This window comes from Phyllobates terribilis, unplaced genomic scaffold (assembly GCF_046119375.1).
Source record: "Phyllobates terribilis strain yellow unplaced genomic scaffold, ASM4611937v1 Scaffold_3__8_contigs__length_932513732, whole genome shotgun sequence".
Taxonomy (NCBI): Eukaryota; Metazoa; Chordata; class Amphibia; order Anura; family Dendrobatidae; genus Phyllobates; species Phyllobates terribilis.
Window position 1 is genome coordinate 250,863,309 of NW_027362763.1, and position 144,179 is coordinate 251,007,487.

Below are 144,179 nucleotides of genomic sequence, written 5' to 3' on the forward strand. Positions count from 1 at the left end.
GTCCATCTATACTGACCTTCATCAGGTTGCAAATTAAAAATAATTTATATCTGCATCTAGCTCTGAAAAAATATTTGGCCTTCTAGCAGTGTGTGGGACTTTCTCTATTAGTCCATCTATACTGACCTCCATCAGGTGGCAAATTAAAAATAATTTATATCTGCATCTAGCTCTGAAAAAATATTTGGCCTTCTAGCAGTGTGTGGGACTTTCTCTATTAGTCCATCTATACTGACCTTCATCAGGTTGCAAATGAAAAATAATTTTTTCTCTGCATCTAGCTCTGAAAAAATATTTGGCCTTCTAGCAGTGTGTGGGACTTTCTCTATTAGTCCATCTATACTGACCTCCATCAGGTTGCAAACTGAATGTATTTTTTTTCTGCATCTACCTCTGAAAAAATATTGGGCTTCTAGCTGTGTGTGGGACTTGTTCTATTAATCCATCTATACAGACCTCCATCAGGTTGCAAACTGAATATAATATTTTTCTGCATCTACCTCTGAAAAAATATTTGGGCTTCTAGCTGTGTGTGGGACTTGTTCTATTAGTCCATCTATACTGACCTCCATCAGGTTGCAAACTGAATATAATTTTTTTTTGCATCTAGCTCTGAAAAAATATTTGGGCTTCTAGCAGTCTTTGGGACTTTCTCTATTAGTCCATCTATACTGAACTCCATCAGGTTGCAAACTGAATATATTTTTTTTCTGCATCTAGCTCTGAAAAAATATTTGGCCTCCTAGCAGTGTGTGGGACTTTCTCTATTAGTCCATCTATACTGACCTCCATCAGGTTGCAAATTAAAAATAATTTTTATCTGCATCTAGCTCTGAAAAAATATTTGGCCTTCTAGCAGTGTGTGGGACTTTCTCTATTAGTCCATCTATACTGACCTCCATCAGGTTGCAAATTAAAAATATTTTTTTGTCTGCATCTAGCTCTGAAAAAATATTTGGCCTTCTAGCAGTGTGTGGGACTTTCTCTATTAGTCCATCTATACTGACCTCCATCAGGTTGCAAATTAAAAATAATTTTTATCTGCATCTACCTCTGAAAAAATATTTGGGCTTCTAGCTGTGTGTGGGACTTGTTCTATTAGTCCATCTATACTGACCTCCATCAGGTTGCAAACTGAATATAATTTTTTTCTGCATCTAGCTCTGAAAAAATATTTGGCCTTCTAGCAGTGTGTGGGACTTTCTCTATTAGTCCATCTATACTGACCTCCATCAGGTTGCAAATTAAAAATAATTTTTATCTGTATCTAGCTCTGAAAAAAACTTTGGCCTTCAAGCAGTGTTTGGGACTTTCTCTATTAGTCCATCTATACTGACCTCCATCAGGTTGCAAATTAAAAATAATTTTTTGTCTGCATCTAGCTGTGAAAAAATATTTGACCTTCTAGCAGTGTGTGGGACTTTCTCTATTAGTCCATCTATACTGACCTCCATCAGGTTGCAAATTCAAAATAATTTTTTGTCTGCATCTAGCTCTGAAAAAATATTTGGCCTTCTAGCAGTGTGTGGGACTTTCTCTATCAGTCCATCTATACTGACCTCCATCAGGCTGCAAATTAAAAATAATTTTTATCTGCATCTACCTCTGAAAAAATATTTGGCCTTCTAGCTGTGTGTGGGACTTGTTCTATTAGTCCATCTATACTGACCTCCATCAGGTTGCAAACTGAATATAATTTTTTTCTGCATCTAGCTCTGAAAAAATATTTGGCCTTCTAGCAGTGTGTGGGACTTTCTCTATTAGTTCATCTATACTGACCTCCATCAGGTTGAAAATTAAAAATAATTTATATCTACATCTAGCTCTGAAAAAATATTTGGCCTTCTAGCAATGTGTGGGACTTTCTCTATTAGTCAATCTATACTGACCTCCATCAGGTTGCAAATTAAAAATAATTTTTTCTCTGCATCTAGCTCTGAAAAAAATATTTGGCCTTCTAGCAGTGTGTGGGACTTTCTCTATTAGTCCATCTATACTGACCTCCATCAGGTTGCAAACTGAATATATATTTTTTCTGCATCTACCTCTGAAAAAATATTCGGCTTCTAGCTGTGTGTGGGACTTGTTCTATTAATCCATCTATACAGACCTCCATCAGGTTGCAAACTGAATATAATTTTTTTCTGCATCTAGCTCTGAAAAAATTTTTGGCCTTCTAGCAGTGTGTGGGACTTTCTCTATTAGTCCATCTATACTGACCTCCATCAGGCTGCAAATTAAAAATAACTTTTATCTGCATCTACCTGTGAAAAAATATTTGGCCTTCTAGCTGTGTGTGGGACTTGTTCTATTAGTCCATCTATACTGACCTCCATCAGGTTGCAAACTGAATATAATTTTTTTCTGCATCTAGCTCTGAAAAAATATTTGGCCTTCTAGCAGTGTGTGGGACTTTCTCTATTAGTCCATCTATACTGACCTTCATCAGGTTGCAAATTAAAAATAATTTATATCTGCATCTAGCTCTGAAAAAATATTTGGCCTTCTAGCAGTGTGTGGGACTTTCTCTATTAGTCCATCTATACTGACCTCCATCAGGTGGCAAATTAAAAATAATTTATATCTGCATCTAGCTCTGAAAAAATATTTGGCCTTCTAGCAGTGTGTGGGACTTTCTCTATTAGTCCATCTATACTGACCTTCATCAGGTTGCAAATGAAAAATAATTTTTTCTCTGCATCTAGCTCTGAAAAAATATTTGGCCTTCTAGCAGTGTGTGGGACTTTCTCTATTAGTCCATCTATACTGACCTCCATCAGGTTGCAAACTGAATGTATTTTTTTTCTGCATCTACCTCTGAAAAAATATTGGGCTTCTAGCTGTGTGTGGGACTTGTTCTATTAATCCATCTATACAGACCTCCATCAGGTTGCAAACTGAATATAATATTTTTCTGCATCTACCTCTGAAAAAATATTTGGGCTTCTAGCTGTGTGTGGGACTTGTTCTATTAGTCCATCTATACTGACCTCCATCAGGTTGCAAACTGAATATAATTTTTTTTTGCATCTAGCTCTGAAAAAATATTTGGGCTTCTAGCAGTCTTTGGGACTTTCTCTATTAGTCCATCTATACTGAACTCCATCAGGTTGCAAACTGAATATATTTTTTTTCTGCATCTAGCTCTGAAAAAATATTTGGCCTCCTAGCAGTGTGTGGGACTTTCTCTATTAGTCCATCTATACTGACCTCCATCAGGTTGCAAATTAAAAATAATTTTTATCTGCATCTAGCTCTGAAAAAATATTTGGCCTTCTAGCAGTGTGTGGGACTTTCTCTATTAGTCCATCTATACTGACCTCCATCAGGTTGCAAATTAAAAATATTTTTTTGTCTGCATCTAGCTCTGAAAAAATATTTGGCCTTCTAGCAGTGTGTGGGACTTTCTCTATTAGTCCATCTATACTGACCTCCATCAGGTTGCAAATTAAAAATAATTTTTATCTGCATCTACCTCTGAAAAAATATTTGGGCTTCTAGCTGTGTGTGGGACTTGTTCTATTAGTCCATCTATACTGACCTCCATCAGGTTGCAAACTGAATATAATTTTTTTCTGCATCTAGCTCTGAAAAAATATTTGGCCTTCTAGCAGTGTGTGGGACTTTGTCTATTAGTCCATCTATACTGACCTCCATCAGGTTGCAAATTAAAAATAATTTTTATCTGTATCTAGCTCTGAAAAAAACTTTGGCCTTCAAGCAGTGTTTGGGACTTTCTCTATTAGTCCATCTATACTGACCTCCATCAGGTTGCAAATTAAAAATAATTTTTTGTCTGCATCTAGCTGTGAAAAAATATTTGACCTTCTAGCAGTGTGTGGGACTTTCTCTATTAGTCCATCTATACTGACCTCCATCAGGTTGCAAATTCAAAATAATTTTTTGTCTGCATCTAGCTCTGAAAAAATATTTGGCCTTCTAGCAGTGTGTGGGACTTTCTCTATCAGTCCATCTATACTGACCTCCATCAGGCTGCAAATTAAAAATAATTTTTATCTGCATCTACCTCTGAAAAAATATTTGGCCTTCTAGCTGTGTGTGGGACTTGTTCTATTAGTCCATCTATACTGACCTCCATCAGGTTGCAAACTGAATATAATTTTTTTCTGCATCTAGCTCTGAAAAAATATTTGGCCTTCTAGCAGTGTGTGGGACTTTCTCTATTAGTTCATCTATACTGACCTCCATCAGGTTGAAAATTAAAAATAATTTATATCTACATCTAGCTCTGAAAAAATATTTGGCCTTCTAGCAATGTGTGGGACTTTCTCTATTAGTCAATCTATACTGACCTCCATCAGGTTGCAAATTAAAAATAATTTTTTCTCTGCATCTAGCTCTGAAAAAAATATTTGGCCTTCTAGCAGTGTGTGGGACTTTCTCTATTAGTCCATCTATACTGACCTCCATCAGGTTGCAAACTGAATATATATTTTTTCTGCATCTACCTCTGAAAAAATATTCGGCTTCTAGCTGTGTGTGGGACTTGTTCTATTAATCCATCTATACAGACCTCCATCAGGTTGCAAACTGAATATAATTTTTTTCTGCATCTAGCTCTGAAAAAATTTTTGGCCTTCTAGCAGTGTGTGGGACTTTCTCTATTAGTCCATCTATACTGACCTCCATCAGGCTGCAAATTAAAAATAACTTTTATCTGCATCTACCTGTGAAAAAATATTTGGCCTTCTAGCTGTGTGTGGGACTTGTTCTATTAGTCCATCTATACTGACCTCCATCAGGTTGCAAACTGAATATAATTTTTTTCTGCATCTAGCTCTGAAAAAATATTTGGCCTTCTAGCAGTGTGTGGGACTTTCTCTATTAGTCCATCTATACTGACCTTCATCAGGTTGCAAATTAAAAATAATTTATATCTGCATCTAGCTCTGAAAAAATATTTGGCCTTCTAGCAGTGTGTGGGACTTTCTCTATTAGTCCATCTATACTGACCTCCATCAGGTGGCAAATTAAAAATAATTTATATCTGCATCTAGCTCTGAAAAAATATTTGGCCTTCTAGCAGTGTGTGGGACTTTCTCTATTAGTCCATCTATACTGACCTTCATCAGGTTGCAAATGAAAAATAATTTTTTCTCTGCATCTAGCTCTGAAAAAATATTTGGCCTTCTAGCAGTGTGTGGGACTTTCTCTATTAGTCCATCTATACTGACCTCCATCAGGTTGCAAACTGAATGTATTTTTTTTCTGCATCTACCTCTGAAAAAATATTGGGCTTCTAGCTGTGTGTGGGACTTGTTCTATTAATCCATCTATACAGACCTCCATCAGGTTGCAAACTGAATATAATATTTTTCTGCATCTACCTCTGAAAAAATATTTGGGCTTCTAGCTGTGTGTGGGACTTGTTCTATTAGTCCATCTATACTGACCTCCATCAGGTTGCAAACTGAATATAATTTTTTTCTGCATCTAGCTCTGAAAAAATATTTGGGCTTCTAGCAGTCTTTGGGACTTTCTCTATTAGTCCATCTATACTGAACTCCATCAGGTTGCAAACTGAATATATTTTTTTTCTGCATCTACCTCTGAAAAAATATTTGGGCTTCTAGCTGTGTCTAGGACTTGTTCTATTAGTCCATCTATACTGACCTCCATCAGGTTGCAAACTGAATATAATTTTTTTCTGCATCTAGCTCTGAAAAAATATTTGGCCTTCTAGCAGTGTGTGGGACTTTCTCTATTAGTCCATCTATACTGACCTCCATCAGGTTGCAAATTAAAAATAATTTTTTTCTGCATCTAACCCAGCCAATAGTTTTGGCCTAATACCACAGTTTGGCCACTCAGCTCTGCTCGGTTCCCATCCATTGTTTTTTTGTGCAAACAACTCCAGAGTTGTGAATTAGTTAACCACCAAAATGAGTGGAAAAAGGCCTGCTGCTGGTGGAAAGGGGAATAGGCGTGTTGGGAAGGGGAAAACAGGTTGTGTCCGTGGGGTAGGTGTTAAAGCAACAGTAACATCTGCAGAAGAAAGACCATCTTCCAGCCAAACTAAAATGTCTACTTCTTTTAGCGGACAATGTGATAAGATCCCTTTCTTACGGCCACGCCAATCGCTACAAATTCCAGATGAGGCACAAAAACAGCAGGTGCTTCAACGGATATCAAGTGCTCCTTTAAGTGGGCTCTCCTCCACATCAACTTCAACATCACAAATACTCCAGTCCTCAAAGGTGTCACCCCAATCGCACTTGCTTCCTCACAGCTCCCAAATCTCCAGCTGCCCGTCTGAGTATGAGGTAGAACAGATGGTTGAGTCTGCAGAGCTGTTTACTCATACTATAGCCTGGGAATCAGAGGTCGACTCCAGCGCTTCTGTGAATCCAGACGAGGAAATGATCTGCACTGATGCCCAGAATCTTTATGAGTCGGATCCAGGACCAGACGCAGAAGGTTCTGACCATAATGTAGGCCCTCATTCCCAAACTGTAACTCCTGTTGGTGGAGACAATGAGGAAGACGATGATGAGACTCAAATACCTGATTGGAGCGACAACTTTAGTTTTTTGTCAGGGCAGGAACAGGTTGGCTCTGAGGACGACGGGTGTGATAACGCACAGGGTGATGATGATGAGGTTGGAGATCCCACTTACTGTCAACCCACAGTCAGCCAAGAGATGAGGTCAGCAGAGGAGGTGGAGGAAGATGCTAGTGACGACGAGGTCAGGTTGCGCCTTCCTGGACAGAGACGTAGTACTGGAAGCACGTCAACAACTGCATCCTCAAACACAACTCTGCCTCTCAACACAAGTCGTGGTGGCTCTTCAGGTCGCATGGGTGCTAAGCCTTGCATAGCCTGGGCATTTTTTCAGATCGATAAAGATGACCCAACTCGTGTTATCTGTAACATTTGTCAGCAAAAGCTAAGTAGAGGCCAAAAAATACATAGTTTGAGTACTTCATGCATGAACCCGCACATGGACATGAAGCATAAGTTGCAGTGGGAAGCTCAGTGTGCTACAGTGCGGCCTAGCCGGCCGGGCCAACCACCGTCTGCCATATCTTGTGCATCCGCGGCCTCTTCATCCTCTGTGACTGGGGGGACAGCAGTCACAACTGTTTTGGGGCGCAGACCTGCCACCTCTTTACCCGCAACAGCCAGCGTAATTGGCAGGTCATCATTTTCTTTGGAGGTGGTAACACCAGCTGGTGTTGAGCGCTGTCCGACATCGATAGCACCACCTTTGGATCAAGGCAATCTAACATGTCCACCTGCATCTTCCTCACAGACCGGCAGTTTGCCGGGGACACCCTTATCAACCCTGTCTAAGCACAATAGCCAGCCCTCGGTCCCTCAGATGTGGACAAGTAAAAGACCATTTCCTCCTAGCCATAAGAAAGCTAAGAGGTTGAATTTCACCATCTGCAAGCTCTTGGCTACAGAAATGCTTCCTTTCCGCCTGGTGGACACAGAGGATTTTCGAGACCTTATGTCCGTCGCAGTGCCCCAGTACCAGAAGCCCAGTCGGCACTACTTCTCAAAGAAAGGTGTGCCTGCGCTCCACCAGCATGTCGCACACAACATCACCGCTTCTTTGAGAAACTCTGTGTGTGACAGGGTGCATTTCACCACAGACACTTGGACGAGTAGGCATGGACAGGGGCGTTACATGTCGCTGACTGGGCACTGGGTAACTATGGTGACAGCAGGACAAGGGGCTGCTGTCCAAGTCTTGCCGTCCCCACGAGTTGTGCGTCAATCCTCTTTATGTCAAAGTTCCTCCACTGCTTCTGCCTCCTCAACCTCCTCTCGGTCTTCCACCTGCACCCAAAGCCTGTCTGGTCATGCCACAAGCTTTCTAACTGCGCAGAAGGGATCCTGCACACCTCCTTACTATGCTGGCAGTAGGGCTCAACGTCATCAGGCGGTTTTTACTTTGAAATGTCTGGGAAATGTGAGTCACACAGCTGAGGAGTTGTGGTCAGCTCTGGAGAACCAATTTCATGAATGGTTGTCTCCACTGGACCTGAAACCAGGGAAGGCCGTGTGCGACAATGCTGCAAACCTGGGTGCGGCCCTTCGCCGGGGCAATGTCACACACGTGCCTTGTATGGCTCACGTGTTGAACCTGGTTGTCCAGCAATTTTTAGCCCACTATCCCAGACTAGATGGCCTTCTGCAGAGGGCACGGTCGCTGTGTGCTCACTTCCGCCGTTCGCATCCCGCAGCTCAGCGACTTACATCTCTACAGAAGACGTTGGGCCTGCCACTTCACCGGCTAAAATGCGATGTGCCTACCTGGTGGAATTCAACTCTGCACATGTTGCAGCGACTGTGGCAACACTGACAAGCCCTGGTGCAATACGTTCTGACGTATAGCCTGGGTCAACGAGATCCAGAGGTGGGGCAAATCACGCTGGAGGAGTGGTCTCAGATCAGGGACCTATGCACCCTTCTGCACAGTTTTGAATTGGCGACAAAGATGTTTAGTGCTGACGATGCCATTATCAGCATGACTATTCCGGTGATTTACATGCTGGAGCACATGTTAAACAGAATTCGGAGTCAGGTGGTGGCACAAGAGGAGGTGAAGGAAGTAGAGGAGGAGGAGTTGTATGCGGAAGGGCTAACATCTGCAAGGTCCAGACGGTCGGCAGCACCAAGGCGGCAGGCATGTGAGGGTGGGGGAGATGGTTTTACCAGGGCGCATGGTAGCAGCCAAACTAGTGAGGAAGGTGCAGGAGCCCAGGAAGAAGTGGAGGACGAACTGATGGAAGACTCATCAGATGAGGGAGACCTTGATCACATTTCTGTTGTGCGAGGTTGGGGGGAGAGGACAGAGGAAGGAAGCATGATTGTTACCTCGCCATCAACACAACAGGGACTTGGTGCTCCTGGATGCGCAACACACATGAGTGCCTTCTTGCTGCACTACCTGCAACATGACCCTCGAATTGTGAGAATTAGAAATAATCCTGACTACTGGGTTGCCACACTGTTAGATCCCCGGTACAAAAGTAAATTTGCAGAAATTATTCCTGCCATAGAAAGGGATGCACGCATGCAGGAGTATCAGCAGAGACTGTTGCAGAATCTTACATGTGCTTTTCCACAAAACACCAGTGGCGCACGTAGTGAATCTCACAGTTCCAACTTGCCAACCGTGGGACCGTCAAGTGTTCAGCACTCAAACCGTAACAGAACCACAGTATCTGCTGGTAACATCAATTTTGCGGAATCATTTCACCACTTTTTTAGCCCATCCTTTGCAAGGCCACAGGAGACAAGAAGTCTGACACATAGTCAAAGCCTACAGACAATGGTACAGGTGTATCTCCAAGTAAACATTGAAGCCATGACTGTGTCACTGGACCCTTGCTCTTTTTGGGCTTCCAATCTGGATAAATGGCCGGAGCTAGCCACTTACGCCTTGGAGATCTTGTCATGCCCCGCAGCCAGCGTTCTGTCTGAACGTGTGTTCAGCGCTGCTGGTGGTGTGCTGACAGATAAGCGCACGCGGCTCTCCACTGATAATGTAGACAGACTCATGTTCATAAAGATGAACAAATCATGGATCTGAAATGACTTTTCTACCCCTGTGTCATCCTGGGGAGAGTAAAAGCTTGATGATTGGTTAAAATCACCCTACCAACCGTTTTAAGCTTTCAAATTACTAATCATGTTTATCTGTATCTTGGCTGGAAAATAATTTGGTCTTTGTAGCATGTGCTGCACTGATTGTATTAGGCCATCTATAATAAGCTCCACCAGATTTAAAATTACTAATCATGTTTATCTGTATCTTGACTGGAAAATAGTTTGGGCTTTGTAGCAGTGTGCAGCACTGATCCTATTAGGCCATCTATACTAAGCTCCAGCAGATTTAAAATTAATAATAATTTTTTGCTGCATCTAGCCCGGAAAATAATTTTGGGGCTCCGAGATGCGCAAGACACATAAGTGCCTTCTTGCTGCACTACTTTCAACATGACCCTCATATTGTCAGAATTCGAAGTAATCATGACTACTGGGTTGCCACACTATTAGATCCCCAAAACTTTTCGATCAACCTTTTCATTTTAATAAAGACCAAAAAAATGGTCATTTTTGAAATTATAAGCATTAGCAGGTTATTAGAAACTGAAATCAATCAGTTTTCAACTCAAAACTTAATTCTAGGTGATGTTACATTTTCACATAGGACCCCTTGTTTGAAAGGAGCTTCTGAACTCTCTCGTCCATTGAATTTGTCAGGTTTTGGATGGTTTCTGCTTCAATTGTTTTGCATGAGGACAGAATACCCTCCCAGAGCTGTTGCTTAGATGTGAACTGCCTCCCGCCATCATAGACACTCATTTTGATGATGCTCCAGAGGTTCTGAATGGGGTAGAGGTCAGTGGAGCACGGGGGTCACACCATAAGTTTGTCCCCTTTTATGCCCATATCAGCCAGAGATGCAGATGTTTTATGTGCAGCATGAGATGGTGCATTATCATGCAAAAAAATGATCTTGCTGTGAAATACACGGTTCTTCTTCTTGAATCATGGCAGGAAGTGCTGTTTGAGAAAATCCACATACATTATGGGGTTCATCTTTAGCGCCTTCAGGGATCCTAAAGGGGCCGACAATCTCTCTCCCCATGATTCCAGCCCAAAACATTACTCCACCTCCTCCTTGTTGGCGCTGTAGCCGTGTTTGCGTGGGGTGTCCATCAACCAGCCATCCTCCACTCCATCCATCTGGACCATCGAACGCTGCACGGCACTCATCCGTGAACAAAACAGTTTTGAAATCAGTCTTCATGTAATGTTTGGCCCACTGGAGCCGTTTCTGCTTGTGTGAAGTGGATAGAGGAGGTCGACAGGATGGCGTATGCACAGCTGCAAACCTCTGAAGGACCCTGCATCTTGTTGTTCGGGGGACGTTGGAGGCACCAGCAGCTTCAAAAACTTGTCTGCTGCTATGACAAGGCTTTTTTGCCGCTGCTCTTTTAACCTGACGTAATTGCCTGTAGGAAAGAGTCCTCAATTTGCCCTTATCAGCACGCACACGTGTGTACTGTGAATCAGCTATATTCTTCTTGATTGCCAAGACACTTCATCCTGATCATCGCACAATGTTGATTGTAGTCATGCCTTGACCTAAACACTCCACAATTTGTTGCTTCTCAGCAGCCGACACATCCTTTTTCTTTCCCATTTTGGCAGAAAATGTAGGCTGCTTAATAATGTGAGACAGCCTTCTTAAGTAGTCTTGCCTTTCATTGGACACACCTGCCAAACTAATTAGCACAGGTGTCTGCAATTGCTTACAGTGATATAAAGAGCCCTGACACACATCACCATCAATGAGTTTAACTGACAAACAAACAAATTCTTCCCTTATCACTCCTAAACACTTTTTGCATAATAATTTGGAACACAGTGTACATGTGCTTTTCCACAAAACACCAGTGGTTCACGTAGTGAATCTTACAGTTCTAACTTGCCAACCGTGGTCTGTATGGAGTTGTTCAATAAAGGGCCCAAAATTAAGATAACATAGATGGGAGAGGTCTCTATGAATAGGAATTCCTAAGTATTTGATACCCTGTGAGGGCCAGGCAAAGGGAAAGTTGGACTGGATGGAATCCTATATGGATTTGGGGAGGGAGACATCGAGGGCCTCAGACTTCGCTGCCTTGATTTTAAAATTTGACCATGTAACAAAGTGATCTATTTCAGCCATAACAGCATGGATGGATATATGTGATTGAGTGATATATACTAGGACATCATCAGCAAATAGAGAGCACTTGTACTCGGTGCCTCCCACCTCAATCCACCTAATATTGGGGTTATGGCGAATTGATGAGAGCAGGTGCTCCGTCACTAGGATGTATAAGAGAGGGGACAGAGGACATCCCTGCCTTGTCCCATTGGTGATTGTGAAAGGTGATGAAAATGTTCTGATGCACCCCCTGGGCCTTGGGACACCCAGAGCCGGACCCTTTTTGGTGGATGCTGGTGGTTGTAGTCTTCGTGGCGGCGACCCGGTTCCGTGGCTCAGGGTGGTCAAACCAGTGGCAGAACTATTTATGTGGTTTTGATGTTTAAATGTCCGACTACGCCACCCATGGATTGCGGTCAGAGTGAACCGCCGCTGCAGGGCAGACCGCTGAGGCTGGTGTTGTGGGTGCAGCAGAGCGTAGCATAACTCCCCACGGGAGGAGTATAGCCTCAGGGCAGTGTATGCGGAGGATGGGGGTGATGGTGCAGGGCAGCAGCAGTAACGACACGGAGTCAGTGATGCAGTCCAGGGCCTTTACTCACAGTTCTTATTATCCAGACCACGTCTGCAGGTAACGGCTGCCCACGTCATACTGTGCTCACCAGGTGAGGGGCTCAGACAACTCCCAGATAACTTTGAAGCGCTTCACACGACCCCCTTTGTGTGTCCTTTGTCTGGCCTTTCTTACCAACTCTTCTGTCCGGCTGCCTCGGGCTTCCTCTTGGTAAACTTGGCGCCAGTTTCCCTGACCCTATGTGGTGCCTTCCTAGTGGGTGTAGCGAGGGGCTGCGCCACATAAAATGTCACAGCCTCCGGTTTCTAGCTGAGGGTCGTTTCCTGCCTCCACTAGTTTCGGGGACCGGTCTCCCCCTTTGGCATGACCCCTCCACGCAGGTGGATTCGGACGTGCGGTGGCGACTCGCCCGTCCGCACCCCTGGGATCCCTTCATTCCTCGTTCCTGGAGCCTTCTCCGCTCCTCTTCCTTCCTTCTCCCTCTTCCAGGCCTGGGCCTCTGTTACTAGGCCCGCCTCCGGAGCAGAGCTCATGCAGAGCCCCTGCTCCCTGCCACTTCTGCTCAGACTTCTCTGCACTGAACTAAGATGGTGCCCACCTTTTATACTCCCTTCTCAATGCACCCAGGAACTGCTTCCTCCCTGCTCCTGCACTACAGAGTTCCCCTTCCTCAGTGTTCCCTACCCCCACTCCAGCCAGGGACAGGGACTGTCGTGCCTATCTCAGAGGCATATTGGTCGCCCTGCCCCACGGCAATGTGGTGTAATGCATGCAGGTGTCGGGTCCTGATCCACACTCCATCCTTACCTGAGAGTGAGATATCACACCTCTGGGTGAGGTGCAATACCTCTGTAGCAACCGAGCCCTCAGGGTGCTACAGTTCCATTTATCTTCAGCCTAGGTGACGTATTGTGATACAGGGCTGTGATTTTGGCTATAAAAGGGTCCCCTAGACCCCTACCCCAAGCTTTTTAAGAGAATCATATATGGCGTGCCAGGAGACTCTATGGAATGCTTTCTCAGCATCCAACGAGAGTATCTAATTACAAATTTTTAACTGCATCTAGCCCAGGAAATACTTTGTGCCTAGTAGCAGTGTCTGCTAGTCAGCGGATTATCCCGGCTGTTAAGCAAGCTACACCACCTGTAGTTTGGACACTTAATTTTTTCAAAGGAAATGCTTCGAGACCACGGGATACTCAGTGAAGAGCATCAGGAGGCACCCCAAGGCATAGGGGCTGGGACTGGCAGTAGGATGCCTTGCGGTGGACAGCCGAGCTCGATCCTTATAAAAGCTTTTTAACTGCAGCAGCTTTAGTGGACGCTACTGGAGCTGGAATTACGCTGCTGCTGGCATGAGACTTGCCCTCCAATAGATCCTTGTAAATGGATTTAAAGTGTATTCATTCAAATTAGAGAGACAATTTAAATTAAAAAGCTTAGAGCTGCCTCCACCACAGGGGGGCTCGCTCGACCCACCAGCGGACAGGCACCAGTATTGGGAGAGGGGGGCTGGCCGTCAGGGTTCACCGCGGCTCTGGCACAAACCCGGCGACACGTAGGTGGCACGGGCAGGAGCGGACTGAATGTGTCGGCTTCTCACTTTTTGGATTTTAGAAGGGCATGACATGCCTATATCTGTGTCTCCCCTTCCTTTTACTCCTCCACCTCTTTTCTTTTCGCATGACTATATGTACTTGTCACTTTTCCATGTGTTACTTGTGTCTTCTGAGCAGTTTGTCAGCTTTTGGACACCTTTGAAGGTGTTTTCTATGTGTTTCTATGTGTTTTTGATTGCCTGCCATTGGTTTTAACGGTGTTCGAAGGTGTTCGACGAACAGTTCGACGAACAGTTCGTCGAACACACGGGTGTTCGACGAGCCGAACCGAACTCGAACACTACGGGGGTGGCTCAACACTAGTCTGAACAATCAGGGAGACACTATTACTGTTTTCCTTTACGGCAAAAAATACAAAAAGCTGGATAATACAGAGATTTGAAACGTGGAACTGCAAAACCACAGTTACATTTTTCTGGCCTGCACCAGAATCTTTCAAACAGATATATTTGTGTCTGAACAATCAGGGAGACACTATTACAGTTTCTTTTACGGCAAAAAATGCCAAAAAGAGGAAAATACAGAGATTTGACCCATGGATCTTCAAAACCACAGTTCTATTTTTCTGGCCTACCCCAGCCTCTTAAACAGATACATTGGTGTCTGACCAGTCAGAAAGAAACTATTACAGTTTATTTTACAGCAAAAAATGCCAAAAAAGGAAAATACAGAGTTTTGACCCATGGATCGGCAAAACCACAGTTATATTTTTCTGGCCTACACCAGAATCTTTCAAGCAGATATATTTGTGTGAACAATCAGGGAGACACTATTAATGTTTTTCTTTATGGAAAAAATACCAAAAGCTGAATAATACAGAGATTTGAACCGTGGAACTGCAATACCACAGTTATATTTTTCTGGCCTACACCAGAATCTTTCAAACAGATATATTTGTGTCTGAACAATCAGGGAGACACTATTACAGTTTTTTTTTATTGCACCAAATGCCAAAAAAAAGATAATACAGAGATCAGACCTGTGGAACTGCAAAAGTACAGTTATATTTTTTTGGCCTACACCAGACTCTTTTAAACAGATATATTGGTGTATGACCAGTCAGGGAGACACTATTACGTTTCTTTTTACGGTAAAAAATGCCAAAAACAGGATAATACAGAGATTTGACCCGTGGAACTGCAAAACCACAGTTATATTTTTCTGGCCTACACCAGAATCTTTCTAACAGATATATTTGTGTCTGAACAATCAGGGAGACACTATTACTGTTTTTTTTATGGCAAAAAATGCCAAAAAAGGAAAATACAGAGATTTGAACCGTGGAACTGCAAAACAACAGTTATATTTTTCTGGCCTACACCAGAATCTTTCAAACAGATCAATCAGAGAGACACTATTACTGTTTTTCTTTATGGAAAAAAATACCAAATTTTGCCAAATACAGAGATTTGACTCGTGGAACTGCAAAACCACAGTTGTATTTTTCTGGCCTACACCAGAATCTTTCAAACAGATATATCTGTGTCTGAATAATCAGGGAGACACTTTTACTGTTTTTCTTTACGGCAAAAAATACAAAAAGCTGGATAATACAGAGATTTAAAACGTTGATCTGCAAAACCACAGTTATATTTTTCTGGCCTACACCAGAATCTTTCAAACAGATATATTTGTGTCTGAACAATCAGGGAGACTATTATTATTCTTCTTTACGAAAAAAATGCCAAAAATAGGATAATACAGAGATTTGAAATGTTGAACTGCAAAACCACAGTTATATTTTTCTGGCCTACACCAGAATCTTTCAAACAGATATTTTTGTGTCTGAACAATCAGGAAGACACTATTACTGTTTTTCCTTATGGAAAAAAAGCCAAAAACAGTATAATACAGAGATTTGACCCGTGGAACTGCAAAACCACAGTTATATTTTTCTGGCCTACTCCAGAATTTTTCAAACAGATATATTTGTGTCTGAACAATCAGGGAGACACTATTACAGTTTTTTTTACGGCAAAAAATGCCAAAAAAGGATAATACAGTGATTTGTCCCGTGGAACTGCAAAACCACAGTTATATTTTTCTGGCCTACACCAGAATCTTTCAAACAGATATATTTGTGTCTGAACAATCAGGGAGACACAATTACTGTTTTTCTTTACGGAAAAAATACCAAAAGCTGGATAATACAGAGATTTGATCCGTGGAACTGCAAAACCACAGTTATATTTTTCTGTCCTACACCAGAATCTTTCAAACAGATGTATTTGTGTCTGTACAATCAGGGAGACACTATTACTGTTTTTCTTTATGGAAAAAAAAGAAAAGCTGGATAATACAGAGATTTGAACCGTGGAACTGCAAAACCACAGTTATATTTTTCTGGCCTACACCAGAGTCCATCAAACAGATATGTTTGTGTCTGAACAATCAGGTAGACACTATTACTGTTTTTCTTTACGGAAAAAATAACAAAAGCTGGATATTACAGAGATTTGAACCATGGATCTGCAAAACCACAGTTATATTTTTCTGGCCTACACCACAATCTTTCAAACAGATATATTTGTGTCTGAACAATCAGGGAGACACTATTACAGTTTTTTTTTATTGCACGAAATGCCAAAAAAAGATAATACAGAGATTTGACCTGTGGAACTGCAAAACCACAGTTATATTTTTCTGGCCTACACCAGACTCTTTTAAACAGATATATTGGTGTATGACCAGTCAGGGAGACACTATTACGTTTTTTTTTTATGGCAAAAAATGCCAAAACAGGATAATACAGAGATTTGACCTGTGGAACTGCAAAAGCACAGTTATATTTTTCTGGCCTTCACCAGACTCTTTTAAACAGATATATTGGTGTCTGACCAGTCAATTAGACACTATTACAGTTTTTTTTATGGCAAAAAATGACAAAAACAGGATAATATAGAGATTTGACCCGTGGAACTGCAAAACCACAGTTATATTTTTCTGGCCTACACCAGAATCTTTCAAACAGATATATTTGTGTCTGAACAATCAGGGAGACACTATTACTGTTTTTCTTTACGGAAAAAATTCCAAAAGCTGGATAATACAGAGATTTAAAACGTTGATGTGCAAAACCACAGTTATAATTTTCTGGCCTACACCAGAATCTTTCAAACAGATATATTTGTGTCTCAACAATCAGGGAGACACTATTATTATTCTTCTTTACGAAAAAAATGCCAAAAATAGGATAATACAGAGATTTGAAATGTTGAACTGCAAAACCACAGTTATATTTTTCTGGCCTACATCAGAATCTTTCAAACAGATATATTTGTGTCTGAACAATCAGGGAGACACTATTAATGTTTTTCTCTACGGAAAAAATACCAAAAGCTAGATAATACAGAGATTTGAATCATGGAATTGCAAAACCACAGTCATATTTTTCTGGCCTACACCAGAATCTTTCAAACAGATATTTTTGTGTCTGAACAATCAGGAAGACACTATTACTGTTTTTCCTTATGGAAAAAATACCAAAAGCTGGATAATACAGAGATTTGAACCGTGGAACTGCAACACCACATTTATATTTTTCTGGCCTACACCAGACTCTTTTAAACAGATATATTGGTGTCTGACCAGTCAAGGAGACACTATTACAGTTTTTTTTTGCGGCAAAAAAGCCTAAAACAGTATAATACAGAGATTTGACCCGTGGAACTGCAAAACCACAGTTATATTTTTCTGGCCTACTCCAGAATCTTTCAAACAGATATATTTGTGTCTGAACAATCAGGGAGACACTATTACAGTTTTTTTTTCGGCAAAAAATGCCAAAAAAGGATAATACAGTGATTTGTCCCGTGGAACTGCAAAACCACAGTTATATTTTTCTGGCCTACACCAGAATCTTTCTAACAGATATATTTGTGTCTGAACAATCAGGGAGACACTATTACTGTTTTTCTTTACGGAAAAAAATACCAAAAGCTGGATAATACAGAGATTTGAACCGTGGAACTGCAAAACCACAGTTATATTTTTCTGGCCTACATCAGACTCTTTTAAACAGATATATTGGTGTCTGACCAGTCAAGGAGACACTATTACAGTTTTTTTTTGCGGCAAAAAAGCCTAAAACAGTATAATACAGAGATTTGACCCGTGGAACTGCAAAACCACAGTTATATTTTTCTGGCCTACTCCAGAATCTTTCAAACAGATATATTTGTGTCTGAACAATCAGGGAGACACTATTACAGTATTTTTTTCGGCAAAAAATGACAAAAAAGGATAATACAGTGATTTGTCCCGTGGAACTGCAAAACCACAGTTATATTTTTCTGGCTTACACCAGAATCTTTCAAACAGATATATTTGTCTCTGAACAATCAGGGAGACACTATTACTGTTTTTCTTTACGGAAAAAACACCAAAAGCTGGATAATACAGAGATTTGAACCGTGGAACTGCAAAACCACAGTTATATTTTTCTTGCCTACACCAGACTCTTTTAGAAAGATATATTGGTGTCTGACCAGTCAGAAAGACACTATTACAGTTTATTTTACGGCAAAAATTGACAAAAACAGGATAATGCAGAGATTTGACCAGTGGAACTGCAAAACCACAGATATATTTTTCTGGCCTACACCAGAATCTTTTAAACAGATATATTTGTGTCTGAACAATCAGGGAGACACTATTACTGTTTTTCTTTACGTAAAAAATACCAAAAGCTGGATAATACAGAGATTTGACCCGTGGAACTGCAAAACCACAGTTCTATTTTTCTGGCCTACACCAGACTCTTTTAAACAGATATATTGGTGTCTAAATAGTGACAGACACACTCAATTTTTTTTTGGGGGGGGGGATACCAAAAGGTCAATAAGACGCATATTTGGACAGTCTGACTAAGGAAAAGAAAATAGTACAGGATTTATATGAAAAAAAAAATTTTCTTGGCCCCTGAGACCGGGTTGATAAGTCTAGCAATTTGATCAACAGAAGCACACAAGACTGTAATGTAGCGTTTGCTGGTATAACCACTGCGTCTCCTATACAGCCTGCCTGCCTGCCTGATATCTGGGATGGATATTAGTCCTGAGATTGACTGTTTGTTTGATTTGGCAGGCTTTAGAGACTCTACACTAACTATTTCGGAGTATAAATCTCTCCCTAGCTCAGCAGCACTGACCCTACACTGGCTGATCCGGAGCGACTGTGTCCAAGATGGTGGCGCCCGGTTTTAAATACTCGAGGTGACGCTGTGCGGCCAACCAATCACTGCAATGCCCACAAACAACATGGCTGCGGCATTACAGTGACTGGCTGGCAATCCCTGCATGTTCATTGGCTCTGTAAAGAGCGCCAAACGTGCAGGTCGGAGACCCGAGCTCCCGCCCGAGTAACCCGGAAATGCTCGGTGCTCGCCGAACATCCCGAGTAGTGAGATGCTCAGGCGAGTACCGAGCAGTGTCGAGCATGCTTGCTCAACACTACCTGCCGACAATACAGGCACATGGTTATCTACAAAAGGCTATTTTAGATGTGGTCATAATATTTGTAAGTCCTGCAATTATGCAAATGTTTCCCCAACCTTCAACCAATGGACGTGAATATTCTATTAAGAGTTTCATAAACTGTAATACGACTTCTGTGGTTTATTTAATAGAATGTGTGATATGTAAAATCCAATATGTAGGATGTACTACAGGTCCTCTTAAAAAACGCATTCGTATACATATTTCTGACACTACTAGCACCTCTGCGACTAATATCTCTGCGGCTTCAAAGCACTTTGCCACTAAACACAGGGGAGATACTCGATATCTAAAATACTTGGGTATAGAAAAAGATTTTAAACCCGTCAGAGGTGGTGATCTCAGGAGAAAAATTCTGAATAGAGAGAGTTTTGGGATTTTTAAATTACAAACCCGTATCCCTTATGGTTTAAACTCTCGCCAGGATTTAATTCTACAATACAATTGATGTTAGTTAATTCATGAGTTGGTTTTCTGGGGATTGTTTTTATCAGTTTTCTTTTCTCATGGAGCTCACATTCCTCACATTGCCTGCTAGCTGTGTTGCTGATTTTAACCCTTTCCTCTCATTTAGACAGCTTGTTATTTCATTCACTAATGAGTGCACCTGTTTCTGGATGGTGGCTTACTAACCCCATATATGTGAGTTGCCTCTTTTTGACTATAGATCATGAATAAGACTCGTCTGAGTTGAAACGCGTCGATTTGACTGATGTAATTCCTCACTGGAGCAGATTGATGTGATGCTTTATTTCTCAGATGAACTCAAAGATTTTTTTATCTTGGACTCAATAAATTACTATGTTTTAACTTTACCCTATGCTGGAGATTTTCCTCTTTTCTCTTCAGAGGTAATGAGGGGCATTCAGCAGATAGCCCTCATCCCCATTCCTGGTATGCATGGCCCCCTCATCCCCATTCCTGGTATGCTTGCCCCCCAGACCCAATCCTGGTTTGAATGGCCCCCTCAGACCCAATCCTGGTATGCATGGCCCCCCTATCCTGGTATGCATGACCCCCTATCACTGCACACATGAAAAAATAAACACTTCTACTCACCTTCCTTCCTCCCCTCTGCTCCAGCGCTGCATCCTGTCGGTGAGTAGCTGATCTCAGTATCTGAACAGCGCATGACGTCACTGCCATGCACCCTCAGATTCCGAGGTGAGCTGCGGGGATATTAACTCCTCTCCATGCCGGATCTATGGGCATGGAGAGGAGTGAAAAGTCATTCTCCTTAAGAGCACGCACTGTCAGCATGGCCGCAGCTCCTGCTGTTGCTCAGCGATCCTCCATGCCCACTACTAAAGAGAATGATTATTTACTCTACTCCACGCCCATGGGAGTGGAGAAGACTGAATATTCATTCTCTCTAATAGTGAGCACACAGGATCACGGAGCCGGTGGCGGCGATTGACAGTGTGCGCTATTAAGGAAAATGAATATTCAATTCTCTCCACTCCCATGGGCATGGAAAGGAATGAATATTAATTTTCTTTAGCAACGGGCAAACCGCTCCTCCGCCACAACCCGCCCCACCACCCTCCACAGCAGGGAGAACAGCTGAGCCGCGACGGGACAGGGGACTGAGCCCTCAAAGCGAGTCAGTCCCGGGGAAACCGGGATGGTTGGGAGCTGTGGTTATACAGTTAGGCCCAGAAATATTTGGACAGTGACAGAATCTTTGTGATTATTATTTTGGATTTAATATGAAATAACTGAGATACAATTGAAGTGTAGACTTTCATATTTAATTAAAGGGGTTAAACAAAAATATCCTGTAAAACGTTTAGAAATTGCAGCCATTTTTCAGTAAAGTCGTCTCATTTCAGGGGCTCAAAATTGATTGAACAAAATTAAGTTTACCATAAATAAAATGTTAATTTGTAACACTTTGTAGAGAATCCTTTGCAGGCAATGACTGTCTGACATCTGGATGTCACCGAACGCAGGGTTTCTTCCTTTGTAATGGTTTGCCAGGCCTTTACTGCAGTTGATTTCAGTCATTGCTTGTTTGTGGGTTTTTCTTCCTTAAGGCCAAAAGGAATTTTCATCTAAATCTCTATCTATTTAGTGCTGTAATCTAAACTATTTTCTAATATATTTGCATTAAAAATTCCATACCGTTCCCTAACTTCACTGTCTTACTGTTATTGTATTTTTTCCCTACTTCCTGTGTAATGACACCTCGTTTGAGAATCTGAGTGCATGCTGGGATACACAAATGAAGAGTTATTACGGGGCAGAGGCTGGGGTCATTTCCACAGCCTCCGCCCCCTCCCTGAAATGAAGCATCATCAGTGGTGCTCGTTTCAGGGGCGGGGCTGGTCATTGCTGTGTCCCAGCGAGCTCTGCACTGTGCAATGTTCACAATCACAGCGCGCTCCGTATTGCTGGCTCAGATCAGTAGTAACGAGCCAGCAACACAGATGAGAGCGCATTGTCAGAGCACGGTGTCGGGGTATCTGCAGTGCAGATATCAGCGCTGCCCCTGTGATTGACGTAATTTTCAGGGGCGGCGCTGTTCTCTGCATGCCGCCGGGTATTCTGACACCGGACAGTGCGCTCCATCTGTGTTGTTGGCTGACTCGTTAATCACCCGAACATGCACATCTGGGCCAAACAGAGTATGAAAACCCTAAACACAGTTGTTGGAAAAACAGAAAATATATGTGAAGTTTATAGTCCAGTGTAAGTTCAGTTCTTCACATGGATAATTCAGGATCAAGATGCTTGCAATTATTTCTTATGCACCATATTATAAAATATTATGGTATAAAAAATAATAAAATATTGATAAACATTTACAATAAATACAAAACTGCTACATGTTTAAGTCACCTTTTATTATCACTCAAATATACATCTTCAAATGACATTTTTGCGGTACTTTTAGGTTAACCTGTTGGTCCATGTTTAAACACTTAGGAGTTCGTTCTCCAATCTTTTATGATGTTATTGATTATGATTCATTAATTTATCTTTATTTATTTCAATAGTTCAGTAAGAAAAATATAACCTAATACAAACATATGCTTATGCTTGCGTTTATAAACCGTATAATGGAGGTTCTAGCAAATAAGCGTTCTATTGTTTAGTTCATTATAGTTACTTGATCTTTGACTATTTTCATTCATTGGAACTTCTTCTACCACTGCCTCATTGATACCACTTGAGTCAGTAGATGAAGTTTTTACATTGGCAGCCTTTTTGGGCCTGCATAGATATAGCAACCATGATTTATAACCATGACCTACAAATACATATAACAGAGGATCCAAGCAGGTATTAAGAACAGCTAAACACAATGTTGTAACAACGCTCTTCTGAAGGACATCATGTAAGGTGCATGTGTCTGGATGATTAACCAAAAAATGTAGATGAACTGTCCTTTGAATATGGTATGGCAAAAAACAGACACAGCAAACCAAAAGAATCAAGACTATCATAGTAACTTGCTTTTGAATAGTTTTCTTCTCCATAGGCATAGTAACAATATGCCTAATAATCAACCCATTACACACCAAAATGGCAAAGAAAGGGAGTGTGAATCCAACAATCAAAGCATAATAGTTCATATACATTACCCTCTTCCATGCTGATAGCAGAGAGGGCTCAAAGCATCTTATAACATTTTCCCGAACAATGACACCAGAAAAGAGGAAGGGTATTGTGCTTAGACCTGTAAAAATCCAGACTCCAGCACAAACTTTAATGGCTGTCTTAATTTTGATTGCTCGTTGGTGCACCACTGACATGAAGCGGAAAATACTCAGACAAGCCAAGAAAAATATGCTGGAGTACATGCTGACAAAGAAAGAGAATGTAGTAACACGACACATAAAGTCTCCGAAAATCCAAGTCCCATTCTTGTGGTAGTAGGTTATTCTCAGAGGCAGGAAAAATATGAACAGAAGATCAGCCGCTGCGAGGTTCAGTAGACAGATTGTTGAAATTCCTTTCTTTTTCCTAATTTTGCAAAAAACATACACGGCAGCACCATTAAACAGAAGCCCACTGAGAAAAACGATGATGTAGACAACTGTATACACCAGATTCTTATAATCATCTTCTATGGGGCAAGGGTGTATGGGGTCTGCTTCGCTGTCGTTCCTCTAGAAATAGAGAAACAAAGTGCATTACTGGATATGTTGTCCTAACATGTTAAGGCTTAAGTCAGAGTTAGCAATGTAAGGTGCCTGTGTGGTGAAATGTCATGTGGTCAGATGCAAAGTCCTTATCGTTTGGAGAAACCACAGCAACTATTACAAAAATTATCATAATAATGCTACAGAACCTAACACAAATGTATCAAATTAACCTTCATGGTGATGGACATTGTATGGTAAAACGGTAAAAGAAAAAAAATACTCCATAGGTAACATCCACATCTTACACCTCACCTATTAGATTTTGGCTCTTTTCCCTTAAGCAGAAACCTGAAATCTATAACCCCTCGAATTTTGCCCTGTGTTAGGTTCCAAAAAAGTCCAGAATGGTATTTAAATCATAAATCCTTTTACTGCGCAGTGTGACTGAGATTTTCCTTTATGCCTCACAGTTACATTTTACCCCTTCACGACATGGCCAATTCCCTTTTCTATTGTTTTCGGGTTTTTTTCTCCTTCTTCCAAGAACCATAACTTTTTTATTTTTCCGTCCACATAGCTGTTTTTTTTTATGGGACAAGTTGTACTTTTGAATGACACCATTCATTTCATCATGTCATGCATTGGAAAATGGGAAAATACTTCCAAGGTGTTGAAATTTAAAAAAAAAGTGAAATTTCACATTTGTTTTTGGTTTTTTTTATTTACCATGTTCACTATACAGTAAAATTGACCTGGCAATATGATTCTCCTGATCAGTAATATCGCGCAGATGCCAATCATGTAGTTTTTTTTTAACTTAATTAATTTATAATTTCCTTATGTTACAATTTTCTGAGACCTGTAACGTTTTCCATTTTTGGGATATGGGCTGTGTGACAGATTATTTTTTGCACCCTTAGCTGATGTTTTTACTGATATCATTTTGGGGTAAATACAATGTTTTGATTGCCTCTTATTGCAATGTTGCAGCAGTCAAAAAATCGTAATTCTGATTCTTATTTATTCAGCTGTTTACCGATTGGATTAATTTATTTTATATTTTCATAGATCGTGCTTTTACGAACGCAGCAGTACCTAATATGTGTATTTTTTGTTTTGTTTTATTTTTAATGGGGCAAAAAGGATGTAAGTTGAATTTTTCTATTTTTTATACTTTTAAAAACATTTTCTTTTTACATTTTTACTGCATTTGTTCTTGAACATGCGATTATCTGAGATCGATTGTACTATACATTGCAGCACGTCAGAGATTGACAGAGGCAGGAGGAGGAAGAAGATGAGGAGGTTATGTTGCGGCCTCCCACACAGACACTGAGTGATGCAACCACGAAGAGCACTGCATCCCTAGCCACAATTGTCTCTGAGAGCTACATGCACATAAAAATAGTTTGGGGTGAGAAATCCTACTGACAGATTCCCTTTGTTGAAAACCATAAAAACCCCAATACTCACCATCCTCAAGTCCAGCACTGCCTTTCTGCAATTGTTAAGGCTTTGCTTATTGGTTGCAGTGGTGACGTTTAGAGATGAGCGAACATGTTCTGAAAACGTTCGGTAATTTCAAAATCTAATTTTTTTCTGGTACTGCCGTGCTACATAAACAAGGACACATCTGAGCTTTTAATTGTTTTGCGCTGATATTATGCTCCATCCAGGGTTCCACATTAAAAAATCTAATTTTTTGTTGCTAATACCAGGCTTCAGCCACACTATCTGAGCAAATAAATACTGATTGGTAATTTAGTGACAGGTCTGGGCATAGGTTTGTTAAACAGCTGGTTAAAAGAGGGAAAGGGTACATCCAACATGAATGGGAAAAAGCGAGGTCGTGGTGGAAGAGGGAATAGGCTCAGTGTTCAAGGTGTACGTGGGGTAGGTGGTAATGTTAGTGAAAGGTCTACTGAACAAACACCATTGCATCCTATCCAAAGACAACTGACAACTTCTGTTACAGGACGGGCTACTCCACTCCCTTTCTTTGCTGCAGAGATGTTCACACATTCTATGCGATGGGCATCAGAGGTCAGCTCCTCAGAATCACAGACTCAAAAAGAGGAAAGCATTCTGCACCAATGGCCAATTTTTTTTTCAGTTGGATCCGGGGCTGGACAAAATGGGGTCCGAACAGCTTCCTGACCATCATCACCAGACATGATACCCCAGGACAGAAGTGATCCTGATGAGACTCAGATACCTGAGGTGCACGCAGACTGTACTGTGCTGTCAGGACAGAAAGAGGAGGAGGGTGACTCTCAGGGTGAAGAGTGGGAGAACAGAGAGGATGACAATGAGGTTGTAGATCTCACTTGGTGTGAACCCAGAGGTACGCAGCTGAGTAGCTCAGCATAGGAGATGGAGGAGGATGAAGAGGAGGAGGTTACGTTGCAGCCTCTCACACAGACACTGAATGATGCATCCTTAGCCACAACTGTACCTGTGGTTGACAGCGGTCGTGTGTCTGCAGTTCGCAGGGGTAGCAAGGGTTGCCTAGCCTGGGCCTTTTTTGAGACAGCAAAGGATGAGCCAACCCATGTTATCTGACAACTTTGCAAAAACTAGACTCAGTAGAGGTAAAAATTGCAATAATTTGATTACTACATGCATGAACTGGCACATGCTCAATCAATTTGCATTAATCTAGGAATCTCACTGGGATAAAATGCGAACTAGCAGGCCTCACCAATCATCGGCCGCCGCATCAAACTCATCTGCTGCTTATTCCTCCTCCGTCACCGTGCCAAGTGTTCTCACACAGGTCTCCGGCCACAGAACCTCCACTTGTTTACCTGCTGCAATGGGGGTGAGTGAGAGCTCATCACATTTACTCACTCACAGTCCAGCAGTTTGTGATGTTAACTCTACTCCATCCTCTCTCAGCACAGCAGCAAGCCCTCAGTTGTAGTCCCGTAAAACATTGTTTTCTCCTACACATGCCAAAGCTAAGAGCTTAAACTCCACCATCTCAAATCTGTTGGTCATGGGAATGTTGCCTGGTGGATTCAGACGGTTCTGAAAGCTGATGTCCGTCACAGGCCCCCAGTACCAGATGCACAGTCGCCATTGTCCAGTTGCCTGAAATACATTGGGGAACAGAAACCTGTAGTTCCAGCAAAGGTAATAGGTTTTTAACAACTATGAGAGACAATTACCTTTCACAACTGGTTCAGGACCCAACAAGAAAGGGGGCACTGCTAGACCTAATATTAACCAACAGGCCAGACCACATATCAAATATACCAGTTGGTGGTCACTTGGGTAATAGTGATCACAAAATAATAAGTTTTCATGTATCCTTTAATAAGATGTGTAGTAGAGGGGTTACAAGGACACTAAACTTCAGGAAGGCAAATTTCCAGTGGTTGAGAGATGATCTTAGTGCAATAAACTTGGACAATATCCTGAGACATAAAATTACACCAAGCAAGTAGGAGACATTTATTAGCATTCTGAATAGGACCTGTGCACAATATATACCCTATGGGAATAAACATGCTAGAAATACGAGGAAACTACTATGGCTAAATTGAGCTGTAAGGAGTGCAATAAGTGACAAAAAGAAAGCATTTAGAGAACTAAAGCAAGTAGGTAGTGATGAGGCATTAAATAAATACAGAAAATTAAATAAATTCTATAAAAACCAAATCAAGGCAGCAAAGATTGAGACAGAGACTCATTGCCAGAGAAAGTAAAAATAATCCCAAAATATTTTTTAGCTACATAAATAGTAAGAAACTAAAAATGATAGTGTTGGCGCCCTTAAAAATAGTCTGGGTGAAATGGTGGATGAGGGTAAGGAAAAAGCCAATATGCTAAATGATTTTTTTTCAACAGTATTTACACAAGGAAATCGCATGACAGAAAACATGATCAGTGATAACAAAAATTCTCCATTAAATGTCACTTGCTTAACCCAGCAGGAAGTAAGTCAGCGTCTAAAAATCACTAAAGTTGACAAATACCCGGGCCCAGATGGGATACACCCGCGAGTACTGCAGGAATTAAGTATCGTCATAGATAGACCATTATTTTTAATCTTTAAAGATTCCATAATAACAGGGTCTGTACCACAGGACTGGCGTATAGCAAATGTGGTGCCAATATTCAAAAAGGGGACAAAAACCGAACTTGGAAATTATAGGCCAGTAAACTTAACCTCTACTGTGGGTAAAATCCTGGTGGGCTTCTTAGGAGAAGCTATGCTAGAGTATCTGAAGAAGAATAACCTTATGACCCAATATCAACATGGGTTTACGAGGGACCGATCCTGTCAAACTAATCTGATCAGCTTTTATGAAGAGGTAAGTTCCAGACTGGACCAAGGAAACGCAGTGGATGTTGTGTATATGGACTTTTCAAAAGCTTTTGATACGATTCCACACAAAAGGTTGATCCATAAAATGAGAACAATGGGGATAGAGGAAAATATATGTAAGTGGGTTAAGAACTGGCTCAGTGATAGAAAACATAGGGTGGGTATTAATGGAACACACTCAGACTGGGTCTCAGTTAACAGTGGGGTACCACAGGGGTCAGTATTGGGCCCGCTTCTTTTTAACATATTTATTAATGACCTTGTAGGGGGGCATGCAGAGTAGTATTTCAATATTTGCAGATGACACTAAACTCTGCAGGGTAATCAATACAGAGGAGGACAATTTTATATTACAGGAGGATCTATGTAAACTAGAAGCTTGGGCTGATAAATGGCAAATGAACTTTAATGCGGATAAATGTAAGGTAATGCACTTGGGCAGAGGAAATAAAATGTATAATTATATGGTTAATTGTAAAACACTGGGCAAAACTGTCACTGAAAAAGACCTGGGTGTATTGGTGGATGACAAGCTCACGTTTAGTGCCCAGTGTCAGGCTGCTGCTGCAAAGGCAAATAAAATAATGGGATGCCTTAAAAGAGGCATAGATGCTCATGAGTAGAGATGAGCGTTGTTCTACTCGAACTGTTCGCCAATCTCAAATTCGAGCTGTTTTGGGCGGTGTTCGAGCCGTTCGGCGAACACGAACGATTTGAGAAAAATTCGGCTGTTCGAGGTTATGTTCGATAACTGTTCGTGCACCAAAATCATAACTGGATTTTTTCTCAGTAATGATGAAAATTAATGTTAATACGCAGTTTGAGTGTACAGCGGGGTGGGGGGAGGGGCAGGGGATGGATCTCTGCAGGAATAATGAAGATCTCCATTTTTTTTTCTCTTTCCCGCATTTACAGTGGGGAGGTGCAATCTGTCAGCCTATCAGCAGTGCACACACGGAGCGAAGTGCTTTTTTCACACAAGCAAGGGCATGTGTCATTGGCAGTGTATGTCACATGTCCTTGCCCTATAAGACCAAGCCATTTTCCCCGTCGCCACCATTTTCTCACTGCTGCAGCTGCGTGTTAGACGGCACCGCTGTTGCTGTGTGCGCTATACCTTGTTAATTTCAAGCCAATTTTTGCACAAATCTACAGATAGCTTGGGAGTAGGGAATAGTTGTGATTGCAGTCCTTTTAATGACTAGATTACAGCATTTCCTACGACTTTTATCAGGCAGGTCTGTGCTCTTAAATAGATAGATTGTGGGAGTAAAGACTAATTGTAATTGCAGTCCTTTTCAGGACTAGGTTACATCAGTTCCTATCAGTTTTTGCCAGGCAGGTCTGTGCCAGTGCTGTGCAAGTTTTTTTCACAGCATTTGGCTGAATCTAGCAAAGCTAATCCTTTTTGGCCTATTGCAGAGTGTGTTAGTCAGTGGAGTAGCCTATCTGTGTTGCAAGATATACCACCTGTGTATAGAATACCAATTTTTTACTGCACCTAGTGAAGTAAAATCTTTTGGGCATAGCATCATTCTATTAGTCCATCTATACTGACCTCCATCAGGTTGCAAATTGAATATAATTTTTTTCTGCATCTAGCTCTGAAAAAATATTTGGGCTTCTAGCAGTGTGTGGGACTTGTTCTATTAGTCCATCTATACTGACCTCCATCAGGTTGCAAACTGAATATAATTTTTTTCTGCATCTAGCTCTGAAAAAATATTTGGCCTTCTAGCAGTGTATGAGACTTTCTCTATTAGTCCATCTATACTGACCTCCATCAGGTTGCAAACTGAATATATTTTTTTTCTGCATCTACCTCTGAAAAAATATTGGGCTTCTAGCTGTCTGTGGGACTTGTTCTATTAATCCATCTATACAGAACTCCATCAGGTTGCAAACTGAATATAATTTTTTTCTGCAGCTACCTCTGAAAAAATATTTGGGCTTCTAGCAGTGTGTGGGACTTGTTCTATTAGTCCATCTATACTGACCTCCATCAGGTTGCAAACTGAATATATTTTTTTTCTGCATCTACCTCTGAAAAAATATTGGGCTTCTAGCTGTGTGTGGGACTTGTTCTATTAATCAATCTATACAGACCTCCATCAGGTTGCAAACTGAATATAATTTTTTTCTGCATCTACCTCTGAAAAAATATTTGGGCTCCTAGCTGTGTGTGGGACTTGTTCTATTAGTCCATCTATACTGACCTCCATCAGGTTGCAAACTGAAAATAATTTTTTGTCTGCATCTAGCTCTGAAAAAATATTTGGCCTTCTAGCAGTGTGTGGGACTTTCTCTATTAGTCCATCTATACTGACCTCCATCAGGTTGCAAATTAAAAATAATTTTTATCTGCATCTACCTCTGAAAAAATATTTGGGCTTCTAGCTGTGTGTGGGACTTGTTCTATTAGTCCATCTATACTGACCTCCATCAGGTTGCAAACTGAATATAATTTTTTTCTGCATCTAGCTCTGAAAAAATATTTGGCCTTCTAACAGTGTGTGGGACTTTCTCTATTAGTCCATCTATACTGACCTCCATCAGGTTGCAAATTAAAAATAATTTTTATCTACATCCAGCTCTGAAAAAATATTTGGCCTTCTAGCAGTGTGTGGGACTTTCTCTATTAGTCCATCTATACTGACCTCCATCAGGTTGCAAATTAAAAATAATTTTTATCTGCATCCAGCGCTGAAAAAATATTTGGCCTTCTAGCAGTGTGTGGGACTTTCTCTATTAGTCCATCTATACTGACCTCCATCAGGTTGCAAACTGAATATATATTTTTTCTGCATCTACCTCTGAAAAAATATTGGGCTTCTAGCTGTGTGTGGGACTTGTTCTATTAATCCATCTATACAGACCTTCATCAGGTTGCAAACTGAATATAATTTTTTTCTACATCTACCTCTGAAAAAATATTTGGGCTTCTAGCTGTGTGTGGGACTTGTTCTATTAGTCCATCTATACTGACCTCCATCAGGTTGCAAACTGAAAATAATTTTTTGTCTGCATCTAGCTCTGAAAAAATATTTGGCCTTCTAGCAGTATGTGGGACTTTCTCTATTAGTCCATCTATACTGACCTCCATCAGGTTGCAAATTAAAAATAATTTTTATCTGCATCTACCTCTGAAAAAATATTTGGCCTTCTAGCTGTGTGTGGGACTAGTTCTATTAGTCCATCTATACTGACCTCCATCAGGTTGCAAACTGAATATAATTTTTTTCTGCATCTAGCTCTGAAAAAATATTTGGCCTTCTAGCAGTGTGTGGGACTTTCTCTATTAGTCCATCTATACTGACCTCCATCAGGTTGCAAATTAAAAATAATTTTTATCTGCATCCAGCTCTGAAAAAATATTTGGCCTTCTAGCAGTGTGTGGGACTTTCTCTATTAGTCCATCTATACTGACCTCCATCAGGTTGCAAATTAAAAATAATTTTTATCTGCTTCCAGCTCTGAAAAAATATTTGGCCTTCTAGCAGTGTGTGGGACTTTCTCTATTAGTCCATCTATACTGACCTCCATCAGGTTGCAAACTGAATATATATTTTTTCTGCATCTACCTCTGAAAAAATATTGGGCTTCTAGCTGTGTGTGGGACCTGTTCTATTAATCCATCTATACAGACCTCCATCAGGTTGCAAACTGAATATAATTTTTTTCTGCATCTACCTCTGAAAAAATATTTGGGCTTCTAGCTGTGTGTGGGACTTGTTCTATTAGTCCATCTATACTGACCTCCATCAGGTTGCAAACTGAAAATAATTTTTTGTCTGCATCTAGCTCTGAAAAAATATTTGGCCTTCTAGCAGTGTGTGGGACTTTCTCTATTAGTCCATCTATACTGACCTCCATCAGGTTGCAAATTAAAAATAATTTTTATCTGTATCCAGCTCTGAAAAAATATTTGGCCTTCTAGCAGAGTGTGGGACCGTGGGGTAGGTGTCCGTGGGGTAGGTGTTAAAGCAACAGTAACATCTGCAGAAGAAAGACCATCTTCCAGCCTAACTAAAATGTCTACTTATTTTAGCGGACAATGTGATAAGATCCCTTTCTTACGGCCACGCCAATCGCTACAAATTCCAGATGAGGCACAAAAACAGCAGGTGCTTCAACGGATATCAAGTGCTCCTTTAAGTGGGCTCTCCTCCACATCAACTTCAACATCACAAATACTCCAGTCCTCAAAGGTGTCACCCCAGTCGCACTTGCTTCCTCACAGCTCCCAAATCTCCAGCTGCCCGTCTGAGTATGAGGTAGAACAGATGGTTGTGTCTGCAGAGCTGTTTACTCATACTATAGCCTGGGAATCAGAGGTAGACTCCAGCGCTTCTGTGAATCCAGATGAGGAAATGATCTGCACTGATGCCCAGAATCTTTATGAATCGGATCCAGGACCAGACGCAGAAGGTTCTGACCATAATGTAGACCCTCATTCCCAAACTGTAACTCCTGTTGGTGGAGACAATGAGGAAGACGATGATGAGACTCAAATACCTGATTGGAGCGACAACTTTAGTTTTTTGTCAGGGCAGGAACAGGTTGGCTCTGAGGACGACGGGTGTGATAACGCACAGGGTGATGATGATGAGGTTGGAGATCCCACTTACTGTCAACCCACAGTCAGCCAAGAGATGAGGTCAGCAGAGGAGGTGGAGGAAGATGCTAGTGACGACGAGGTCAGGTTGCGCCTTCCTGGACAGAGACGTAGTACTTGAAGCACGTCAACAACTGCATCCTCAAACACAACTCTGCCTCTCACCACAAGTCGTGGTGGCTCTTCAGGTCGCATGGGTGCTAAGCCTTGCATAGCGTGGGCATTTTTTCAGATCGATAAAGATTACCCAACTCATGTTATCTGTAACATTTGTCAGCCAAAGCTAAGTAGAGGCCAAAAAATACATAGTTTGAGTACTTCATGCATGAACCGGCACATGGACATGAAGCATAAGTTGCAGTGGGAAGCTCAGTGTGCTACAATGCGGCCTAGCCGGCCGGGCCAACCACCGTCTGCCATATCTTGTGCATCCGCGGCCTCTTCATCCTCTGTGACTGGGGGGACAGCAGTCACACCTGTTTTGGGGCGCAGACCTGCCACCTCTTTACCCGCAACAGCCAGCGTGATTGGCAGGTCATCATTTTCTTTGGATGTGGTAACACCAGCTGGTGTTGAGCGCTGTCCGACATCGATAGCACCACCTTTGGATCAAGGCAACCTAACATGTCCGCCTGCATCTTCCTCACAGACCGGCAGTTTGCTGGGGACACCCTTATCAACCCCGTCTAAGCACAATAGCCAGCCCTCGGTCCCTCAGATGTGGACAAGTAAAAGACCATTTCCTCCTAGCCATGAGAAAGCTAAGAGGTTGAATTTCACCATCTGCAAGCTCTTGGCTACAGAAATGCTGCCTTTCTGCCTGGTGGACACAGAGGATTTTCGAGACCTTATGTCCGTCGCAGTGCCCCAGTACCAGATGCCCAGTCGGCACTACTTCTCAAAGAAAGGTGTGCCTGCGCTCCACCAGCATGTCGCACACAACATCACCGCTTCTTTGAGAAACTCTGTGTGTGACAGGGTGCATTTCACCACAGACACTTGGACAAGTAGGCATGGACAGGGGCGTTACATGTCGCTGACTGGGCACTGGGTAACTATGGTGACAGCAGGACAAGGGGCTGCTGTCCAAGTCTTGCCGTCCCCACGAGTTGTGCGTCAATCCTCTTTATGTCAAAGTTCCTCCACTGCTTCTGCCTCCTCAACCTCCTCTCGGTCTTCCACCTGCACCCAAAGCCTGTCTGGTCATGCCACAAGCTTTCTAACTGCGCAGAAGGGATCCTGCACACCTCCTTACTATGCTGGCAGTAGGGCTCAACGTCATCAGGCGGTTTTTACTTTGAAATGTCTGGGAAATGTGAGTCACACAGCTGAGGAGTTGTGGTCAGCTCTGGAGAACCAATTTAATGAATGGTTGTCTCCACTGGACCTGAAACCAGGGAAGGCCATGTGCGACAATGCTGCAAACCTGGGTGCGGCCCTTCGCCGGGGCAATGTCACACACGTGCCTTGTATGGCTCACGTGTTGAACCTGGTTGTCCAGCAATTTTTAGCCCTCTATCCCAGACTAGATGGCCTTCTGCAGAGGGCACGGTCGCTGTGTGCTCACTTCCGCCGTTCGCATCCCGCAGCTCAGCGACTTACATCTCTGCAGAAGTCGTTGGGCCTGCCACTTCACCGGCTAAAATGCGATGTGCCTACCCGGTGGAATTCAACTCTGCACATGTTGCAGCGACTGTGGCAGCACCGACAAGCCCTGGTGCAATACGTTCTGACGTATAGCCTGGGCCAACGAGATCCGGAGGTGGGGCAAATCACGCTGGAGGAGTGGTCTCAGATCAGGGACCTATGCACCCTTCTGCACAGTTTTGAAATGGCGACAAAGATGTTTAGTGCTGACGATGCCATTATCAGCATGACTATTCCGGTGATTTACATGCTGGAGCACATGTTAAACAGAATTTGGAGTCAGGTGGTGGCACAAGAGGAGGTGGAGGAAGTAGAGGAGGAGGAGTTGTATGCGGAAGGGCTAACATCTGCAAGGTCCAGACGGTCGGCAGCACCAAGGCGGCAGGCATGTGAGGGTGGGGGAGATGGTTTTACCAGGGCGCATGGTAGCAGCCAAACTAGTGAGGAAGGTGCAGGAGCCCAGGAAGAAGTGTAGGACGAACTGATGGAAGACTCATCAGATGAGGGAGACCTTGATCACATTTCTGTTGTGCGAGGTTGGGGGGAGAGGACAGAGGAAGGAAGCATGATTGTTACCTCGCCACCAACACAACAGGGACTTGGTGCTCCTGGATGCGCAACACACATGAGTGCCTTCTTGCTGCACTACCTGCAACATGACCCTCGAATTGTGAGAATTAGAAATAATCCTGACTACTGGGTTACCACACTGTTAGATCCCCGGTACAAAAGTAAATTTGCAGAAATTATTCCTGCCATAGAAAGGGATGCACGCATGCAGGAGTATCAGCAGAGACTGTTGCAGAATCTTACATGTGCTTTTCCACAAAACACCAGTGGTGCACGTAGTGAATCTCACAGTTCCAACTAGCCAACCGTGGGACCGTCAAGTGTTCAGCACTCAAACCGTAACAGAACCACAGTATCTGCTGGTAACATCAATTTTGCGGAATCATTTCACCACTTTTTTAGCCCATCCTTTGCAAGGCCACAGGAGACAAGAAGTCTGACACATAGTCAACGCCTAGAGACGATGGTACAGGAGTATCTCCAAGTAAACATTGAAGCCATGACTGTGTCACTGGACCCTTGCTCTTTTTGGGCTTCTGGATAAATGGCCGGAGCTAGCCACTTAAACCTTGGAGATCTTGTCATGGCCCGCAGCCAGCGTTCTGTCTGAACGCATGTTCAGCGCTGCTGGTGGTGTGCTGACAGATAAGCGCACCCGGCTCTCCACTGATAATGTAGACAGACTCACGTTCATAAAGATGAACAAATCATGGATCCGAAACGACTTTTCTACCCTGTGTCATCCTGGGGAGAGTAAAAGCTTGATGATTGGTTAAAATCACCCTACCAACCGTTTTAAGCTTTCAAATTACTAATCATGTTTATCTGTATCTTGACTGGAAAATAATTTGGGCTTTGTAGCAGTGTGCAGCACTGATCCTATTAGGCCATCTATACTAAGCTCCAGCAGACTTAAAATTAATAATAATTTTTAGCTGCATCTAGCCCGGAAAATAATTTTGGGGCTCCGAGATACGCAAGACACATAAGTGCCTTCTTGCAGCACTACTTGCAACATGACCCTCATATTGTCAGAATTCAAAGTAATCATGACTACTGGGTTGCCACACTCTTAGATCCCCCAAACTTTTCGATCAACCTTTTCATTTTAATAAAGACCAAAAAAATGGTCATTTTTGAAATTATAAGCATTAGCAGGTTATTATAAACTGAAATCAAACAGTTTTCAACTCAAAACTTTATTCTAGGTGATGTTACATTTTCACATAGGACCCCTTGTTCTAAAGGAGCTTCTGAACTCTCTCGTCCATTGAATTTGTCAGGTTTTGGATGGTTTCTGCTTCAGTTGTTTTGCATGAGGACAGAATACCCTCCCAGAGCTGTTGCTTAGATGTGAACTGCCTCCCGCCATCATAGACACTCCTTTTGATGATGCTCCAGAGGTTCTGAATGGGGTAGAGGTCAGGGGAGCATGGGGGTCACACCATAAGTTTGTCCCCTTTTATGCCCATATCAGCCAGAGATGCAGATGTTTTATGTGCAGCATGAGATGGTGCATTATCATGCAAAAAAATGATCTTGCTGTGAAATACATGGTTCTTCTTCTTGAACCATGGCAGGAAGTGCTGTTTGAGAAAATCCACATACATTATGGAGTTCATCTTTAGCGCCTTCAGGGATCCTAAAGGGGCCGACAATCTCTCTCCCCATGATTCCAGCCCAAAACATTACTCCACCTCCTCCTTGTTGGCGCTGTAGCCGTGTTTGCGTGGGGTGTCCATCAACCAGCCATCCTCCACTCCATCCATCTGGACCATCGAGCGCTGCACGGCACTCATCCGTGAACAAAACAGTTTTGAAATCAGTCTTCATGTAATGTTTGGCCCACTGGAGCCGTTTCTGCTTGTGTGAAGTGGATAGAGGAGGTCGACAGGATGGCATATGCACAGCTGCAAACCTCTGAAGGACCCTGCATATTGTAGTTCGGGGGACGTTGGAGGCACCAGCAGCTTCAAAAACTTGTCTGCTGCTATGACAAGGCTTTTTTGCCGCTGCTCGTTTAACCTGACGTAATTGCCTGTAGGAAAGAGTCCTCAATTTTCCCTTATCAGCACGCACACGTGTGTACTGTGAATCAGCTACATACTTCTTGATTGCCAAGACACTTCATCCTGATCATCGCACAATGTTGATTGTAGTCATGCCTTGACCTAAACACTCCACAATTTGTTGCTTCTCAGCAGCCGACACATCCTTTTTCTTTCCCATTTTGGCAGAAAATGTAGGCTGCTTAATAATGTGAGACAGCCTTCTTAATTAGTCTTGCCTTTCATTGGACACACCTGCCAAACTAATTAGCACAGGTGTCTGCAATTGCTTACAGTGATATAAAGAGCCCTGACACACATCACCATCAATGAGTTTAACTGACAAACAAACAAATTCTTCCCTTATCACTCCTAAACACTTTTTGCATAATAATTTGGAACACAGTGTACATGTGCTTTTCCACAAAACACCAGTGGTTCACGTAGTGAATCTTACAGTTCTAACTTGCCAACCGTGGTCTGTATGGAGTTGTTCAATAAAGGGCCCAAAATTAAGATAACATAGATGGGAGAGGTCTCTATGAATAGGAATTCCTAAGTATTTGATACCCTGTGAGGGCCAGGCAAAGGGAAAGTTGGACTGGATGGAATCCTATATGGATTTGGGGAGGGAGACATCGAGGGCCTCAGACTTCGCTGCATTGATTTTAAAATTTGACCATGTAACAAAGTGATCTATTTCAGCCATAACAGCATGGATGGATATATGTGATTGAGTGATATATACTAGTACATCATCAGCAAATAGAGAGCACTTGTACTCGGTGCCTCCCACCTCAATCCACCTAATATTGGGGTTATGGCGAATTGATGAGAGCAGGTGCTCCGTCACTAGGATGTATAAGAGAGGGGACAGAGGACTAGTGTTGAGCCACCCCCGTAGTGTTCGAGTTCGGTTCGGTTCGTCGAACACCAGTGTGTTCGCCGAACTGTTCGTCGAACTGTTCGTCAAACAACTTCGAACACCGTTAAAACCAATGGCAGGCAAACAAAAACACATAGAAACACATAGAAAACACCTTCAAAGGTGTCCAAAAGCTGACAAACTGCTCAGAAGACACAACTAACACATGAAAAAGTGACAAGTACATATAGTCATGCGAAAAGAAAAGAGGTGGAGGAGTAAAAGGAGGGGGAGACACAGATATAGGCATGTCATGCCCTTCTAAAATCCAAAAAGTGAGAAGCCGACACGTTCAGTCCGCTCCTGCCCGTGCCACCTCCGCGTCGCCAGGTTTGTGCCAGAGCAGCGGTGAACCCTGACGGCCAGTCCCCCTCTCCCAATACTGGTGCCTGTCCGCTGGTGGGTCGAGCGAGCCCCCCTGTGGTGGAGGCAGCTCTAAGCTTTTTAATTTAAATTGTCTCTCTAATTTGAATGAATACACTTTAAATCCATTTACAAGGATCTATTGGAGGGCAAGTCTCATGCCAGCAGCCGCGTAATTCCAGCTCCATTAGCGTCCACTAAAGCTGCTGCAGTTAAAAAGCTTTCATAAGGATCGAGCTCGGCTGTCCACCGCAAGGCATCCTACTGCCAGTCCCAGCCCCTATGCCTTGGGGTGCCTCCTTATGCTCTTCACTGAGTATCCCGTGGTCCCGAAGCATTTCCTTTGAAAAAATTAAGTGTCCAAACTACAGGTGGTGTAGCTTCCTTAACAGCCGGGATAATCCGCTGACTAGCAGACACTGCTACTAGGCACAAAGTATTTCCTGGGCTAGATGCAATTAAAAATTTGTAATTAGATACTCTCGTTGGATGCTGAGAAAGCATTCCATAGAGTCTCCTGGCACGCCATATATGATTCTCTTAAAAAGCTTGGGGTAGGGGTCTAGGGGACCCTTTTATAGCCAAAATCACGGCCCTGTATCGCAATACGTCACCTAGGCTGAAGATAAATGGAACTGTAGCACCCTGAGGGCTCGGTTGCTACAGAGGTATTGCACCTCACCCAGAGGTGTGATATCTCACTCTCAGGTAAGGATGTAGTGTGGATCAGGACCCGACACCTGCATGCATTACACCACATTGCCGTGGGGCAGGGCGACCAATATGCCCCTGAGATGGGCACGACAGTCCCTGTCCCTGGCTGGAGTGGGGGGAGGGAACACTGAGGAAGGGGAACCCTGTAGTGCAGGAGCAGGGAGGAAGCAGTTCCTGGGTGCATTGAGAAGGGAGTATAAAAGGTGGGCACCATCTTAGTTCAGTGCAGAGAAGTCTGAGCAGAAGTGGCAGGGAGCAGGGGCTCTGCATGAGCTCTGCTCCGGAGGCGGGCCTAGTAACAGAGGCCCAGGCCAGGAAGATGGAGAAGGAAGGAAGAGGAGCGGAGAAGGCTCCAGGAACGAGGAACGAAGGGATCCCAGGGGTGCGGACGGGCGAGTCGCCACCGCACGCCCGAATCCACCTGCGTGGAGGGGTCAGGCCAAAGGGGGAGACCGGTCCCCGAAACTAGTGGAGGCAGGAAACGACCCTCAGCTAGAAACAGGAGGCTGTGACATTTTATGTGGTGCAGCCCCTCGCTACCCCCGCTAGGAAGGCACCACATAGGGTCAGGGAAACTGGCGCCAAGTTTACCAAGAGGAGGCCCGAGGCAGCCGGACAGAAGGGTTGGTAAGAAAGGCCAGACAAAGGACACACAAAGGGGGTCCTGTGAAGCGCTCCAAAGTTATCTGGGAGTTGTCTGAGCCCCTCACCTGGTGAGCACAGTACGACGTGGGCAGCCGTTACCTGCAGACGTGGTCTGGATAATAAGAACTGTGAGTAAAGGCCCTGGACTGCATCACTGACTCCGTGTCGTTACTGCTGCTGCCCTGCACCATCACCCCCATCCTCCGCATACACTGCCCTGAGGCTATACTCCTACGCTCTGCTGCCCCCACAACACCAGCCTCAGCGGTCTGCCCTGGAGCGGCGGTTCACTCTGACCGCAATCCACGGGTGGCGTAGTCGGACATTTAAACATCAAAACCACATAAATAGTTCCGCCACTGGTTTGACCGCCCTGAGCCACGGAATCGGGTTGCCGCCACGGAGACTACAACCACCAGCATCCAACAAAAAGGGTCCGGCTCCGGGTGTCCCAAGGCCCAGGGGGCGCGTCAGAACATTTTCATCACCTTTCACAATCACCAATGGGACAAGGCAGGGATGTTCTCTGTCCCCTCTCTTATACATCCTAGTGACGGAGCACCTGCTCTCATCAATTCGCCATAACCCCAATATTAGGTGGATTGAGGTGGGAGGCACCGAGTACAAGTGCTCTCTATTTGCTGATGATGTCCTAGTATATATCACTCAATCACATATATCCATCCATGCTGTTATGGCTGAAATAGATCACTTTGTTACATGGTCAAATTTTAAAATCAATGCAGCGAAGTCTGAGGCCCTCGATGTCTCCCTCCCCAAATCCATATAGGATTCCATCCAGTCCAACTTTCCCTTTGCCTGGCCCTCACAGGGTATCAAATACTTAGGAATTCCTATTCATAGAGACCTCTCCCATCTATGTTATCTTAATTTTGGGCCCTTTATTGAACAACTCCATACAGACCACGGTTGGCAAGTTAGAACTGTAAGATTCACTACGTGAACCACTGGTGTTTTGTGGAAAAGCACATGTACACTGTGTTCCAAATTATTATGCAAAAAGTGTTTAGGAGTGATAAGGGAAGAATTTGTTTGTTTGTCAGTTAAACTCATTGATGGTGATGTGTGTCAGGGCTCTTTATATCACTGTAAGCAATTGCAGACACCTGTGCTAATTAGTTTGGCAGGTGTGTCCAATGGAAGGCAAGACTACTTAAGAAGGCTGTCTCACATTATTAAGCAGCCTACATTTTCTGCCAAAATGGGAAAGAAAAAGGATGTGTCGGCTGCTGAGAAGCAACAAATTGTGGAGTGTTTAGGTCAAGGCATGACTACAATCAACATTGTGCGATGATCAGGATGAAGTGTCTTGGCAATCAAGAAGTATGTAGCTGATTCACAGTACACACGTGTGCGTGCTGATAAGGGCAAATTGAGGACTCTTTCCTACAGGCAATTACGTCAGGTTGAAAGAGCAGCGGCAAAAAAGCCTTGTCATAGCAGCAGACAAGTTTTTGAAGCTGCTGGTGCCTCCAACGTCCCCCGAACAACAAGATGCAGGGTCCTTCAGAGGTTTGCAGCTGTGCATACGCCATCCTGTCGACCTCCTCTATCCACTTCACACAAGCAGAAACGGCTCCAGTGGGCCAAACATTACATGAAGACTGATTTCAAAACTGTTTTGTTCACGGATGAGTGCCGTGCAGCGCTCGATGGTCCAGATGGATGGAGTGGAGGATGGCTGGTTGATGGACACCCCACGCAAACACGGCTACAGCGCCAACAAGGAGGAGGTGGAGTAATGTTTTGGGCTGGAATCATGGGGAGAGAGATTGTCGGCCCCTTTAGGATCCCTGAAGGCGCTAAAGATGAACTCCATAATGTATGTGGATTTTCTCAAACAGCACTTCCTGCCATGGTTCAAGAAGAAGAACCGTGCATTTCACAGCAAGATCATTTTTTTGCATGATAATGCACCATCTCATGCTGCACATAAAACATCTGCATCTCTGGCTGATATGGGCATAAAAGGGGACAAACTTATGGTGTGACCCCCATGCTCCCCTGACCTCTACCCCATTCAGAACCTTTGGAGCATCATAAAAAGGAGTGTCTATGATGGCGGGAGGCAGTTCACATCTAAGCAACAGCTCTGGGAGGGTATTCTGTCCTCATGCAAAACAATTGAAGCAGAAACCATCCAAAACCTGACAAATTCAATGGACGAGAGTTCAGAAGCTCCTTTCGAACAAGGGGTCCTATGTGAAAATGTAACATCACCTAGAATAAAGTTTTGAGTTGAAAACTGTTTGATTTCAGTTTCTAACAACCTGCTAATGCTTATAATTTCAAAAATGACCATTTTTTTGGTCTTTATTAAAATGAAAAGGTTGATCGAAAAGTTTGGGGGATCTAAGAGTGTGGCAACCCAGTAGTCATGATTACTTCGAATTCTGACAATATGAGGGTCATGCTGCAGGTAGTGCAGCAAGAAGGCACTTATGTGTCTTGCGCATCTCGGAGCCCCAAAATTATTTTCCGGGCTAGATGCAGCTAAAAATTATTATTAATTTTAAATCTGGTGAAGCTTTAGTATAGATGGCCTAATAGGATCAGTGCTGCACACTGCTACAAAGCCCAAATTATTTTCCAGTCAAGATACAGATAAACATGATTAGTAATTTTAAATCTGGTGGAGCTTATTATAGATGGCCTAATACAATCAGTGCTGCACACTGCTACAAAGCCCAAATTATTTTCCAGCTAAGATACAGATAAACATGATTAGTAATTTGAAAGCTTAAAACGGTTGGTAGGGTGATTTTAGCCAATCATCAAGCTTTTACTCTCCCCAGGATGACACAGGGGTAGAAAAGTCGTTTCGGATCCATGATTTGTTCATCTTTATGAACGTGAGTCTGTCTACATTATCAGTGGAGAGCCGCGTGCGCTTATCTGTCAGCACACCACCAGCAGCGCTGAACACACGTTCAGACAGAACGCTGGCTGCGGGGCATGACAAGATCTCCAAGGCGTAAGTGGCTAGCTCCGGCCATTTATCCAGATTGGAAGCCCAAAAAGAGCAAGGGTCCAGTGACACAGTCATGGCTTCAATGTTTACTTGGAGATACTCCTGTACCATCGTCTCTAGGCGTTGACTATGTGTCAGACTTCTTGTCTCCTGTGGCCTTGCAAAGGATGGGCTAAAAAATTGGTGAAATGATTCCGCAAAATTGATGTTACCAGCAGATACTGTGGTTCTGTTACGGTTTGAGTGCTGAACACTTGACGGTCCCACGGTTGGCAAGTTGGAACTGTGAGATTCACTACGTGCACCACTGGTATTTTGTGGAAAAGCACATGTAAGATTCTGCAACAGTCTCTGCTGATACTCCTGCATGCGTGCATCCCTTTCTATGGCAGGAATAATTTCTGCAAATTTACTTTTGTACCGGGGATCTAACAGTGTGGCAACCCAGTAGTCAGGATTATTTCTAATTCTCACAATTCGAGGGTCATGTTGCAGGTAGTGCAGCAAGAAGGCATTCATGTGTGTTGCGCATCCAGGAGCACCAAGTCCCTGTTGTGTTGGTGGCGAGGTAACAATCATGCTTCCTTCCTCTGTCCTCTCCCCCCAACCTCGCACAACAGAAATGTGATCAAGGTCTCCCTCATCTGATGAGTCTTCCTTCAGTTCGTCCTCCACTTCTTCCTGGGCTCCTGCACCTTCCTCACTAGTTTGGCTGCTACCATGCGCCCTGGTAAAACCATCTCCCCCACCCTCATATGCCTGCCGCCTTGGTGCTGCCGACCGTCTGGACCTTGCAGATGTTAGCCCTTCCGCATACAACTCCTCCTCCTCTACTTCCTCCACCTCCTCTTGTGCCACCACCTGACTCCGAATTCTGTTTAACATGTGCTCCAGCATGTAAATCACCGGAATAGTCATGCTGATAATGGCATCGTCAGCACTAAACATCTTCGTCGCCATTTCAAAACTGTGCAGAAGGGTGCATAGGTCCCTGATCTGAGACCACTCCTCCAGCGTGATTTGCCCCACCTCTGGATCTCGTTGGCCCAGGCTATACGTCAGAACGTATTGCACCAGGGCTTGTTGGTGCTGCCACAGTCGCTGCAACATGTGCAGAGTTGAATTCCACCGGGTAGGCACATCGCATTTTAGCCGGTGAAGTGGCAGGCCCAACGACTTCTGTAGAGATGTAAGTCGCTGAGCTGCGGGATGCGAACGGCGGAAGTGAGCACACAGCGACCGTGCCCTCTGCAGAAGGCCATCTAGTCTGGGATAGTGGGCTAAAAATTGCTGGACAACCAGGTTCAACACGTGAGCCATACAAGGCACGTGTGTGACATTGCGCCGGCGAAGGGCCGCACCCAGGTTTGCAGCATTGTCGCACACGGCCTTCCCTGGTTTCAGGTCCAGTGGAGACAACCATTCATGAAATTGGTTCTCCAGAGCTGACCACAACTCTTCAGCTGTGTGACTCACATTTCCCAGACATTTCAATGTAAAAACCGCCTGATGACGTTGAGCCCTACTGCCAGCATAGTAAGGAGGTGTGCAGGATCCCTTCTGCGCAGTTAGAAAGCTTGTGGCATGACCAGACAGGCTTTGGGTGCAGGTGGAAGACCGAGAGGAGGTTGAGGAGGCAGAAGCAGTGGAGGAACTTTGACATAAAGAGGATTGACGCACAACTCGTGGGGACGGCAAGACTTGGACAGCAGCCCCTTGTCCTGCTGTCACCATAGTTACCCAGTGCCCAGTCAGCGACATGTAATGCCCCTGTCCATGCCTACTCGTCCAAGTGTCTGTGGTGAAATGCACCCTGTCACACACAGAGTTTCTCAAAGAAGCGGTGATGTTGTGTGCGACATGCTGGTGGAGCGCAGGCACACCTTTCTTTGAGAAGTAGTGCCGACTGGGCATCTGGTACTGGGGCACTGCGACGGACATAAGGTCTCGAAAATCCTCTGTGTCCACCAGGCGGAAAGGCAGCATTTCTGTAGCCAAGAGCTTGCAGATGGTGAAATTCAACCTCTTAGCTTTCTCATGGCTAGGAGGAAATGGTCTTTTACTTGTCCACATCTGAGGGACCAAGGGCTGGCTATTGTGCTTAGACGGGGTTGATAAGGGTGTCCCCGGCAAACTGCCGGTCTGTGAGGAAGATGCAGGCGGACATGTTAGGTTGCCTTGATCCAAAGGTGGCGCTATCGATGTCGGACAGCGCTCAACACCAGCTGGTGTTACCACCTCCAAAGAAAATGATGACCTGCCAATCACGCTGGCTGTTGCGGGTAAAGAGGTGGCAGGTCTGCGCCCCAAAACAGGTGTGACTGCTGTCCCCCCAGTCACAGAGGATGAAGAGGCCGCGGATGCACAAGATATGGCAGACGGTGGTTGGCCCGGCCGGCTAGGCCGCATTGTAGCACACTGAGCTTCCCACTGCAACTTATGCTTCATGACCATGTGCCGGTTCATGCATGAAGTACTCAAACTATGTATTTTTTGGCCTCTACTTAGCTTTTGCTGACAAATGTTACAGATAACACGAGTTGGGTCATCTTTATCGATCTGAAAAAATGTCCAGGCTATGCAAGGCTTAGCACCCATGCGACCTGAAGAGCCACCACGACTTGTGGTGAGAGGCAGAGTTGTGTTTGAGGATGCAGTTGTTGACGTGCTTCCAGTACTACGTCTCTGTCCAGGAAGGCGCAACCTGACCTCGTCGTCACTAGCATCTTCCTCCACCTCCTCTGCTGACCTCATCTCTTGGCTGACTGTGGGTTGACAGTAAGTGGGATCTCTAACCTCATCATCATCACCCTGTGCGTTATCACACCCGTCGTCCTCAGAGCCAACCTGTTCCTGCCCTGACAAAAAACTAAAGTTGTCGCTCCAATCAGGTATTTGAGTCTTATCATCGTCTTCCTCATTGTCTCCACCAACAGGATTTACAGTTTGGGAATGAGGGTCTACATTATGGTCAGAACCTTCTGCGTCTGGTCCTGGATCCGACTCATAAAGATTCTGGGCATCAGTGCAGATCATTTCCTCGTCTGGATTCACAGAAGCGCTGGAGTCGACCTCTGATTCCCAGGCTATAGTATGAGTAAACAGCTCTGCAGACTCAACCATCTGTTCTACCTCATACTCAGACGGGCAGCTGGAGATTTGGGAGCTGTGAGGAAGCAAGTGCGATTGGGGTGACACCTTTGAGGACTGGAGTATTTGTGATGTTGAAGTTGATGTGGAGGAGAGCCCACTTAAAGGAGCACTTGATATCCGTTGAAGCACCTGCTGTTTTTGTGCCTCATCTGGAATTTGTAGCGATTGGCGTGGCCGTAAGAAAGGGATCTTATCACATTGTCCGCTAAAAGAAGTAGACATTTTAGTTTGTCTGGAAGATGGTCTTTCTTCTGCAGATGTTACTGTTGCTTTAACACCTACCCCACGGACACACCCTTTTTTCCCCTTCCCAATACGCCTATTCCCCTTTCCACCAGCAGCAGGCCTTTTTCCACTCATTTTGGTGGTTAACTAATTCACAACTCTGGAGTTGTTTGCACAAAAAAACAATGGATGGGAACCGAGCAGAGCTGAGTGGCCAACCTGTGGTATTAGGCCAAAACTATCGTCTGGGTTAGATGCAGAAAAAAATTATATTCAATTTGCAACCTGATGGAGGTCAGTATAGATGGACTAATAGAACAAGTCCCACACACAGCTAGAAGCCCAAATATTTTTTCAGAGGTAGATGCAGAAAAATGTTTTATACAGTTTGCAACCTGATGGAGGTCTGTATAGATGGATTAATAGAACAAGTCCCACAAACAGCTACAAGCCCAATATTTTTTCAGAGGTAGATGCAGAAAAAAAATATATTCAGTTTGCAACCTGATGGAGGTCAGTATAGATGGACTAATAGAGAAAGTCCCACACACTGCTAGAAGGCCAAATATTTTTTCAGAGCTAGATGCAGACAAAAAATTATTTTGAATTTGCAACTTGGTGGAGGTCAGTATAGGTGGACTAATAGAACAAGTCCCACACACTGCTAGAAGGCCAAATATTTTTTCAGAGCTAGATGCAGAAAAAAATTATATTCAGTTTGCAACCTGATGGAGGTCTGTATAGATAGATTAATAGAACAAGTCCCACACACAGCTAGAAGCCCAAATATTTTTTCAGAGGTAGATGCAGATAAAAATTATTTTTAATTTGCAACCTGATGGAGGTCAGTATAGATGGACTAATAGAGAAAGTCCCACACACTGCTAGAAGGCCAAATATTTTTTCAGAGCTAGATGCAGATAAAAATTATATTCAATTTGCAACCTGATGGAGGTCAGTATAGATGGACTAATAGAACAAGTCCCACACACAGCTAGAAGGCCAAATATTTTTTCTGAGGTACTGTAGATGCAGATAAAAATTATTTTTAATTTGCAACCTGATGGAGGTCAGTATAGATGGACTAATACAACAAGTCCCACACACAGCTAGAAGCCCAATATTTTTTCAGAGGTAGATGCAGAAAAAAATATATTCAGTTTGCAACCTGATGGAGGTCAGTATAGATGGACTAATAGAGAAAGTCCCACACACTGCTAGAAGGCCAAATATTTTTTCAGAGCTAGATGCAGAAAAAAATTATATTTAGTTTGCAACCTGATGGAGGTCTGTATAGATAGATTAATAGAACAAGTCCCACACACAGCTAGAAGCCCAAATATTTTTTCAGAGGTAGATGCAGATAAAAATTATTTTTAATTTGCAACCTGATGGAGGTCAGTATAGATGGACTAATAGAGAAAGTCCCACACACTGCTAGAAGGCCAAATATTTTTTCAGAGCTAGATGCAGATAAAAATTATATTCAATTTGCAACCTGATGGAGGTCAGTATAGATGGACTAATAGAGAAAGTCCCACACACTGCTAGAAGGCCAAATATTTTTTCAGAGCTAGATGCAGATAAAAATTATATTCAATTTGCAACCTGATGGAGATCAGTATAGATGGACTAATAGAACAAATCCCACACACAGCTAGAAGCCCAAATTTTTTTTTTCAGAGGTACTGTAGATGCAGATAAAAATTATTTTTAATTTGCAACCTGATGGAGGTCAGTATAGATGGACTAATAGAGAAAGTCCCACACATTGCTAGAAGGCCAAATATTTTTTCAGAGCTAGATGCAGAAAAAAATTATATTCAGTTTGCAACCTGATGGAGGTCAGTATAGATGGACTAATAGAGAAAGTCCCACACACTGCTAGAAGGCCACATATTTTTTCAGAGGTAGATGCAGAAAAAAATATATTTAGTTTGCAACCTGATGGAGGTCTGTATAGATGGATTAATAGAACAAGTCCCACACACAGCTTGAAGCCCAACATTTTTTCAGAGGTAGATGCAGAAAAAAATATATTCAGTTTGCAACCTGATGGAGGTCAGTATAGATGGACTAATACAACAAGTCCCAAACACAGCTAGAAGCCCAATATTTTTTCAGAGGTAGATGCAGAAAAAAATATATTCAGTTTGCAACCTGATGGAGGTCTGTATAGATGGATTAATAGAACAAGTCCCACACACAGCTAGAAGTCCAATATTTTTTCAGAGGTAGATGCAGAAAAAAATATATTCAGTTTGCAACCTGATGGAGGTCAGTATAGATGGACTAATACAGCAAGTCCCACACACAGCTAGAAGCCCAATATTTTTTCAGCGGTAGATGCAGAAAAAAATATATTCAGTTTGCAACCTGATGGAGGTCTGTATAGATGGATTAATAGAACAAGTCCCACACACAGCTAGAAGCCCAATATTTTTTCAGAGGTAGATGCAGAAAAAAATATATTCAGTTTGCAACCTGATGGAGGTCAGTATAGATGGACTAATACAACAAGTCCCACACACAGCTAGAAGCCCAATATTTTTTCAGAGCTAGATGCAGAAAAAAATTATATTCAATTTGCAACCTGATGGAGGTCAGTATAGATGGACTAATAGAATGATGCTATGCCCAAAAGATTTTACTTCACTAGGTGCAGTAAAAAAATTGGTATTCTATACACAGGTGGTATATCTTGCAACACAGATAGGCTACTCCACTGACTAACACACTCTGCAATAGGCCAAAAAGGATTAGCTTTGCTAGATTCAGCCAAATGCTGTGAAAAAAACTTGCACAGCACTGGCACAGACCTGCCTGGCAAAAACTGATAGGAACTGATGTAACCTAGTCCTGAAAAGGACTCCAATTACAATTAGTCTTTACTCCCACAATCTATCTATTTAAGAGCACAGACCTGCCTGATTAAAGTCGTAGGAAATGCTGTAACCTAGTCCTTAAAAGGACTGCAATCACAACTATTCCCAACTCCCAAGCTATCTGTAGATTTGTGCGAAAATTGGCTTGAAATTAACAAGGTATAGCGCACACAGCAACAGCGGTGCCGTCTAACACGCAGCTACAGCAGTGAGAAAATGGTGGAGACGGGGAAAATGGCTTGGTCTTATAGGGCAAGGACATGTGACATACACTGCCAATGACACATGCTCTTGCTTGTGTGAAAAAAAGCACTTCGCTCCGTGTGTGCGCTGCTGAAAGGCTGACAGATTGCACCTCCCCACTGTAAATGCGGGAAAGAGAAAAAAAAAATGGAGATCTTCATTGTTCCTGCAGATATCCATCCCCTGCCCCTCCCCCCACCCCGCTGTACACTCAAACTGCTTATTAACATTAATTTTCATCATTACTGAGAAAAAATCCAGTTATGATTTTGGTGCACGAACAGTTATCGAACATAACCTCGAACAGCCGAATTTTTCTCAAATTGTTCGTGTTCGCCGAACGGCTCGAACACCGCCCAAAACAGCTCGAATTTGAGATTCGCGAACAGTTCGAGTAGAACAACGCTCATCTCTACAGAGGACATCCCTGCCTTGTCCCATTGGTGATTGTGAAAGGTGATGAAAATGTTCTGATGCACCCCCTGGGCCTTGGGACACCCGGAGCCGGACCCTTTTTGGTAGATGCTGGTGGTTGTAGTCTTCGTGGCGGCGACTCGGTTCCGTGGCTCAGGGTGGTCAAACCAGTGGCGGAACTATTTATGTGGTTTTGATGTTTAAATGTCCGACTACGCCACCCGTGGATTGCGGTCAGAGTGAACCGCCGCTGCAGGGCAGACCTCTGAGGCTGGTGTTGTGGGTGCAGCAGAGCGTAGCATAACTCCCCACGGGAGGAGTATAGCCTCAGGGCAGTGTATGCGGAGGATGGGGGTGATGGTGCAGGGCAGCAGCAGTAACGACACGGAGTCAGTGATGCAGTCCAGGGCCTTTACTCACAGTTCTTATTATCCAGACCACGTCTGCAGGTAACGGCTGCCCACGTCGTACTGTGTTCACCAGGTGAGGGGCTCAGACAACTCCCAGATAACTTTGGAGCGCTTCACAGGACCCCCTTTGTGTGTCCTTTGTCTGGCCTTTCTTACCAACCCTTCTGTCCAGCTGCCTCGGGCCTCCTCTTGGTAAACTTGGCGCCAGTTTCCCTGACCCTATGTGCTGCCCCCCTAGCGGGTGTAGCGAGGGGCTGCGCCACATAAAATGTCACAGCCTCCGGTTTCTAGCTGAGGGTCGTTTCCTGCCTCCACTAGTTTCGGGGACCGGTCTCCCCCTTTGGCCTGACCCCTCCATGCAGGTGGATTCGGGTGTGCGGGGGCGACTCGCCCGTCCGCACCCCTGGGATCCCTTCATTCCTCGTTCCTGGAGCCTTCTCCGCTCCTCTTCCTTCCTTCTCCCTCTTCCAGGCCTGGGCCTCTGTTACTAGGCCCGCTTCTGGAGCAGAGCTCATGCAGAGCCCCTGCTCCCTGCCACTTCTGCTCAGACCTCTCTGCACTGAACTAAGATGGTGCCCACCTTTTATACTCCCTTCTCAATGCACCCAGGAACTGCTTCCTCCCTGCTCCTGCACTACAGGGTTCCCCTTCCTCAGTGTTCCCTCTCCCCACTCCAGCCAGGGACAGGGACTGTCGTGCCCATTTCAGGGGCATATTGGTCGCCCTGCCCCACGGCAATTTGGTGTAATGCATGCAGGTGTCGGGTCCTGATCCACACTCCATTCTTACCTGAGAGTGAGATATCACACCTCTGGGGGAGGTGCAATACCTCTGTAGCAACCGAGCCCTCAGGGTGCTACAGTTCCATTTATCTTCAGTCTAGGTGACGTATTGCGATACAGGGCCATTATTTTGGCTATAAAAGGGTCCCCTAGACCCCTACCCCAAGCTTTTTAAGAGAATCATATATGGCGTGCCAGGAGACTCTATGGAATGCTTTCTCAGCATCCAATGAGAGTATCTAATTACAAATTTTTAACTGCATCTAGCCCAGGAAATACTTTGTGCCTAGTAGCAGTGTCTGCTAGTCAGCGGATTATCCCGGCTGTTAAGCAAGCTACACCACCTGTAGTTTGGACACTTAGTTTTTTCAAAGGAAATGCTTCGGGACCACGGGATACTCAGTGAAGAGCATCAGGAGGCACCCCAAGGCATAGGGGCTGGGACTGGCAGTAGGATGCCTTGCGGTGGACAGCCGAGCTCGATCCTTATAAAAGCTTTTTAACTGCAGCAGCTTTAGTGGACGCTACTGGAGCTGGAATTACGCGGCTGCTGGCATGAGACTTGCCCTCCAATAGATCCTTGTAAATGGATTTAAAGTGTATTCATTCAAATTAGAGAGACAATTTAAATTAAAAAGCTTAGAGCTGCCTCCACCACAGGGGGGCTCGCTCGACCCACCAGTGGACATGCACCAGTATTGGGAGAGGGGGGCTGGCCGTCAGGGTTCACCGCGGCTCTGGCACAAACCCGGCGACACGGAGGTGGCAAGGGCAGGAGCGGACTGAACGTGTCGGCTTCTCACTTTTTGGATTTTAGAAGGGCATGACATGCCTATATCTGTGTCTCCCCCTCCTTTTACTCCTCCACCTCTTTTCTTTTCTCATGACTATATGTACTTGTCACTTTTCCATGTGTTAGTTGTGTCTTCTGAGCAGTTTGTCAGCTTTTGGACACCTTTGAAGGTGTTTTCTATGTGTTTCTATGTGTTTTTGTTTGCCTGCCATTGGTTTTAACGGTGTTCGAAGGTGTTCGACGAACAGTTCGACGAACAGTTCGGCGAACACACGGGTGTTCGACGAACCGAACCGAACTCGAACACTACGGGGGTGGCTCAACACTACTCATGAGGAGAACATAATTTTACCTCTATACAAGTCATTAGTGCGACCACACTTAGAATACTGTGTACAGTACTGGTCTCTGGTGTATAAGAAAGACATAGCTGAACTAGAACGGGTGCAGAAAAGAGCAACCAAGCTTATTAGAGGACTGGGGGGTCTGCAATACCAAGACAGGTTATTACACTTGGGGTTATTTAGTTTGGAAAAACGAAGTCTTAGGGGTGATCTTATTACTATGTACAAATATATGAGGGGACAGTACAAAGACCTTTCTACTGATCTTTTTACTCAGAGGCCTGATACAGGGACCAGGGGACAGATTCTACGTCTGGAGGAAAGAAGGTTTAATCATAATCACAGACACGGATTCTTTACTGTAAGAGCTGTAAGACTATGGAACTCATTGCCGCATGATGTTGTAATGAGTGATTCACTACTAAAATTTAAGGAGGGCCTGGATGCGTTTCTTGAAAAGTATAATATTACAGGTTATATATACTAGATTCCTTGATAGGGCATTGATCCAGGGAACTAGTATGATTGCCGTATGTGGATTCAGGAAGGAATTTTTTTCCCCAATGTGGAGCTTAGTGTTTGCCACATGGCTTTTTTTTTGCCTTCCTCTGGATCAACATGTTAGGCTATGGGTTGAACTACTGTAGATGGACTTAGTCTTCCTTCAACCTTAAAAACTATGTTACTATATTACTTCTCTAAGAAAGCTGTGCCTGTGCTACACCAGCATGTACACAACATCAGCCGTTTCTTGAAAAAATCTATGTCTGACAGGGTACATTTTACCACAGACACCTGGGCGAGGAAGCATGGCCAGGGGCGCTACATCTCGCTGACTGGGCAATGTGTGACTCTGGTGGCTGTGTGGGCAGGCGGGGAAGGGGTTGCTCCACAAGTTTTAGAATCCCCCATACCTCTGTATGTAACGCTTCCTCCACTGCTTCTGCCTCATCCCCCTCCTCTAGGGCCTCCACCTGTGCCCTCAACCTCTGCCTGGAAAACGCATTCCAACAGTGTAGAGAGAATGCCCCCCACCTCTGTACTGCACAGCTAGGGCTCACCGCAATCAGGCAGTGTTAAAATTAATATGCCTTGGAGATCGCAGTCATACAGCTCAAGAGTTGTGGAAAGTTATCCAGGCCGATTTTGAGCAATGGCTGTCTCCACTGAACCTGGAGCCAGGGAAGGCCATGTGCGATAAGGGTGCAAACCTGGTGGTGTTTTACACCGGGGCAACCTCACACACGTGCCTTGCATGGCCCACGTCATCAACCTGGTGGTACAGCAATTTGTCTACCACTATCCTGGCCTGGATGCACTGCTGCAGAAAGCACGTTTGCTCTGTGCTCACTTTGGCCATTCGCACCCTGCAGGTCATCGACTTGCATCGTCACAGAGGTCTTTGGCCATATCTCTTAACCGGTTGATATGCGATGTGCATGGTGAAATTCCACTCTGCACATGTTCCAGCAACTGTGGCAGCAGCGACGAGCCCCGACGCAGTATCTCATATTGCATAGCCTGGACCAACACATTACGGACGTGGTGCAAATCACGTTTGCGGAGTGAGCACAGATTAAGAACCTCTGCACCCTTCTGCACATTTTTGAAATGGTTACTATGATAGTTAATGCTGATGATGCTGTCATCAGCATCATTATTCCGGTCATCTACATGCTGAAGCACACTTTGAATAGTAAGTGGGAGGAGGTGGTGGTCCCAGAGGAAGAGGCGGAAGCAGAGGAAGATACGGAAGGGATAAAAATATCTTCAAGTTCCAGACTGTCGTTGCACAGGCGGGTACCAAGGGAGGGTGGATTACAGTGATCGAGGGGGTCTCGTGGTACCAGTCAAACTGAAGGAGGAAGAAGTGATGGGTGCACAACAGTCAGGAGATGAAGAGGATAAAGATCCCCTCTCTGTTGTCCATGGTTGGCAGTAGGGGATGGAGGAAGCAAGCTTCAGTGTTATGCCGCCACCAACACACCATGGGCTCGAACCTCATGAAAGTTCCCTTCTTGCTGAACCTTCTTACTGCACTATCTGTAAGATGATCCCCGTATTGTTAGGATTCTAAATAGTGCTGACTACTGGGTTTCCACGGTGTTAGATACAAGGTACAAGAGTAAATTTTGCCAGTGGCTTCCCACCCTGGACAGAGACACACGCATGCTGGAGTAACTAAACATCAGTCCCCATTATACTATTTCTACTCCGGTGTAATTGATGCCACTTTGGTGGTGTCTGCCCCTAATTTCTTGAGATGTGAAAACTCCTGGTTGGGTCTCTATCTGGTGTGTTTCCTCTAGTGGAAGGGGTGTCAGTCCCCATTATAGTATTTTTACTCTGGTGAAATTGATGCCACTTTGGTGGTGTCTGTTTTTAATTTTTTGAACAGTGGAAATTCCTGGTTGGGTCTGTATTTGGTGTGTTTCCTCTAGTGGAAGGGGTATCAGTTCCCTTTATACTATTTTTACTCTGGTGAAATTGATGTCACTTTGGTGGTGTATACCCCTAATTTTTTTAAATATGGAGACTTGTGATTGGGCCTCCATCTGGTATGTTTCTTCTAGTGGAAGAGGTGTCAGTCTCTGCTAGACTATTTCTACTCTGGTGAAATTGATGCTACTTTGGTGGTGTCTGCCCCTAATTTTTTGAAATGTGGAGACTTCTATTTGGGTCTCCATCTGGTGTGTTTCCTCTAGTGGAAGGGGTGTCAGTCCCCATTATACTATTTCTACTCTGATAAAATTGATGCCACTTTGGTAGTGACTTCCTCTAATCATTTAAAATGTGGAGACTCGTGGTTGGGTCTCCATCTGGTGTGTTTCCTCTAGTGTAAGGGGTTTCGGTTCCCATTATACTATTCTTACTCTGGTCACTATTGTATGGAGTATCCTAAAAGAGAAAAAAAGGCATGGCACTATCTAAGCGTAGTGAGTTTATGTCAAGTTGTAAAAGGCGAGTTGTATAACAAAACTTGCTTACCTGATATAGTTGTGCTGCCTGAGGCACAGCTCTCATTTTGGTTTGGATTCAAAAGTGATAGACTACAGCTATTCCTGGAGAGACAGAGGAAACCACTTCCAGGAGATTCCCACAGTGGAAGAATTAGGATCAGCACTGTCTTCTGTTTCCACGATTGAATCAAGGGCGGTGTCTTTTTAATGGCTTCAATGAGCATTTATATAAAAAAAAATAAAAGATTATTAAAACACTAGTTTACACAACGCATTTCGACTGCTTAAAGCCTTCATCGGGTATATAATAAAAATATACTTATCCAACTTTATATCCTCCACCACCAGGAAGTGGGAGGAATAGATAGTGGATAGGAAGAGGGGGGAGGGGGAGAGGGCAAGGAGGGGAAAGGTTTAATCATGTGCCTATTTAACCCTTGCTCTGTACTTTTGTTTGGAACCATGTTCACACTGTGGCACCCTAACTCTGATCCTGTTTTATATTTTTCTGTCATATCTAAAATGACACTTCCTAAAGAACCACAGATTACCTTCAGACGGGGCAAAATGGTCAAAAATATTATGGCCCCAAGCAAATTGAAGAGAGGATGGAATCTGGGAGCAAGTAATAAAATCAGTCTTTCTGCAACCCTTAGGGGGGGAGGCCAAAAGATGTCATACAAAAAAAATGTTGCAGCTGTAGGATCATCACTCATGGAATAAATGAAATTAAATCATCCAGTACAGGAGAGAAATTTAATATCACACAAAACTTAACATGTAATTCTGATTTTGTGATTTATGCAATAACAAGAGAAAACAGTGATGATCCTGGTCTCCATTTCTGAATTATACTCTGGTGAAATTGATGCCACTTTGCTGGTGTCTTCACCTCTTTTTTTGAAATGTGGAGACTCCTGGTTGTGTCTCCATCTGGTGTGTTTCCTGGACAGAGACACACGCATGCTGGAGTAACTAAACATCAGTCCCCATTATACTATTTCTACTCCGGTGTAATTGATGCCACTTTGGTGGTGTCTGCCCCTAATTTTTTGAAATGGGGAGACTCATGGTTGGGCCTCCATCTGGTGTGTTTCTGCTAGTGGAAGGGGTGTCAGTCCCATTATACTATTTCTACTCTGGTGAAATTGATGCCACTTTAGTGGTGTATGGCAATATTTTTTGGAATTTGTAGAGTCCAAGTTGGGTCTCCCTCATGTGTGTTGCCTATAGCAGAAGGGCTCCCTGACTGGCAGGCCTGCATTTACTTTCAGTCAACTACCTGTGTTACTATCCTTAAATTTTTCTAGCACTAGTAGTCTACAAAACTGATATTTGTGCCACCTGAGAGTGGCTGAGCAGAAAAGCAGCTTGAACTTTTGCATCTGGTATCAGGGCTCACAGCACAGCAGAGCTACACCGATCCCTCACCTATCTCATCTTAATTTAAACTTAAATTCATAGCTCTAAATGCTGGCCCAGACCCTGATATCTCATGCATGGTCCATGGCTGACTTCTGCTGTACCATTATAAAAGTTGTACTGTGGGTCAATTGATGTCACCTTTCCTGGTGTCTGCCCCTAATTTGAGCTGTTTTGGCAGCTTTTGGGGCCCTTTGAAGGAATCTATGCGTTTGGTTTTCCCTTCCATTGAATTTAATTGGATTTGGATATGTTCGACAAACTGTTCGTCTAACTGTTCTGCGAACATCAGAAAATTTGTCATTTGGAACCGAATCAAACCTTGAAAGGTTTGCTCATCTCTAATGACATTATGATTGCAGTGCTCATCACCACAGCAGCCAATCAATGAGCTCAACAGCTCAAGCCATCTATATAGATAGACAAAGAGTATTTAGAAAGTGGCTAAATTTAGCACTTAGGAAGCAAATGAACAATTTAAAGATATTCAGGGCAAATATGTACATAGCTTTTATGGAATGTGAGCCAAAGCCTTGTACTATGGACTAACTTCTCATACATGGATTTGAAAAGAAGGTGACATATCTGGAATTTTTTTCACTGCATTAATTAAGGTGTGCACTATGTGGCTGGCAAGGCATTATGGCAGCGGAATTATAGAGGGTACTTTTCGGCTGTATGAATTCTATTTTAAACAACTTTAACCCCTTAATGATGGCTGGAGAGGTCTTTAAGGGGCCCTATTCCTCAGTGCCGCTTTTTAACGGCACTGAGGAATAAGTGAATAGCTCCACCCAATGTCCAAATTTTCCATGGGTGACATCTGTACATGACAGCTGACAACCTGCGGTATTGACCCTGGCCGGTTTTGTTACCAAACAGGGCCGGTTATACCTGTGTCTACAGCAGCTTATGTGGATGGCACATGCGGCAAACCCCGACGCGCGTTTCGGACAGCAAGTCCTTCCCCTGACGAAAGACTTGCTGTCCGAAACGCGCGTCGGGGTTTGCCGCATGTGCCATCCACATAAGCTGCTGTAGACACAGGTATACTATTTTCCCTTTTACTGACTATATGCTGTCACCTATTTATTTAATATTGACCGTCTAGATACACTTGATATAGATATGGATATGGTCACAATGATGATGTACATGGTATCTTTATATTTATAAGATGGCTTGATGTCTGTCTCTGTTCCTGGTCTCCTAGGTGGTATTCACCATATGTCAAATGGAGTTTTAACATTTGTCTGATATGCATACCTGTTGTACTACTATTTATATGTGTTAATGCAGTACACTATGTAACTTCCATTATATGATTTCTATTTGTGTTTGGTCACTGCTATGCGGTTTTTCCTTTTGCATGTAGTGCCACGTGTTGCCGTTACGATAATAAAAGTCTTATATGTATCCTTTGCCCTATTGGACCTATCATTCGGTGGTTCTCGTTTTTCTTATGTTTGTTACCGAATGGTCTGCCATTTCCTATTGGTCCATACATTAAAGCACTCGATATAGGTTAGACCAGGCCAACCTACAGGTGATAGTATGGTCTGTGTCCCGTGCTTCTTAGTTCAGTGTTTTTTGTCTTTCTTGACACAAAAAATTGAATAAAAGCGATCAAAAAATCATATGTAAAAAAAAAAATGGTACAAGTTAAAACGCCAAACAGTCCCACAAGAAGCAAGTCCTATTATGGCTCATTCTGGGAAAAAAATAAAAAAAATAAAGCTCTCAGAATATGACGATGCAAAATTGAATGTATTTTTGTAAAATATTTTTAGTCTGTGAAAGCAGCAACGAATTAAAAAAAAACAATATAAATCTGGTATCGCTGTAATCGTACCGTCCCGACTAACAAATCAGTCTCATCACTTTTATCCCACGGTGAAGAGTGCAAAGAATGAAAACAATAACTAAATTGCTGGTTGTGTTTATTCTATGTCTGAAAAAATTGATTAAAAAGCAATCAAAAAATATTATGTGCCCCAAAATGGTATCAAAAAATTCTCCAACTCATCAGGCAAAAATAAGCCCTCATATAGCTCTGCTTGCCAAAATATAAAAAAGTTACAGCACTCACAATATGGTGATGAAAAAATGATATTTTTTTTTTATAAAAAAGCATTTTTACTGTGTGATAGCAGCAAAACATAAAAAACTTCATATAAATCTGATATCGCTGTAATCGCACCGACCTGAAGAATAAATCCGCTTTATCACTGTTACTGCATGATGAACCATGCAAAAATAAAAATAAGAACTATTCTTGTAATGCTGTCTGTTTGTTCATTCTGGCCCCCAAAAATGCGATTCAGACAAACTCCCCAACAGAACCACTCACTTATGAGGTACATAGAGTCCCTTTGGACTCCATGTAGTCTGTGTATCGACGTTGTCCCATCATTTTAGGCATCTTTTTAGCATACAAGTGTGACCGACCAAAGTCCTGTGCACGCCAAAAATATGGATATCACTGGAACAGGCGCCAAACAGACACCAAAATGTCTCCATCCGCCTTATTAGAGTAAGTGGTTCCGTTGGAAGTTTCGTTTGAATCACGTTTTTGTTGGATTTACACAGAAACCCCGATGCCAAAAGAAAGAACCAGGTGATGGCGCTGTCTTTGCCACCAAGTGAGATCAAGGTGCAGGAACTTCAGGTTGCTCGTAAGTAAAATAATTTTTTTGATTATTCACACTAATATAAAACAATGAAACCTATATACACAATGCGTTTCGGCTGTTTGCAGCCTTCTTCAGGTGTATGGAAAAAATGAATTTGACCCTTCTTTTATAGCCCTTTGCCAGAGTGAGAGAGGGAGGGGTTACAAAAAGAGGAAGAGGAGGAGTGCTTCATACTACATTGTTCTCAGTTTTTTTCATATATACATACATATATATATATAAAAAAACAAAAAACAAAAAAACATAAAAACATATAAATATTATATATAAAATAACAAATAGAAATATGTCAATCTGATTAACATCGCATTATTAGAAAGCTAAAAAGTATCACTTCAACACAAAAATACACATCTGTTCTTTTTGTGTTAAAAATATTGAATGGTTAAAAAATAAATGTTTAACTTTCCCCTTTTTTTTTCTTCTTTCCCTTTCTTCCTTTCCCCTTCTTCTTTTTGAATAAAAAAAATATATATATATATACAACATCCCATTATCTAGAAAGCAGAAAAGTACTGCTTCAACATAAAAATACATAACTGTTCTTTTGGTGTTAAAACGTATTGAATAAATAAACAATGAAAGAGAAAAAAAAAACAGAGATTCATAATAAAACAAAGATCCCATGTATTTGTGATGATGATCAAACTTGTTCTAGTTTACCGTTCAGACCATCCGGAAGTAAACTTTGCAATTTAAATATCCAAAATGATTCTTTAGCATTCAATGTCTTTTTTCTATTTAGTGATTCTATAGTGATCTGTTCAAATGGTGTAACTGTGACCACATCAAAGTTTTTATTGTGCTTCATCACTATATGTCTAGTTAGACTTTGTTTCAAGAAACCATCTTTTACATTATGTCTGTGGCCATTCATGGGTGATCTCAGAGTCTGGGTTGTACGACCCACATATTGAAGACCACAGACACAGGTAACCACATAAATCACGTGATCGGAATTGCATGTTAGATTTTGTGAGATCTTATGTTTTTCTCCCATACTATTACAATTAATTTCTTTAGCTCCATGATTTATAATCCTGCAGCAGCAGCATTTTTTTAGGAAGCATTTAGAGACTCCCCCCTCCTTTTTATAAACCGATGAATCAACACTGATTTTTGGGGGTCTTTTTTTCTTCAATTTACTTGGAGCTATCATGTTTTTTACTGTTGTGCCCCTTCTGAAAGTAATTTGTGGTTCTTTTGGTAAAATTGTGGCCCCAAGTTTCGCAAATCTGTTCATGGGGCGATTCGAGTCCCTATCGTCAATTATGTCACATGAATATAAAGCATACATCAAATACTATCGTAGATATATTGATGACCTGATTATTATATGGAGTGGTACGGAACAGGAGGCTACAAAATTTGTAAGAGGACTCAATGCCAATGAATGGGGCCTCACATTCACAGCTCATATAGCGAGTGACAAAATTATATATCTAGATCTGGAATTATCTCATATGGATAAGACCATCATGAGCAAAGCACACTTCAAAACAGTCGATGGAAAAGGGTATTTAGACTTCAATAGTGCTCATTTCCTGAAATGGAAAAAGAATATCCCATCAAGTCAATTTCACCGAATCAGGAGAAATTGTACCTTAACATCTGATTACATACGGTAAATCAATCAAAAATTCTTGAAAAATAAATTCAAAGAAAAAAGATATCCCATGGAAATTGTTGAAACAGCTTTTCAAAAAATGTTTAATTTAACGCAATGGGATTGTCTCAATAAACAAAATAAGAAGGGAGAAGAAAGTAAGGAAGATAAAAACCTTTGGAGACACAATTTCATTACGGCATATAACCGGGGTAATCAGTATATCCGCAACACTTTAAAGAAATATTGGTACTTATTGCAAAAGGACCCCATATTAAAAACAATTTTACCAAAAGAACCACAAATTATTTTCAGAAGGGGCACAACGGTAAAAAACATGATAGCTCCAAGTAAATTGAAGAAAAAAAGACCCCCAAAAAATCAGTGTTGATTAGTGTTGAGCGATACCTTCCGATATCGGGAAATATCGGATCGGATTGGATCGGACCGATACCGAAAAAGTATCGGATATCGCCGATTCCGATACCGGAAACCAATGCAAGTCAATGGGACATAAATATCGGAATTAAAATAAACCCTTTCTTTCCTTGTAGGTTATTTCTACATGAAGGAAAACAACTAAGAATAATGTAGAATGTATTGGGGGAGGTGGGGGAGACAATAAAGGCATAGAGGTTTAGCCCAGTCAAATGGAATAGCAGGAATTAATATTTTTTTATTATGTTCTGAGTTACGGAAATATTAACTATGTTAAGTATTTTTATATTTTGTCAGATATTTATGTTTCACTACTTCCATGCTCTTCACCTTCTTTTTTACTTCTCCCACACTTTCTCCTTCATCATCCTCAGCATCTTTTTCATCCACTTCTTCTTCACCTTCTTCTTCTTCACCTTCTTCGTATTATTCTTTTTTTTACATTCTTCATATTCTACTTCTTCATCTTCTTCATATTCTTCTTCTTCATCATATTCTTATTTGTGACAGGCATTCCTGTAGTTGTTATCTATAAAAGGTTGGACATTACACCTTTCGTTCTGCCCGTCACAAAAGATTTACAACAGGATTTGTCCGCGTTCAGTTTGGCCTGCAGCAGCAGGTCTTTTCCAGGGGCACCACGAGGAGGAACGGACTCACCCCCATACACTGCTTAGTCATCTTCTGCTTATAATTTAGATATTATCTTTTGCTCTGATTTTTAGTCTTATGCTTAATGTTCTTCCGCTTTTTGTTCTGCAGCTTCTTGTATTTCTGCTTCTTGGTTTTCTGTCTCTTGTTTTTCTGTATCTTGGTGCTTGTCTTCTCTTCTTTGTCTTCTTGGTCAACTTCTTCAGGGTCATCTTCTTGGTCTTCTTCGGGGTGGTCTTCAGGGTCGTCGTCTTCGGGGGTCCTCGTCTTCGGGGTCCTCGTCTTCTTCGGGTTGGTCTTCTGGGTCCTCGTCTTCGGGGTCCTCGTCTTCTTCGGGGTGGTCTTCAGGGTCCTCGTCTTCTTCGGGGTGGTCTTCAGGGTCCTCGTCTTCTTCGGGGTGGTCTTCAGGGTCCTCGTCTTCAGGGTCATTGTCTTCGGGGTCCTCGTCTTCTTAGGGTTGGTCTTCAGGGTCCTCGTCTTCAGGGTCCTCGTCAGGGAGATCCAGAGTGATTACCAAGAACCATTTCAAAAAGCTTGAACTTGGAAATGTAGCAGAAGGTACAAGAAAGCTGAGGAACTACCGAGGACCAGCTGACGGTACTGGAACCCGGATGGATAGCAGAAGGTACAAGAGCCAATGGAACTACCGAGGACCAGCTGATGTTACTGGAACTCGGTTACTAAGCAGGAGGTACCTGTGCCAGAAAGCACTACCAAGGACCAGCAGACGTTGGTGGAACTTGGATACCGAGAAGGAGGCACCTAATCCAAAGGCACTGCCGAGAACCAGCTGACGGTACTGGAACCCGGATGGGTAGCAGAAGGTACAAGAGCCAATGGAACTACCGAGGACCAGCTGATGTTACTGGAACCCGGATGGGTAGCAGAAGGTACAAGAGCCAATGGAACTACCGAGGACCAGCTGATGTTACTGGAACTCGGTTACTAAGCAGGAGGTACCTGTGCCAGAAAGCACTACCAAGGACCAGCAGACGTTGGTGGAACTTGGATACCGAGAAGGAGGCACCTAATCCAAAGGCACTGCCGAGAACCAGCTGACGGTACTGGAACCCGGATGGGTAGCAGAAGGTACCCATGTAAAAAAAAAGTTCAAGGCCGCGAGCCGGCCGCAGTTACCAAAACCCACAGTCCTACAGAGGGTGCTTGTCCTATTGGCACTATGGAACCAGCCTTCATTGCCAGATCCCGCAGCCCACATAGGAGTCACCTAAACTGCAGGCACCATAGAGTCGGCTAACCCGACCGCAACACGACAGGACAACGCATTGGAGGCAAAGTGACGTTGACACTACCCGGAAACAGCTGGCGTGCTGGAACCAGGCTGGGCAGGAGGGAGTACCCGTGCCAAAGACACTGCCGAGAACCAGCTGACGGTACTGGAACCCGGATGGGTAGCAGAAGGTACAAGAGCCAATGGAACTGCCGAGAACCAGCTGGCGGTGCTGGAGCCCAGGGTAAATACTAAAAACAGAAGAGCCAGAGGTGTATTTGGAGGAGGTTTTAAATCCGTACTACAGTGGATGTGGACAAAGCAGGAGAATTTGCCGGACACACAGCTGGGGATCAGCTGACGTTACTGAATCCCAATAACACTGGAGCAAGCGTTGACTGTGCAGACGGCACTTCTGAGCAGCAACTAGCGGTATTGGAGCCCAGGGTAAATACTAAAAACGGAGGAGCCAGAGGTGTAATTGGAGCAAGTTTTAAATAAGTAGCACAGTGAATATGGACAGAGCAGGAGAAATTGCCGTGAACACAGCAGGGGAACAGCTGACGTTACTGAACCCCAATAACATGGTAGCAAGTGTTGACTGTGCAGACGGCACTTCCGAGCGCCAACTGGCGGTGCTGGAGCCCAGGGATAAGAATGAAAACAGAGGAGCCAGAGGTGTAATTCGAGCAACTTTAAAATGTGTAGTACAGTGGATGTGGACAAAGCAGGAGAAATTGCCGTCCGCACAGCAGGAGAACAGCTGACGTTACTGAACCCCAATAACACGGCAGCAAGTGTTGACTGTGCAGACGGCACTTCCGAGCGCCAACTGGCGGTGCTGGAGCCCAGGGATAAGAATGAAAACAGAGGAGCCAGAGGTGTAATTCGAGCAACTTTAAAATGTGTAGTACAGTGGATGTGGACAAAGCAGGAGAAATTGCCGTCCGCACAGCAGGAGAACAGCTGACGTTACTGAACCCCAATAACACGGCAGCAAGTGTTGACTGTGCAGACAGCACTTCCGAGCGCCAACTGGCGGTGTTGGAGCCCAGGGTAAATACTAAAAACGGAGGAGCCAGAGGTGTAATTGGAGCAAGTTTTAAATAAGTAGCACAGTGAATATGGACAGAGCAGGAGAAATTGCCGTGAACACAGCAGGGGAACAGCTGACGTTACCGAACCCCAATAACACCGCAGCAAGTGTTGACTGTGCAGACGGCACTTCCGAGCGCCAACTGGCGGTGCTGGAGCCCAGGGATAAGAATGAAAACAGAGGAGCCAGAGGTGTAATTGGAGCAACTTTAAAATCTGTAGTAGTGAGAATGTGGACAGAGCAGGAGAAATTGCCGTCCGCACAGCAGGGGAACAGCTGACGTTACTGAACCCCAATAACATGGTAGCAAGTGTTGACTGTGCAGACAGCACTTCCGAGCGCCAACTGGCGGTGCTGGAGCCCAGGGATAAGAATGAAAACAGAGGAGCCAGAGGAGTAATTGGAGCAACTTTAAAATGTGTAGTACAGTGGATGTGGACAAATCAGGAGAAATTGCCGTCCGCACAGCAGGAGAACAGCTGACGTTACTGAACCCCAATAACACGGCAGCAAGTGTTGACTGTGCAGACGGCACTTCCGAGCGCCAACTGGCGGTGTTGGAGCTCAGGGATTACAGTTCAGGTGGTAGAAACATGAACAGACAGGAGACCTGGATACTGTTGCCAACCAATTATTTATTCTGGAAGAGGACTGGCAAATTCATGAGAGATCCAGGCCTTGTTCATTTTGAGAAAAGTAAGCCGGTCAACGTTATCGGAGGATAGTCGCATGCGACGGTCTGTTAGTACACCACCTGCGGCACTAAAGACGCGTTCCGATAATACACTAGCAGCAGGGCAAGCTAGCACCTCCAGTGCATACTGACTAAGCTCTGGCCATGTATCCAGCTTACAGACCCAAAACTTGAAGGGAGAAGAGCCGTCTGGGAGTACACTAAGAGGGCAAGACATGTAGTCTGTCACCATCTGACGGAAACGTTGCCTCCTGCTGACTGGAGCTGTCTGTGATGGTGTAGACATTTGTGGCGGCGGGGACACAAAACTTTGCCACATTTCGGCCATACTGGTCTTGCCTTGTGCTGAGGCGCTGCTTCTGCTCCCTCTTTGTGCAGAGCTTCCTCCACTGCCTCGACGCACTGAGCTGCTTTGTAAAGCACTAGCAGCACTGCTCTCGGTTGGAATGGAGAACATGATGGAATGCACCAGTGCGTCTTGGTACTCCCGCATTTTACGCTCCCGGTTCAATGGTGTTATGAGGCTTTGTAAGTTGTCCCGGTAGCGAGGATCTAGGAGGGTGGACACCCAATAATCAGCCGTGTTGAGAATGTGGGCGATGCGGCGGTCGTTTCTGAGGCACTGCAGCATGAAATCAACCATGTGCTGCAGACTGCCAACTGGCCAAGAAACGCTGTCCCCTGCTTGAGGCGTGATCTCTGCCTGCTCTGCATCACCCCACCCTCGCTCTAGATACTGACTACTAGAGCATTGTGTACCTCCCTCCTCTGGACAGATGTCTTCCTCATCCATTGACTCCTCCTCATCCTCCTCACAAAGTGTCCCCTGCCTAGGCCTTTGTGAGGAACCACGTTGCGCAGACTGTAGAGAAGCAGATGGCATTTGTGACTCCTCATCCTCCACCTCTTCCAAAACCTCGTCCCTTAGTGCTTGCAGTGTTTTTTCAAGCAGGCAGATAAGGGGGATAGTCATGCTGACTAGTGCATCATCTGCACTCGCCATCCGCGTGGAATAATCGAAGGCACGCAAAACGTGGCAAATGTCCTTCATAGAGGCCCACTCAGTGGTGGTGAAGTGTGAACGGCGCGCACTGCGACTTGTTTGCGCCTGCTGCAGCTGGTACTCCATTACTGCTGCCTGCTGCTCACACAACCTCTCCAACATATGTAACGTTGAATTCCACCTGGTGGGTAGGTCACATATGATGCGATGTTCCGGAAGACATAATCGGCGCTGCAGAGCTGCAATGCGTGATCTTGCATTGCTGGAACGCCGCAAGTGAGCGCACTCTATGCGGACCTTGTGAAGCAGTGCATCAAGATCCGGATAGTCCCTCAAAAAACTCTGCACGACCAAGTTGAGCACATGTGCCAGACATGGGATGTGAGTAAGGTTGCCTAGGCCCAGAGCTGCCACCAGATTTCGGCCATTGTCACACACTACCATGCCTGGCTGGAGATTCGCTGGCACAAACCACACGTCACTCTGCTGCTTGATGGCATTCCAGAGCTCCTGCGCTGTGTGGCTTCGATTCCCCAAAGAAATTAATTTTAATACGGCCTGTTGACGTTTGGCCACGGCTGTGCTCATATCGGTCATCATAACAGGTAACCGTTCACGGGTCGATGTGGAGGTAGACCGTGACGGCTCCTGCAGCGCTGATTCAGAGGAACTGGAGTATGAGGAGGAGTCAATGTGTACAGACTGGATTCCTGCAATCCTTGGAGTTGGCAGAACACGTACAGCGCCACTCTCAAGATCTGTACCCGGCTCCACAACATTTACCCAATGGGCAGTGAGGGAAAGGTATCGTCCCTGTCCATGCTTACTGGTCCACGCATCAGTGGTCAGGTGGACCTTGCTACTGACGGCGTTTTGTAGCGCATGTTTAATTTTTCCCTCCACATGATGTTGCAGGGCAGGGACGGCTTGCCTGCTGAAATAAAAGCGGCTGGGCACGTTGTATTGTGGGACTGCCAATGCCATAAAGTTACGGAATGTGTCAGTCTCCACCAGCCTGAATGATAGCATTTCAAGGGCCAGTAGTTTAGCAATGCCAGCATTCAGAGCCTGTGCTCGGGGGTGGTTTGCCGAGTATGGGCGCCTTTTCTCCCATGCCTGTGCTAACGATGGCTGTAGACTGGCCTGGGAGTGTGAGGATGACTGGGAAAGTGGTGCTGTGGGTGGAATTACACTGTGTCTCTGTACAACAGTGCCAGAGATTCTTCCATGGCGATCCTGTGAGGAAGCCGAACCAGCTGTGTGTGAGCTGGAGGAAGAGGCTACAACACGAGCTGAAGAGGTGGTAGGTGGCGCTGTAGGTTGGCCTAGGTCTTCAGTGTGTTTGTGTAACTCCACCACGTGCTTGGTCCGCACATGTTTCCACATATTTGTGGTATTGAGGTTGCTGACACTTTTCCCTCTTTTCACCTTCTGATTACACAGCTTGCATTTGACAAAGCAAATGTCATCTGCAACTGTGTCAAAAAAGGACCAGGCACTGCAAGTCTTGGGAGCGCCCGCTTTGGATTTTGGAAGAGCCATGCTCCTAATGGGTGCCGAAGTGGAGGCTACAGGCAACCAAGTCTGCCCCCTCCCTCTCCCTCCTTTTTGGGCCGTTCGGGGAATCTCTTCCTCAGAGCTGCTCCCACCACCTTCCTGTCCCTCACGCCATGATGGGTCAAGGACCTCATCATCTACACCACCCTCTTCAAACAACTGCTTCTCCTGGGTAGTCTCGACAGCACAGTACGCACCAGAAAGTGGCACCTGAGTCTCATCATCAGATGCGTACTGAGGTGTGCTGCTGACCATAGGCACTGGCCCACCCGCCTCTTCAGATTCAGAGAGACAAAACGGTTGCGCATCACTGCATACTACCTCTTCTTCAAATTCTCGAATTCTGCTTGGCTGGCCCCCTCTTTCCAAGCCAAGAGATTCAGAGAACAGAAGTAGAGATGGCTCCTGTCCAGGGCTCTCTGACTGCCTGGGCAATTTGGCAGGTGGTGAAGAGACAGATGGGTGCTCTTCAGTGCTCAGGACCTGAGAGGATCTGGAACTAATTGAAGTCGATGCGTTAGCTGCCATCCATCCGACAACGGCTTCAATTTGGTCCTCGCGCAGCAGTGGGGTACGGCTAGCTCCTACAAAGCTGCGCATAAAGGACTGTTCCCTGGTAAAACTGGGGGATGCTGAGTCACTGGTGCCCGCAGCAGGCACAGAATCCCCACGTCCTCTCCCTGCAGGCACAGAATCCTCACGTCCTCTCCCTGCAGAAACTCCACGCCCACGCCCACGACCACGACCACATGCCTTACTCCCTGCCTTCTTCATCTTGGTAGACTGATAAAGATAGGCAGAAAAGTACTAAGGGCTTAGTGTGCTTATTCCTGAACAGCTGCTAACAGGTATAAGAAACACTAATTTTATAAAGTGTGGACTAGACTTTAATATGAGCTAATGTGGCCTACACAACTGTAAAGTGGAGTGTTTGGTGAACTTTATTTAGGTTTTTTTTGTCACAAAAAGACACTGGATGTGCCTAAAGATGTAATAACGATAGTATCACAAACTTTTTGTAGCTATTACAATGTAGGAAGGTAACCTACAATGCAATAGATGAGGCTGCAAAAAATAGGCTAATACTAATCTGGCTGGGGCTGCAGGGCCCAATGCTGCAGAAAGGCTCCTCTATCTACTCCTATATAGTGTGTTTGGAATCAATTTAGCTGAATATGGATGGAACCACCACACTAATAGGAGATATCAGGAAAAATTATGAATTGGCAATAAAGGACAATGTATGAGGCAGTGACACACACTGAGTGCACTACAACCAGACGGGGTTGAAGCACACACTACAGGGTGAGCTGCACTCACACACCAGACCTTGCAGACAGCGGTGAACAGTACAGATGCAGAGCACTGTGCACTAGTGCTGCAAGACGGAAAAAAATTCTCTATCTACTCCTATATAGTGTGTTTGGAACCAATTTAGCTGAATACAGATGGAACCACCACACTAATAGGAGATATCAGGAAAAATTATGAATTGGCAATAAAGGACAATGTATGAGGCAGTGACACACACTGAGTGCACTACAACCAGACGGGGTTGAAGCACACACTACAGGGTGAGCTGCACTCACACACCAGACCTTGCAGACAGCGGTGAACAGTACAGATGCAGAGCACTGTGCACTAGTGCTGCAAGACGGAAAAAAATTTCTCTATCTACTCCTATATAGTGTGTTTGGAACCAATTTAGCTGAATACAGATGGAACCACCACACTAATAGGAGATATCAGGAAAAATTATGAATTGGCAAAAAAGGACAATGTATGAGGCAGTGACACACACTGAGTGCACTACAACCAGACTTGGCTGAAGCACACACTACAGGGTGAGCTGCACTCACACACACAGACCTTGCAGATAGCGGTGAACAGCACAGGGAACTGTGCACTAGCACTGCAAGGCACAGTGATTTAGAAAGTAGCTTGGGTAAAGCAGTATAGAGCAAATAGGTAGCTAAAACTGTCCCTCAGAACAACAGCGTCCTATCCCTAACTGAATTCACAGCAGAGTGAGCTCAAAATGGCGGCGGTGGCTTTTATAGTGCATCATGACATCATTTCAGCAGCCAATCACAGCCATGCCATTAGTTAAGATGCCTACATGCCTAACAGGATGTGCCCACACTTCTTAGGATCCTCATTGGCTGAATAAAATGAAAATGTCTCATTGCATTATGGGAACTTCCGATTCCGGTATACGATATTGCAATAGTATCGGAATTAAGTATCGGAATTCCGATACCGCGAATATCGGCCGATACCCGATATTTCAGTATCGGAATGCTCAACACTAGTGTTGATTCATCGGTTTATAAAAAGGAGGGGAGAGTCTCTAAATGCTTCCTAAAAAAATGCTGCTGCTGCTGGATTATAAATCTTGGAGCTAAAGAAATTAATTGTAATAGTACGGGAGAAAAACATAAGATCTCACAAAATCTAACATGCAATTCTGATCACGTGATTTATGTGGTTACCTGTGTCTGTGGTCTTCAATATGTGGGCCGTACAACCCTGACTCTGAGATCACGCATGAATGGCCACAGACATAATGTAAAAAATGGTTTCTTGAAACAAAGTCTATCTAGACATAGAGTGATGAAGCACAATAAAAACTTTCATGTGGTCAAAGTTACTCCACTGGAACAGATCACTATACACTGTGTGCAGAATTATTAGGCAAATGAGTATTTTGATCACATTATGCTTTTTATACATGTTGTCCTACTCCAAGCTGCATAGGCTTGAGAGCCAACTACCAATTAAGTAAATCTAGTGATGTGCATCTCTGTAATGAGGAGGGGTGTTGACTAATGACATCAACACCCTATATAAGGTGTGCTTAATTATTAGGCAACTTCCTTTCCTTTGGCAAAATGGGTCAGAAGAGAGATTTGACGGGCTCTGAAAAGTCCAAAATTGTGAGATGTCTTGCAGAGGGATGCAGCAGTCTTGAAATTTCCAAACTTTTGAAGCGTGATCACCGAACAATCAAGCGTTTCATGGCAAATAGCCAACAGGGTCGCAAGAAGCGTGTTGGCCAAAAAAGGCGCAAAATAACTGCCCATGAATTGAGGAAAATCAAGCGTGAAGTTGCCAAGATGCCATTCGCCACCAGTTTTGCCATATTTCAGAGCTGCAACGTTACTGGAGTATCAAAAAGCACAAGGTATGCGATACTCAGGGACATGGCCAAGGTAAGGAAGGCTGAAAAACGACCACCTTTGAACAAGAAACATAAGCTAAAATGTCAAGAATGGGCCAAGAAATATCTTAAGACTGATTTTTCAAAGGTTTTATGGACTGATGAAATAAGAGTGACTCTTGATGGGCCAGAGGCTGGATCAGTAAAGGGCAGAGAGCTCCACTCCAACTCAGACGCCAGCAAGGTGAAGGTGGGGTACTGGTATGGGCTGGTATCATCAAAGATGAACTTGTGGGACCTTTTCGGGTTGAGGATGGAGTGAAGCTCAACTCCCAGACCTACTGACAGTTTCTGGAAGACAACTTCTTCAAGCAGTGGTACAGGAAGAAGTCGATATCGTTCAAGAAAAACATGATTTTCATGCAGGACAATGCTCCATCACATGTATCCAACTACTCCACAGCGTGGCTGGCCAGTAATGGTCTAAAAGAAGAAAAAATAATGACATGGCCCCCTTGTTCACCTGATCTGAACACCATAGAGAACCTGTGGTCCATCATAAAATGTGAGATCTACAGGGAGGGAAAACAGTACACCTCTCGGAAAAGTGTCTGGGGGGCTGTGGTGGCTGCCGCATGCAATGTTGATCGAAAACAGATCAAGCAACTGACAGAATCTATGGATGGAAGGCGGTTGAGTGTCATCATAAAGAAGAGTGGCTATATTGATCTCTAATTTTTTTGGTTTTTGTTTTTGCATGTCAGAAATGTTTATTTCTAAATTTTGTGCACTGATATTGGTTTACCTGGTGAAAATAAACAAGTGAGATGGGATTATATTTGGTTTTTATTAAGTTGGCTAATAATTCTGCACAATAATAGTTACCTGCACAAACAGATATCCTCCTAAGATAGCCAAATCTAAAAAAAAAACACTCCAACTTCCAAAAATATTAAGCTTGGATATTTATGAGTCTTTTGGGTTGATTGAGAACATAGTTGTTGATCAATAATAAAAATAATCCTCTAAAATACAACTTGCCTAATAATTCTGCACACAGTGTAGAATCACTAAATAGAAAAAAGACATTGAATGCTAAAAAATCATTTTGGATATTTAAATTGCAAAGTTTATTTCCGGATGGTCTGAACAATAAACTAGAACAAGTTTGATCATCATCACAAATACATTTTTATTAGGGATTTTTGTTTTATTATGAATCTCTGTTTTTTTTTTTCTCTTTCATTGTTTATTTATTCAATACTTTTTAACACCAAAAGAACAGTTATGTATTTTTATGCTGAAGCGGTACTTTTCAGCTTTCTAGATAATGGGATGTTGTATATATATATTTTTTTTTTTATTCAAAAAGAAGAAGAAGGGGAAAGGAAGAAAGGGAAAGAAGAAAAAAAAAGGGGAAAGATAGACATTTCTTTTTTAACCATTCAATATTTTTTAACACAAAAAGAACAGATGTGTATTTTTGTGTTGAAGTGATATTTTTTAGCTTTCTAATTAAGGGATGTTAATCAGATTGACATGTTTCTATTTGTTATTTTATATATAATATTTATATGTTTTTATGTTTGTTTGTTTTTTTCTATTTTTTTCATATATATATGTATGTATATATGAAAAAAACTGAGAACAATGTAGTATGAAGCACTCCTCCTCTTCCTCTTTTTGTAACCCCTCCCTCTTTCACTCTGGCAAAGGGCTATGAAAGAAGGGTCAAATTAATTTTTTCCATACACCTGAAGAAGGCTGTAAACAGCCGAAACGCATTGTGTATATAGGTTTTATTGTTTTATATTAGTGTAAGTAATAAAAAAAATTCTTTTACTTACAAGCAACCTGAAGTTTCTGCACCTTGATCTCACTTGGTGGCAAAGACAGCGCCATCACCTGGTTCTTCCTTTTGGCATCCTCGTTGTGGGATACTCCTGTCTCAATATTCATTCCCACCTCACCAGGTCGGCCGCAGTCTTTTGCAAATTCATCCATACTACAAGCGAGAGTTGTGCCTCGGCTTGCACAACCGCATCAGGTGAGCAATTTCCTATATATACTCACCCTTTTAATTGATCAAATCTTACTTAGATAGCGCCACGTTTTTTCTCCTTTAGGAAATCTTTTATCGTTCACAGAAACCCCGATGTAAGTGCTCAGCGTAGAACACAAGAACGTGATCTCAGTCTTATACTTAAAGTGATCAAAAAATGTTATGTACTCCAAAATGTTACCAATAAAAACCCTAACTTATCCCACACATAACCAGTCCCCACTCAAGTTTGTCATTTGTCACTGGAAATATAGGGGTCCCACATTATTGGTAGAACAAAGTCTCTGGAAAAACGACATAGCTCCCATCCCCTCAAATAAAATCCAGTGAATTCTGTACTCCAAAATCGAAATGCGCCCCTCCTTCTGAGCCCCACTGTGCCTAAACCACAGTAAGCACCCACTTTTTGGCATTATAGTTGGGGGAAGGGGGCACGTAACAATTTACAGGGTGCATCTCCAGAAGCATAAGCTGGGCACAATGTATTGGGGCACTATACTGTAGGTGGCACAATGTATGGGAACTAAACTGGCAGATTTGCAATTCTCACGAATAAAGCATGGCGCAGATGTTATAAAATAATCACAGCAGCCGCAGATGAATTCATTGAGAGGTTCAATTTCTACAATGTCATCACTTTTGGGGTTTTTCTGCTGGTTTGGCACCTTATGGGCTCCACAAGCGTTGTCCGGAAACTATTCTTGAAAAATCTGTGCTTCAAAAACCAAATAGTGCTCCTACCTTCTCATCCCTGGCGTGTGGCCCAAAAGTAGATTCCGCCAACATATAGGGCATCACCACGTTCGGGAGAAATTGCACAATAAATTGTAGGGTCCACTTTCTCCTATTAATCCCTGTGTAATTGATAAATTTGTAGAAAATAAAAAAAATGAAAATTTTCCACTAAAATGTTATATTTCCATGTTGCAGTGTTAAAAAATTCTATAATGGTATGTGCCCACGATCAGGCTATCGCAGTGCTTTAGACGCAGCGTATTTTCGCTGCGTCCAAAGCGCTGTGTCCAGTTGTGCAGGTATATCCGCATGTGTTCATTGAACACATGCAGAGTTACTGCATCCAATACATTCTATTGGGAAAATTTCTGAATTTCTGAAATTTACATGCTGCGGCTCTTAAAGCCGCGCCATGGGTGAGTTTGCGCGGCATCAAACAGAAGCACAGTGGGCATCAGATTTTTATAAATCCCATCACTGTGCTTGTAATGTAGAACGCTGCATTTCGGATGCAGCGCAGGTGAGCTGTATCCAAAACTCTGCTATTATGGATATTTGGTACGCAGCCTAAGGCACCTGTGGGTTCAAAATGCTGACTACACCCCTAGATGAATTCCTTAAGCAATAAAGTGTCAAATATGGGGTCACTTGTGGGGATTTCTGCAGTTCTGTTACCTCAGGGGCTTGGCTAATGGAGCCCACAATCTATTCAAACTGAATCTGTGTCACCCCAGGCCTGGATGCCACAAATATTAAAGGCTGTGTCTGAGAGCAGGAGGGAGGTTCCCTGGTCAGGGACCATTAGCATGCAGCACCTCCTGTCCCAGGCCAGTAGGGGGAGCAGGCTGCCCCTATAAAAGCTGGAACTGAGGGCAGGGTTAGAGAGACCAGGACCCACTTCTGAAGCATCCAGAAGGGTTCCCAGAGGAAAGGGACAGGTCAGCTGCAGCTGAGGAGTCCGGCAGGCAGAGGAGGAACAGCAAGCCAGGGACAGAGGCGACGAGAGCCGGTCCTGGCTGAGAGAGAACTACATAACCGGACACTGAGGTCAGAGGCTGTCAGGGTTGCAAGCCCTGCAGCAGAAAACCAACCCGCAAGGGATTTCAGGTTCCTTGGCCTAAGAAGCCTGGAGGCTCCGCCACACAGATGGACCGGTACAGCAAGGAGAAGCAACAGGTACCTAAGGCCCGAGTCGCAAGCCATACAGTCATAGTACACGGCCAGCTCAGGGACGTGGGCTATCACACCACGAAAAGGGGGATAGTCAGCAAGGGCAGAGAGAGAGCGGTAGGCCTACCCACTCACCCTGACCAGTGGGGCTTGCCCGAATGCTCTCAGACACCCAGGCCCATTCCTACCTTGTACTCCTGTTGGGTCATTAGTACTAATTACAATAAAGACCCTGGACTGTTTGAAGCAGACTCTGAACCCTTATTATTGCGGCCTGCACCATCACCCCTAGCATCCTATTACACTGCCCTGAGGCTACACTCTTCCCGGGGGGAGTTATCCTATCCCTGTGCTGCATACCAACATCAGCCTCAGCGGTCTGCCTTGCAGCGGCGGTCATCCCTGACCGCAATCCACGGGTGGCGCAGTCGGACATTCAAAACCCTACAAATAGACTGCCGCCATTTGGTCTGACCACCCTGAGCCACGGGATCGGGTTGCCACTACTACCCCCATCAGCACCGTACACAAGAAGGCCCGGTTCCGGGTACCCCACGGCCCAGGGGGCGAGTCAGCTTTTAGCGTAGTCGGCAGGATTGTGACCAACCAGCCACAAACGGGTATTGCGTGCCTGAAAAAGACTGTACACTTGCCTGAAAAAGAGGTTTCCCGCCATCCGGAGCCGTTTCCCACCATCCTCAGTCGTGTTTCCGCCATCGGACGCCATCTTCAGGATGCCGCGCGGGAAGAAGAGGGGCGTGGACGTCCAAGCCGCGTGAGACCTGAAGCCCCGCCCTACGCACTGACGCTGCGCAAGGTCCTGGAAGGAGTGAGAGCGACACTGACGTCACCAGGACGCGACGCAAGGTCCTCGCCCAGAGCAGCACCAGCGGAGCCGCGGCCTATGGAATAGGATCAACGGAAGGTAGGCCACCCTTAACTAGGGGGGAGGAAGATGACGGATGCGGAGCGACCTTCTATCACCAGCGTGGCTGCAGCAGCGGTGATGCCGTTCTCCATGCCCTACATCCCCGGAGCAGCCTGGCTGCCCCAATAATCAGGGGAATTCCATATGTTAACTAACTTTAAGGAAAGAGAGGCACAGTTTATTTAAAGTTTATCCCCTGACAGAAGAACAGAAAGTGAGCATTCTGACGGGGCAGATAACCGGTGCAGCCCAGCGGGAAGTGAAATCATGGTCAGATGAGGAGAAAAGGACTCTAAAGGACATTCTGACCCAGCTGTGGGGTACCTTTGACACCCGTACCTCAGCAGAGATCAAAATGCGGTTCTATGGCTGTAAGCAGCGAGCCCAACATAGTATCAGAGACTATGCCTTGAACCTGCAAGAAGCTCTGGGAGCAATAAAGCAAGCTGACCCTGGCAGCTTGCAGGACACTGATAAACTGTTGACTGACCAGTTCATAGAAGGTCTGCTGTCCAGCGCCCACAGAACCCAGCTACGCCTTATGGCCCTACAGAACCCCGATCTGACTTTTGCGCAGTTCAAGGATAGGGCCATCCCGGTGCTTCGAGAACCCGCACCAGGTGGCGCTCTAGCTTCCAGGCGCCCTGCCATCACTTACCATCAGGAGGCAGCGCCCTACCCTGCAGAAATTGTGGGGGCTGATGCACAGGCCCTAAATCCATCCCAGCCTGCAAACCTGCACCATCAGGTCCAGGAGCAAACAAAGAGTGTGGCTGCACTCACCAGAACCGTACAGTCATTGCAGGTGGAACCGTCAAGACCAATCAAGCTGGCTTCCAGTCCGGAGGATGTCCCGTGGCGTCGACAGTGGAGGATCCCGTCGTTTAGAGGGAGGCTCGCCGACCATTACACTGAGCATGGACAGCCGATTTGCTGCCGTTGCAGTCAGCCAGGACACATAGCAAGGTACTGTACTTTAAATGGGTCCGACCTGGGGCAGAGGGCCAATCCCCAGGCATAAGGTCATCAGGCCCATCTAATTGGCGTGATAAGTACGTGGGGAGATGCCCGGTCTTACCCGTAGTGCTGGACGGTATCCCCATGAGTGCACTGCTGGACACCGGGTCCCAAGTGACTACCATCTCCTACGTACTTTTCAAGTGGTACTGGAGTGACGCGGTTGTAACCCGTTATCCAGACGATGACTTAAGCATCATCGCCAGCAATGGCCAAAACGTGCCGCAGATGGGGTTCAGAGAGATGACCATCAAGATTGGTAAGGTGGAACTGCCGGCACAGGGAGTGATCATTGTGGACATTGACCGTCGTGAAAGTCACCCTAAAATAACCTTGGGTACTAATGTGATTGAAAACTGTCTTTCAGAAGTAATTGTGATTTTGCAGCAGGTGGCGATGAATGCGAGCTCCAGCCAACAGAGGGTCCTCCAGAAAGAGATAAGAGCCCTGATGAGACGGCAATAGGTAGAACTGTCTGGTGGTGAGATCGGTAGCGTGAGGATGAGCGACCCGTTCCCCATTGCCATGCCTCCCAAAAGTGAAATGATGATCTGGTGTCGGACTGCAATCGGGTTAAGAGGGAGAGACTACCAAGCCATGGTAGAACCCGTGTACTCAGACAGCAGGCCCACCATTTTGACAGCCAGGGGGGTGGTTGATGTCCGCCATGGAAGGGTGCCCGTCCGGATCTTAAACATCTGGTAAAGAGAAGTACACTTGCCCTGGTACGCTACACTAGCCAAATTGTTTACCGTCAAACACAATGCTATCAGGGTCGTGGAACCCTTGCCTCCATCTCCCTCGGTGAAGGGTAACGGCTCCCAGAAACACAAGGAGGACTGGTGCCAGAAACTCCATGTGGGTGCTGACTCCACTCCCCTGCACCAAAAACAAGGAGTCTACCGGGTGGTTCAGGAGTACGAGAGAATTTTTAGTAAGCACCCGCTAGACTTCGGCCGAGTAAAGGGAGTGGAACACCACATCCCCACGGGGAGCCACCCACCAATAAAAGAGAGACACAGACCTGTACCCCCCGCACATTATCAGAACGCAAAGGGCATGCTGAGAGAAATGAAAGAAGCGGGGGTGATTAGAGATAGCTGTAGCCCCTGGGCAGCCCCCTTGGTTCTGGTAAAAAAGAAAGACGGTACCATGAGAATGTGCGTGGACAATAGACAAATCAATCGTGTCACCCATAAAGACGTGTACCCGTTACCTAGGATAGAGGAGTCTTTAGCAGCCCTAAAATCAGCTAACTTCTTCTCTACTTTGGACCTTACTAGCGGGTACTGGCAGGTTCCTGTGGCAGAGGCTGACAGGGAGAAGACCGCCTTCACCACCCCGATGGGATTGAGCGAATTCAACTGTATGCCCTTCGGGCTCTGCAATGCACCAGGGACCTTCCAGAGGCTGATGGAATGCTGTCTAGGGCACCGAAACTTCAAGACGGTCCTACTTTACCTGGACGACATGATCGTCTATTCGAAGACCTACAAGGACCATCTAAAACACCTGGGAGAGGTGTTCGAAGCCCTGGCAGGCTATGGCCTGAAGGTGAAACCCTCAAAGCGTCACCTGTTGAAACCGAAGGTCCAGTACATAGGACACGTGGTGAGTGCAGAAGGAGTAGCCCCTGACCCCGACAAGGTCACAGTAATCAAGAGTTGGCCAAGCCCCTCAAACATCAAAGAAGTGAGGCAGTTCCTCGGGTTGGTAGGCTACTACCGAAGGTTCATCCCCGGGTTCACTAAGATGGCAGCTCCAATGCAGGACCTCCTGATAGGTCAATCCATATCCAGAAGTCAAAAGCCACCCTTCAAGTGGGACAAGATGGAAGAGGAGTCCTTCCGCCAGTTGAAAATGGCCCTCACGGGGGATGAGATCCTGGCCTACCCCGATTATGGCCAGCCTTTTATCCTCCACACAGACGCCAGTAATGTGGGGCTGGGAGCCGTACTGTCACAAAACCAACAGGGCCGAGAAAGGGTGATCGCGTACGCCAGCCGGAAGCGGAGGCCCACTGAAAGAAACCCGGAGAATTACAGCTCCTTCAAGCTAGAATTCTTGGCAGTGGTGTGGGCCGTCACAGAACGATTTAAGCATTACCTGGCCTCTGCAAAGTTCACTGTGTACATGGACAACAACCCGTTGACACACCTGGACAATGCCAGACTAGGTGCCCTAGAACAGCGGTGGATGGCCCGGCTATCAAATTATGACTTCACAATCAAATACCGGGCAGGCAGAACCAACGCCAACGTAGACGCCCTATCAAGAATGCCCCACCTACCTGAAGGAGAAGAAGACTCGGAAGAGCTGGAGGAAGTAGAGCTCCCTGCGTTCCACCGGTATGGGGCCACTCAGTATTCTCACCGTGTAAGATACAAAGACCTAACTACTGTCATGTTCAATCCCTTACCCCACCACTGCTGGGCTGAAACGCAAGATAGTGACCCTGCAGTTCGCCTGGTGAAAGACCTGTTAACCCAGGCAGACGCTAGCCCAGAGGCTCCAGAGGAAGCCAAGCAGTTATGGAAGGAGAAAAGCAGGCTATTCCTCTATGAAGGTAAGCTGTGCAGAAGGCTTGTCAACTACCTGACGCACGAGCTGACCTGGCAGGTAGTGGTCCTGAGACGGGATGCAGCAATGGTCCTGGAGGCCTACCATGACAGAGCGGGACACTTCGGGTGGAAGAAACTGGAGTTCCTACTGAGAGAGCGGTTCTACTGGGTCGGTATGAGAGGGGCCATAGAGAAGTGGAGCAGGGACTGCGGCCCATGCCACCTCAGAAGGAAGGACCGTACCAGCCAGGAGACACCCTTGAGGCCCATCGTCACCAGGCAGCCTCTTGAGCTGGTAGCTCTGGACCATGTGAAACTGGCTCCAAGCCGGTCGGGCTACGTCTATGCCCTGACAATAGTGGGCCACTATTCCCGGTTCCTGGTGGTGGTTCCTGTTAAAGACCTGACAGCCCAAACAGCGGCCAGAGCCTTCCAGCAACACTTCTGCCGTCCACACGGGTATCCGGAACAGGTCTTGACAGATCAAGGTCCAGCGTTTGAGGCGGAAGTCTTCCAGGAGTTCTGCAACCTCTACGGCTGTAGGAAGATTCGGACAACGACTTACCACCCACAAACCAACGGGCTGTGTGAGAAAATGAATAATATCGTCATTGATCTCCTCAAGACATTGCCCCTGGAGGAATGCAGCCTGTGGCTGGAGAAGCTGCCAGACCTGATTGACTTGTGCAACCATATCCCGGTGAATGTTACAAATTGCACCCCGGCTTACCTGATGCACGCAAGACCAGGTAAGCTGCCGATAGACCTGGAGATGGGAGTCCTGACACCCGAGGACACCTCCCCAGATGCGGACTGGGATACGGAACGGCGGCTACAGTACAAGAAGGTACAGGAGAGTGTGGAAAGGAGTCTGGCTCAAGTGAGAGAAAAGCAAGAGAGGCTCTTCAACCAACACGCCCCTGCTGGTCCCCTGGAACCTTGTGAGCAGGTCCTGAAGCGGAAGAGAAGGCTTCACAAGCTGAATGACCAGTGGGAGAGAGACCCGTACACAGTACTGCAGTCCGAACACAACAACCCGAAGGTATGTGTGATTACCAAGGATGGAGGAGAAACCACAAGCACCGTCTCCAGAGACCACCTAAAACGGTGCCCCGAGCAGCCTCAGAGTCCAAGTGAAGATCAAGATGACCTTGAACCCGCAGAGGACAAGGAAGAAATGATCAGCACAGTTCTCGGAGAGTTCCCCCGGACCTGGACTCGAATAAACGATGCCATAGTGGTACCCGTCCTACACTTCCTTCAGCCTACCCAGCAAGAGCCTACAGGAGAGCAGGAAGAACAAGAAGAACAAGCAGCCCCGGAGGCAGAAGAACCCATGCCAGCAGCCCAGGAGAGTCAACCCTCTGCTGACAGTCAGCCTGCCATGCCTGCGGTAAGCCAAAAAACCCGCAGACTGCTGCCTGCCTTGCCTGTGATCCCAGCTAGTAGCCGTACCCTTAATACTAGTGGGGAAAGCCAGGTTAGACCACCACCAGACAGTGGGTTACGGAGGTCAACCCGGAGCACTAGGGGTCAAATGCCAGCTCGCTGGAGGATCTAAATGCACAATGTATATATTTAATGTTTTATGTTTGTACCCTGGTTATTAATAATGTTTCTCCAGTTTCCTAGATGCAATGGACTGACAGGTTATGGACAGTGAAAAAACGGAAATACCATGTAGATAGTTGCACTTGGTGCCCTCTTTCGAAGACGACCACGGAAGAAAAACCTGTCCGGGGTGGCCTCCTTGTGGTCCAAAGTAGGTAGCTCAGCCTTGCCGCCACGCCTAAGGCCAGGAACTTGGGGTTTATAGGGACAGGTCCCCACATCGCTCAAAAATTTCGCCTTATGGGGTGAAATGGACACCCGGTCATGGATCATACTGTGACCCTCTTCTTTTGTTGGTGATATGGACAGCCGGTCACAGACCACACTGTGACCTAAAGAACTCAATATGTGGTGTTGTTTGTTATTTCTTTCCCTGTTGTGTTTTCGTCATGCATTTATGCCCTGTATTTGTGTTTCTTGTTTGGTCCCGGAGTACTAAAATTTACTAGGGGGGAATGTGTCACCCCGACCTGGATGCCACAAATATTAAAGGCTGTGTCTGAGAGCAGGAGGGAGGTTCCCTGGTCAGGGACCATTAGCATGCAGCACCTCCTGTCCCAGGCCAGTAGGGGGAGCAGGCTGCCCCTATAAAAGCTGGAACTGAGGGCAGGGTTAGAGAGACCAGGACCCACTTCTGAAGCATCCAGAAGGGTTCCCAGAGGAAAGGGACAGGTCAACAGCAGCTGAGGAGTCCAGGAGGCAGAGGAGGAACAGCAAGCCAGGGACAGAGGCGACGAGAGCCGGTCCTGGCTGAGAGAGAACTACACAACTGGACACTGGGGTCCAAGGCTGTCAGGGTTGCAAGCCCTGCAGCAGAAAACCAACCCGCAAGGGATTTCAGGTTCCTTGGCCTAAGAAGCCTGGAGGCTCCACCACACTGAGGGACCGGTACAGCAAGGAGAAGCAACAGGTAAGGGGGATAGTCAGCAAGGGCAGAGAGAGAACGGTAGGCCTACCCACTCACCCTGACCAGTGGGGCTTGCCCGAATGCTCTCAGACACCCAGGCCCATTCCTACCTTGTACTCCTGTTGGGTCATTAGTACTAACTACAATAAAGACCCTGGACTGTTTGAAGCAGACTCTGAACCCTTATTATTGCGGCCTGCACCATTACCCCCAGCATCCTACTACACTGTCCTGAGGCTACACTCTTCCCGTGGGGAGTTATCCTATCCCTGTGCTGCATACCAACATCAGCCTCAGCGGTCTGCCTTGCAGCGGCGGTCATCCCTGACCACAATCCATGGGTGGCGTAGTCGGACATTCAAAACCCTATAAATAGACTGCCACCATTTGGTCTGACCACCCTGAGCCACGCGATCGGGTTGCCACTACTACCCCCAACAGCACCGTACACAAGAAGGCACGGTTCCGGGTACCCCACGGCCCAGGGGGCGAGTCAAATCTAAGTATTAAAGGCCAAGTAACGCTCCTTCCCATCCAACCCCTGCTGTCTGCTCAAACAGTAGTGTACAACCACATATAGGGTACGGCACATTCGATAAAAGTTGGATAACAAAATATTTGGTTTATTTTCACCTATTACTCCTCGTTTAAATTATAAATTTGGTGCTAAAAACAGTATTTTTTTGTTTTCACATCAACACTAAATGTTATAAAGTTTTGTTAATCACATGTAAGTTAAAAATGCTCAGTACACGCATAGATGAATTCTTTGAGGGATTTAGTTTAGCTTCCAAAATGGAGTCACTCGGCACCTCAGGGGCTTGGCTAATGGAACCCACAATCTGTTCAAACGGAATCTGTATTATAAAAGCCAAGTAGTGCTTCTTCCTATCCGATCACCGCCATGTGCTCAAACAGTAGTGTACAACCACATATGGAGTACTGCCATATATTGCATAACAAATTATGAGGTCTATTTTCTCCTATTATCCCTCGTGTTAATTATAAATTTGGGGCTAAAACATTATTTTAGTGGGAAAGATGTAATTTTTTGTTTTCACATCTAAATGTTATAAAGTTTGGTGAATCACCTGTAGAGTAAAAACGCTCAGTTCATCAATAGATGAATTCCTTAAAGGGTCTAGTTTCCAAAATGGGATCACTTGTGGGGGGTTTCTGCTGTTTTGATATATCAGGGGTTCTGCAAAGATTGGCTTTCACAATCTATTCCAGACAAATTTCCAAAAATCAATTAGTGCTTTTGCCTTCCTGAGCTCTGCCATGTGTCCAAACAGTAGTTTTTGATCACATATGGGGTATCATCGTGTTCAGGAGAAATTACGTAACAAATTAGTTGGTCTCTTTTTTTCCTATTATCCACTGTGAAAATTATAAATTTGAGGCTAAAACAACATTTTAGCAGAAAAAATGTAATTTTCGTTTTCACTCTCACATTTTAAAGTTCAGTTGGGCACCTATGGGTTTAGCAAGTTCAATACACCCCTAGATGTATTCCTTGATAGGTCTAGTTTCCAATATGGGGTCACTTGTTGGGGTTTCTACTATTTTTTTTACCTCAGGGGCTCTCCAAATGAGACATGGTGTCTGCAATCTAATCCAGTCAAATTTACATTTCAACTACCAAATGTCGCTTTTTCCCTTCCGAGCTCTGAACTTTTTGACTACATGTGGGGTATCACCGTGCTCAGAAGAAAGTGGATAACAAACTATGTGGTCCACTTTTTCATGATACCGCTTGCAAAAGTGGAAAAATTGGGGCTAAAGCATTTTTGTGTAAAAAATGAAAATTTTCAATATGACGACATATTGTTATCAAATTATGTACAATACGTGTGAGATCCTTGAAAGGTGTAGTTTCCAGAGGGGAGTCACTTGTGGGGGGTTTCTGCTGTTTAGGCACCTTAGGGGCCCTACAAATGCAACATGGTGCTCACAATCTATTTCAGCCAAATTTGTGTTCCAAAATTCAAATGGTTCTCCTTTGCTTCCGAACCCTGCTGTTTGTCCAAATAGTGATTTCTGACTACATGTGGGGTATGATCATGCTCAGAAGAAACTGCATAACAGATTGTGGGATCCATTTTCTCATGCTATTCCTTGCAAAAGTGAAAAAATTGGGGCAAAAGCAACATTTTACAGAAAAAAAAATTTCTTTCCACTTTGCATTAATTCCTGTGTAACATCTGAAGGGTTAAAAAAATTCCTGACAGCAGTTTTGAAGTATTTGAGGGGTATGATTTTTAAAATGGTATCGCTTTCAGCGAGCTTCCAATATATAGGCCCCTCAAAGTCTATTTAAATCTGAATAGGTCCCTAAAGAAAAAGGTTTTGTAAGCTTCATGAAAAAATGAAAAATTGCTACCAAACTTTTAACACTTCTAACTCGTGATGGGCGAACCCGTCTCTATTCAGGTTCGGCTAATATAGCCGAACACTGAACAGTTTTTAAAAGTTGTGGTTCGGGTACCAGAACAGTACCCGAACCCCAAACACGGACCTCATCCATTTGAATGGGGGACCCGAATTCACCAGGTTTCCCACGCTGTCATTTGTGTGACAGCGTAGGAAACACAAGCTCTGATCGGCGGTGATTGCATTACAGCGATCAGAGCGCTGTAGCAGTGACCCACGGTAAAATGCTTACCGCGGGTCATAGGTGCCGGCTGATGGTACTACTACCACCATCATTGGAAACAGCGAGCACAGGCACCACTGGATGGAAGCAGTAGATAGATAGATATATGGATAGATAATAGATAGATAAATAGATAATAGATAGATATATGGATAGATAATAGATAGATAATTAGATATATGGCTAGATATATGGATAATTATATTTATAGGTATATGGATATATAAATAGATTAATAGATATATGGATAGATAGATAGATAGATAATAGATACATGGATAGATAGAGATATGAATAGATAATAGATATCTGGATAGATATATGTATATATATATATAGATAATAGATAGATAATAGATTGATATACAGATAGATATAAATATGTGATATATATAATCCGTGCTTTGGGTGTGTACCTTACTGTTCATGTCATTTATTAATAAATGACTACATTTCTGGAAAAAAAATGGCGTGGGGTCCCCTGTAAATTTTATTAACCAGCAGAGGGAAAGCAGACAGCTGGGGTGGATGTTTTTAGCCTGGGAAGGGGGTAATACCCATGGAGCTTCCCAGGCTACTAATATCAACCCCCAGCTGTACAGTATACATAGCCTTTACTGGCTATTAAAATGAGGGACCGCCCAAAAAAATGACGTGGGGTCCCCTTATTTTAACACCTAACAAAAGCTATGCAGACAGCTGGGGGCTGATATTAATAGCCTAGGAAGGAGCCATGAATATTGGCCCCCTCCGAGGCTAGAAACACGAGACCTCAGCCGCCCCAGAAATGGCGCATCCATAGGATGCGCCAATTCTGGCACTTACCTTCGCAATACCCAATGCCCTGTAGCGGTGGCAGTGGGGTTATAGTGTTGGGGTTGATGTCAGCTTATAATGCCAGCTGACATCAAGCCCAGGTTAGTAATGGAGAGGCGTCTATAAGACGCCCCATTACTAACCCCATAGTGTAATTGTATTAGCGGCTATATGAGTCAGTGTATTGCCAGGAAATGAACAGAGTGGTCACATACAGTGTGGCTGCTCTGTTCATGGAATCTTCGTGGGACACTCGTTATTTGGACTGCATCGGAAAGGTAAGGATGAGGTTGGTTTATTATTTTACTTTTATTACAGGTGATCGTGGGCTTCAGGGATTAGGTGTAAGGTGAGTATATGGTGTTTTTTATTTTTTACAGGGGTGGCGAACATCGGGAACAAGGTGCAGGTGAATATAATGTGTTTTATTTTTATTTTAATATTTTTTTAGTGATTTAAATTTTTTTTTTAAACATTCAGCACAGCACAGGTGCCGGCGGATGGGAGACTACTGCTCCCATCCAGCGGTGCCTGTGCTCGCTGTTTCCAATGGCAGGAGGTACCAGCTGATGGTGGTAGTAGTACTATCAATCTGTCTGCATGATGCCACAGCGCTCTGATCATGGTAATGCAATTACCGCCGATCAGAGGCTGTGTTTCCTGCTCTGAACCTGAGCCCGAACAGTAACACGGACTTCCAGAGGAAGTCCGTGTTCGGGGTCCGGGACTGAACATTAGATAATAATAATCTTTTTATTTATATATCACCAACATATTCCACAGCGCTTTACAATTCAGACAATTTACAGACACTATTGGCACTGTCCCCATTGGGGCTCACAATCTACATTCCCTATCAGTATGTTTTTGGAGTGTGGGAGGAAACCGGAGAACCCGCAGGAAACCCACGCAAACACGGGGAGAACATACAAACTCCTTCGGTATAGACGCCGAACTTTGCTGTTCGGGTTAGCCCAACACTACTTCTAACATCCTAACAAAATAAAATGACGTTTGAAAAATGATTCAAATGCAAAGTAGACATACAGGAAATGTTATTAATTATTTTGCACAGCATTATTAGCAAATACCTCCAATTAGAAATGGAGTATCGTTCTTCTGATTCGCTATGCCGCTTTCCCCATGTGCAGGCTTTGCAGTAGCTTAGGTATCCATGATTACAACCACTAAAAACTATCTAACTGTCACTATTTGAGTGGTCGCAACTATGGATACCTAAGCTACTGCATGTCACGGGTATGTCAGGTTTGACAGACAGTCATAAGGGGTCTGGCTGTAGAAGGTCGCTGCGTTTGGCTTTGCAAACATCTTCCTGATCCTTTCATGATCCCTCTCTCTGTAGGACCCAGCAGTGATCCTCACCTTGCTTGGAGATTATACCTTTAGGACCTAGTGGTGATCCTCACCTTCTCCTGCTAATTACCACACCCTTGCTGTATCCTTAAATACACTCAGTTTCTCCAGAGAGTTGCTGGTGATAGAGTGTTCTTCTATTCACTCCTGGAATTCTAGTAGTCAACTAGAATTTCCTTGGAGTTCCTTTGAGGATTGTCGTGTTCTCTGTTTCCCTTGTGTGTACTTTAGGTTGCAGTGGGGATGACTAGTGCTCACCCCTCACGCTCCCTACTAAAAGCCGAGCTTTAGGGTCAGCTAGGGCCAGGTTTCCTGCTTGGTGATAGGTGGGGAACCTATATAGGGTCCAAAGGGGAGGTAGGGTTTGTCTTTTTAGCTGTTTAGGGGTCTCCCTTTTTCTGTCATTAAGACACCCCCATTACTAACCACGCAGTGAAGTTGTCGGCACTTTTTCAATTACTACACGGCCAGAATAAAGTATTTTAATGAAATAAAAAACACATGATTTTTTAAAATTTTCTTATGGTACTGTGTGTTAGGCGCCGGGCACTTGCTGGATCAGAAATGGGTTCTGAGTCATCGGTGGATTCTGTGGTCTCCCATTCTGGTCCAGCTGGGGCTGATGCTGCACAGCATCACCGTTGGTCCTAACGCCTAGCCAATGCACGAGAGGTACAAGTGGTATCTCATGTATTTGTGCCTAGCAACATGAAGCACAGGTTGCGGAGAGAGACTAGGCTACTGCAGCCTAAATCCAAGATGCACCGCACTGAGCATGCCCGTGACATGGCAGACCGTGATTGGTCGTTCAGGAACCAGCTGATCCGGTGACCTGGCACCGCCTGATTGGTCACAGGTGATGTCACCAATGGTGCGGCAGTGGGGCAAGGAATAGTTTTTAAAAGGCCCGCCCACAAACATGGTGGCGTGCTCAGATCATTTGAGCTAGTTGTTTGTGGTGTGCACGCTGTCCTCTTGAGCTCCTCGAAGAGCCATATTGAGCGGGTCGGCTCAGTCCGGTAGCACGCCGGCTGAGTGCTCGAATACCCGGCGGGAATCACACCCGCACACTAGCGCCTACTCCTATAGCGTAGCGCCTGTATCGAAGACAGGGATACTGCTTCTTCTCCGGTCACACGTCTCCCTGCGGTTCTTGGAGATTGAGTGAACCGTTATAGCTCCATCTCCCATAGCGTAGCGCCTGTATCGAAGACAGGGCTACTGCTTCTTCCCCGGTCACACGTCTCCCTGCGGTTCTTGGAGATTGTGTGAACCATTAGTCCCTTTCCGTGTGCAGTAACACGGAGAGGTTAGGCAGTTTGTAGGTGTGTCGCCGGACGCTCATCTTCCGTGCAGTCAACGGAGATAGAGCGTACCGCTATACCCGGTTCCGTGTGCAGTTAACACGGAAGGGTTATCATTTTAGTTGGTTACTTCCCTTTCCACCCGGGAAGTGTTCGGCAGCAGTCCACCAGGCTGCATCGCGGACCCCGGGGTCGGTTGCGTTCCTATTTAATAAAGTTGTTTGCAATCGTCCCCCTAACAGTATCTGAGCGCCAGGGTCTTGCCGAACATGACCAACAATCAGCCGCTGAAGCGCTATATACAGCAACTAGAGACCAGACTTAGATCTCTGGAACAAGCTGTCCCGGTTGCTGATACCACCGCAGAAGCTACCCAGGCGGCTTCTCTAGCAGCCAATATGATTAACTCGGCTGCGACCACTGCAAGTGCTCCATTACCCCGCTTTGCCCTTCCTGAAAAATTTTCTGGGGACAGTAAATTCTGCAGGGGTTTTATTAATTTATGCTCCATACACTTGGAGATGATGGAGGCACGGTTCCCCTCCGAAAGAGCCAAAGTACGATATGTCATCTCATTGTCATCTCATTACTCTCCCACCGGGCTCTGGAGTGGGCTACTCCTCTGTGGGAGCGAAATGACCCGGTAGTGGCTAATGCGGGTCTTTTCCTTAAAACCCTAAAGGGTGTATTCATGTTACGCATGATACGGCTCTCAAGCTTCTTGCGTTGAGCCAGGGTTTGGGCACCGCCAGTCACTATTCCATCCAGTTCAGAACCTTTGCGGCTGAGCTGGATTGGGCTGAGCGGGCGCTCATCCCGGTGTTTTGGAGGGGGCTGGCTGGGCATATTAAAGATGCCCTAGCTACCAGGGAGATTCCAACCTCTCTGGAAGAGTTAATTACACTTGCTAACCGAATAGATCTGCGTCATGCAGAGCGCAAGTTAGAGCTGGAGGTTTCCAGACCTCGGTTTCAGTTGGCACCCGCTTTCTCTAGGCCTATCTCCAAACCCGCGGTTCCCAACCCGGAGCCTGAGGCTATGGACATATCCTGGACTAAGTCTAAGCCCCCTCATTCCCTACTCACACATCCCCTGGAGTACCCCGTTAATAAGGGTTCCAAGCAGTCGGGAAAAGAGGGTGTCTAACCACCGTTGGAGGGGGTGTGTTAGATTCAGGAGTTTCGTCCTCCAAATTACTTTATGAGGTGACGTTGTCCTTCGGAACAACCATGGTTACTGCCAAGGCGTGGGTGGATTCTGGAGCTGATGGCAATTTTTTGTCTTCAGCATTTGCCCAGAGGCATGCCATTCCTATGGAGTTACTGTCTAGGTCAATGAATATCAGGGTGGTCAATGGTTCTCTGCTGGATACACTAATCACTCACGAGTCTGTTCCCCTCACCATGTCGCTTCCTCAGGGTCACCGGGAGGTTATCTCCTTCCTTATTATCCCCGGGGGATTAGATGAGGTGTTATTGGGCCTTCCTTGGGTACGCCGTACAGGGAGAATTTCTTCCTGGGGTAAAAATTGTGTGCTCCAGTGTATGGTTACAGCCGCCCCAGGGGCAGATTCAGAGCCTTCTCCCGACTTGTCCGCTCTGCCTGTGCAATATCGGAGCTTTGCGGATGTATTTTCTAAAAAGGCTGCTGAGACTTTACCTCCTCACCGACCGTATGACTGCCCTATTGACCTGGTTCCCGGTACTGAGCCCCCTCGCGGTAGGGTCTACCCTCTGTCTGTACCCAAAACCCAGGCCATGTCTGACTATATCAAGGAGAATCTGGCTCGGGGGTTTATCAGAAAATCGGTCTCTCCTGCGGGAGCGGGGTTTTTCTTCGTCCAGAAGAAAGGGGGTGATTTGCGTCCCTGCATTGATTACAGAGGATTAAATGCCATCACCATCAAGAATAAATACCCTCTGCCCCTTATTTCTGAGCTTTTTGACATGTTGCGAGGTGCTCATATTTTCACTAAGCTGGACTTGCGAGGGGCATATAATCTAGTGCGAATCCGTGAGGGCGACGAGTGGAAAACAGCCTTTAACACTCGTGATGGCCATTACGAATATCTCGTCATGCCTTTCGGATTATGCAATGCCCCTGCAGTTTTTCAAGATTTTGTCAACGATATCTTTCGGGATTTGCTGCTATCTTCCGTGGTAGTCTATCTTGATGATATTCTTATTTTTTCCCCGGACCTCTCCACACACCGAGAGGATGTTCGCAGGGTTTTCGAGCGATTGCGAGCAAATTCTTTGCACTGTAAGCTGGAGAAGTGTCAATTTGAACGAGAGTCGTTACCGTTCCTGGGCTACATCATATCCAGTAAGGGATTGGCTATGGATCCACAAAAGTTGGTGGCGGTACAGAACTGGCAGGAGCTCCATTCTCTTAAAGCGGTACAACGCTTCATTGGCTTTATTAACTACTACCGGCAGTTCATACCACATTTTTCCACTCTGGTGGCTCCCTTAGCCGCTTTAACCCGGATGGGTGCCAATTCCAAGGACTGGTCTCAGGAGACATCCGAGGCGTTCCAGGAGATTAAATCCTACTTTGCTAGAGCTCCCATTCTTCATCGCCCGGATGTGGACAAGCCATTCTTCCTGGAGGTCGATGCCTCCTCTGTCGGAGCAGGAGCGGTTCTCTCCCAAAAGAATGAACAGGGTCGGACAAGACCATGTTTTTTCTTCTCCAAGACCTTCCCTCAAGCAGAGAAGAATTATACGATTGGTGACAAAGAATTGCTGGCCATTAAGATGGCTTTTTCGGAATGGAGGTACCTCTTGGAGGGAGCTGAGCATCCTTTCATGGTATATTCCGATCATAAAAACCTTTCATACCTACAGACGGCGCAGCATCTTAACCCGAGGCAGGCCAGGTGGCCTCTTTTCTTTTCTTGATTCAATTTTTCCATTCATTTTTTAAAAGGAGAAAAGAACCCTCGGGCGGACGCTTTGTCCCGGTCTATGGATACAGCTGAGGATGAGGACGAGCCAAGGCTCATTGTTCCGCCAGAGTGTATGCGGACGCTGGCTCCTGTGTCTCTAAACCAGGTTCCTCCCGGGAGGACGTTTGTTCCTCCAAATTTACAGAATGAGGTACTGTCCTGGGCACATGCCTCTAAGATCAGAGGTCATTTTGGGGTCAAGCATACCACAGAGCTTCTCCAACGGTCGTATTGGTGGCCTCGGTTATCCCAGGATGTTAAGGAGTATGTTCAAGCATGTGTCTCCTGTGCGAGAAATAAATCGTCCCGTCAGAGGCCGGCTGGTCTTCTTCACCCGTTACCCATAGCGGATAGACCTTGGGAGCTGGTTGGGATGGATTTTATTGTGGAGTTCCCTAAGTCCCGGGGAAACACGACTATATGGGTGGTGTCTGACCAGTTCTCTAAGATGGTTCACTTGGTCCCTCTGCCTAGGGTCCCTTCTTCCCAGGTTCTGGCATCATTGTTCATTCGTCACTTTTTCCGTCTCCACGGGATGCCTGATAGGATTGTCTGTGACCGGGGACCACAGTTTTCCTCCCGGTTTTGGAGAGAATTGTGTAATTTGCTTAGCATTGAACTGAATCTTTCCACTGCTTATCACCCGGAGACCAATGGTCTGGTGGAACGCACTAACCAGACGCTGGTGACATACTTGCACCATTTCGTTTCGGCCAACCAGAATGACTGGTCGATATTGCTTCCCTGGGCAGAGTTTGCCTTAAACAACGCAGTGGTGGATTCCACGGGTCAGACTCTTTTTCTCCTAAATAATGGCCAGCATCCGCGAGTCCCAGTTCCTATGCCGGTTTCCTCTGTGGAACCTGGGGTCAGAGATTGGGCTCTGGAGGCACGGGAGGTTTGGGATCATACCCAGGAGGCTATTTTGGCTTCCAAGAATCTGATGAGAGAGTCGGCTGACGCTCATCGTCGTCCAGCCCCCGTATTCTCCCCGGGTGACAGAGTGTGGCTCGCGGCTCGCAACATCAGAGTACGCGGGGAATCCGCTAAGTTTGCTCCCCGTTTTATTGGTCCTTTCAGAATCCTGGCCAAAATAAATACAATCACCTCGACACATGAGGATTCACGACACCTTTCATGTGTTGCTTCTGAAGCCGGTTCGTCTAACCAAATTTTCGGAACCCCAATCTGCTCCGGACACCAGGGGTGATGATTTCGAGATACAGGCGATTGTGGGGTCTAAGATGGTTCGGGGGAAAAATTTTTACCTCGTACACTGGAGAGGTCATGGATCTGAGCATCGCTCCTGGGAGCCAGTGGATCACATTCATGCCCCCCTGCTCATTGAGGAATATGAGCGTCAAGTGGAGCGGGAGGTTAGAAGGGGGGATAATGTTAGGCGCCAGGCACTTGCTGGATCAGGAATGGGTTCTGAGTCATCGGTGGATTCTGTGGTCTCTCATTCTGGTCCAGCCAGGGCTGATGCTGCACAGCATCACCGTCAGTCCCAACGCCTAGCCAATGCACGAGAGGTACAAGTGGTATCTCATGTATTTGTGCCTAGCAACATGAAGCACAGGTTGCGGAGAGATACTAGGCTACTGCAGCCTAAGTCCAAGATGCATCGCACTGAGCATGCCCATGACATGGCGGACCGTGATTGGTCGTTCAGGAACCAGCTGATCCGGTGACCTGGCACCGCCTGATTGGTCACAGGTGACGTCACCAATGGTGCAGCAGTGGGGCAGGGCTTAGTTTTTAAAAGGCCCGCTCACAAACATGGTGGCACGCTCAGATCATTTGAGCTAGTTGTTTGTGGTGTGCACGCTGTCCTCTTGAGCTCCTCGAAGAGCCATATTGAGCGGGTCGGCTCAGTCCGGTAGCACGCCGGCTGAGTGCTCAAATACCCAGCGGGAATCACACCCGCACACTAGTGCCTACTCCTATAGCGTAGCGCCTGTATCGAAGACAGGGCTACTGCTTCTTCTTCGGTCACACGTCTCCCTGCGGTTCTTGGAGATTGAGTGAACCGTTATAGCGCCATCTCCCATAGCGTAGTGCCTGTATCGAAGACAGGGCTACTGCTTCTTCCCCGGTCACACGTCTCCCTGCGGTTCTTGGAGATTGTGTTAACCATTAGTCCCTTTCCGTGTGCAGTAACACGGAGAGGTTAGGCAGTTTGTAGGTGCGTCGCCGGACGCTCATCTTCCGTGCAGTCAACGGAGATAGAGCATACCGTTATACCCGGTTCCATGTGCAGTTAACACGGAAGGGTTATCATTTTAGTTGGTTACTTCCCTTTCCACCCGGGAAGTGTTCGGCAGCAGTCCACCAGGCTGTATCACGGACCCCGGGGTCGTTTGCGTTCCTATTTAATAAAGTTGTTTGCAACCGTCCCCCTAACACTGGATCCGAGAAGTCCTTGATCTTCTGAAAAAAAAACAACCACCATATCCCTCACCTGTCCACTGTCACGACGTAGTCCACGATTTACTGCCGATCATCCTTCGACGATCCATGTCACTTCTGCAGCAGTGACATCAGCCATCACTGATGTCACTGCTGTAGAAGACAGCAATGTATACTGACAGGAGCGTAAAATCACTCCTGTCAGAATACATTGCTGCAGGAGGTCACTGGGGTTCATCAGCTGAAGATCGGCTTATGAGCACCGGTGAGCTAACCACTGTGGGAGCATTCTTGAGAGTGTTCCCACGGTGATGTCACGTGAGCAGTCAGCTTCCGCAGTGTACCACCGGCCACCGGGAGAAGAGGATCACCGCCGGGGACCAGGAGGACTCCGGTAGGTGCCGGACAGGTGAGTATAAGGTTTTGTTTTTTTTACTACCGCGGGCACGCGGGCTGGGCAGAGCAGACCACTGCTCCTCCCAGCCACGCCGCTCTCTCTGTAATCCTCCTCTCCCGACCCGGGTACCACCCGCAGCATGTTTCCGGCGCGAATTTGCGCCCATTGTGTTTAATTGAAACGCAGCAAATCCACAGGTATAGATATTATACTTGCGGGTTTGCTGCAGTTCAATGCAAGTCAATGGGCCTGAATTCATGGCGGAAACACCCGAACAGTGGCCATGCTGCATTTTTTCCACAATGGTAATCATGATCGGAAATTTACGCATCATGTGCACAGCACATTAGGATTACCATTGCTACAGCTGGCAGACCTATTAACAAGGGTTTTCGCAGTGTTTCTGCGGCTTGAAAACCGTTGCGAAAATGCATCAAAAATACTTTGTGTGCACATAGCCTTAGTCCTTTTTTGAGCAGCTTAAAAAGTTTGACACTGCAGTGTGCTTTTAAATTCACTGTTAATTACCTCTGGTTGCCATCGGTTTTTCAATAGCCAGATAGGTTAAAGTCATTTGGACATTAAAACATGTTCAATTGACTTCAAGGGGAACTCGCAATGTTGTTTACATATACTGCAGCTATTTAGAAGTTTATTAATTATGTGATTTGTGTGAATTTGCCCAAATCGAATTTTGTGTGAAAATTTAGCTAAGCTGTTGAGATTGAATTTCAAAAGATTCACTTCTTTCATTGTCTGTGCCACCGGTAGGAGCCCTGTGAAGGAAATATATAATTGTAAGGGAAACTATAATATCACTAAAATAACTAGTTAAGGCTGCATCCTATTGACTGTATAGAAAGAAGTGGACTTGAAGGACATAACATCTGCCTATTCTTATTGCAGGAACTCAGAACCACAGGGGAGAGTCTCCTGGCAGAATAATGAAAGGTGTCAAACATGGCACCTCGGCTCCTGGACCCTTAGATTCAAAGAGTTAGTAAATGGTGTGTTCTAGTCAGAATATTACCTATTCACTATAGAGAGGAGTGGGGGGAGACACAGGATATTTGAAATGTAAGGCCCTTAGCTCACTGTCAAGCCACAAACAGCAATTTTTCAATAGTCCAGTCTAGGTGATCCTGGAAATATGAGCCTATGGTAAGGACTATAAAAAGCTGGGTGGCACAAAACGAAAGATGTTTACATGTGGGGGCTGCCTAGGATGCCGATGTGATGCATAATTAATTTCTCCTTCCCCCAAGGAAACAGAAGGACAATAGGTATTTCTGTTATTTCTCCCTTTTTATTTTAGAACTGCTTTGCATATTTGTGTCGTTTTTTTTTAATTTTGTTTTCTTTTATTGTAAGCATTATATATTTTTAGAGTAAAGCTTAAAATCTTTAATAAGTTTGATCCTTGTATGCTTTAAGGAATCCATAGCCTTTTAGAGAGTGTGTCACCTCTTGATTGTTTGACTAACATATTTTGGGGACTCATCATCCCGTGTGTTTGAGTGGTAGCAGCAGCGCTAAGAAATCGGGGTGTGCTGAATGTGTCGGGGTGTGATTTATGCTCATTTTATAGCCTAAAACAGAGACTGAGAGCTGGATAGGAATTAGAGAAGATACAGTAAATTAACCCTTGCAGGCGCACCCCACATCACATTACTTTATTGTTAAAGTACTAAGTTGCTGAGCCCATGAAACCTGCTATCTTGGGAAAAACATTTTACAGGTTTTGTAGCACTATTACTCTTTGAATAGAGGTAGTATGAGTAGAGACATACAGTACAGATTACAGTTCAGCCTCAGAACTGAGTTTTGCAAAATGATTTCTAAGAATACTTCCTCTTTCTCATGACTAGGTAGTGAACACTTCTTGTTTTTTTATATTCTGTGCCAAATCAGCAATTTATACTACATGCATGAAAAAAACAACACACATTCAGTTATACAGTACATACAGTATACTGTTTATTGATCTGTAGGCACATTAGATATGTTGCCATATAATATCTCATGTTTTCAGGCATTAAAATTTGGGTGATGTCTACGATAGTAAATTGTTAACATTGCCCAAATCACCTATTCAATGACTACACGGTACTGTTACTAACTCGTTCACTTGTGCTCTATCTATTGCTCTAGTAATTCATTGCTTGCTCTCTAATAGTTGTCTTATCTAAATGTTGATAACCTGCAACTACTGTAGAAGGAAGAGTCATTTGCGTTTATATTCATTGTATATCACAAAGATTAGTCATTGTTTTACTCTCTCCTGAATCCACTATTGTGCATGAGTACTACAGTGCTTTGCTATGCACTTGGCAGGGTAAAGAAAAGTACACCTGCTCAGGAGCACAATAGGAGCCACTATGTGGATGATGTAGGATGTGCCATCTATATGAAGCAGGGAAAGAGGATGGTGATGGTAAAAAAAGAGGAGGCACCAGATCAAGACTAGAAACGCCTATCTTACAGGACCTCATTGTATGGGTTTATAATAAAATATCGATTTTGTGCTATACAGAGGGAATTGAGGACATACAGTACATACAGCATACTAGAATGCTGTTAAAGAGGGCTTAAAGGTGCTGGTCCTACTTTATATTGGGAAAGCTTGGTGACAGATTCCCTTTAATGAAGTAGAAAGCAGAATAAAGGCAACACAATTATGTTGAAAAAATATATGTATCTATATTCAGTGTTATGGAGGGTGCTTGCTTGTCACCTGTGATTGTCCTGAATTAATGGCTTTCTTGTGCAATAATTTTTGTGAAGGGGATAGAATAATTGTATTTTAAAAATACAAAAGAAATGTCCCAAAAAAACAAAGAAAAGCCTCAAAAATACAGATATTTAAAAATGTGCATATCGTACACAACTTCTCTACAACACATTTATTATTTTGTAACTTTTGTGAAGGGGGTTTGTTTAAAAAATAGAAAAAAACAAAGACATGTAACTGTGCATGTCAGTTTTTACACACTTGTTTTACTGGTCAAAGGTGACAGCTTTACAGTACACACCTATACAGCAGCATACTGCCAGATCTTGTTTGCTGTATGTATACCAATCCACCTAACATTTATTATTAAACCATTATTGTCATGGGTTGAATGTTGTGGGTTGATTACATTGCCAAAAGTTAATTATAGTGTTGTACAAAATGTATATCAAAAGAAAAAGTGGAAATGAAATGGACAGGTTAGTGCAAAAGAAAAATAATATACCACAGCTAAGTCTGTGGGAGCTACTATCATCAGTAGAAACACAACTACCACTGGTACCAGCCATGTAGACAAAAATACTACCAAATGCAGACCATATCTGACTTGTCGTGTATTAGTAAGGGGAAAAAAGATGGCAAGTTATGGAAGATGTGGCACATTACTCATCTCAGTCACTGCAGGATGATGTTACCTCTAACAGCGACACCTTCAGTTTAAAGGGAACCTGTCATGTAATATAACACTATTATTGTGCAAATATGGGGTTAATGTGATGGTTAATAGCATTCTGACACTGAGATCCCTACTGCCGGGAGGAAACTAACTTTATTCCCCCCTGCAAGCTCATTCTTTCAGTTACAGGAGTGGTGCCGGCACAGTGAATACAGAGAGCTGTGGCTGTTACTGCGCCCCCTATACTGACTGACAGCCAGCTCAGCATTAAACTTCCATAGTACAGCATCCAATAGAATATGCCACAATTCTAGTCTGTCATAACTATTTGAGATCTTACAGTAGAACTTCTTAATGCCTCTTTATAAAACAAGGAGACAAACAAAGGTGTGGTAGGACTTCTTGGAAGTTTAGGAGCTCTGCACTACTTGAATGTGGTACACAGCTGAACCCTTAAAGTGAATCTGTCAGCAGGATTTTGCTAAGTAAACTACAGGCATTGTCATGGTGGGGCTGCTGCACTGATTAATATGATACCTGAGGTGAAGAAATCCATCTTGTGGTTCTTGTGTAATCAGTGTTTGCAGTATTGAGTTAATTATATGCCTGTGCTCCAGGGTGGGACTGTAGGCAGAGTCTTATCTTGATCCTCTAGGCCAGATCAGCAAGAAAAGACCTGCCCACAGGCTACCCAGAAGCACAAGTTTGTTTTAAATGTCTGTTGATCAGTGATAAAAAGTCTGAGTAATACAATATCTTTACATATGAAGGTAGTAAATGCATTTTATAGGCACTGTACACCAAGTGAGCTAACAACATTTTCATGAAGCAATGAAATACCAGCAATTCACTAGTAATAAACAATTAATGCCACAAAATATTGTATTAAAAGAGTTTTAAAGTTACTTACATATTTGACGTACCCTCTTGAGGAAAATATCAAATAGTTTCTTACTATGCAGAAATTCTTACTTGTAAAGAAAACCTATGGAGTTGCTGGAATCTATGTATCTGTTGTAGGCAGATTCTATTTTAGAGAGAAGAAGCCCAACACATAATAAAAAGGTAAACATGTCTATTAAAATCCTGAAATGCCCCAAAACAATCAAAGGAAATAATCTAAAGCAAAGAGAGAAATATTACCAAGAATGTGGAGACTGGTAAAATTCAAGAGAATAGGAAACCAGAGACAAATGGGGAAGTATTATGTGTTTTTTCACATCTTTATATAATTTGACTTTGCTTACCCAATTCTTATTTCCTGTAGTCTAAATAACAGCACAGATATATTAGGATTAACCATTTGTTGTAATTTAGGACTGATGCCGAGATACAAACTAATCTGACACTATAAATGACACAAACTCCCTTCGTTTATGCTTTTTGAATGATAAATATTAACAATTGTTTTGCTTTATTTAGTGTGTAACCCTCTACTACTGTTGCACCCTAAAGAAAAGAGAAATTTAGTTTTTACCTAAGTTGTGCAGATATTTGGATATATAGCAAGATATCTCATGCTGAGATATTTTCTCAGGTCTGTGACTATCTCTATGATATAGTTATACAGATGCTTCCAAAAAGAAGCTAAGCCTTAACTGACCAAGTAACAGGTGTAGCTTTTCTTTAACGGACACTTATTCTGAAGAGGTTCTTTCTTTCATACAGTGGCTTAAGACAACAGCCTTTCAATAATATGGTTAGAGGTCTATGCACCCCTCTTTCTCTCTATCTTTCTCTCCCTTTCATTCTCTCTCAATCTCTCTTTTTTTGTCCTCTCTTTTTTTCTTTCTCGGAACAATTTGAAATGTTGCAGTTGTCCTGCCTTCAGCATTAGGTTTCTTTGTTGAGTTTGTTTGCACTACACAGGCTCCATCTAGTGACTGGATTTATTTATTAGCACTAGCACTTATCAGCACTAGTACTAGCTTTTTACCACTGTGCTCATCCTATCTCTTGCTCTGTAGTTTTATACACAAGACATTTAGCGGGCACCGCTCAATGATTAGCTAAAAAAAATTTGTTTTGTTTTTAACAAAGGGGTGCTACAGTAAACCCACGCTGGGAATCAATTGGTATACAGAAGAGAAAAGGGCATAGGGCAAACAAAGACCATGTACTCCCAAATGTAATGCAAAATATCAAAAAGTTTTTATTAATAACACATCAACAACACACAAACAACCAAGTTTTTTTTAAAAACACTTAAAACACAACCTGTGTAGAAAATATTCAGATACAAGAGGTATGGGAAAATAACCCAGCAATGCAGAAAACCTCTAAACTTTGTAGGTACTGTGAAAAGTCAAGTATTTATTGAGTCCAGATAGAAAACAATACCTTAGGTCACTCACCACTGGATCAATATATTAATAAACAATCAATATTTGCAGTAAAAAACGTGACCTTGGCAGATGAAAGCATTATATATAGGATCAATGCATATAGTTACCTACAAAGTGAGTGGACCCAACGCGTATCGCTGCTCACCAGCAGCTTCATCAGGGGTCGAGTGGTTCATTTTCGGAAGAAACTCATTACCTCACAAACTGGTGTTTAGAGGACTTCCACCATTTTATTCCCCTTTGTGATAGCATCGCTGGTAAGAAGGGTTATGTGGTACTTGTTTGCAGCCACCAGATACCTAAGCCTCTCACCCCTGCATTAGTCAGTTGCCTTTATAAGACTAGATAGCGAGCTGGTTTAACACATATTGTTTATAAATGTTCAGCCATTTGCCTCATGTATTTCAGTGTTAACTGTATACATGTATTCATACCTTGTCATTTCATTGCTTGAAGGTTCACCAAATGTATTTACTAATGTTCAATAAACTGCACAGACTTCAAGATGCAGTCTTCTCATTGGACTATGGTAGATTGGTTTAGCTGCCTGTCTGACTATGCACACACCTCAGGGTAACTCGTAGTGATGACAGAACAGTGAAACAGCCGCTACCCAGCCAGTGGGATTCAGGAATAAAGATGAGTGAACCTTTCAAGGTTCAGTTTGGTTATGCTCGGCTAACATCCCAATGTTCGCTGAAAGGTTCGTCTAACGGTTAGTCAAACATATCCAAATCCCATTGCATTCAATGGGAGGCAAAACCAAACGCATACAGAATACCTTCAAAGGCACCCAAAAGCTACCAAAACAGTTCAAATTAGGGGCAGACACCAGTAAAAGTGGCATCAATTCACCCACAGTGTATACATTTTCTAATGGCACAGCAGCAGTCAGCCATGGGCCATACATGTGATATCAGGATTTGAGCCAGCATTTACAGCTTTGAATTTGACTTAAAATTGAGACAACGTGGGAGGGGGATCGATGTAGGCCTGCTGTGCTGGTGTAACACGGGTACTTTAGATGCAGTGACACAGAAATACAGAGCAGCCAATACGGGGTTAATAAACAGGGGGGGTTTATAAGAACAAGGTCAATCTCCATGCAGGGAGCAACAAGGAAAATATGGGGGGAGAAACAAAGGAAATAGCAGGTGAAAGTCTATAACTAACAGTTCACAGTCTGACAAGATGAAGCAGAGCCGAACCGGTTGTAAACGTCAGTTTTTACACTTAGCTGACTCTGGCTCCTCACACGGCAGTCGCCAGCGGATGCAGGTGATGATTTCTTCAGGCTTCCCTGCCCAAACAATGCTCCGTTTTCTGGCGGCAGCGGGCAGTCTCCGGTTTTACCCGCTGAGCCCCTAGTCCATAACACGGCAACTCACGTGCCTTGGCTCCACGGACCCTCCATCCCTTGTCTCTATAGTCAGGCTTGACTCCTCCGGTCCGCTGCACCCAACTCCTGCTCCCAGTACTCGAGCCAGGAGCCTGGACCCTCTCACACTGTTCTCCTGCGCAGGACTCGGCTCATCTTTCCCGAGCAAAACGTCCTCGTCTCTTCCTCTCTATAGTCACACCAGGAGTCCCCTGATCACCTGACCTTCCAGCTCTGTCCCTGAACACACCCCCCACTTCCCAGTCACATGACTCCTGTGCTTGCAGTCTGTCTCCCCCCTGCAACAGGAGGTACGGCCCTGGCAGTTCCGGATCCCTTCCTCTGAAAGCGCTTACACCCCGGTCTTCCCCCTCACACTGGGAGCCTTGATACCTCATGCAACAGCTCAAGCTGCTTTTCTGCTCAGCCATGCTCAGATTTCACAAACATCAGCTTCATAGACTACTATTGGTAGAAAAATTTAAGGATAGTAACACAAGTAGTTGACTGATCAATTGACCCACAGTCGAAATTTTATAATGACACAGCAGCAGTCAGCCATGAGCCTTGCATGAGGTATCAGGGTCTGGGCCAGCATTTACAGCTTTAAGTTGAACTTCAAATTAAGACGAGGGGGGTGAGGGATCGGTGTAGGCTTGCTGTGCTAGGAGACCTGATACCACATGCAGCAGCTCAAGATGCTTTTCTGTTCAGCCACACTCAAATGGCACAAACAACAATTTTTTAAAATACTATTGCTAGAAAAATGTAAGGATAGTAACACAGATAGTTGACTGAAAGTAAGTGCAGACCTTCCAATCTGGGAGCTTTACTGCTACAGGCAGCACACATGAAGGAGACCCAACCACGAATCTCCACATTTCCAAAAATTTGGGGCAGACACCATCAAAGTGGCATCAATTTCACCAGATTAGAAATAGTATAATGGAGACCAACACCCCTTCCATCACAGGAAACACAACAGATAGAGACCCAACCACGAGTCTCCACGTTTCAAAAAATTATTGGTAACATCAGCAACAACAGCAGGCATTGCAGCCACGACAAAGATGTGACTGCAATAACGCAAGATCAATGCAGCACACTAAAACTACACCATCGCTTAAGCCCCCGTCTCACATAGCGATATCGCTAGCGATATCGCTGCTGAGTCACGGTTTTGGTGACTCACCAGCGACCTCACCAGCGATGTCGCTGTGTGTGACACTTTGCAACGATCAGGCCCCTGCTGTGAGGTCGCTGATCGTTGCAAAGTGTCCTGGACCATTTTTTGGTCGTTGGCCTCCCGCTGGCCAGCACACATCGCTGTGTGTGACCAGGGGGACCAACGATCTGGCTGGTAACTATGGTAAACATCGGGTTACTAGGGGCACGCGCGCACTTAGTAACCCGCTGTTTACCATGGGTACCACTCTGCTACGGTGCGCGGAGGCTCCCGCGCACCGTAGCAGAGTGGTATCCATGGTAAACAGCGGGTTACTAGGGGCACACGCGCACTTAGTAACCCGATGTTTACCATAGTTACCAGCCTGCTCCTGCTTGCAGCAGGCTGGTAACGGGAGCAGGACATCGTGGAACGATTCTTTCCACGATATCGCTGCTCCCCTGATCGCTGGTGAGCCTGCCTGTTTGACAGCTCACCAGCGATGTATTAGCGATGCAGCAACGATCCCTGACAGGTCGTATCGTTGTCGGGATCGCTGCTGCATCGCTTAGTGTGACGGGGCCCTTAGTCTGCACAGTCTGCGATTGGGGTGCAAAAGTCCTTGGAAATCCATGACTTGTTTATCTTGATGAAAGTTAGGCGGTCTGCACTTTCAAGGGACAGCTGGATGAGCTTATCAGCCAGGACATCACCAGCAGTGCTGAAGACACATTCTGAGAGAAAGCTGGCTGCCAGGCATGATAAAACCTTCAAGGCGTGACAGGTGAGCTCAGGCCACTCTTCCATTTTTGAAGACCAAGATGTAAAAGGGTCCAAACCCTCCCTGATGGTATTGATATTGAGCTTGAGATACTCCTGCACCATCCTCTCCAGTGGTTCACTATGTATCAGACTTGTGCTGGTCTAAAAAATGTGTGAAAGAACTCACAGAAATTGCTTCTGCCACTTACACTGCTGCTGCTGTTTTGCATTGGCAAGTTGATGTTCCTGGGATTGGAAGTCTAGAACTGTGATGCACACTGTGTGCCTCACTGCTGTATTGGGAAAAATATCACAATGGTTTTTTGATGGCTGGGTAACACTGCTGCTTGCTTCCTCCACCCCCTCCCGCCAACCACTGACAACAGAGAGGGGATCATTATCCTCTTCATCTCCTGAATGTTGCTCACCCATCTCCTCTTCCTCCTCATCCTCCTGCATTTTTTCCTCAGCTCCTGTGTGATGCCTCTTCTCAAAAAGCCCTTTTGTTTACCCTGGGAGATGGGGGACTCGGAGTCCGGTCCTGTGATGGAGAGATGGGGTGCAGCCGTGGCCCGGACCCGACCCGTGCTCAGGGCCGTCACATTCAAAAAAGGATGGTGTGGGCTTGTCCGGGTTGAGTGGCTGATTTACGACTACGCCACCTGTGGCACCTGGTGAAGGCCACCAGCGCCGCTGCAGTCCGTTGAGGCATGGTGGTATGGCGGCCATAGTTATTACTACTCCCCACAGGCGAAGCAAGGCCTCAGAGCAGAGGGACAGGATGGAAGGGGTAGTAGTAGAGGAGAACGGATGCCGCGTCGGGCGGTGTGGCGCAGAATAAACAGTCCGGAGGCCATAGGGGTGAACTTCCAAGGCTTTACTCACTTTAGAGTTGGCAGAAGGAAGGCGACTCCCTGCTCCCCGCGGAGTCCTGCGGTCACCAGGGACGGGGTCCGGCAACCTCCAAGTAAGTCCAGCGTTCAATCGGGACCCTACACCAGAGTGTTCCTGAACTACAGACCGAATCCTTTCCTGTCCGTGTGTGTGCGAATAGGCCGGGTCTCCCTCTGAGCTCCACTCAGAACAAGGGCACGGGTGGCAGCTCCGCTCCGTCGGATACCCGGTGGGAGTAGCAAGGTCGGGTGTCGGGGGCCTGTACCCCTCTTGCAGCCGGACTCCCTCTGAATATATCAGGTGGTGAGGACAGGTGGCGTACACCGCTCCGTCTGCATCCTCCCCGGGATCCATTTGCTATGGAGCCACACTCTTAAGCTCCGGGCCTTCTTGGTTCTGGTCCTTGACCGGGTTGAGACATTCCTTGTCTACAACCTACCCCTCGTCCCAAGGCCGGGGCACGAGGGCTGTGTCTCCATACGATGCGGGCCCACACAGGATCGGCGTTGGGGTGGGAGATCACAGTACACTCAGCAATTGACAGCAAAAAGACAGTCAAAGAACTAAACTACAAGGACCAAAAACCAAGATGGCTTTTCATTACATATGAAATTTAAAGTGTAACTAACTTGTAAGTCCTCCACCCTCACCTACTAACTGGTTCCCCTAACTCTTGGTTCCCCAGCCTCCCTGTAACCAGGGGAGCAGTACCTAGTGCATTCTAGCCCCCTCTGGTGGAGAAATGTGGTGCTGGATGCAAAGCTTGGGTCACGACTATCACACTGTTCTTACCTCAGAGGAGGAACACTACACTCCATTAAAAAAGTGCAGCATCCCTGTGGCGGTCGAACCCTCAGGGGCACCACGTTCCCCCCTGGTAAAAGACAGCACATCCGCGGGCTGCAAAAGATTAACACCCAGGAAATTTTCTTTTTAATATAAACATGAACTATCTTCCCTTTATGGGAGGCACATCTTCTTAAACATTGCAAAACAGGTTATACAGTACAAAATTACAAAAATATAAAAGTATAAATTTATAAAAGTGCTGGTATTTTCCGGAGACATTTTGGTGCAAACAGACGTGTCAAGGTGCAAAGACGCAGAGTCAGTTCAGAAGTGCGAGGGACCTACCCCAAACCCTCAATGTGGGCCCTGGGGTGGCTGCAGGACATGAAGATCCAGAGTTGGACCTCCCAGAGAGCCACCCTGACAGGTTTTCTTTCTGAGGTCTTGAGGTAGAAATGTCCGCGGTTTTGTATAAAACCAATATGGAGCACCTAAAAGGATGCAAACTATATACAAGGTAAAGAGTCTGTCTGCTACCAGTCCTCAGGGACACATGTCTCAAGAAACTGGGGATATAAGAAAACTAAAACTTAAATGTCAACATTTCAACTTTTAAACAAACTGCAATAGCCGGGGCTGCTTAAACCTCGGGCTCCCTCCTGGGAAAAGGCTCGTTCCTCCCGACGGAGGCTAACCGGTCCCCTGAGGCTGAGCGCGAGGGGGCGTCGCTCCCAGACACTTTGTGTACATCCAGAGCGTACCACCCCCGCACCCCCTGGTGGCGAGAAAAGGTCACTGTATCGCCCGGGAAGAGGTTCCGACCAGGGTGTCCCTTCTTCAAACGCGGCTCGACGTCCCGCCGGCTGACAAAGACATCGTCCTGGTACTGGGAACTTCTAATGAACCCCCACCCCGCCTCATGGTGGAAGCGGACGACCTGCCCTTCCACTCGGGGACTGAGATGGGTGGCCTCTTCCTGACGAGCCCGGGATTTCGCAGGTTTGGCCCATACCTCGAGGCGCTCGCAGCGGAGCCCCCGTTGACGTTGCTCCCAAGTGAGCTGGAAGATTTGGTCACTGCACCACTGGCTCCTCCTGTGCGCTTCAGCCTGGGACTCCCGGGGGAAGCCCATCAGGCCCCCCCCCCCCGGTTGTCCCAGGCCCACTCCTCAGCCTCCGGCCAGGTTACTGCTGGTGCGGGTAACGGCGTCATCACGGGATGCTGCGGGTCCTCTGGAAGCGCGGACCAATCCGGGTTTGAGCCGGTGGAAACCTCTGCAGCTTCAGGCACTTTGGGTTCGGGATTAGGGCAGCATCGCAGGTCCCCAAGTATAGCTGCCGCTTGCAGCTCCAGAGCCAATACCTTCTCCCTGGTGGCTGCGTGGGGTATTAGATATTCGGCCATGAGGTCCAGGAACGTTACGGTAGGCTCTGCAGCCGGGGTAGGGGTAGCACACTCACCCGCCGCTGGGCCGCTCACGACCTCTGTCACCGCGTCTCCTTGTCCTGGGACTTCAACTCCTTGACGGCTGGCCCGGACACGTAGCAACATCTCTTCCCGCCACGCAGCCATCGCCGCCTCCTGGGCCTCTCTCTGTCTCCGCAAGAGACGCGGGGCTTCCTGCCGGAGAAATTCAAAATCTCCCGATGTGAGAACACTGCTGCCTCGCTCCCTGCCGGGTGAAAGGCCTGAACTGGGTTCAGAAGGTGCGTTGGTTTGCTCTCCAGAAGCGTCCATGTGTGCCTCTGATGATTGCCAACCTTCGACTGCAATGGCCGCACCTTGTTGCTTTTCTTCTTCCTCCTCTTTCGGGGCGGTTCCTGGGCGGCATGCTGACAAGCCCGCCTTCGTTCAGCCCATCCAGTTTGACGGGCATTATCCCACGGACAGTCTCTGATGGAAGGTGCAGTCCACATTTTTGGCGCCAAGCGGGAGCCCAGCCCACGATGGGAGGTGTTCAAAGACAGTCTTTTCACAGCATTATGGCGCCTGTTCTTCTAGGGCGGGCACCATTTTAGGTGTAAAACAACAGTTCAAGGTGTAAGGAACACAGTATCCGGTAGCAATGGGTACTTCCTTCCTTTGCTGCGGGCACGGTATCCTGCCGACTACGCCAGGTTGTGACGCCTCTTCTCGAAAAGCCCTTTTGTTTACCCTGGGAGATGGGGGACTCGGAGTCGGGTCCTGTGATGGAGAGATGGGGTGCAGCCATGGCCCGAACTTGACCCGTGCTCAGGGCCGTCACATTAAAAAAGGATGGTGTGGGCTTGTCCGGGCTGAGTGGCTGATTTACGACTACGCCACCTGTGGCACCTGGTGAAGGCCACCAGCGACGCTGCAGTCCGCTGAGGCATGGTGGTATGGCGGCCATAGTTATTACTACTCCCCACAGGCGGAGCAAGGCCTTATGGCAGAGGGACAGGATGGAGGGGGTAGTAGTAGAGGAGAACGGATGCCGCGTTGCGCAGTGTGGCGCAGAATAAACAGTCCAGAGGCCATAGTGGTGAACTTCCAAGGCTTTACTCACTTTAGAGTTGGCAGAAGGAAGGCGTCTCCCTGCTCCCCGCGGAGTCCTGCGGTCACCAGGGATGGGGGTCAGACAACCTCCGAGTAAGTCCAGCGTTCAATCGAGACCCTACACCAGAGTGTTCCTGAACTACAGACCGAATCCTTTCCTGTCCGTGTGTGTGCGAATAGGCTCTCAGAACAAGGGCACGGGTGGCAGCTCCGCTCCGTCCGATACCCGGTGGGATCCTCAGGGCTTACTGGGCTTTCCCGACCAGGACATGGAGTAACAAGGTCGGGTGTCAGGGGCCGGTACCCCTCTTTCAGCCGGACTCCCTCTGATTATATCAGGTGGTGAGGACAGGTGGCGTACACCGCTCCGCCTGCATCCTCCCCGGGATCCATTTGCTATGGAGCCACACTCTTAAGCTCCGGGCCTTCTTGGTCCTGGTCCTTTACCGGGTCGAGACATTCCTTGTCTACAACCTACCCCTCGTCCCACGGCCGGGGCATGAGGGCTGTGTCTCCATCCGATGCGGGCCCACACAGGATCCACGTTGGGGTGGGAGATCACAGTACACTTAGCATTTGACAGCATAAAGATAGTCAAAGAGCGATTGAAGACACTCAAAGAACTAAACTACAAGGACCAAAAACCAAGATGGCTTTTTATTAAATATGAAATTTAAAGTGTAACTAACTTGTAAGTCCTCCACCCTCACCCACTAACTGGTTCCCCTAACTCTTGGGTCCCCAGTCTCCCTTTAACCAGGGGAGCAGCACCTAGTGCATTCTAGCCCCCTCTGGTGGAGAAATGTGGTGCTGAATGCAAAGGTTGGGTCACGACTATCACACTGTTCTTACCTCAGAGGAGGAACACTACACTCCATTAAAGAAGTGCAGCATCCCTGTGGCGGTCGAACCCTCAGGGGCCACACCTGCACCTCCACTAACAGTTTGTCTGGTACCAGGAGCCCCCCTCGATCGATGTAATCTACCCTCCCTTAGCATCCGCCTATGTGACAACAGTCTGGAACTTAGAGATATTGTTGTCCCTTCCGTACCCTCCTCTGCTTCCTCCTCTTCCTCTGGAACCACCACCTCCTACTGCAGACTATTCAAAGTGTGTTCCAGCATGTAGATGACCAGAATAGTGATGCTGATGACGGCACCGTCAGCGCTAACCATATTAGCAGCCATTTCGAAACTGTGCAGAAGGGTGCAGAGGTCCTTAATCTGTGCCCACTCCGCAAGTGTGATTTGCACCACATTCATACTGCATTGGCCCAGGCTATACGACATAAGATACTGCATCAGGGCTCGTTGCTGCTGCCAGTGTCGCTGCAACATGTGCAGAGTGGAATTCCTCAGTGTCGGCACATCGCATATCAACCGGTCAGCCAGTATGGCAAAATACGTTTGTATTGATAGAAATCGATAACCCGCGAGCGCAAACGGCAAAAGTGAGCACACAGCAACCGTTGTTTCTGCAGCAGTGCATCAAGGCCAGGATAGAGGTGGAGAAATTTCTGTACCACAAGGTTGAGGATGTGAGCCATGCAATGCACATGTGTGAAGTTCCCCCTGCGTAGGGACGCCAACAGGTTCTCACCATTATCGCACATGACCTTCCGTGGCTCCAGGTTCAGTGGAGATAGCCAGTGCTAAAACTCTGCCTGGATAGCTGTTCACAACTCTTGAGCTGTGTGACTGAGATCTCCTAGGCATATTAATTTAAGTACTATTGCACTGCTTGAATGCGTGTCTCATTAAGGAAGAGGTAGAGGGTGCAGGTGGAGGAATTAGAGGAGGCGGAGGAGGCAGAAGCAGTGGAGGAAGTGTTAGATACAGAGGTTGGTATATATATCTGTGTGTTAACCTTTCTGAAATCTGCATTATACTCCCCTGTCTGTAATGCTCTGCTATTCATTGGTATATATATCTCATTTTTTATGGGATTATTTTTTATCCATATTGTTTTATTCCTATCATTTAAATTTGGGTATATTTTGCTCTGATAAGGTTTTGGAGAATCTAGAAATTACTATATGTATTTGTTTTTATGAGGGGTGTATTTATTTTTGCATCAACTAGTTTGAGTAAAACTGAAGATTTTATAATGAAAGATACATTTTTATCTATTTTCATGTTTAGGGTTACTTGAACTTTGAGGTTTCATTGGACTTCTTAGAAGTTTCACTAAAGCTCAATCTTCAGCTTCCTCACAAAAGGCATCTCATTTTCTCCTCATGTTTCTAAAAACTTTAATTCATTTTGTCTTCCTTAGCATAGTCTTTACAATGCAAACTGAAACCTCATGGCCTGTTGACACCAAATCTTGCTGTAGGTGTTTTGCAGTCACTCGATGGTGTGTTATTTCTAGAATGCTGTATATGAGGACTTACAGGTGCTGGCCTGTGACCGGTTCCCTTTAAGCAGTTCTGTGACTGCAGAATTGTGAATCCTCATAGCATGTGCATGCGAGCTGTGAGGATTCTCTGGTGCAGATGCCGGAAGCGGACAAGCTCGTGGCTGCAAGAATGCAATTTGCCCCTGAATAAATAATTGCCCCTCTCTGTGGCATCTGCATAATATATGACCCCCACACTGTCCCTCTTATATTACATGGGTTCCATGTTGTCCTCTCCTTTCAATACTGGGCCACCTCTTCACGCTGTGCCCCTTCTATGATGCCCCATCTCTATATTGTGCCCCACCCCCTTTCTGCAGCCCCAATGCCTATACTGTAATCTCAAGCATTCCCGGCCCCCCCAGCCCATACTGTATCCTCACACATTTCACCCCCACATCCTTTCCATACTTTTTCTTCACACATTCCTGCCCCCCGTCCATACTGTCCCCTTAAATATTCCCAGCCTCATGCCCACATTGTCTCCTCACACATTCCACCCCTTGCCCACACTGTCTTTTCACATATTCCCCTCTCCCCCTTCCTACCTACACTGTCTCTTGTCACAATCATTTTGCCGATGAACACGTCATCTGCAGCGCAGGAGTGACGTCAGCAACGTGATCAGATTACCTAATTGCTCTGCTAACGTTGCCCTTAGCTGGAGTGCATCAGATGGCCCGATGGCGCCCCTCTGGTGACTGTGCTTGGGGATAATACCCCACCTGCCACAGCCCCTAGATACTAACTGACATCAAGTCAAAACAGCTAAATGTGTTCAACTTTCTAAATTGTTTGGAATATTGAAATCAGCTGAAAGTTTGTAAATTTTGCTAATAGATCTAATTTAGAATGGAGGTTGAATAATTTTAATTGAAATTGTATATGCCATCACATATTCATTACACTCACATTTTTCAACAGAAATTCTTGATCTTTAAATTCAATTATCAAACTTGATAGTGCACGTATAAACTGGAGAACTTACCCAAAATTGAAAACTGGCTGTCCAAATCCCACATATAACTACTGTGATGCAGAATATCATTAGTCTGAATGTAATTTCAATTCTTTTATGTGTCCTCCCAGATAATCTACATACCAAAGTCGTACAATGTTGTGATATATAGAATTTCAAAGAGTTTTTGTTAATTTTATCTTTTTCTTATAGAGATTGGCTGTCAGTGACTTATAACCCAATATGCACAGCCATCTGTTGCATTATGACTAAGGGAATATGAAAATGAGTGTTGTCTCAGCCTGTTTGGATTTTAAAAGTTAATGAATAAAGCCTTTGCAGTATTTTATCCTCTGCACTACACTTCTGTCATAAGCTTGGTGGTACAGTATTCATGTTTTTAAAAAAACTCTGTCAGCACAAAATGGCTGTTCAAACCAAGTGCAGGTCAGGGTTGCCAACCATCCAGAAATGCCAGAACAGTCTGTAAAAAATACGCACTTATTTCCTTTGCTTATATAAAAATTTAAGGCATCTGTGAAGCTGAAGAAAATTATACAGATTTTTTAAACTGTAATTATCATCATTTCACAGTTTACAGTAAATGCAACTGGTGTCTTCATATAAGAATTATGGACTGTAGGCATACATCACTCAAAATTATATTTTTTTGTATGGTTTTCCCATGTGTTCGTAAAAAATATTGCCTGTTCATGATTTTTTGATAAGCCTTGCTGAAAAAATAAAAAGTCAAGTTTGCAACTATGGTACAGGTGCTCGGTGTACCCCTGGCACGGCTAAACATTTAAGTGCTTCTTCCCACCTACTTGTTTTCCCCTTTATCTCCACCCCGCGACCACCTCTTCTTTCATTGACCACTATGGCTTTATACATCCACAGAATGGCAGAGATAGAGGAAAAATAAGTAAGTGGGAAGGTGCACTTAAATGTTTGGACATGCCAAGGGTGCACTGAATGCATGTACTTAGTTTTAACATTTATTCTGTGCTGAAAAACAACCTTTAAGAAACAACAGGAAACACCCTGCGTATTAACTGCAAGAATAGTATCTGAAAAGCTTATTGGCTTGAATTAAAAGGAGGAAATTATGAAAACAGCAATATTTTGAAACAGCTGCGGGAGAAGTGTTAACAAAGTGAACTACCTATTTTTAATAATATATTAACTAGGTAAAAAATAATTTAATACACAAATAGAGTACAGAAATCATTTGAGGAACAATTGAAGGCATTGTCCATTTAAAAAAATGTAGAAAAGAAAAAAAATACTTACCTTAGCTCTTACCTCAAGCTGCAGGACTTCAGGCTGAAAATTGTGGCCAAGAGACTTAGGACCTGATTCATCAATGTGTTTACTGCAGAATTTTTGGGGAAAACACTTGGAAAAGGTCCTCATTAGTGTTGAGCCACCCCCGTAGTGTTCGAGTTCGGTTCGGTTCGTCGAACACCCTTGTGTTCGGCGAACTGTTCGTCGAACTGTTCGTCGAACACCTTCGAACACCGTTAAAACCAATGGCAGGCAAACAAAAACACACAGAAACACATAGAAAACACCATCAAATGTGTCCAAAAGCTGACAAACTGCTCAGAAGACATAACTAACACATGGAAAAGTGACAAGGACATATAGTCATGCGAAAAGAAAAGAGGTGGAGGAGTAAAAGGAGGGGGAGACACAGATATAGGCATGCCATGCCCTTCTAAAATCCAAAAAGTGAGAAGCCGACACGGCCAGTCCGTTCCTGCCCGTGCCACCTCTGTGTCGCCGGGTTTGTGCCAGAGCCGCGGTGGACCCTGACGGCCAGCTCCCCTCTCCCAATACTGGTGCCTGTCTCTGGTGGGTCGAGCGAGCCCCCCTGTGGTGGAGGCAGCTCTAAGCTTTTTAATTTAAATTGTCTCTCTAATTTGAATGAATACACTTTAAATCCTTTTACAAGGATCTATTGAAGGGCAAGTCTCATGCCAGCAGCCACGTAATTCCAGCTCCAGTAGCGTCCACTAAAGATGCTGCAGTTAAAAAGCTTTTATAAGGATCGAGCTCGGCTGTCCACCGCAAGGCGTCCTACCGCCAGTCCCAGCCTCTATGCCTTGGGGTGCCTCCTTATGCTCTTCACTGAGTATCCCGTGGTCCCGAAGCATTTCCTTTGAAAAAACTAAGTGTCCAAACTACAGGTGGTGTAGCTTGCTTAACAGCCGGGATAATCCGCTGACTAGCAGACACTGCTACTAGGCACAAAGTATTTCCTGGGCTAAATGCAGTTAAAAATTTGTAATTAGATACTCTCATTGGATGCTGAGAAAGCATTCCATAGAGTCTCCTGGCACGCCATATATTATTCTCTTAAAAAGCTTGGGGTAGGGGTCTAGGGGACCCTTTTATAGCCAAAATCACGGCCCTGTATCGCAATTCATCACCTAGGCTGAAGATAAATGGAACTGTAGCACACCGAGGGCTCGGTTGCTACAGAGGTATTGCACCTCACCCAGAGGTGTGATATCTCACTCTCAGGTAAGGATGGAGTGTTAATCAGGACCCGACACCTGCATGCATTACACCACATTGCCGTGGGGCAGGGCGACCAATATGCCCCTGAGATGGGCACGACAGTCCTTTTCCCTGGCTCGAGTGGGGGGAGGGAACACTGAGGAAGGGGAACCCTGTAGTGCAGGAGCAGGGAGGAAGCAGTCCCTGGGTGCATTGAGAAGGGAGTATAAAAGGTGGGCACCATCTTAGTTCAGTGCAGAGAAGTCTGAGCAGAAGTGACAGGGAGCAGGGGCACTACATGAGCTCTGCTCCGGAGGTGGGCCTAGTAACAGAGGCCCAGGCCTGGAAGAGGGAGAAGGAAGGAAGAGGAGCGGAGAAGGCTCCAGGAACGAGGAACAAAGGGATCCCAGGGGTGTGGACGGGCGAGTCGCCACCGCACGCCCGAATCCACCTGGGTCAGGCCAAAGGGGGAGACCAGTCCCCGAAACTAGTGGAGGCGGGAAACGACCCTCAGCTAGAAACCGGAGGCTGTGACATTTTATGTGGCGCTGCCCCTCTAGGAGGGCAGCACATAGGGTCAGGGAAACTGGCGACAAGTTTACCAAGAGGAGGCCCGAAGCAGCCGGACAGAAGCGTTAGTAAGAAAGGCCAGACAAAGGACACACAAAGGAGGTCCTGTGAAGCGCTCCTAAGTTATCTGGGTGTTGTCTGAGCCCCTCACCTGATGAGCACAGTACGACGTGGGCAGCCGTTACCTGCAGAAGTGGTCTGGATAATAAGAACTGTGAGTAAAGGCCCTGGACTGCTTCACTGACTCCGTGTCCTTACTGCTGCTGCCCTGCACCATCACCCCCATCCTCCGCATACACTGCCCTGAGGCTATACTCCTCCCATGGGGACTTATGCTATGCTTGTCACGCAGTCTTGGCGTTCAGGAGGTCAGGAGCCTATGCTGACCCTACACTGAGGCCCTGCCTAATCCCTCTACCTGGAGGTACTGTTGATGGTACAGAGGTCCAGGCCACCAGCGTAAACCTACCTCCTGAGAATCACTGAACCTCAGTAATCTAGTCCTGAGAAGGACCCCGATCACAACAATTGGGGACAGGATCGTATATGCCAAACACAGTACAAGACGAACGAGCCAGTACAAGGGGCAAACCAAAAACCACCTTGCATGCAAAAAACTTACACCACTACAACGGAGGGAACACCAACGGGTAAGGGGATAAAGAATTAAGCGAGGAAGGGAAAAAACCACACTGAGTACACTTCGCTCCTAACTCCACAATACCACGTATCACTCTGATAGTCTGCATGAAAAGCTTTCACCGACAACTACCCTATCAGAATGGCAGGTATTAGAAGGAGTCCCAATACTGCAGAATTAACTGCAGCTGGGCGAGGCTGGGCCTTGTCTAGCACAGAGAGAGAGCATTAACTCCCTCCCTGCAGAAAAACACCAAGCACCAAAACCTCAGCTGCGAGAAGTCAGGCTGTGTAATCGAGACGATCTTCGTGGCGACACACCCGTGACAACGCTCTGCTGCACCCACAACACCAGCCTCAGCGGTCTGCCCTGCAGTGGTGGTTCACTCTGACCGCAATCCACGGGTGGCGTAGTCGGACATTTAAACATCAAAACCACATAAATAGTTCCGCCACTGGTTTGACCGCCCTGAGCCACAGAACCGGGTCGCCGCCACGGAGACTACAACCACCAGCATCCACCAAAAAGGGTCCGGCTCCGGATGTCCCAAGGCCCAGGGGGCGCATCAGAACATTTTCATCACCTTTCATAATCAGCAATGGGACAAGGCAGGGATGTCCTTTGTCCCCTCTCTTATATATCGTCGTGACGGAGCACCTGCTCTCATCAATTCGCCTTAGGTGGATTGAGGTGGGAGGCACCGAGTACAAGTGCTCTCTATTTGCTGATGATGTCCTAGTATATATCACTCAATCACATATATCCATCCCTGCTGTTATGGCTGAAATAGATCACTTTGTTACATGGTCAAATTTTAAAATCAATACAGCGAAGTCTGAGGCCCTCAATGTCTCCCTCCCAAAATCCATACAGGATTCCATCCAGTTCAACTTTCCCTTTGCCTGGCCCTCACAGGGTATCAAATTCTTAGGAATTCCTATTCATAGAGACCTCTCCCGTCTATGTTATCTTAATTTTGGGCCCTTTATTGAACAACTCCATACAGACCACGGTTGGCAAGTTAGAACTGTAAGATTCACTACGTGAACCACTGGTGTTTTGTGGAAAAGCACATGTACACTGTGTTCCAAATTATTATGCAAAAAGTGTTTAGGAGGGATAAGGGAAGAATTTGTTTGTTTGTCAGTTAAACTCATTGATGGTGATGTGTGTCAGGGCTCTTTATATCACTGTAAGCAATTGCAGACACCTGTGCTAATTAGTTTGGCAGGTGTGTCCAATGAACGGCAAGACTACTTAAGAAGGCTGTCCCACATTATTAAGCAGCGTACATTTTCTGCCAAAATGGGAAAGAAAAAGGATGTGTCGGCTGCTGAGAAGCAACAAATTGTGGAGTGTTTAGGTCAAGGCATGACTACAATCAACATTGTGCGATGATCAGGATGAAGTGTCTTGGCAATCAAGAAGTATGTAGCTGATTCACAGTACACACGTGTGCGTGCTGATAAGGGCAAATTGAGGACTCTTTCCTACAGGCAATTACGTCAGGTTAAAAGAGCAGCGGCAAAAAAGCCTTGTCATAGCAGCAGACAAGTTTTTGAAGCTGCTGGTGCCTCCAACGTCCCCCGAACAACAAGATGCAGGGTCCTTCAGAGGCTTGCAGCTGTGCGCAAGCCATCCTGTCGACCTCCTCTATCCACTGCAGACAAGCAGAAACGGCACCAGTGGGCCAAACAATACATGAAGACAGACTTCAAAACTGTTTTGTTCACGGATGAGTGCCGTGCAACGCTCGATGGTCCAGATGGATGGAGTGGAGGATGGCTGGTTGATGGACACCCCACGCAAACACGGCTACAGCGCCAACAAGGAGGAGGTGGAGTAATGTTTTGGGCTGGAATCATGGGGAGAGAGATTGTCGGCCCCTTTAGGATCCCTGAAGGGGTAAAGATGAACTCCATAATGTATGTGGAGTTTCTCAAACAGCACTTCCTGCCATAGTTCAAGAAGAAGAACCGTGTATTCCACAGCAACATCATTTTCATGCATGATAATGCACAGTCTCATGCTGCACAAAACACATCTGCATCTCTGGCTGATATGGGCATAAAAGGGGGCAAACTTATGGTGTGACCCCCATGCTCCCCTGACCTCAACCCCATTCAGAATCTCTGGAGCATCATCAAAAGGAGTGTCCATGATGGCGGGAGGCAGTTCACATCTAAGCAACAGCTCTGGGAGGGTATTCTGTCCTCATGCAAAACAATTGAAGCAGAAACCATCCAAAACCTGACAAATTCAATGGATGAGAGAGTTCAGAAGCTCCTTTCGAACAAGGGGTCCTATGTGCAAATGTAACATAACCTAGAATAAAGTTTTGAGTTGAAAACTGTTTGATTTCAGTTTCTAATAACCTGCTAATGCTTATAATTTCAAAAATGACCATTTTTTGGTCTTTATTAAAATGAAAAGGTTGATCGAAGAGTGTGGGGGATCTAAGAGTGTGGCAACGCAGTAGTCAGGATTACTTCGAATTCTGACAATCTGAGGGTCATGTTGCAGGTAGTGCAGCAAGAAGGCACTTATGTGTCTTGCGCATCTCGGAGCCCCAAAATTATTTTCCAGGCTAGATGCAGCTAAAAATTATTATTCATTTGAAAGCTGGTGGAACTTAGTATAGATGGCCTAACAGAATCAGTACTGCACACTGCTACAAAGCCCAAATTATTTTCCAGCCAAGATACAGATAAACATGATTAGTAATTTTAAATCTGATGGAGCTTAGTATAGATGGCCTAATAGAATCAGTACTGCACACTGCTACAAAGCCCAAATTATTTTCCAGCCAAGATACAGATAAACATGATTAGTAATTTTAAATCTGGTGGAGCTTAGTATAGATGGCCTAATAGAATCATTATTTCACACTGCTACAAAGCCCAAATAATTTTCCAGCCAAGATACAGATAAACATGATTAGTAATTTGAAAGCTTAAAACGGTTGTTGAGGTGATTTTAACCAATCATCAATCTTTTACTCTCCCCAGGATGACACAGGAGTAGAAAATTCGTTTCGGATCCATGATTTGTTCATCTTTATGAACGTGAGTCTGTCTACATTATCAGTGGAGAGCCGCGTGCGCTTATCTGTCAGCACACCACCAGCAGCACTGAACACGCGTTCAGACAGAACGCTGGCTGCGGGGCATGACAAGATCTCCAAGGCGTAAGTGGCGAGCTCCGGCCATTTATCTAGATTGGGAGCCCAAAAAGAGCAAGGTTCCAGTGACACAGTCATGGCTTCAATGTTTACTTGGAGATACTCCTGTACCATCGTCTCTAGGCGTTGACTATGTGTCAGACTTCTTGTCTCCTGTGGCCTTGCAAAGGATGGGCTAAAAAAGTGGTGAAATGATTCCACAAAATTGATGTTACCAGCAGATACTGTGTTTCTGTTACGGTTTGAGTGCTGAACACTCGACGGTCCCACGGTTGGCAAGTTGGAACGGTGAGATTCACTACGTGCACCACTGGTGTTTTGTGGAAAAGCACAAGTAAGATTCTGCAACAGTCTCTGCTGATACTCCTGCATGCGTGCATCCCTTTCTATGGCAGGAATAATTTCTGCAAAATTACTTTTGTACCGGGGATCTAACAGTGTGGCCACCCAGTAGTCAGGATTATTTCTAATTCTCACAATTCGAGGGTCATGTTGCAGGTAGTGCAGCAAGAAGGCACTCATGTGTCTTGCGCATGCAGGAGCACCATGTCCCTGTTGTGTTGGTGGCGAGGTAACAATCATGCTTCCTTCCTCTGTCCTCTCCCCCCAACCTCGCACAACAGAAATGTGATCAAGGTCTCCCTCATCTGATGAGACTTCCATCAGTCCGTCCTCCACTTCTTCCTGGGCTCCTGCACCTTCCTCACTAGTTTGGCTGCTACCATGCGCCCTGGTAAAACCATCTCCCCCACCCTCACATGCCTGCCGCTTGGTGCTGCTGACCGTCTGGACCTTACAGATGTTAGCCCTTCCGCATACAACTCCTCCTCCTCTACTTCCTCCACCTCCTCTTGTGCAACCACCTGACTCCGAATTCTGTTTAACATGTGCTCCAGCATGTAAATCACCGGAATAGTCATGCTGATAATGGCATCGTCAGCACTAAACTTCTTCGTCGCCATTTCAAAACTGTGCAGAAAGGTGCATAGGTCCCTGATCTGAGACCACTCCTCCAGCGTGATTTGCCCCACCTCTGGATCTCGTTGGCCCAGGCTATATGTCAGAACGTACTGCACCAGGGCTTGTCGGTGCTGCCACAGTCGCTGCAAAATGTGCAGAGTTGAATTCCACCGGGTAGGCACATCGCATTTTAGCCAGTGAAGTGGCAGGCCCAACGACATCTGTAGAGATGTAAGTCGCTGAGCTGCGGGATGCGAACGGCGGAAGTGAGCACACAGCGACCGTGCCCTCTGCAGAAGGCCATCTAGTCCGGGATAGTGGGTTAAAAATTGCTTGACAACCAGGTTCAACACGTGAGCTATACAAGGCACGTGTGTGACATTGCCCCGGTGAAGGGCCGCACCCAGGTTTGCAGCATTGTCGCACACGGCCTTCCCTGGTTTCAGGTCAAGTGGAGACAACCATTCATGAAATTGGTTCTCCAGAGCTGACCACAACTCCTCAGCTGTGTGACTCACATTTCCCAGACATTTCAAAGTAAAAACCGCCTGATGACGTTGAGCCCTACTGCCAGCATAGTAAGGAGGTGTGCAGGATCCCTTCTGCGCAGTTAGAAAGCTTGTGGCATGACCAGATAGGCTTTGGGTGCAGGTGGAGGACCGAGAGGAGGCTGAGGAGGCAGAAGTAGTGGAGGAACTTTGAGATAAAGAGGATTGACGCACAACTCGTGGGGACGGCAAGACTTGGACAGCAGCCCCTTGTCCTGCTGTCACCATAGTTACCCAGTGCCCAGTCAGCGACATGTAATGCCCCTGTCCATGCCTACTCGTCCAAGTGTCTTTTGTGAAATGCACCCTGTCACACACAGAGTTTCTCAAAGAAGTGGTGATGTTGTGTGCGAAATGCTGGTGGAGCGCAGGCACACCTTTCTTTGAGAAGTAGTGCTGACTGGGCATCTGGTACTGGGGCACTGCGACGGACATAAGGTTTCGAAAATCCTCTGTGTCCACCAGGCAGAATGGCAGCATTTCTGTAGCCAAGAGCTTGCAGATGGTGAAATTCAACCTCTTAGCTTTCTCATGGCTAGGAGGAAATGGTCTTTTACTTGTCCACATCTGAGGGACCGAGGGCTGGCTGTTGTGCTTAGACGGGGTTGATAAGGGTGTCCCCAGCAAACTGCCGGTCTGTGAGGAAGATGCAGGCGGACATGTTAGGTTGCCTTGATCCAAAGGTGGTGCTATCAATGTCGGACAGCGCTCAACACGAGCTGGTGTTACCACCTCCAAAGAAAATGATGACCTGCCAATCACGCTGGCTGTTGCGGGTAAAGAGGTGGCAGGTCTGCGCCCCAAAACAGGTGTGACTGCTGTGCCCCCAGTCACAGAGGATGAAGAGGCCACAGATGCACAAGATGGGGCAGATGGTGGTTGGCCCGGCAGTCTAGGCCGCATTATAGCACAGTGAGCTTCCCACTGCAACTTATGCTTCATGTCCATGTGCCGGTTCATGCATGAAGTACTCAAACTATGTATTTTTTGGCCTCTACTTAGCTTTTGTTGACAAATGTTACAGATAACACGAGTTGGGTCATCTTTATCGATCTGAAAAAATGCCCAGGCTATGCAAGGCTTAGCACCCATGCGACCTGAAAAGCCACCACGACTTGTGGTCAGAGGCAGAGTTGTGTTTGAGGATGCAGTTGTTGACGTGCTTCCAGTACTACATCTCTGTTCAGGAAGGCGCAACCTGACCTCGTCATCACTAGCATCCTCCTCCACCTCCTCTGCTGACTTCATCTCTTGGCTGACTGTGGGTTGACAGTAAGTGGGATCTAAAACTTCATCATTATCACCCTGTGTGTTATCACACCCGTCGTCCTCAGAGCCAACCTGTTCCTGCCCTGACAAAAAACTTAAGTTGTCGCTCCAATCAGGTATTTGAGCCTCATCATCGTCTTCCTCATTGTCTCCACCAACAGGAGTTACAGTTTGGGAATGAGGGTCTACATTATGTTCAGAACCTTCTGCGTCTGGTCCTGGATCCGACTCATAAAGATTCTGGGCATCAGTGCAGATCATTTCCTCGTCTGGATTCACAGAAGCGCTGGAGCCGACCTCTGATTCCCAGGCTATAGTATGAGTAAACAGATCTGCAGACTCAACCATCTGTTCTACCTCATACTCAGACGGGCAGCTGGAGATATGGGAGCTGTGAGGAAGCAAGTGCGATTCGGGTGACACCTCTGAGGACTGGAGTATTTGTGATGTTGAAGTTGATGTGGAGTAGAGCCCACTTAAAGGAGCACTTGATATCCGTTGAAGCACCTGCTGTTTTTGTGCCTCATCTGGAATTTGTAAGAAAGGGATCTTATCACATTGTCCGCTAAAAGAAGTAGACATTTTAGTTTGGCTGGAAGATGGTCTTTCTTCTGCAGATGTTACTGTTGCTTTAACACATACCCCACGGACACAACCTTTTTTCCCCTTCTCAACACGCCTATTCCCCTTTCCACCAGAAGCAGGCCTTTTTCCACTCATTTTGGTGGTTAACTAATTCACAACTCTGGAGTTGTTTGCACAAAAAAACAATGGATGGGAACCGAGCAGAGCTGAGTGGCCAAACTGTGGTATTAGGCCAAAACTATCGTCTGGGTTAGATGCAGAAAAAAATTATATTCAATTTGCAACCTGATGGAGGTCAGTATAGATGGACTAATAGAACAAGTCCCACACACTGCTAGAAGCCCAAATATTTTTTCAGAGCTAGATGCAGAAAAAAATTATATTCAATTTGCAACCTGATGGAGGTCAGTATAGATGGAATAATAGACCAAGTCCCACGCACTGCTAGAAGGCCAAATATTTTTTCAGAGCTAGATGCAGATAAAAATTATTTTTAATTTGCAACCTGATGGAGGTCAGTATAGACGGACTAATAGAACAAGTCCCACACGCTGCTAGAAGGGCAAATATTTTTTCAGAACTAGATGCAGATAAAAATTATTTTTAATTTGCAACCTGATGGAGGTCAGTATAGATGGACTAATAGAACAAGTCCCACACACTGCTAGAAGGGCAAATATTTTTTCAGAGCTAGATGCAGACAAAAAAATATTTTTAATTTGCAACCTGATGGAGGTCAGTATAGATGGACTAATAGAACAAGTCCCACACACCGCTAGAAGGCCAAATATTTTTTCAGAGCTAGATGCAGATAAAAATTATTTTTAATTTGCAACCTGATGGAGGTCAGTATAGATGGACTAATAGAACAAGTCCCACACACTGCTAGAAGGCCAAATAATTTTTCAGAGCTAGATGCAGATAAAAATTATTTTTAATTTGCAACCTGATGGAGGTCAGTATAGATGGACTAATAGAACAAGTCCTACATGCTGCTAGAAGGCCAAATATTTTTTCAGAGCTAGATGCAGAAAAAAATTATATTCAATTTGCAACCTGATGGAGGTCAGTATAGATGGACTAATAGAAAAAGTCCCACGCACTGCTAGAAGCCCAAATATTTTTTCAGAGCTAGATGCAGAAAAAAATTATATTCAATTTGCAACCTGATGGAGGTCAGTATAGATGGACTAAAAGACCAAGTCCCACACACTGCTAGAAGCCCAAATATTTTTTCAGAGCTAGATGCAGAAAAAATTTATATTCAATTTGCAACCTGATGGAGGTCAGTATAGATGGACTAATAGACCGAGTCCCACGCACTGCTAGAAGGCCAAATATTTTTTCAGAGCTAGATGCAGATAAAAATTATTTTTAATTTGCAACCTGATGGAGGTCAGTATAGGTGGACTAATAGAACAAGTCCCACAGCCAGCTAGAAGGGCACATTTTTTCAGAGCTAGATGCAGATAAAAATTATTTTTAATTTGCAACCTGATGGAGGTCAGTATAGATGGACTAATAGAACAAGTAGCACACACTGCTAGAAGGGCAAATATTTTTTCAGAGCTAGATGCAGAAAAAAATTATATTCAATTTGCAACCTGATGGAGGTCAGTATAGATGGACTAATAGAACAATTCCCACACACTGCTAGAAGCCCAAATATTTTTTCAGAGCTAGATGCAGAAAAAAATTATATTCAATTTGCAACCTGATGGAGGTCAGTATAGATGAACTAATAGACCAAGTCCCACACACTGCTAGAAGCCCAAGTATTTTTTCAGAGCTAGATGCAGAAAAAAATTATATTCAATTTGCAACCTGATGGAGGTCAGTATAGATGGACTAATAGACCAAGTCCCACACACTGCTAGAAGGCCAAATATTTTTTCAGAGCTAGATGCAGATAAAAATTATTTTTAATTTGCAACCTGATGGAGGTCAGTATAGATGGACTAATAGAACAAGTCCCACGCGCTGCTAGAAGGGCACATATTTTTTCAGAGCTAGATGCAGATAAAAATTATTTTTAATTTGCAACCTGATGGAGGTCAGTATAGATGGACTAATAGAACAAATCCCACACGCTGCTAGAAGGGCAAATATTTTTTTAGAGCTAGATGCAGATAAAAATTATTTTTAATTTGCAACCTGATGGAGGTCAGTATAGATGGACTAATAGAACAAGTCCCACACACTGCTAGAAGGGCAAATATTTTTTCAGAGCTAGATGCAGAAAAAAAATATTTTTAATTTGCAACCTGATGGAGGTCAGTATAGATGGACTAGTAGAACAAGTCCCACACAATGCTAGAAGGCCAAATATTTTTTCAGAGCTAGATGCAGATAAAAATTATTTTTAATTTGCAACCTTATGGAGGTCAGTATAGATGGACTAATAGAACAAGTCCCACACACTGCTAGAATGGCAAATATTTTTTCAGAGCTAGATGCAGAAAAAAATTATATTCAATTTGCAACCTGATGGAGGTCAGTATAGATGGACTAATAGAACAATTCCCACACACTGCTAGAAGCCCAAATATTTTTTCAGAGCTAGATGCAGAAAAAAATTATATTCAATTTGCAACCTGATGGAGGTCAGTATAGATGAACTAATAGACCAAGTCCCACACACTGCTAGAAGCCCAAGTATTTTTTCAGAGCTAGATGCAGAAAAAAATTATATTCAATTTGCAACCTGATGGAGGTCAGTATAGATGGACTAATAGACCAAGTCCCACACACTGCTAGAAGGCCAAATATTTTTTCAGAGCTAGATGCAGATAAAAATTATTTTTAATTTGCAACCTGATGGAGGTCAGTATAGATGGACTAATAGAACAAGTCCCACGCGCTGCTAGAAGGGCACATATTTTTTCAGAGCTAGATGCAGATAAAAATTATTTTTAATTTGCAACCTGATGGAGGTCAGTATAGATGGACTAATAGAACAAGTCCCACACGCTGCTAAAAGGGCAAATATTTTTTTAGAGCTAGATGCAGATAAAAATTATTTTTAATTTGCAACCTGATGGAGGTCAGTATAGATGGACTAATAGAACAAGTCCCACACACTGCTAGAAGGGCAAATATTTTTTCAGAGCTAGATGCAGAAAAAAAATATTTTTAATTTGCAACCTGATGGAGGTCAGTATAGATGGACTAGTAGAACAAGTCCCACACACTGCTAGAAGGCCAAATATTTTTTCAGAGCTAGATGCAGATAAAAATTATTTTTAATTTGCAACCTGATGGAGGTCAGTATAGATGGACTAATAGAACAAGTCCCACACACTGCTAGAAGGCCAAATAATTTTTCAGAGCTAGATGCAGATAAAAATTATTTTTAATTTGCAACCTGATGGACGTCAGTATAGATGGACTAATAGAACCAGTCCTACACACTGCTAGAAGGCCAAATATTTTTTCCGAGCTAGATGCAGAAAAAAATTATATTAAATTTGCAACCTGATGGAGGTCAGTATAGATGGACTAATAGAACAAGTCCCACACACTGCTAGGAGCCCAAATATTTTTTCAGAGCTAGATGCAGAAAAAAATGATGCTCAATTTCCAACCTGATGGAGGTCAGTATAGATGGACTAATAGACCAAGTCCCACACACTGCTAGAAGCCCAAATATTTTTTCAGAGCTAGATGCAGAAATAAATTATATTCAATTTGCAACCTGATGGAGGTCAGTATAGATGGACTAATAGACCAAGTCCCACACTCTGCTAGAAGGCCAAATATTTTTTCAGAGCTAGATGCAGATAAAAATTATTTTTAATTTGCAACCTGATGGAGTTCAGTATAGATGGACTAATAGAACAAGTCCCACACGCTGCTAGAAGGGCAAATATTGTTTCAGAGCTAGATGCAGATAAAAATTATTTTTAATTTGCAACCTGATGGAGGTCAGTATAGACGGACTAATAGAACAAGTCCCACACACTGCTAGAAGGGAAAATATTTTTTCAGAGCTAGATGCAGACAAAAAAATATTTTTAATTTGCAACCTGATGGAGGTCAGTATAGATGGACTAATAGAACAAGTCCCACACACTTCTAGAAGGCCAAATATTTTTTCAGAGCTAGATGCAGATAAAAATTATTTTTAATTTGCAACCTGATGGAGGTCAGTATAGATGGACTAATAGAACAAGTCCCACACACTGCTAGAAGGCCAAATAATTTTTCAGAGCTAGATGCAGATAAAAATTATTTTTAATTTGCAACCTGATGGAGGTCAGTATAGATGGACTAATAGAACAAGTCCTACACACTGCTGAAAGGCCAACTATTTTTTCAGAGCTAGATGCAGAAAAAAATTATATTCAATTTGCAACCTGATGGAGGTCAGTATAGATGGACTAATAGAACAAGTCCCACACACTGCTAGAAGGCCAAATATTTTTTCAGAGCTAGATGCAGATAAAAATTATATTCAATTTGCAACCTGATGGAGGTCAGTATAGATGGACTAATAGAACAAGTCCCACACACTGCTAGAAGGGCAAATATTTTTTCAGAGCTAGATGCAGACAAAAAATATTTTTAATTTGCAACCTGATGGAGGTCAGTATAGATGGACTAGTAGAACAAGTCCCACACACTGGTAGAAGGCCAAATATTTTTTCAGAGCTAGATGCAGATAAAAATTATTTTTAATTTGCAACCTGATGGAGGTCAGTATAGATGGACTAATAGAACAAGTCCCACACACTGCTAAAAGGCCAAATAATTTTTCAGAGCTAGATGCAGATAAAAATTATTTTTAATTTGCAACCTGATGGAGGTCAGTATAGATGGACTAATAGAACAAGTCCTACACACTGCTAGAAGGCCAACTATTTTTTCAGAGCTAGATGCAGAAAAAAATTATATTCAATTTGCAACCTGATGGAGGTCAGTATAGATGGACTAATAGAACAAGTCCCACACACTGCTAGAAGGCCAAACATTTTTTCAGAGCTAGATGCAGATAAAAATTATTTTCAATTTGCAACTTGATGGAGGTCAGTATAGATGGACTAATAGAACAAGTCCCACACACTGCAAGAAGGCCAAATATTTTTTCAGAGCTAGATGCAGATAAAAATTATATTCAATTTGAAACCTGATGGAGGTCAGTATAGATGGACTAATAGAACAAGTCCCACACACTGCTAGAAGCCCAAATATTTTTTCAGAGCTAGATGCAGAAAAAAATTATATTCAATTTGCAACCTGATGGAGGTCAGTATAGATGGACTAATAGAACAAGTCCCACACACTGCTAGAAGGCCAAATATTTTTTCAGAGCTAGATGCAGATAAAAATTATATTCAATTTGCAACCTGATGGAGGTCAGTATAGATGGACTAATAGAACAAGTCCCACACACTGCTAGAAGGCCAAATATTTTTTCAGAGCTAGATGCAGATAAAAATTATATTCAATTTGCAACCTGATGGAGGTCAGTATAGATGGACTAATAGACCAAGTCCCGCACACTGCTAGAAGCCCAAATATTTTTTCAGAGCTAGATGCAGAAAAAAATTATATTCAATTTGCAACCTGATGGAGCTCAGTATAGATGGACTAATAGACCAAGTACCACACACTGCTAGAAGGCCAAATAATTTTTCAGAGCTAGATGCAGATAAAAATTATTTTTAATTTGCAACCTGATTTAGGTCAGTACAGATGGACTAATAGAACAAGTCCCACACACCGCTAGAAGGGCAAATATTTTTTCAGAGCTAGATGCAGATAAAAATTATTTTTAATTTGCAACCTGATGGAGGTCAGTATAGATGGACTAATAGAACAAGTCCCACACACTGCTAGAAGCCCAAATATTTTTTCAGAGCTAGATGCAGATAAAAATTATTTTTAATTTGCAACCTGATGGAGGTCAGTATAGACCAAGTACCACACACTGCTAGAAGGCCAAATAATTTTTCAGAGCTAGATACAGATAAAAATTATTTTTAATTTGCAACCTGATTTAGGTCAGTACAGATGGACTAATAGAACAAGTCCCACACACCGCTAGAAGGGCAAATATTTTTTCAGAGCTAGATGCAGATAAAAATAATTTTTAATTTGCAACCTGATGGAGGTCAGTATAGATGGACTAATAGAACAAGTCCCACACACTGCTAGAAGCCCAAATATTTTTTCAGAGCTAGATGCAGATAAAAATTATTTTTAATTTGCAACCTGATGGACGTCAGTATAGATGGACTAATAGAACAAGTCCCACACACTGCTAGAAGGCCAAATAATTTTTCAGAGCTAGATGCAGATAAAAATTATTTTTAATTTGCAACCTGATGGAGGTCAGTATAGATGGACTAATAGAACAAGTCCTACACACTGCTAGAAGGCCAAATAATTTTTCCGAGCTAGATGCAGAAAAAAATTATATTCAATTTGCAACCTGATGGAGGTCAGTATAGATGGACTAATAGAACAAGTCCCACACACTGCTAGGAGCCCAAATATTTTTTCAGAGCTAGATGCAGAAAAAAATGATGTTCAATTTGCAACCTGATGGAGGTCAGTATAGATGGACTAATAGACCAAGTCCCACACACTGCTAGAAGCCCAAATATTTTTTCAGAGCTAGATGCAGAAATAAATTATATTCAATTTGCAACCTGATGGAGGTCAGTATAGATGGCCTAATAGAACAAGTCCCACACGCTGCTAGAAGGGCAAATATTTTTTCAGAGCTAGATGCAGATAAAAATTATTTTTAATTTGCAACCTGATGGAGGTCAGTATAGACGGACTAATAGATCAAGTCCCACACACTGCTAGAAGGGAAAATATTTTTTCAGAGCTAGATGCAGACAAAAAAATATTTTTAATTTGCAACCTGATGGAGGTCAGTATAGATGGACTAATAGACCAAGTCCCACACACTGCTAGAAGCCCAAATATTTTTTCAGAGCTAGATGCAGAAAAAAATTATATTCAATTTGCAACCTGATGGAGGTCAGTATAGATGGACTAATACACCAAGTCCCACACTCTGCTAGAAGGCCAAATATTTTTTCAGAGCTAGATGCAGATAAAAATTATTTTTAATTTGCAACCTGATGGAGGTCAGTATAGATGGACTAATAGAACAAGTCCCACACGCTGCTAGAAGGGCAAATATTTTTTCAGAGCTAGATGCAGATAAAAATTATTTTTAAATTGCAACCTGATGGAGGTCAGTATAGACGGACTAATAGAACAAGTCCCACACACTGCTAGAAGGGAAAATATTTTTTCAGAGCTAGATGCAGACAAAAAAATATTTTTAATTTGCAACCTGATGGAGGTCAGTATAGATGGACTAATAGAACAAGTCCCACACACTGCTAGAAGGCCAACTATTTTTTCAGAGCTAGATGCAGAACAAAAATTATATTCAATTTGCAACCTGATGGAGGTCAGTATAGATGGACTAATAGAACAAGTCCCACACACTGCTAGAAGGCCAAATATTTTTTCAGAGCTAGATGCAGATAAAAATTATTTTCAATTTGCAACTTGATGGAGGTCAGTATAGATGGACTAATAGAACAAGTCCCACACACTGCTAGAAGGCCAAATATTTTTTCAGAGCTAGATGCAGATAAAAATTATATTCAATTTGCAACCTGATGGAGGTCAGTATAGATGGACTAATAGAACAAGTCCCACACACTGCTAGAAGCCCAAATATTTTTTCAGAGCTAGATGCAGAAAAAAATTATATTCAATTTGCAACCTGATGGAGGTCAGTATAGATGGACTAATAGAACAAGTCCCACACACTGCTAGAAGGCCAAATATTTTTTCAGAGCTAGATGCAGATAAAAATTATATTCAATTTGCAACCTGATGGAGGTCAGTATAGATGGACTAATAGAACAAGTCCCACACACTGCTAGAAGCCCAAATATTTTTTTAGAGCTAAATGCAGAAAAAAATTATATTCAATTTGCAACCTGATGGAGGTCAGTATAGATGGACTAATAGACCAAGTCCCACACACTGCTAGAAGCCCAAATATTTTTTCAGAGCTAGATGCAGAAAAAAATTATATTCAATTTGCAACGTGATGGAGGTCAGTATAGATGGACTAATAGAACAAGTCCCACACACTGCTAGAAGCCCAAATATTTTTTCAGAGCTAGATGCAGAAAAAAATTATATTCAATTTGCAACCTGATGGTGGTCAGTATAGATGGACTAATAGACCAAGTCCCACACACTGCTAGAAGCCCAAATATTTTTTCAGAGCTAGATGCAGAAAAAAATTATATTCAATTTGCAACCTGATGGAGCTCAGTATAGATGGACTAATAGACCAAGTCCCACACACTGCTAGAAGGCCAAATATTTTTTCAGAGCTAGATGCAGATAAAAATTATTTTTAATTTGCAACCTGATTTAGGTCAGTACAGATGGACTAATAGAACAAGTCCCACACACCGCTAGAAGGGCAAATATTTTTTCAGAGCTAGATGCAGATAAAAATTATTTTTAATTTGCAACCTGATGGAGGTCAGTATAGATGGACTAATAGAACAAGTCCCACACACTGCTAGAAGGCCAAATATTTTTTCAGAGCTAGATGCAGATAAAAATTATTTTTAATTTGCAACCTGATGGAGGTCAGTATAGATGGACTAATAGAACAAGTCCCACACACTGCTAGAAGGCCAAATAATTTTTCAGAGCTAGATGCAGATAAAAATTATTTTTAATTTGCAACCTGATGGAGGTCAGTATAGATGGACTAATAGAACAAGTCCCACACACTGCTAGGAGCCCAAATATTTTTTCAGAGCTAGATGCAGAAAAAAATGATGTTCAATTTGCAACCTGATGGAGGTCAGTATAGATGGACTAATAGACCAAGTCCCACACACTGCTAGAAGCCCAAATATTTTTTCAGAGCTAGATGCAGAAAAAAATTATATTCAATTTGCAACCTGATGGAGGTCAGTATAGATGGACTAATAGACCAAGTCCCACACTCTGCTAGAAGGCCAAATATTTTTTCAGAGCTAGATGCAGATAAAAATTATTTTTAATTTGCAACCTGATGGAGGTCAGTATAGATGGACTAATAGAACAAGTCCCACACGCTGCTAGAAGGGCAAATATTGTTTCAGAGCTAGATGCAGATAAAAATTATTTTTAATTTGCAACCTGATGGAGGTCAGTATAGACGGACTAATAGAACAAGTCCCACACACTGCTAGAAGGGAAAATATTTTTTCAGAGCTAGATGCAGACAAAAAAATATTTTTAATTTGCAACCTGATGGAGGTCAGTATAGATGGACTAATAGAACAAGTCCCACACACTTCTAGAAGGCCAAATATTTTTTCAGAGCTAGATGCAGATAAAAATTATTTTTAATTTGCAACCTGATGGAGGTCAGTATAGATGGACTAATAGAACAAGTCCCACACACTGCTAGAAGGCCAAATAATTTTTCAGAGCTAGATGCAGATAAAAATTATTTTTAATTTGCAACCTGATGGAGGTCAGTATAGATGGACTAATAGAACAAGTCCTACACACTGCTGAAAGGCCAACTATTTTTTCAGAGCTAGATGCAGAAAAAAATTATATTCAATTTGCAACCTGATGGAGGTCAGTATAGATGGACTAATAGAACAAGTCCCACACACTGCTAGAAGGCCAAATATTTTTTCAGAGCTAGATGCAGATAAAAATTATATTCAATTTGCAACCTGATGGAGGTCAGTATAGATGGACTAATAGAACAAGTCCCACACACTGCTAGAAGGGCAAATATTTTTTCAGAGCTAGATGCAGACAAAAAATATTTTTAATTTGCAACCTGATGGAGGTCAGTATAGATGGACTAGTAGAACAAGTCCCACACACTGGTAGAAGGCCAAATATTTTTTCAGAGCTAGATGCAGATAAAAATTATTTTTAATTTGCAACCTGATGGAGGTCAGTATAGATGGACTAATAGAACAAGTCCCACACACTGCTAAAAGGCCAAATAATTTTTCAGAGCTAGATGCAGATAAAAATTATTTTTAATTTGCAACCTGATGGAGGTCAGTATAGATGGACTAATAGAACAAGTCCTACACACTGCTAGAAGGCCAACTATTTTTTCAGAGCTAGATGCAGAAAAAAATTATATTCAATTTGCAACCTGATGGAGGTCAGTATAGATGGACTAATAGAACAAGTCCCACACACTGCTAGAAGGCCAAACATTTTTTCAGAGCTAGATGCAGATAAAAATTATTTTCAATTTGCAACTTGATGGAGGTCAGTATAGATGGACTAATAGAACAAGTCCCACACACTGCTAGAAGGCCAAATATTTTTTCAGAGCTAGATGCAGATAAAAATTATATTCAATTTGAAACCTGATGGAGGTCAGTATAGATGGACTAATAGAACAAGTCCGACACACTGCTAGAAGCCCAAATATTTTTTCAGAGCTAGATGCAGAAAAAAATTATATTCAATTTGCAACCTGATGGAGGTCAGTATAGATGGACTAATAGAACAAGTCCCACACACTGCTAGAAGGCCAAATATTTTTTCAGAGCTAGATGCAGATAAAAATTATATTCAATTTGCAACCTGATGGAGGTCAGTATAGATGGACTAATAGAACAAGTCCCACACACTGCTAGAAGGCCAAATATTTTTTCAGAGCTAGATGCAGATAAAAATTATTTTTAATTTGCAACCTGATGGACGTCAGTATAGATGGACTAATAGAACAAGTCTCACACACTGCTAGAAGGCCAAATAATTTTTCAGAGCTAGATGCAGATAAAAATTATTTTTAATTTGCAACCTGATGGAGGTCAGTATAGATGGACTAATAGAACAAGTCCTACACACTGCTAGAAGGCCAAATAATTTTTCCGAGCTAGATGCAGAAAAACATTATATTCAATTTGCAACCTGATGGAGGTCAGTATAGATGGACTAATAGAACAAGTCCCACACACTGCTAGGAGCCCAAATATTTTTTCAGAGCTAGATGCAGAAAAAAATGATGTTCAATTTGCAACCTGATGGAGGTCAGTATAGATGGACTAATAGACCAAGTCCCACACACTGCTAGAAGCCCAAATATTTTTTCAGAGCTAGATGCAGAAATAAATTATATTCAATTTGCAACCTGATGGAGGTCAGTATAGATGGACTAATAGACCAAGTCCCACACTCTGCTAGAAGGCCAAATATTTTTTCAGAGCTAGATGCAGATAAAAATTATTTTTAATTTGCAACCTGATGGAGGTCAGTATAGATGGACTAATAGAACAAGTCCTACACGCTGCTAGAAGGGCAAATATTTTTTCAGAGCTAGATGCAGATAAAAATTATTTTTAATTTGCAACCTGATGGAGGTCAGTATAGACGGACTAATAGATCAAGTCCCACACACTGCTAGAAGGGAAAATATTTTTTCAGAGCTAGATGCAGACAAAAAAATATTTTTAATTTGCAACCTGATGGAGGTCAGTATGGATGGACTAATAGACCAAGTCCCACACACTGCTAGAAGCCCAAATATTTTTTCAGAGCTAGATGCAGAAAAAAATTATATTCAATTTGCAACCTGATGGAGGTCAGTATAGATGGACTAATACACCAAGTCCCACACTCTGCTAGAAGGCCAAATATTTTTTCAGAGCTAGATGCAGATAAAAATTATTTTTAATTTGCAACCTGATGGAGGTCAGTATAGATGGACTAATAGAACAAGTCCCACACGCTGCTAGAAGGGCAAATATTTTTTCAGAGCTAGATGCAGATAAAAATTATTTTTAAATTGCAACCTGATGGAGGTCAGAATAGACGGACTAATAGAACAAGTCCCACACACTGCTAGAAGGGAAAATATTTTTTCAGAGCTAGATGCAGACAAAAAAATATTTTTAATTTGCAACCTGATGGAGGTCAGTATAGATGGACTAATAGAACAAGTCCCACACACTGCTAGAAGGCCAAATATTTTTTCAGAGCTAGATGCAGATAAAAATTATTTTTAATTTGCAACCTGATGGAGGTCAGTATAGATGGACTAATAGAACAAGTCCCACACACTGCTAGAAGGCCAAATAATTTTTCAGAGCTAGATGCAGATAAAAATTATTTTTAATTTGCAACCTGATGGAGGTCAGTATAGGTGGACTAATAGAACAATCCTACACACTGCTAGAAGGCCAACTATTTTTTCAGAGCTAGATGCAGAACAAAAATTATATTCAATTTGCAACCTGATGGAGGTCAGTATAGATGGACTAATAGAACAAGTCCCACACACTGCTAGAAGGCCAAATATTTTTTCAGAGCTAGATGCAGATAAAAATTATTTTCAATTTGCAACTTGATGGAGGTCAGTATAGATGGACTAATAGAACAAGTCCCACACACTGCTAGAAGGCCAAATATTTTTTCAGAGCTAGATGCAGATAAAAATTATATTCAATTTGCAACCTGATGGAGGTCAGTATAGATGGACTAATAGAACAAGTCCCACACACTGCTAGAAGCCCAAATATTTTTTCAGAGCTAGATGCAGAAAAAAATTATATTCAATTTGCAACCTGATGGAGGTCAGTATAGATGGACTAATAGAACAAGTCCCACACACTGCTAGAAGGCCAAATATTTTTTCAGAGCTAGATGCAGATAAAAATTATATTCAATTTGCAACCTGATGGAGGTCAGTATAGATGGGCTAATAGAACAAGTCCCACACACTGCTAGAAGCCCAAATATTTTTTTAGAGCTAAATGCAGAAAAAAATTATATTCAATTTGCAACCTGATGGAGGTCAGTATAGATGGACTAATAGACCAAGTCCCACACACTGCTAGAAGCCCAAATATTTTTTCAGAGCTAGATGCAGAAAAAAATTATATTCAATTTGCAACGTGATGGAGGTCAGTATAGATGGACTAATAGAACAAGTCCCACACACTGCTAGAAGCCCAAATATTTTTTCAGAGCTAGATGCAGAAAAAAATTATATTCAATTTGCAACCTGATGGTGGTCAGTATAGATGGACTAATAGACCAAGTCCCACACACTGCTAGAAGCCCAAATATTTTTTCAGAGCTAGATGCAGAAAAAAATTATATTCAATTTGCAACCTGATGGAGCTCAGTATAGATGGACTAATAGACCAAGTCCCACACACTGCTAGAAGGCCAAATATTTTTTCAGAGCTAGATGCAGATAAAAATTATTTTTAATTTGCAACCTGATTTAGGTCAGTACAGATGGACTAATAGAACAAGTCCCACACACCGCTAGAAGGGCAAATATTTTTTCAGAGCTAGATGCAGATAAAAATTATTTTTAATTTGCAACCTGATGGAGGTCAGTATAGATGGACTAATAGAACAAGTCCCACACACTGCTAGAAGGCCAAATATTTTTTCAGAGCTAGATGCAGATAAAAATTATTTTTAATTTGCAACCTGATGGAGGTCAGTATAGATGGACTAATAGAACAAGTCCCACACACTGCTAGAAGGCCAAATAATTTTTCAGAGCTAGATGCAGATAAAAATTATTTTTAATTTGCAACCTGATGGAGGTCAGTATAGATGGACTAATAGAACAAGTCCTACACACTGCTAGAAGGCCAAATATTTTTTCCGAGCTAGATGCAGAAAAAAATTATATTCAATTTGCAACCTGATGGAGGTCAGTATAGATGGACTAATAGAACAAGTCCCAAACACTGCTAGAAGCCCAAATATTTTTTCAGAGCTAGATGCAGAAAAAAATGATGTTCAATTTGCAACCTGATGGAGGTCAGTATAGATGGACTAATAGACCAAGTCCCACACACTGCTAGAAGCCCAAATATTTTTTCAGAGCTAGATGCAGAAAAAAATTATATTCAATTTGCAACCTGATGGAGGTCAGTATAGATGGACTAATAGACCAAGTCCCACACTCTGCTAGAAGGCCAAATATTTTTTCAGAGCTAGATGCAGATAAAAATTATTTTTAATTTGCAACCTGATGGAGGTCAGTATAGATGGACTAATAGAACAAGTCCCACACGCTGCTAGAAGGGCAAATATTTTTTCAGAGCTAGACGCAGATAAAAATTATTTTTAATTTGCAACCTGATGGAGGTCAGTATAGACGGACTAATAGATCAAGTCCCACACACTGCTAGAAGGGAAAATATTTTTTCAGAGCTAGATGCAGACAAAAAAATATTTTTAATTTGCAACTTGATGGAGGTCAGTATAGATGGACTAATAGAACAAGTCCCACACACTGCTAGAAGGCCAAATATTTTTTCAGAGCTAGATGCAGATAAAAATTATTTTTAATTTGCAACCTGATGGAGGTTAGTATAGATGGACTAATAGAACAAGTCCCACACACTGCTAGAAGGCCAAATAATTTTTCAGAGCTAGATGCAGATAAAAATTATATTCAATTTGCAACCTGATGGAGGTCAGTATAGATGGACTAATAGAACAAGTCCCACACACTGCTAGAAGCCCAAATATTTTTTTAGAGCTAAATGCAGAAAAAAATTATATTCAATTTGCAACCTGATGGAGGTCAGTATATATGGACTAATAGACCAAGTCCCACACACTGCTAGAAGCCCAAATATTTTTTCAGAGCTAGATGCAGATAAAAATTATTTTTAATTTGCAACCTGATGGAGGTCAGTATAGATGGACTAATAGAACAAGTCCCACACACTGCTAGAAGGCCAAATATTTTTTCAGAGCTAGATGCAGATAAAAATTATTTTTAATTTGCAACCTGATGGAGGTCAGTATAGATGGACTAATAGAACAAGTCCCACACACTGCTAGAAGGCCAAATAATTTTTCAGAGCTAGATGCAGATAAAAATTATTTTTAATTTGCAACCTGATGGAGGTCAGTATAGATGGACTAATAGAACAAGTCCTACACACTGCTAGAAGGCCAAATATTTTTTCCGAGCTAGATGCAGAAAAAAATTATATTCAATTTGCAACCTGATGGAGGTCAGTATAGATGGACTAATAGAACAAGTCCCAAACACTGCTAGAAGCCCAAATATTTTTTCAGAGCTAGATGCAGAAAAAAATGATGTTCAATTTGCAACCTGATGGAGGTCAGTATAGATGGACTAATAGACCAAGTCCCACACACTGCTAGAAGCCCAAATATTTTTTCAGAGCTAGATGCAGAAAAAAATTATATTCAATTTGCAACCTGATGGAGGTCAGTATAGATGGACTAATAGACCAAGTCCCACACTCTGCTAGAAGGCCAAATATTTTTTCAGAGCTAGATGCAGATAAAAATTATTTTTAATTTGCAACCTGATGGAGGTCAGTATAGATGGACTAATAGAACAAGTCCCACACGCTGCTAGAAGGGCAAATATTTTTTCAGAGCTAGACGCAGATAAAAATTATTTTTAATTTGCAACCTGATGGAGGTCAGTATAGACGGACTAATAGATCAAGTCCCACACACTGCTAGAAGGGAAAATATTTTTTCAGAGCTAGATGCAGACAAAAAAATATTTTTAATTTGCAACTTGATGGAGGTCAGTATAGATGGACTAATAGAACAAGTCCCACACACTGCTAGAAGGCCAAATATTTTTTCAGAGCTAGATGCAGATAAAAATTATTTTTAATTTGCAACCTGATGGAGGTTAGTATAGATGGACTAATAGAACAAGTCCCACACACTGCTAGAAGGCCAAATAATTTTTCAGAGCTAGATGCAGATAAAAATTATATTCAATTTGCAACCTGATGGAGGTCAGTATAGATGGACTAATAGAACAAGTCCCACACACTGCTAGAAGCCCAAATATTTTTTCAGAGCTAAATGCAGAAAAAAATTATATTCAATTTGCAACCTGATGGAGGTCAGTATAGATGGACTAATAGACCAAGTCCCACACACTGCTAGAAGCCCAAATATTTTTTCAGAGCTAGATGCAGAAAAAAATTATATTCAATTTGCAACATGATGGAGGTCAGTATAGATGGACTAATAGAACAATTCCCACACACTGCTAGAAGCCCAAATATTTTTTCAGAGCTAGATGCAGAAAAAAATTATATTCAATTTGCAACCTGATGGAGGTCAGTATAGATGGACTAATAGACCAAGTCCCACACACTGCTAGAAGCCCAAATATTTTTTCAGAGCTAGATGCAGAAAAAAATTATATTCAATTTGCAACCTGATGGAGGTCAGTATAGATGAACTAATAGACCAAGTCCCACACACTGCTAGAAGGCCAAATGTTTTTTCAGAGCTAGATGCAGATAAAAATTATTTTTAATTTGCAACCTGATTTAGGTCAGTACAGATGGACTAATAGAACAAGTCCTACACACCGCTAGAAGGGCAAATAATTTTTCAGAGCTAGATGCAGATAAAAATTATATTCAATTTGCAACCTGATGGAGGTCAGTATAGATGGACTAATAGAACAAGTCCCACACACTGCTAGAAGCCCAAATATTTTTTCAGAGCTAAATGCAGAAAAAAATTATATTCAATTTGCAACCTGATGGAGGTCAGTATAGATGGACTAATAGACCAAGTCCCACACACTGCTAGAAGCCCAAATATTTTTTCAGAGCTAGATGCAGAAAAAAATTATATTCAATTTGCAACATGATGGAGGTCAGTATAGATGGACTAATAGAACAATTCCCACACACTGCTAGAAGCCCAAATATTTTTTCAGAGCTAGATGCAGAAAAAAATTATATTCAATTTGCAACCTGATGGAGGTCAGTATAGATGGACTAATAGACCAAGTCCCACACACTGCTAGAAGCCCAAATATTTTTTCAGAGCTAGATGCAGAAAAAAATTATATTCAATTTGCAACCTGATGGAGGTCAGTATAGATGAACTAATAGACCAAGTCCCACACACTGCTAGAAGGCCAAATGTTTTTTCAGAGCTAGATGCAGATAAAAATTATTTTTAATTTGCAACCTGATTTAGGTCAGTACAGATGGACTAATAGAACAAGTCCTACACACCGCTAGAAGGGCAAATATTTTTTCAGAGCTAGATGCAGATAAAAATTATTTTTAATTTGCAACCTGATGGAGGTCAGTATAGATGGACTAACAGAACCAGTCCTACACAATGCTAGAAGGCCAAATATTTTTTCAGAGCTAGATGCAGAAAAAAATTATATTCAATTTGCAACCTGATGGAGGTCAGTATAAATGGACTAATAGAACAAGTCCCACACACTGCTAGAAGCCCAAATATTTTTTCAGAGCTAGATGCAGAAAAAAATGATGTTCAATTTGCAACCTGATGGAGGTCAGTATAGATGGACTAATAGACCAAGTCCCACACACTGCTAGAAGCCCAAATATTTTTTCAGAGCTAGATGCAGAAAAAAATTATATTCAATTTGCAACTTGATGGAGGTCAGTATAGATGGACTAATAGACCAAGTCCCACACTCTGCTAGAAGGCCAAATATTTTTTCAGAGCTAGATGCAGATAAAAATTATTTTTAATTTGCAACCTGATGGAGGTCAGTATAGATGGACTAATAGAACAAGTCCCACACGCTGCTAGAAGGGCAAATATTTTTTCAGAGCTAGATGCAGATAAAAATTATTTTTAATTTGCAACCTGATGGAGGTCAGTATAGACGGACTAATAGAACAAGTCCCACACACTGCTAGAAGGGAAAATATTTTTTCAGAGCTAGATGCAGACAAAAAAATATTTTTAATTTGCAACTTGATGGAGGTCAGTATAGATGGACTAATAGAACAAGTCCCACGCACTGCTAGAAGGCCAAATATTTTTTCAGAGCTAGATGCAGATAAAAATTATTTTTAATTTGCAACCTGATGGAGGTCAGTATAGATGGACTAATAGAACAAGTCCCACACACTGCTAGAAGGCCAAATAATTTTTCAGAGCTAGATGCAGATAAAAATTATTTTTAATTTGCAACCTGATGGAGGTCAGTATAGATGGACTAATAGAACAAGTCCTACACACTGCTAGAAGGCCAACTATTTTTTCAGAGCTAGATGCAGAAAAAAATTATATTCAATTTGCAACCTGATGGAGGTCAGTATAGATGGACTAATAGAACAAGTCCCACACACTGCTAGAAGGCCAAACATTTTTTCAGAGCTAGATGCAGATAAAAATTATTTTCAATTTGCAACTTGATGGAGGTCAGTATAGATGGACTAATAGAACAAGTCCCACACACTGCTAGAAGGCCAAATATTTTTTCAGAGCTAGATGCAGATAAAAATTATATTCAATTTGAAACCTGATGGAGGTCAGTATAGATGGACTAATAGAACAAGTCCCACACACTGCTAGAAGCCCAAATATTTTTTCAGAGCTAGATGCAGAAAAAAATTATATTCAATTTGCAACCTGATGGAGGTCAGTATAGATGGACTAATAGAACAAGTCCCACACACTGCTAGAAGGCCAAATATTTTTTCAGAGCTAGATGCAGATAAAAATTATATTCAATTTGCAACCTGATGGAGGTCAGTATAGATGGACTAATAGAACAAGTCCCACACACTGCTAGAAGGCCAAATATTTTTTCAGAGCTAGATGCAGATAAAAATTATATTCAATTTGCAACCTGATGGAGGTCAGTATAGATGGACTAATAGACCAAGTCCCGCACACTGCTAGAAGCCCAAATATTTTTTCAGAGCTAGATGCAGAAAAAAATTATATTCAATTTGCAACCTGATGGAGCTCAGTATAGATGGACTAATAGACCAAGTACCACACACTGCTAGAAGGCCAAATAATTTTTCAGAGCTAGATGCAGATAAAAATTATTTTTAATTTGCAACCTGATTTAGGTCAGTACAGATGGACTAATAGAACAAGTCCCACACACCGCTAGAAGGGCAAATATTTTTTCAGAGCTAGATGCAGATAAAAATTATTTTTAATTTGCAACCTGATGGAGGTCAGTATAGATGGACTAATAGAACAAGTCCCACACACTGCTAGAAGCCCAAATATTTTTTCAGAGCTAGATGCAGATAAAAATTATTTTTAATTTGCAACCTGATGGACGTCAGTATAGATGGACTAATAGAACAAGTCCCACACACTGCTAGAAGGCCAAATAATTTTTCAGAGCTAGATGCAGATAAAAATTATTTTTAATTTGCAACCTGATGGAGGTCAGTATAGATGGACTAATAGACCAAGTACCACACACTGCTAGAAGGCCAAATAATTTTTCAGAGCTAGATGCAGATAAAAATTATTTTTAATTTGCAACCTGATTTAGGTCAGTACAGATGGACTAATAGAACAAGTCCCACACACCGCTAGAACGGCAAATATTTTTTCAGAGCTAGATGCAGATAAAAATTATTTTTAATTTGCAACCTGATGGAGGTCAGTATAGATGGACTAATAGAACAAGTCCCACACACTGCTAGAAGCCCAAATATTTTTTCAGAGCTAGATGCAGATAAAAATTATTTTTAATTTGCAACCTGATGGACGTCAGTATACATGGACTAATAGAACAAGTCCCACACACTGCTAGAAGGCCAAATAATTTTTCAGAGCTAGATGCAGATAAAAATTATTTTTAATTTGCAACCTGATGGAGGTCAGTATAGATGGACTAATAGAACAAGTCCTACACACTACTAGAAGGCCAAATAATTTTTCCGAGCTAGATGCAGAAAAAAATTATATTCAATTTGCAACCTGATGGAGGTCAGTATAGATGGACTAATAGAACAAGTCCCACACACTGCTAGGAGCCCAAATATTTTTTCAGAGCTAGATGCAGAAAAAATGATGTTCAATTTGCAACCTGATGGAGGTCAGTATAGATGGACTAATAGACCAAGTCCCACACACTGCTAGAAGCCCAAATATTTTTTCAGAGCTAGATGCAGAAAAAAATTATATTCAATTTGCAACCTGATGGAGGTCAGTATAGATGGACTAATAGACCAAGTCCCACACTCTGCTAGAAGGCCAAATATTTTTTCAGAGCTAGATGCAGATAAAAATTATTTTTAATTTGCAACCTGATGGAGGTCAGTATAGATGGACTAATAGAACAAGTCCCACATGCTGCTAGAAGGGCAAATATTTTTTCAGAGCTAGATGCAGATAAAAATTATTTTTAATTTGCAACCTGATGGAGGTCAGTATAGACGGACTAATAGATCAAGTCCCACACACTGCTAGAAGGGAAAATATGTTTTCAGAGCTAGATGCAGACAAAAAAATATTTTTAATTTGCAACCTGATGGAGGTCAGTATAGATGGACTAATAGAAGAAAGTCCCACACACTGCTAGAAGCCCAAATATTTTTTCAGAGCTAGATGCAGAAAAAAATTATATTCAATTTGCAACCTGATGGAGGTCAGTATAGATGGACTAATACACCAAGTCCCACACTCTGCTAGAAGGCCAAATATTTTTTCAGAGCTAGATGCAGATAAAAATTATTTTTAATTTGCAACCTGATGGAGGTCAGTATAGATGGACTAATAGAACAAGTCCCACACGCTGCTAGAAGGGCAAATATTTTTTCAGAGCTAGATGCAGATAAAAATTATTTTTAAATTGCAACCTGATGGAGGTCAGTATAGACGGACTAATAGAACAAGTCCCACACACTGCTAGAAGGGAAAATATTTTTTCAGAGCTAGATGCAGACAAAAAAATATTTTTAATTTGCAACCTGATGGAGGTCAGTATAGATGGACTAATAGAACAAGTCCCACACACTGCTAGAAGGCCAAATATTTTTTCAGAGCTAGATGCAGATAAAAATTATTTTTAATTTTCAACCTGATGGAGGTCAGTATAGATGGACTAATAGAACAAGTCCCACACACTGCTAGAAGGCCAAATAATTTTTCAGAGCTAGATGCAGATAAAAATTATTTTTAATTTGCAACCTGATGGAGGTCAGTATAGGTGGACTAATAGAACAATCCTACACACTGCTAGAAGGCCAACTATTTTTTCAGAGCTAGATGCAGAACAAAAATTATATTCAATTTGCAACCTGATGGAGGTCAGTATAGATGGACTAATAGAACAAGTCCCACACACTGCTAGAAGGCCAAATATTTTTTCAGAGCTAGATGCAGATAAAAATTATTTTCAATTTGCAACTTGATGGAGGTCAGTATAGATGGACTAATAGAACAAGTCCCACACACTGCTAGAAGGCCAAATATTTTTTCAGAGCTAGATGCAGATAAAAATTATATTCAATTTGCAACCTGATGGAGGTCAGTATAGATGGACTAATAGAACAAGTCCCACACACTGCTAGAAGCCCAAATATTTTTTCAGAGCTAGATGCAGAAAAAAATTATATTCAATTTGCAACCTGATGGAGGTCAGTATAGATGGACTAATAGAACAAGTCCCACACACTGCTAGAAGGCCAAATATTTTTTCAGAGCTAGATGCAGATAAAAATTATATTCAATTTGCAACCTGATGGAGGTCAGTATAGATGGACTAATAGAACAAGTCCCACACACTGCTAGAAGCCCAAATATTTTTTTAGAGCTAAATGCAGAAAAAAATTTTATTCAATTTGCAACCTGATGGAGGTCAGTATATATGGACTAATAGACCAAGTCCCACACACTGCTAGAAGCCCAAATATTTTTTCAGAGCTAGATGCAGAAAAAAATTATATTCAATTTGCAACGTGATGGAGGTCAGTATAGATGGACTAATAGAACAAGTCCCACACACTGCTAGAAGCCCAAATATTTTTTCAGAGCTAGATGCAGAAAAAAATTATATTCAATTTGCAACCTGATGGTGGTCAGTATAGATGGACTAATAGACCAAGTCCCACACACTGCTAGAAGCCCAAATATTTTTTCAGAGCTAGATGCAGAAAAAAATTATATTCAATTTGCAACCTGATGGAGCTCAGTATAGATGGACTAATAGACCAAGTCCCACACACTGCTAGAAGGCCAAATATTTTTTCAGAGCTAGATGCAGATAAAAATTATTTTTAATTTGCAACCTGATTTAGGTCAGTACAGATGGACTAATAGAACAAGTCCCACACACCGCTAGAAGGGCAAATATTTTTTCAGAGCTAGATGCAGATAAAAATTATTTTTAATTTGCAAGCTGATGGAGGTCAGTATAGATGGACTAATAGAACAAGTCCCACACACTGCTAGAAGGCCAAATATTTTTTCAGAGCTAGATGCAGATAAAAATTATTTTTAATTTGCAACCTGATGGAGGTCAGTATAGATGGACTAATAGAACAAGTCCCACACACTGCTAGAAGGCCAAATAATTTTTCAGAGCTAGATGCAGATAAAAATTATTTTTAATTTGCAACCTGATGGAGGTCAGTATAGATGGACTAATAGAACAAGTCCTACACACTGCTAGAAGGCCAAATATTTTTTCAGAGCTAGATGCAGAAAAAAATTATATTCAATTTGCAACCTGATGGAGGTCAGTATAGATGGACTAATAGAACAAGTCCCAAACACTGCTAGAAGCCCAAATATTTTTTCAGAGCTAGATGCAGAAAAAAATGATGTTCAATTTGCAACCTGATGGAGGTCAGTATAGATGGACTAATAGACCAAGTCCCACACACTGCTAGAAGCCCAAATATTTTTTCAGAGCTAGATGCAGAAAAAAATTATATTCAATTTGCAACCTGATGGAGGTCAGTATAGATGGACTAATAGACCAAGTCCCACACTCTGCTAGAAGGCCAAATATTTTTTCAGAGCTAGATGCAGATAAAAATTATTTTTAATTTGCAACCTGATGGAGGTCAGTATAGATGGACTAATAGAACAAGTCCCACACGCTGCTAGAAGGGCAAATATTTTTTCAGAGCTAGACGCAGATAAAAATTATTTTTAATTTGCAACCTGATGGAGGTCAGTATAGACGGACTAATAGATCAAGTCCCACACACTGCTAGAAGGGAAAATATTTTTTCAGAGCTAGATGCAGACAAAAAAATATTTTTAATTTGCAACTTGATGGAGGTCAGTATAGATGGACTAATAGAACAAGTCCCACACACTGCTAGAAGGCCAAATATTTTTTCAGAGCTAGATGCAGATAAAAATTATTTTTAATTTGCAACCTGATGGAGGTCAGTATAGATGGACTAATAGAACAAGTCCCACACACTGCTAGAAGGCCAAATAATTTTTCAGAGCTAGATGCAGATAAAAATTATATTCAATTTGCAACCTGATGGAGGTCAGTATAGATGGACTAATAGAACAAGTCCCACACACTGCTAGAAGCCCAAATATTTTTTCAGAGCTAAATGCAGAAAAAAATTATATTCAATTTGCAACCTGATGGAGGTCAGTATAGATGGACTAATAGACCAAGTCCCACACACTGCTAGAAGCCCAAATATTTTTTCAGAGCTAGATGCAGAAAAAAATTATATTCATTTTGCAACGTGATGGAGGTCAGTATAGATGGACTAATAGAACAATTCCCACACACTGCTAGAAGCCCAAATATTTTTTCAGAGCTAGATGCAGAAAAAAATTATATTCAATTTGCAACCTGATGGAGGTCAGTATAGATGGACTAATAGACCAAGTCCCACACACTGCTAGAAGCCCAAATATTTTTTCAGAGCTAGATGCAGAAAAAAATTATATTCAATTTGCAACCTGATGGAGGTCAGTATAGATGAACTAATAGACCAAGTCCCACACACTGCTAGAAGGCCAAATATTTTTTCAGAGCTAGATGCAGATAAAAATTATTTTTAATTTGCAACCTGATTTAGGTCAGTACAGATGGACTAATAGAACAAGTCCCACACACCGCTAGAAGGGCAAATATTTTTTCAGAGCTAGATGCAGATAAAAATTATTTTTAATTTGCAACCTGATGGAGGTCAGCATAGATGGACTAACAGAAGTGGTCCCACACACTGCTAGAAGGGCAAATATTTTTTCAGAGCTAGATGCAGATAAAAATTATTTTTAATTTGCAAACTGATGGAGGTCAGTATAGATGGACTAATAGAACAAGTCCCACACACTGCTAGAAGGGCAAATATTTTTTCAAAGGTAGATGCAGACAAAAAATTATTTTTAATTTGCAACCTGATGGAGGTCAGTATAGATGGACTAATAGGACAAGTCCCACACACTGCTAGAAGGCCAAATATTTTTTCAGAGCTAGATGCAGATAAAAATTATTTTTAATTTGCAACCTGATGGACGTCAGTATAGATGGTCTAATAGAACAAGTCCCACACACTGCTAGAAGGC

At 43.7% G+C, this 144,179-nt stretch overlaps 1 protein-coding gene across 3 annotated transcripts; it reads right to left on the reverse strand.

Annotated features, from left to right (window-relative positions):
• Positions 1-22,229: 22,229 nt before the first annotated feature.
• LOC141258060 (cysteinyl leukotriene receptor 2-like) lies at positions 22,230-97,619 on the reverse strand. Of its 3 annotated transcripts, XM_073673065.1 has the most exons (4): positions 97,535-97,619; positions 97,302-97,418; positions 54,565-54,747; positions 22,230-23,499 (listed from the first exon to the last, which is right to left on the reverse strand). In XM_073673065.1, the coding sequence occupies exons 3-4, from the start codon at positions 54,598-54,600 to the stop codon at positions 22,456-22,458; spliced, it is 1,080 nt and encodes a 359-aa protein (XP_073529166.1). In that variant the 5' UTR covers positions 54,601-54,747; positions 97,302-97,418; positions 97,535-97,619; the 3' UTR covers positions 22,230-22,455. The 3 variants fall into 3 exon arrangements, with proteins under 3 accessions (XP_073529166.1, XP_073529167.1, XP_073529168.1); XM_073673066.1 differs by lacking the exon at positions 97,302-97,418 and having other exon boundaries at positions 97,535-97,563; XM_073673067.1 differs by lacking the exons at positions 97,302-97,418; positions 97,535-97,619 and adding an exon at positions 61,026-61,355.
• Between the last annotated feature and the right edge of the window lie 46,560 nt (positions 97,620-144,179).

Coding starts and splice junctions, on each gene's coding strand:
- LOC141258060 (XM_073673065.1), bottom strand. CDS start 54,600: ATGAGAGCTGTGCCTCAGGCAGCACAACTATATCAG. Junction 23,500..54,564: donor AGGCAGCACAACTATATCAG/GTAAGCAAGTTT, acceptor CTCTATTTCTAG/AGGAACGACAGCGAAGCAGA.